The sequence below is a fragment of the Sarcophilus harrisii genome, chromosome 1 (genome assembly GCF_902635505.1).
Source record: "Sarcophilus harrisii chromosome 1, mSarHar1.11, whole genome shotgun sequence".
In the NCBI taxonomy this organism is placed as follows: Eukaryota; Metazoa; Chordata; class Mammalia; order Dasyuromorphia; family Dasyuridae; genus Sarcophilus; species Sarcophilus harrisii.
Window position 1 is genome coordinate 304,512,173 of NC_045426.1, and position 144,179 is coordinate 304,656,351.

A 144,179-nucleotide genomic window follows, 5' to 3' on the forward strand; every position below is an offset into this window, starting at 1 on the left:
ACGTCTCTTATCTCAGTACCTCAGGCTATCTCATCCCTCTGCAAGGTTCTCATAGCATTTAAAAAAAACAAAACACATAGGTGTATAGAGCTTCTAGTCTCTATATAGATTTTTGGGCACTTAATGGTAGAATGGAAATGATGGTATCCATGGTTAGACTAATCCCCATCACATCATCAAAATTATAGAACACACAGAATTATATTACTCCTTTAGATCATCATTATCATCAGTCTCTTGCCTCAACAATATGCAAACAACTATGCAAACACATAACACTCACACACACAGGTTCAGGCACGCACATGCATGTGTATATGCACATGTATATACACACACATATATATATTTATAGTACATGCATGCATGCATATAAATGGAAGATAACTCTTGGAAGGAAGGCACTAAGGCAAGAGATGAAAAGAAGGAGCAATTTCTGCCTCCTAAAAAAGGTAGAATTAGGTGGAATTTTAAAGGAAGCCAGGGAATCTATGAGGCAGAGGGGAGAAAGCTTTCCAGGCATTGGGTATAGCCATAGATGTTAAGGTAGAATAACCATCCCTTAGGTCACAGGTCAAGGTGAGTACCAGGAGAATGCGGGGATGAGAGCAAGGTCACCATTCTTCCCATCTCCCAGGGAAACAGATCAATCATGGTTTGACAAAGACTCTCTGCCCTTCAGAAGTTTATAATCCTAAAGATTCCCAGGGCTCTCATTTTGCAAGTGAACACAATTGAGGACTCAGATATCCTCATTCAGCTTGCCCAGCTCTCTTTCTTCATCTTCTTCAATTCATAAAATGGGAGATTTGCTGGCACAAGACTAGTTTCTTTCTTTCTCTTTGAGCTACGTGCCCTATACCAGTTCCAAGATGTTCTATGATGTTCAGGTTAAAAGGAGGGGAGGGAACACAGATCCTCCCAATGCTGAGGCGGACTTTGCCTCCCTCTCCCTGCACCTCCTCAGCACAATGGGAGGAAAAGAGAGACAATATATAAGTTAAGTGCTTCTTGGCAGCTGGCTCCTGTCAAGCAGGTTATCAATTCTCCTTCCCTTCTCTCCTTCGCCTGACTCCTCCTTCACTCTCCACTCTAAGCCCAGTGCATTTTGTTTTTGAGGCTTAGTTTGGAATTACATCTCCTGCCTCGTTTTGCCTGCTTAGTATTTCCCAGTCAAGTCGTTTGCCCTTCTGCTCTCCAAGAGGACTATGACATCAGGGAGGTGATACCATGACATAAAAGTGAATTGAATTTAAGGGAGGGCTAGTTCAGTACCATTAGCCCAGTAGTTGCTTTCATAAGCCCTGAAAGAAAGGAGAGGTAGGGGGTTAGCTCCCAAATTTGCAGCTTACTGTATTGAACCCCAAAGTCCCTATATGCAGCTTACTTACCCTTCCAAGACTCTCCTATAATCATTCATTTAAGTAGTTCCAGTCTGAGGGCCACAACTCCTATATCCACTGTAGTCGATATAGGAGATAGATTTTGAGCTGAAGGGGTTCTTGAGTCCAGATGTCTCAATTTATTGAGGAAGAAACTGAAGCACAGAAAGGTTAAGTAGTTTACTTAGGGTCACACAGTCAGTAAGTGTCTAGCTTTGAGAAAAGATTTGGAGGCAGATTCTCTATACTCCGAAACCAGGGCTTTATGCCATGCTGCCTTGTTAAGCTAACTGGCTTCCTATATATATGAGAGGCTGGCCAACCAGAGGCCCAAAGGTATACCCTGCAAGATGATGCTGTTGGGATACTCCCAATCCACAGCCCACCTGATCTTCTCCCCTTCCCTCCTCTTCTTCTTCCTCTTCCTTTTTCTTTTCTTCTCCTTTCCTGTCTCTTCAGAGCTAAAAAGTATCAAATAGGAGGGCCTCAAAGAAAGGGTGAAAACTTAATAAGTTTAAATCTGTTTACCAAGTCAAGCTAAAATTATTGCTTTTTATGTGATGTCAGAATTGTTTTGTGGAGTTCCCTGAGGGAAGTTCAGGAGGCTCCCTTCTCAGATTTGTTGATATTATCTCAGAAAGCCTCACTTTGATTTTTGAGGTAGTGGTTTCTCACCACCCTAGGATGAGAGATTACCTTTGAAAATCAATCAATCAATCAAAGCTCTCATTTAAACTAGGCTGTTCCCTCATTCTTTTTATTTTCTTCCACATAAACCTCATTTCCCTTTGGAAAGATGGCACTGCCAAAGACAGGTTGAAAGATGGCACTGAGTTTCTGATCTGGATATTCCCTAGAGGTAAGGAGTTGAGAGGATGGAGGCCAGAATGGTTATGGAAATCAATCAGTCAATAAGTATTTATTAAGAAAATAAAAGAAAAAAGAAAAGAATTTTAAGAAAAATAAACTTGAATAAAAACATTTTAAAAGAAGTATTTATTAAGAATTTACTATGTTAGGATAGTTTACCTCTCAGACCTGTGGAAGGGGAAGGTTTTTATGACCAAAGCAGAACTAGAGATCATTACTGATCACAAAATAGAAAATTTCGATTATACCAAACTGAAAAGTTTTTGTAAAAACAAAACTAATGCAGACAAAGATTAGAAGGGAAGCAAAAACTGGGAAAATATTTTACAGTCAAAGGTTTGATAAACCTATTTCCAAAATATATAGAGAATTAACTCAATTTTAAAAAAATCGTTCTCCAATTGAAAATGGTCAAAGGATATGAACAGAACCCCTGATGAAGAAATTGAAACTATTTCTAGTCATTGAAAAGATGCTCCAAGTCATTATTAATCAGAGAAACAAATTAAGACAACCTAAATAAACTCACACCTGCGATTTAAGATGAAGGAAAAATAATGAGATTGTTGGAGGGGATGGGGAAAAACATTGATTCATTTTGGGGAGTTGTGAACAATCCAACCATTTTGGAGGAAGTAAACCTGCCAAAAAGTTATAAACGATACCCTTTGATCCAGGTGATACTGGGATTATATCCCAAAGAGATTATAAAGAAGGAAAGGGACCGTATTTGCACGAATGTTTTGGGCAACCTTTTGTAGTGGCTAGAAACTGAAACGAATGGATGTCCATCAGTTGAGAATGGCTGAATAAATTTGTATATGAAAATTATGGAATATTACTGTTCTGTAAGAAATGACCAACAGGATGATTTCAGAAAGGCCTGGAGAGACTTAAGAACTGATGAAGTGAAATGAGCAGGACCAGGATCAATTTATATACTTAACAAAAACTAGATGATGACCAGCCTGATGGACGCCCCTCGAACAGATCAACCAAATCATTTTAATGGAGCAGTAATGAATGAACTAGCTATACCCAGAAAAGAACCTGGGAGATGACTAAAACCATTTAAATTGAATTCCCAGTCCCATATCTATGCACACCTGCATCTTTTGATTTCCTTCAAAGTTAATTGTAAAATAATCAGATTGATTCTTTTTACAGCAAAATAATGTTTTTATGTATACTTATTTGTATCTAAGTTATATTTTTTATTTAAATCTATTATCCCCATTTTAGGGGGGGTGGGGGGTAAGAGGGAAAATTGGAACAAGAGGTTTTAATTGTTAATGCTTAAAGTTACCCATTAATAAATTAAAATTAAATAAAAAAAAAAAAAAAAAAAAAAAAAAAAAAAAAAAGAATTTACTATGTTCCAGGTACTGTGCTAAGTATTAGAAATACAAAGAAGAGGGAAAATCAAAGCTTACTCTGTAACAATTAGAGTATAAAGGGCTGGACAAAAAGAAAGATAAAAGACAATCCTTGATAACTCTTCAAATAAGATATATACTTATATGTCAATGCAATTTTGGGGCACCTAGATGGTGTAAATGGATAGAATGTTGGGCCTATAATTAAAAAGACCTGAATTCAAAACTGTCCTCAGACACTTATTAGCTGTGTTACCCTGGGTAAACCACTTAACTCTGTTTACCTCAGTTTCCTCTGTAAAATGAGCTAGAGAAAGAAATGGCAAATTATTCTCTGTCAAGAAAACCCCAAATGGAGTCATAAAGAATTACATTCAATTAAAACGACTGAACAATAATAAAGATATGTATTATATATCCATATATATCTCTATATATCTATGATATCTATCTACCTATCTATCTATAGTATATGTACAAGATTTCACCAGAAGTTAAAGGGACCAGAAAAGACCTCTTGCAGAAGGTGAGTCTTGAAGGAAGCCAGGAGATAAAAGTGAAGAGGTGGCCTTCCAGGTCTTCCAGTGAAAAACATATGGAATCCTGAGATGATATGTCATGTATAAAGACCAACAAGAAGTATGAGGAAGCAGAGCATAAAAAAGAGATGAAATTGTTTGTAGCAGTCCTTTTAGTAGGGCAAGGAACTAGAAACTGAGTAGATGCCCATCAGTTGGAGAATGGCTGAATAAATTATGGTATATGAATGTTATGGAATATTATTATAATCTAAGAAATGATCAGGAGGATGATTTCAGAGAGACCTGGAGAGACTTACATGAACTGATGCTAAGTGAAATGAGCAGAACCAAGAGAACATTATACAAGTAACAACAAGATTATATGATGATCAATTTTGATGGACGTGGCTCTTTTCAACAGAGAGGTGATTCAGGCTGGTTACAATGGTTTGATGATGAGAGCCATCTGCACCCAGAGAAAGGACTGTGGGGACTGAATGTGGTTCATAGCATAGTATTTTCACTCTTTTTGTTGCTGTTTGCCTGCATTTTATTTTCTTTCTCATTTTTTTTCTTCTGAATCTGATTTTTCTTGTGCAGCACGAAATATGTATAGAAGAATTACACATGTTTAACATGTATTGGATTACTTGCCATCTAGGGGAGAAAGTGGGGGGAAGGGAGGAGGAAAAATATTTTGGAACACAAGGTTTTACAAGGGTGAATGTTGAAAACTATCGATGATATGTATGTTTTGAAAGTAAAAAAGCTTTTAAAAAATAAATTAAAAAGAAAGAACAGGAAGTTAGGTGCAAGGTATCTATCTTATTGCCAGAGCAGACCATTTTCAAACTTTATATTCAGAACAACTGATATTTCCCTTGAATTTTTATCTTTTCTCTCTCACAATAATGAGCCAATACAAACAAGGACCAGAAGTCTTTTCCACCTCATTAAATCACACAAGAGGGTAACAGCTTCCTAAAGGATCCAAGTTCATCAACAGATACTGAGTACTTATGGTAAAAGGTGTGTCTGACAGTAGGGGAAGACTATATTTCCTAGGATGACTGGGCCCAGAACACAAAGACTAACTGTAATTCCTGTGAAACAATATCTGCCAGCAGTTCAGGTTAATGGTTAGGAGTTAGGAAAGCATGGGATGGAGATCAATAATGGACAAAATAGAGATTGTGACCAAGTTTATGACCATGATGAGCAAGAGAAGCTTTTAGATACAAGCATTCATTGTTATTGGAGTCAATTAGAAAGAAGAAAACGAAACATTTTGGCCATGGGAAAGCTGGTGAATCGTGACCACGTGGCCAGGAGCATACTGCAGATGGTGGCAGCTGGAAAGCAGATGGTCTACTAAACACAGATTTCACTGGTCAGGCCCAGCTAGAACCCACCCAGGAATAGAACTGAGACTTGGCCCTTCCTTGACCCTATTTTGGAGCTGTGAGTCTTAGAAGAGCTTGTTCCCCACACTACTGTGGTGGGAACAGGGGGTAAGATTGTACTCATACAAGAATGTGTATGAATGTTGTTTTCCTATTACTTTATGATTTGTTTCAGTTCCAACCATGCTTCAATGCTATTTTTTTGCTTATGTCTGTTAATTTAGTGAAAGGAGACTGTCTAGAGCGAAAGATAGGCAGAGAGAATGCCGAGGTCAGTGGTCCGATGTATGGTCACTGTACTGTCAGCTCGGTAAAGACCCAATCTCAAAAAAAGAAAAGAAAAGGAAGTAAAAAAGGAATCAAGGTTCTCAAAAAAAACCCCACCTTTTAAAATAATTATTAATAAAAATTATTCTTAAGCTGATAATAAGGTTTGAGTCCCATTATTGTCTGCTTTGATCAGCTTGTATCTGGAGTAGTGGGCATCACAATTTAGAAAGGACTTAATAACATGAGGACATCAGGAAGGGAGGAAGCAGAATTTTAAAAGGCTTCAATTCTATGCCGAATGAGAATCAGCTGAAAGAATCAGGGACTAGGTGAAGTAGGAAAGTAGTTGAAGGAACTTATTCAGGAGAGATAAGATAGGAGAGGAAAATGTTAGTTGTCCATTGTGTGATGATCAACTATGAATGACTCGGTTTTTCTCAGTAACACAATGATCCAAGACAAGTTTAAAGCACTCACAAAGGAAATGTTATCCACATCCAGATAAAGAATTTATGAATTCTGAATTGAGATTGAAGCATAACTTTTTTCACTTACTTTATTCTCTTTTATGTTCTCCTCCCTTTGATCTGGTTCTTCTTTCACCACTGTGACTAATATGGAAATATGTTTTACATGATACCACATGTATAATCCATATCAAATTGTCTACCATTTTAGGAAGAGGGAAGAGGAGGAAGGGAGAAAAATTTGGAACTCAAAATCTTATAAAAATGAATGATAAAAATTGACATGTAATTGGAAAAAATACAAAAAAAAAACCCAAATAAACAAACAAAAAAAGATGATAATTCCCTTCAGGTATTTGAAAAGCTGTCATGAAAGAGAAATTAGGATTTTTTTTTCTATTTGGCTTCAAAAGGTAAAACTAGGAGCAACAAGCAAGCAAACAACATTTATTAAGCACTTATTGTGTGCCAGACATTGTGCTAAGTGCTGGCAACAGAGGAAAGAGGAAAATTAAAGTCTGATATAAGGAAAGGATTCCTAAAAATGAAGATTATGCAACAATGAAATGGGCTGACTCTAGGGTAGTGGATTTCCTTTAATTGCAGATCTTCTGGAAAAATCTAAAGGATTGTTGGGTATGTTGGAGTAAAGATTCTGTATGGATTGGACTAGATAGCCATTTAGATAGCTTTCTGACTCTTGTTTGAACAGCTATGGAACTATTTAGATCAGCATTGTAACTGCCACAATGAGTCTCCCAGAGATGGAGTAGTCTGAGTCCCATACCTGGAATCTATTTCCTTTTGACCTCTACTTTCCCCCCTCCCTGATTTCCTGATTTCCACTATCCCAAACTTCTAGTGCCTCCCCCCTTCCACTGTCTTATATTCATTTTATATATATCAATAATATATTTCTATAGGATGTTCCAAAAATCTTAGTACAGTTTTTAAATAGGTTAAATTAATACTAAAACTATAGGAACACCTTGCATAAGTATAATTTGTTTCCTCCAATAGAATTTAAGATCCTCGAGGGCAGGGACTCTCTCTCCTTTTTTTTTTTCCTTTCCCTCTCCTCCCTTCCTCCTTACTCAACTCTTCCCTCCCTCCCTCTTTACTTCCCTCCCTCCCTCTTTTCTTCCCTCCCTCCCTTCCTCCCTGTTTTCCTCTCTCCATTTCTTCCTTCCTTCCTTCCTTCCTTCCTTCCTTCCTTCCTTCCTTCCTTCCTTCCTTCCTTCCTTCCTTCCTTCCTTCCTCTCTCTGGCTTTCTTTTTCTTTTTTCTGCTTTTCTCTCTCTCTCCAGAATCTGTTATTGTTCCTGGCATATAAGAAGTGCTTGATATTTATTGATTAATTGACTGTAGCAATCTTTCATGGCACCAGGGAGAATCAGCTTCTAGCAAGAAAAAAAAATGGATTACTTTTATTATTGCTATTAGATAAAGTGAGTTGCATCAAGAGGGTACTTTTTAATGGATGATATGCATTTTTTCCCTGAGTTCTGCATAATTTGGGATGAAAATAAACATATGTTTTACACTATCCCTGCCTCTCTGTCCTATTTAAGTAAATCTGAATTTAAGAGAAGCCGGCAGACAGAAATAGGAGGTTAAATGTTCTGAGTTCATCATGCAGTTAAATGAATACCACAAGTCAATATAGTCAATCAAGTATTTATCAAGTCTCTTGCTACATGCCAGAAAAGGTAATAAAAGCTGAGGCTACAAGGCAAAATGATCAACTATGAATGACTCCCCTCTTCTCAGTAACACAATGATCTAAGACAAGTATAAAACACTCACAAAGGAAAATTTTATTCCCATCCAGGTAAATAATTTATGGACTCTGAATGGAGATCGAAGCATAAGGCCCTCAAGGAGCTTATAGTCTAATGGGGAAGACAGATAGATAGAAGACATATAAGATACATATAGATTATTAGAATGTAATTTCAAAAATAAAGGCTCTAGCATCTGAAAGGCAACTAGAGGGTCCAGAAAGAGCCTCCTATAGAAGGTGATATTTGACCTAAATCTTGAAGGGATTCTAAATGAGAGGTAAATAGAAAAAGCATTCTGGGCTTGGGGGACAAGCCAGGGCAAATGAATGCATTTAGAGTTAGGAGACTTGGTTGTTTTCTGTATGATCTAGGTCAATGACCTGTCTAAACCTCAGCTTCACCTTCTATAAAAATAAAAGTGTTGATAATCTATCTCCAAGGTCCCTTTCTACTCTAAATTTATAATTTTATATTTTTAAAAATGTTATTGTTTTCCTACTCCCACTCCAGCAGTGCTTTAGGAAAGCACTCTGACAATCTTCAAATGCCCAGATGTGGTAATAATGATAATAGTGAGCATTTATAGAGAACTTAAAATCTACAAAGCATTTTACATATATTATCTCATTTGCTCCTTATAACAATCTTGTGAGGTAAGTGCTATTATTATCCCCATTTTATAGATGAGGAAACTGAGAGAAGGTTTAAGTGACCTTTTCAGGTTCACACAGCTAATCAGTTTCTGCAGAAGAATTTTTGTTCAAGTTCATGTTGGATTAGAGGGCCACTGAGATCCTTCCAAACCTGAGAGTCAATGATTTTATGAATTCTTAGAGGCAGGAGGGATAAACCTTATTTGTACTATTTTATGAATGTAATAGGAATCTGGCAAAAAACACTAATTCCAATAGTTTGCTCAACTGGCCTGTTAACTCCATGTAGAGGATGCTTGCACCATGATTTCTGGGAAAATTACAGTGATGTGCAGTATAAGCAAAGTGCTTTTCAGGAATTATAAAGCACGCATTGACATTCCATAGCTTTGCTTTGGAGACATTAAAAAAAATTCCTCTCACTTTTATTTACTTCCTCCTTGCTTCATTCTTGTCAGGGACTTTAATGATTCTTTTGTTCATGGTGTCCAGTGAAAGACTATGGCGAAAGGCTCTGGGACCTTCTTTCTAAGGCCTTATGATTCCAAGAAACAGGAATTCATCCTCAGCCTCTCCATTTGTTTGTTTCTGTTTTAGGCTCAGGGAGTGGAGTTACTGACCTTAGTCGTAGGAATATGGGAGTCAAACTCAAAGGTAGGGGATTTGCAGGACCCCAACCTAGCAAAAAGAGTCACCAGTCAGTGATGATACCTCTAGACTTGAGGGGTTCGTGGGGTGTTCAAGAAGGGGTAAGAGTAAATACTAGGCAATACTAAGTGGTTAAATGTACCTGGGGTGCTGGTCACTGGCCCCTGACAAATGTGAAGAGCACAGCTAGTAGAAACTGGAGCCAACAGAAAAGATACCCTTAGGGTATCATAGAACCCTAAGAGATAGCCTGTCCTTGCAGGGTCAGAACATACTCATTACACAAATGAGGAAGCGAGGTTTAGAGAAATTATGATTGAATAATTAGTAAGTATCATGGAAAGGACATGGGACTGGAAATCGAGAAACATGAATTTTAGCTTAGGTCCAGCTGTATCTTAGAATTGGGCCTTCCCCACTGTTTGTTTATTTATAAAAGTAGGAGGACTAGATTTTCCTTAAATTCTCTTCTAGTTCTGATGAGAAGTGCCAAATAATTTGGAGAAAGAAGGGACTAATTTTTCTAGTCAGAATTCCTTATTTTAATGATTAGTAAAATGAGGCTTAGGGAATGCTCCAAGAGCATAAGGAAATAGTGATAGAGCCTAAATTCAAACTCAGAACTTTTTCTCACTACACTGCTTCTGAGTAATACACACAATACTACTCTTTGACTTCAAATAACAAAAGCTAATATTTATATAAGGTTTTCATATTTATAAAGCGTTTTCTAAACATTACCTCATTTAATCTTCATAGCAAGGGAGATTTGTGCTATTAAGACCCCTGTTTTATAGATGAGGAAACTGAGATAGGCAGAGTCACACAGCTAATGTATCTGAAGGTAGATTTGAACTCAGGACTTCTTAAGTACCACCTTTTCCTAGTTCTTTTTCTAGGAAGACCCCCTGGTTCCTAATCACCACTTCAACTAGCTGTTCCAAGAAGGAGAGATCTCTGAAGACTATAGAGTGGTCAGGGGAGAAGATAGATCTTGAGGGATGAATGGTAGGGGGGAGGTATGTTGAGAGAAGAGGAATGAAGGATGGTATTTTAGTTCTGTGGAACTGGTAGGGAAACTACAGGTTGCATGCCTGGAAGGATGAACTCCTCTGTGACCCAGATCCCAGTTGGAACAAGATCAGATAGGTGAAAGGCACTTTGCTTGTATATTTTATCCTGATTAAAAGGCCAAAGGAAGTAGGTTCTTGCCCTGGTTCCTCCTGAATGCTATAATTTGGGTTCTTTCTGCTGAGCCTATCCTTGATAGCTTCCCAAAGGGGTCAGAAAGATGTTGAGTACCTCTAGTTATAGGTGGGATCTTTCATAAAACTGCAGAAGAACTGGAGCTTGGAGAGAATCTGGGGTCCTGGGAGGAGCTGGTTCATTGTACATGAGATAAAAATCAGCAACTGACACATTAATAGTTAGGACTTATCTCCTACCCCACAACTTCTTCCATCATTAAGAAGAAGAGTTGTAAAGCCTGAAATAGCTATTACCTGGGCCTCAGAGATGAGCTGAGGATAAGGACTTAATAAGCAGTAATTACTGGTGTCCCCCACAGTTTAAACCACATCTTGGAACTGAGGTAGAGCTGAGGATGCTACCAGGGGCCTAGCCCACCTTCCTGGGACTCAGGCAGGAGGCTAAGCATCCTGGATGGGTATGGCAAGACAAGCATGTAATGCTGATGCTCAGAATTCTGTAGCCACATTTTTTATGGCTAGGCAGACTAGCCCCTGTTTGTTACCCCAGTCTTCTGCTCATACTTATGTAGCCCTTTCTCTAGGCTGCACCTAAGGCACAGATCTTCAGCAGGAGAGTTGGCCCCAAGCTATAAAGTAAAAAGGAACTGTGTCAAGGAAGTAGGGCAAGGCAACATTTCATATTTGATCTGGTATCTTCTTTTCCAGATCTCAAAGCTCTAGTTCTAAGGCTGGGTCAGACTAGGGAGCCATCTCCCAAGACAGCCTTGAGCTAAGTACATCAAGTTCCTGCACCCCAGGCACAAGGCATCTTGAGTAGTCTCTCATCAATTCCACATGTCCCTGATAGAGATCCCTGAGTCCACGAAGAGTTTTCTTAGACAACAGATTCTATCCCTGTTTAGGTAATTGCAGTAACCCCAAAAGGCAATATGACAGGGAGGATTTCTTCTCATTTTATAGCTGGAAAGACTGGTTTGGGGAAGCATTGTCCTCATCGTGGCCATCTGTTAACTCTTTTTGCCTTCCTGAAAAAGACAGAACTTCCTTTCCCCAGAATACAGGAAATCCAGGCTCAGGTGTCAGGGTTAAAGATACTCTCCCCTCAGTCTCCCTGTTACCTGCTCCCTCGCTAATAAAACCAAGTAATCCTCATTTGTACTTAGAGTACAAAAGTATTCAAATACTGGCACTAGAATACCCTGAGAGGTGGGGAGGGACCTAGGCATCTGAAGACATGATGGGCAGGCTGGGTCATGTCAAATGCCCATCTGAAAGTCTCACTGCTTAGCATGTGGGAGTTATGGCCAGACAGGTTGAACAAGGTATGGGGAATGGAAGGCTAGCCACCTGTGATACCCCCCACCCTGAAGCTAGGGAATGACAAGGGAGAGGGCTGGCCTTCTTCCAAGAAGATAACTTTGTCTAGTATGTGAAACCAAAGACTGACTTGATTCCTCTAGTAACTAGAGGAAACTGGCTACTGGATAGTATCCAGTAGATACTGGAATGGAATCAATCAAGAAAGCTTCCTGGAAGAGGGAAACCAAACCTTACAATCACAGGTGCATGGACATGAATTGAAGAAGAGACTGGAAAGAGCTAGAGAAAATATGTAAAGAATAGGTATGGAGATAGAGATGAACTATGACAGATTGTAAAAAGAAAGAAAATAAAACTAATAATGATATGAGCTAGCATTTATATAGTGTTTTCACATGTACTCAGTTGTCAAACTAATTTTGTAAAATGTAGATCTGACCATATTATAGACCCTAACTCTCATCCAGTAAACTCCAATGGTTCCCTATTACCTCCAGGATCAAAGTACTATCTTGTTTGGCTTTTAAAGCTTTCCATAAACTGCCTTCATCCTACCTTTCCGGTCTTCTTACACCTTACTGCCCTCTGTATACTCTGGAATACATAGACATTGACCTCCTTGCTATCCCTTCTACATGATACTATGTCAGTAAAGAATGAAATGACTTAGAAAACAAAAATTCCAGCTTCCAAGCATATTGATTTACTAAGCAATATATGTCAATTGCTCCACAAACTCAGACCAATCATTTTCCTCAGCTTTAGTAGCAGATTCCAAATACAGGAGAGAAAGACTTTTATACACTCAAAACAATCAAATAAGACCAAATAATGAAAAGAAAACAATGAACCAGAATAAAGCATTAGGTAATCTGATTTCTAATTGGAGTTAAGGTTAGGAGCTTTCTGAGTTATGAAAAGAACAAACAGATGCAATTCTCTGAAATCAGAAAATGAAGTGTCACACTCCCCACAAATGTCTGTGGTCATCAAAGCCACATGGAAACAATGACAAAGAGATCAGTATGGGGCCAGTTTCAGATAAAACAGATGGTTGTACAATTGGAAGAAAAGTTCTTGCATCAATCTTCAAACCTGACAGGGTTTCTGGTCAGCATAACCTAGGTCCTTAGTTAAAGGTCTCTAAGCAACAAGTAGAAGTGATATAGCTTCCTAGCCACACAGGGCTAGGTTCAAACAATGCAACAAAGTCCACTTACAATTCCCACACTTGAATAAAAAGTTTTCTCACAGGACAGATATTGGACTAGACCCATAATTGCATAGAAAGAGAACTGAGTTAGCTCCAGAATTGAGTTTCAGGATAGAGAAAACATAGTTCATTGAATTCTACTACCACTTTCAGCTCCAATCCAATGTGCTTTTTACTGATAATTTCCTAGTGCCTGAAACTCTTGACCTTTTCTCTCTATTTCTTGACTCAAGACTTCAAATCTTGAAGAGTCATGTCCAGTTGTACTGATCTTTATCTTGCCACTGGACCCAGATGATCCTGAAGGAGAAAGCAAAGCTGGTGACTTTGCACCTTAAATCCAATTCACTTGCATGTCATGGTATCACCTTATTTGTGTAACCTTGAGTACCAAGTCACTTGATATCTCTGCGCCTCAGTTTCCTCATCTGTAAAATGAAATGAATGGATTAGATCAGGGGGTAGACTTAGCCTCTGGGTCATTTTTGTATGGCTTGCCCATGAGTTAAATTTTTTTGAATAATTTAAAATGCAATAAAATTCTACTTAAAAATGTAAAAACCATTCTTTGCTCCCTAAGCTTAAACACTGGTAGGTAAACTTGGCCCTCCTATCTTAAAGTCTGCCAACCACTGAACTAGGTGATGTTTAGAAAATAGGATCCTGAATTTAGAATTATCAGTGACTTTAGAAGTCATTTAGTCTTGTCTCATAATTTAACAAATGGGGAACTGAGGCTTTAGAGATATTAAGTGATTTTTCCAATCATTACACTACTTGTAATTTTCCTCAGCAACATTTGAATTCACATCTATCCATTATTCTACATTACCTCTTAATAAAACAATTCAATCTCCTATTTCACATCTAGTATTCTACTAGAGCAGCTAGGTAGCACAGAGGTTAGAGTACTGGGCCTGGAATCATGAGGACTCATCTTCTTGAGTTCAAATCTGGTTTTAGATACTTACTATAGTTATATGATACTAGACAAGTCAGTTAACTGTTGCCTCAGTTTCCTCATCTATAAAATGAATTGAAGAAGGAAATGGCAAACCACTCCAGTATCTTTTCCAAGAAAACACTAAATGGGATCCTGAAGAGTCAGACACAATTGAAAAACAATTGAACTAATTTTCCTATACCACACTGTTCTGTTACTTGGCCTTCTAGCAAATAAAGTTCTCTTGCTTTCTGTTCCAACTTAAATAATTGTTGCCTTAGAAAGTGACCTGACAATAAATATAATTAAGATGTTAATGACTGATAATGCCTTAACGGCTGTCCTTTCCAGACACCTCTCACATTTTTAATAAGGTACTTCCTTAAAAACCCAAATAGGAAATAGCTAATGTTTTAATTTCAGGCATTACTTCAGACCAGTGGGGATAGGGTGAGGGTAGGGGTGAAATAATTTTGGCCAGAGGGAATTTTACCACAATCTTTAAATTATACCTTTTAGGCAACATTTCTACAAAGTCCTGAGTGTCCCAGATGCAAATTAGATTTTCCCAATCCACCCAAATGACCTCAGATCATTCTTCACTTCACAACCAGTCATACACAAAAAAATCCAGTTCCACTTGGGAACCTAGCCATTTTCCTTGCTATTTTCCTCCTTCCTACTTGAAACACATACCCTCAGATGAGATTTCCAGAGATCATGCTCTTTCTCCTTCTGGGAGCTTTAGGACCTTTATCCTAGCTAGGTGTAAGCTGTCCTGATTGGTGAATAAATGAGTGCAAAGTCACATAACCCACTATACCTAGCTAGTCCCATAACTAGTCCCATCCCATGCTTGACAACTCATTTAGTCACACACTAGGGCTTTGCTTGGAACCTTAACAGCTGCCAATAACTTGTCCAATAATGCAAGCAGCATTTTGTTGTCTTGTTCCCCAATTTCTCTACAGAAAAGAAATCCTTTCTCAGGGACCATCGTTGGCTTTTCTATTATTCAGACTTCAGTCTGAGTCAGTAATCAAATCAATACTATTTATTATTATTATTATTATTTTGCTACTGGAAATTGACTACTCTATGGCTCTCACAATTCCTGTGACTCCCCAGACCAAAATTCTCTTTCCTGGCTACTTTATAATTGTAGCAGCTCCCCTTTTAGAAAGTGAGTTTCTCAAGGGCAAAGATAGTCTCCCTTGTACCTAGCACAGTGTCTAACATATAAATAAATGGATTTTTATTTGTTAATTAATTTATTTCCTAAAGTTTAAAATTCTTAGAAGTGAATTCCCTTGACATAGTGAAAAAGAACACTGTCCTGAGAATCAAGACACTTAAGTTTCCCACCATCTGGCTATGTGTATAACTAATTTAACCACTTAGAGCTTGTTTCTTCTTCTATAAATTTAGGAAGTTGGATCATTTGATCTCTGAGGTCTCTCTTCAGCTTTGTTCCTTCCTTCCTTCCTTCCTTCCTTCCTTCCTTCCTTCCTTCCTTCCTTCCTTCTTTCCTTCCTTTCTCCCTTCTTTCCTTCCTTCCTCCTTTCCTTCTTTTCTCTTCTCATAGGTCCCTTAATTGGGGCTCACTTTCCCAACTTTCATTGCCACTAATCAGTTGTATGGCCAAAAGGGCAAATACTATTCTTCCTCAAGGTTATAAGAGTTACTTTGAGAGACTGGAGTTTTTTTTAAAATTGTAATGATATTAAGTCCCTACCGGTGTATTCCCCATCAAGGATTAGCCAGGTTGCCTAATTAGCTTTTCATTCATTGAGAAAATTTAGCAAGGACAATTAGTATAAAATATTACTCAAAATGTGTTGAAAAATCTCACTTATGGCTTTCGAAATCTTTTCTCTCATCCCAGAATCCTCATGAAGTGTTCCTTTGTTGTAGTTTTCTGCTGGGCTCTGAAGAATTAGAATTGGTTGCTTTCCACAGTCCATAGCCAATGCTTTCCAAAGCTGCCACTGTCCCGGGATGACTTTGTTTCTGCAGACATTCCCATTAAACCTCTTTAACTCACAAAATCTTTGCTCATTTGATGAAAATCATAAAAGAACGGAAATGTTCCTAGCTCCCATAGCCAGGAAGGCAATAGGGCAACTGCTATATTGGAGGCAGCTTCAAGAAGTCTTTTTTGTTCAAAGTAGCAAAGGAAAAAGAGAGAGAAGTGAGCTGTTTGTCCCTTTTTGTGTGTATACTCTGTTCTAGCTTCTGGATGCCTGAGGCATTGATTTCCTGGCTTCTAGGCCAATTAGAAGGCTTTTCGTCATCATATCATATCATATCAGCCTACAAAGTCACACAGATTTAAAAATGGCTTCATATCTTCTGTTTTTCCACATGGTCATTTGAACTGAAACCAGGTGGGCAAAATCTGCACATCTTATAAGGACTGGCCAGTCCACCCTCATTACACTTTCTTTCAAATAAGTTTTATTGATGCATTTTGGTTTTAATATAGTGATAATTTCTGGATATGCTCTCTCACACCTCTTCCCTCAATTGAATCCCTCTGTGTAACAAAGAAAAGCAATCTAGCAAGAACCATTAGCCAATAACTTGTCTGATAATGCATGCAACATTTTATTGTCTTGTTCCCGAATTTCTCTACAGAAAAGAGAAAAATCCTTTCTCAGGGACCATCATTGGCTTTTCTATTATTCAGACTTCAGCTCCATTTTCATTTAGGATTCTTGAAGTTTGCTTGTCTGCTTATGCTAATTTTGTCTCCATGTGTCAGTCAATAATCATTTATCAAGTACTTCACTTAAGTTGTAGACTTGAGTGACTAAAGATTATTGTGGTACTTTTGACCATAATAGGAATGTTACAAAGAGTAGGTCTTTTTTTTGGAAAAGATAATAAGCCTAGACGACTACAGAATATTTAGTTTGAAATATCGAATAGGGAGTTATAGATTTGAGAGTGAAGATTGGAGAGAAGTTAGGGTTGAATAAGGAGATCTGAGAATCATCAATATAGAGAAGATAATTGAATCCATGAAAGCTGATGAGATCATCATGTGATATAGAATAGAAGAAGAGAGGAAGACTCACGATATAGCCCTGTGGGACACCCATAGTTAGCAGGGAAAGACTTGAATCTAGCAAAGGAGAATAAGTAGTAGTCAGATGGAGATGAACCAGGATAAAGTAATGTCATAAAAACCTAGAGATTAGAAAATATCAAGAAGAAGAGGGTGATTGGCAATGTCAAAGGCTGCAGAGAGGTCAAGAAGAATGAGGATTGTAAAAAGAACATTCAGTTAGGCAATCAAAACATCACTAGAGATGTCTTTGGTCTTCTTCACAAATGAAAGGACCACCACTACCAATAACAACAGATCATTGACAATTTTAGAGAAAAATGTGATTGGAAGCTCCCCTGTAAAGACTTAGGAAGAGAAAGAGAGGGAAGAAAATGGAACCATTATTTGTAGACTTTCTCTTTTTGTCTATGGATAAATTTCACCATAACTCTTCTCATACTTTTCTGAATTTCTTACAGTCATCATTTCTTATCACATGATAGTGTTTAATTACATTAATATGCCACAATTTGGTCAAACATTTCCCAATTAATGGAGTGCTATTTATTTCTAATTATTTTCTACCACAAAATGTGCTGCTATGAATATTTTGGTCTATATTAGACTTTTCCATTTTTGAACTACTTGGGATATATGCCAAATTGAAGGATCCCTGGCAAGAGAAGCATGAAAAATTTGATGAGCTTAGTCACTCTTCTCACAGAATTCCAAATTATTTTTCAGAATCATTGAAATCAATTTATAGTTCCAACAACAGTATGCTTCCCATAGACCCTCTAACATCAAGAATTTCCATCTTTTGTCATCTTTGCCAGGGTGTTCTATAGCATTTCTCTCTAGAAGGCTTTAAGAAAAAGTGGAAAGACAGTTGAGAGATGTATCTCCTGAAGCTGTTTCTCTGAAGAGTTCAAGCTTCTGAAGTAGTTGAATTGCTTCCCGTTTCACCAGCTTCCTAAAATTCAGTTCCAAGCTCTGAGTCTAGCTTTGTCTTCCTGATTACTCCTTCCTTAGCTGAGGAAATCATTGGAGTATTGTACTAGGTAAAAATGAATTGAGCCATAATCATGTAATTACTCTAAAAGCCCTAATGGATTCCTGATATTCCATTAAAATGCATCAGTTTGAATTGAAATACTTTAAAATGAATTTTCCAAAAGTAAGTTGTCAACTTCTCCTGTCCTACCCAACCTTCATTACTTAGCCATAAAATATCCTCCTCAACCAACATCATTCCCAATACCTCCTTCCCCCTACTTCCAGGAGCATTGACTGGGAAGGGAAATTTCCTACCAGATTCAACTGTCATTTTTTTGCTCTAGGCCTTCATAGGCCTGTTTCCCAGCTACAGAAAGCCATTTCTAACAAACCTGTTTGTGATCCCATAGCTGAGACTTCACTTGCATAAAAACTTCAGTAAAAAGGATAAACCATTGGTTAGTATGATTTTAAAAAAGAGAGAGAAGAAAAACAAATCACTAGTATTGAAAGAAAAACTAATGAAGAGGAAATCATAATAGTTATAAGGAGTTATTTTGCCCAATTATATGACAATAACTTTAATAATTTAAGTGAAATGGAAGAATATTTACAAAAATTTAAGCTGCCTAGATTAGTGGAAGAGGAAATAAAATATCTAAATAGACCTATATTAGAAACAGAAATCGTTCAGGCCATAAATGAATTTTCTAAGAAAAAAGCATCAAGACCTGATAGATTTACAAGTGAAATCTATTTAAATATCTATTATTTATAAGCGAATATCTATTCCAATAGTAAATAAATTATTTGGAATAATAATAAAAGAAAGGGTCCTACCGAAATCTTTTTATGAAACAAATATGATACCAATACCTAAATCCAGAAGAGTAAAAACAGAAAGAAAATAATAAACCAATTACACTAATGAATATGGATGCAAAAATACTAAATAAAATACTAACTCTAAAAATTACAACAAGATGTTATAAAGATTATACATTTATGACCAATGAGGATTTATATCAGGAGTGCAGAGATGCTTAACATAAGAAAAATTATTAACCTAATTAATGTTAGGAATATAAAAGTAACAAAAATATTTTACCAATAGATGCAGAAAAAACTTTGGTAACTTCTGCAAATGCTCTTGAACTCAGACAAAGCCTTTGAAAGTAAATTCCACTTAGAATAGAATGGTACCCTGGAAAGAATTTTAGATTTGTAGTTATAGGGTCTAGGATCAAATCCTCGCTTTGTTATTTTCTGCTTATGTGATCTTAGGCAGGTCACTTCTCTCCGAGATTCAGTTTCTTCATTTGTAAAATGAAATGGCTGGGGTAGGTGGTCTCATCTCCTCTCCTAGCTCTACTGTTTTAATTATGTAAATATCAGGATATGAGAAAGTATAGTTAAATGGAGGCTATGGAAATTTTATCTCTGATTAACTTATAAAACTTCAGTTTTCTTTTTTTTTTTTTTTTCAGTCAGTTGTCCTAGTCAGTCCTAACCTTTCTCCTGACCTTCAGTCTGAAATTTCCAACTAACTGCCTATTGGATATCACAAACTGAATATTCCATAGATATCTTAAACGCAACGTGTCCAAAATACATTATTTTTGGCCCCCCAAAACTTCTCCTGTTCCTAATTGGTTAAAGAAACATTTATTAAGGATGCACTGTGCAGCAGGTGTAACTAGGTGGCACAATAGATAGAGTGACATGTTTGAAGTCAGGAACATCTGGGTTCAAGTCTGGCCTCAGACACTTACTGGCTGTGTCACCCTGGGCAAGTCACTTAACCTTCTTTGCCTCAGTTTTCTTATCTGTAAAATGAACTGGAGAAGTAAATAGCAAATCACTCTAGTGTCTGAGCCAAAAAACGCCAAAAGTGGTTGTGTAGTTATACATTTCCAGACACTGTGCTAACCTCTGAGGATATAAAGCTCATCTTCTAGTTCAGCATCAAGCAGATCTTTCAAAATACCCTAAGATTCATGAAGCCTAAAGTGGCTTCATTACCCCAATTTGCCAAGATTATCCCAATCTGCCTTATTCTCAGTCTCTATCTTCCCTCCAGGGACTCTCCTTAACTTCCCCTCCTGTTCCTGTCCTTGTTCCTAATTCATTGTTTATCCTTTGTTCTTGAAGAGGACCAAGACCTCAGGAAGATTCATGACTCACAAATGAATAGGATTTTAATAAGGGAAAGTCACCAGTCTCACTTTCTCCTCCAGAACCATTTGAATTCAGTGTCAAAATATGGATCAGAATAACTGGAGATGGCCCGGATGCAGTGGGAGACTTCGGCTTTTTTAGATTAAGATCTTTAACAGTTCTCAGTTTGAGTGAGGCAAACCCTAATCAGTGATTAAGGATGGATAGGAAATGAGGCAGAATATGGCCTCTTATTTAGTAAAAAAAAAAAAAAAAATCAGTCTGGGAGGGGAAGCCTCTCAGGGTTTCTGATCAAAACAGAAACAATTGCTATTTGCACTCTAAACTGTCAGAGCCCAAACAATGAGCAAGAGAAGCTAAGAAAGAAATCTAGGCTGTAAACCCCCAAATGTCTTGTGAGGCTTAAGAGATCAAAATTTATATTTCTTTGGTCAGAGTGGCCACAGGTAAAGTATGATTTTATTATGTGGACAGAGAGAGATAAGAGAGAGAGGAAGGAAGGAAGGAAGGAAGGAAGGAAGGAAGGAAGGAAGGAAGGAAGGAAGGAAGGAAAGAAGGAAGGAAGGAAGGAAGGAAGGAAAGAAGGAAGGAAGGAAGGAAGGAAGGAAGGAAGAAAGGAACTGATCAACTGGATCCCCAGTGGGGCAGTTCACAGGCTATAGTTTGTCCTTTGTTCTCAAAGGATCATGACTTAGGCTTCCTAAACATTTCTAATGCTCACACTCTCCATATTTTTCTCATCTTCTTCCCTACTCAAAAGTACCTGCCCTGGGTCCCACTCCTGAAATGACTTGAAAGCTTTTGAAGCTAATATGATAAGCTAAAATTCTGAGTTGCCACAGTGCCTAAGCCAGCTTCTACATTGCCATATAGCATTTGATTTGTAAAGAGATGGCTTCTTCTTCTGACAGGAGCAGTAGGGGAGTCATTTGGTGCCCAAGGGTCTTTAAGGGATGAATAGCAGTGACTTCTCTATCCTTTAAAATCTTTGGAGTAGATGCTTCCCCCATTATTCTTTTTTAAAAATAGTATTTAATTTTTCCAAAGCAAACTTAGCTCTCAACATTCACCTTTGAAAAACCTTGTGTTCCAAATTTTTCTGCTTTTCTTCCCTGCTTCCCCCTCCCCAAGAAAGCAAGCAATCTGATGTATATAAAACATCCCACTATTCTTTAGACCAGCCCTACTCTACTTCAGAAGAATGAGAAAAGGCCTTATCAAAACAAGGAAAGAGTCAAAATCCAAAGGAGGCTGATTATTAGTGTGCTAAGATGTGATACCAGTAGGATAAACACCAGTTCAAGGAGTTGGCTTAAGAGACTCCTAAACCAAGGGCCTCATGGTTAAACTTCAGAGAAGTCAGATTCCTAATATGCTAAGTAACAATTACTGTTTACTCAAGGCTCTGGACTTCTGTCTCTTAGAAAAAGCAGATGGAATACTCCCTTCTTAGAAAAATGAACCCTTGCTGTGCCAGCCTCCTCCTCAAAGCAGGGAGCCAATTCTTCCCTGATAAATATGGACTGATAGACCTGGATTTGAATTTACTATCTATGTAGAACCCTGGAAGTCATGTAATCTCTTTAGGCCTCAGTGTTCACATCTGTGAAATGAGGAGATTATATTATGTGACCTTTAAGGTCTCTTCCAGTTTAAAATCTACATTCCTGATTAGCTCCTGGATGCCAATCCATTTCTCAAACTGCCTTATCTCACTCCCTATGATACTCAAAGGCAGCACTGAAGCCAGACAACTTCCAGATGCACATTAGGAGAGCCCTAAAAAACCTCCCTCCCACTGGAGGATAATTGCCCATTTGGCCTCCTGCCTGAATCCTTTGGTTTACTGCTCATGTGGTTTACTACTACTACTATTAATAATAATAGCTTATATATACAGTCCCTTGAGGTTTACAAAGTGCTTTATATACATTATCTCATTTGATCATCAAAATAATACTTCAAGGTAAGTACTGAAATTACTATTTCCATTTACAGATAAGGAAACTGAGGCTCAGAAAAGTTAAGTGATGTATGCAAGCAGCAGGACCTTTATTTAAGTAACCTCAGAGCTCCCAATCTTGTACATTGTACGTTGTACATTGAGAAGATTATCAGTGTGGCACCCCCTGCGATCTGGAAAATCTGCAAAAAATTTTGTGTTTCTCTCTTTGTCTCAGAGAATTTTGAATTTTTTCCTTTTCTTTTATAGGGTGTTAACAGTATTAAAAGATAAAATATATTGATATTATATAATACTGTACTTATATTTTGTACATTTTTTGAGTTTCTAAACTTTTTCTGTGCTGTCTACTGGCCTTTGCATGTCGTCTATGATGTTCCTCAAACTCAAATTCCCATTTAATTTCTTATGACTATGCACAACTTATTGAAAGCATGATAGGGAAAGTGGAGCTGCGGAAGGAATAACTGTAATCCTATAAACCAGAGTGAGTAGTGCTTACCAGAATAGAATTGTTTGGCTATCATAAAATCTTGCTATTTTTCCTTCATAATGCTCCAACTTATCCCAAATATATCTTGTTTATACATAGTTCTTTATATATTGTCTCTTAGATTGTAAGCTTCTTAAGAGCAGGGATTATTTTGCCTTTTTTGAAATTCCCCAGTGCTTAACACAGTGACCTGACACACAGAAGATGTTTAAGATATACTTGTTGACTTACTGACTTTGGAATGTCTCCCTTTGATCATCTTCCTCTTTATTCCCAATGCTAGAATCCCAATTTAGGTTTAAAGATATGTGTAAAATATTTTGCAAACCTTAAAGAGCTAAATGCTTATAATCATAATCATTATTATAATATTAAATCTCACTGTAGTTTCATAACTGGTGTCTTTACCAATATAGACATATTGATGGAGACATCAATTCACACGGTAGTGACAAGCTAATTTTTCTACTATATGATTATCACCACATCACTCCTTATATCAGGGTCCTAAGGACAGTCTAGAAGATCTATCATTTAAATCCTTTTTTCCTTCTCTTGAAATCCTACCTCTTCTTCTAGATCCATCTCAACTACTACCTTTCTCGACTAAACCTTCCCTGGAAATTTCAGACCACATAAAATTCCCATGTCTAAGTTTCTATTGTCTTCATAATTAGTTTCAACTCAGATAGATGTTCACTAGTGTTCCATATTTTTGATGCTTTTTCCTACTAACTAAATTGAATGAAGTGGATACATTTTTCCTAGAACCTCTAAAAAACCTGGTAGAGGGCTAAGAACATGACAGGTTCTGTGCTTATTAGACAACTCTGTCGAGACATTAACTGGGATCATAAGCTTTGGAGTTGGAGAGAACCTTAAAAATTATCTCATCTAACCACTTTCAGCAATCAATCAACAAGCACTGATTATATTCTTACCATATACCAGGACCTGTGCTAAGTGCTATAGATACAAAATAAAAACAAACATTTCAGAAAAACTTGGAAAGAATTGATGCTGAAGGAAGTGAACAGAACCAAGAGAACATTGTACACAGCAACAAGATTCTGTGATGATCAACTGTGATGAACTTGGCTCTTTTCAACAATGTGGGTGGTGATATAAGGTAACTCCAATAGATTTGTGATGGAAAGAACCATCCATACCAGAGAGAAGATGAAATCTGAATATGGATCACAACATAGTGTTTTCACCTTTTTGCTATTGTTGTTGCTGTTTGTTTCTTTTTTCTTTCTTGTGATTTTCCCCTTTTGATCTGATTTTTCTTGCAAAATATGACAAATATGGAAATATGTTTAAAAGAACTGAACATTTTTAAGCTATATCAGATTGCTGTCTTGGGGGCAAGGGAGATGAGGGAAGAAGGGAGAAAAATTTGAAACATAAAGTTTTATAAAAATGAATGTTGAAAACTATCTTTACATGTATTTGGAAAAATAAAATACTGTTGAAAAAAATCAAAATCTGTCCCTGCTCTCAAGAAGTTTACATTATAATGGGAGAATCAGTGTGTGTACATAGGTATATACAAGGTATAAAAAAAGTAGATGAAAGCACTTGTATGGGAAAGCACTAGCAATTCATTTGATAGATGGGGAAACTTCAGCCTAGAGAGTTTGTAAAGTGATTTTTCCAAAGCCACACATATGCAAATAGTAGTTAGAGTTTGTACCTGGGTCTTCTGACTCCAGATATTATACATTTTCCACTACATCGTGCTGCCTATAGTCTTCCCCTTGGCATTTTTTTTACTTGTGATTTCATTGGTATTAGAGAATTTCTTATTCTCTTTATTAGAGAATTAGAGAAAAATTAGAGAATTTGAGGGGATTCCCTTTACCAATATAGAATGGAAGATGTCCTGGGCATTAGTCTCAAAGAGTTTTTTGGTGCACTGAGCAGTTAAGTGACTAATTCAGTGCCACATAACCAGTACATATCAGAGATGGGGTTCAAACAGAGCCTTTCATGATGAGACCTGCTCTGCTTCTATTCATTCAGATTGATTTGTCCTGAAGTGCTGGCCTTTTCTTAATCAATATTTACTTCATTTTGCATCATTTCACATACAAAATTTCCCAAGCATCCTTGGAATTCTTAGAGTCTTTTTCCTAGAGTCTTTTTTCTCTTTTGATCTGTCCTTAGGGACTAAGACACATTCCAGAGAATCAAAAAGTCTCTGATTTAGGTACTAATAATTATCTCTTAGCGACTGAGCTGCAGTTTTTTAATACAGATAAAGTGACCTCTGCATTCCCAAGGATCAGATTCAAGCCTTGTTGGATACAATTCACCACAGCTCTAAGAATTTCACGGACACCAGAAATCATCACTTCCTCCTCCTCACTTCAGCTGCCTTCCTGTAAAATCAGAGAAGAAACTTTGATTTGGAGCCAAAATATATAGGTACAAACCCAGCTTTTGAGGGTCGTGGAAGCTAGGTAGGAATTATCACTATGCAAGATATTGAAACTTTATGAATTTCTTCATCTGTAAAATGAAGGGGTTACTGTAGAGACACCACTACTCTGTGTATATCCCCCAGGTCAAAGAAAGAAAGAAAGATTCCAAATAAACTAACATTTATTAACAGCATTTTTTTCCATAGTAAAAAACTAGAAACAAAGAACATACTCATCTGGGGAATAGCTAAATGAACCGTGGAATATTAATTAATTAAATATTAATGCACAATAAAAATGATGAGCATGAATAATATGGAGAAGCTTGTGAAAAACTTATATGAACTGATGCAAAATGAAATAAACAGAACTAGGGAAATGATATAGATAATGTTTATAACAATGTAAAGAACAAAAACCTCATCTATCTGAACACTATGTATTAATAATGATCACATTTAGCTCTAAAGAAGGGATGAGAAAAATGTACCTCCTTCTCTTATGTGCAGAAATGAAGGACTAAGATTAGACCATTGCATATATTGTCAAGTTTTGTTGATGTGTGGTGTAGTTTTGGTAAGTTGCTTTACTTTTAAATTTTCTTTCTTGTTAATTCTTTGTTACAGGAGGTATTTCTCTGGGGAGGGAAGATGGGAGAAACACAGTTGAAAGTAAAATATAAACTGAATATAAATTCATGCAAAACCATGTTAATATTTTTGATGAGGAATTAAATTATATGATTTATAAATTATACAGTCTATGTCCCTGACAGATTATTTGTATTCTGAAGTCGTTTCTAATGCTTGTCCTGTTAAAATTTAATCATAATAATTTTTTATTTTTATTTTCAAAATATATGCAAAGATAATTTTCAACATTCACCCTTGCAAACTTTGTATTCCACATTTTTTCTCCCTCTCTTCCCCTACCCTTTTCAAGACAGCAAGTAACCCAATGTATGTTAAACACATGCAATTCTTCTATACATATTTCCACAATTATCATTCTACACACAAAAAAGAAAAAATGGGAAGAAAACAAAAAGCAAGCAAACAACAACAAAACAATTAAAATATGATGTTATGGTTCACATTCAGACCCCACAGACCTCTTTCTAGACATAAGAAATTAAACAGGAATTTTTGTGAAGTTTTTTGGAAGCCGAAGACGATAGACAAAGCCAGAAGATGACACAAAAAAGTCTAAAAAACTGAGAAATATATAAATCATATCTATAGTATTATATAATATCAAGATATTTTATCACTCGATATCATAATAATTCAGACTTCTCTGGTTTTCTCATCCTGAGTGTGTTGTGTCCCTACCCCTGGATATGGAAGGAAAAGCTGTATTGAAGCTCCTTGAAGGCAAGGACTGTCTTATTTGTATTTTTATCCCCCACGTTTAGTATAGGACCTAATACCTAGTAAGAGCTTAATAAATGCTCCCCTCTCTATCAGCTGATCAATTGATGGGTTTATCTACGATATAACTTTTCATCAGACCTCCCTCCTTCCCAGCTCTAGTTACTGATAAGGCCACATAAAACAGAAACCAGAAGTTCTGATCACCTCAGAACCTAGACAAGCTCTCCTGGAGATGACTCCTCCTTTCTCTTCCCTTCTGGAGTCATTCCCTGCCTCCAGGCCACCGAGAATCCGAGGTCAGAGGCCCTGCCAATGGCCCTCCACTGAACCTTAGCAGGGCTAACACAGACAGGCATCTTGGGAGAAGGAAAGCAACTTCCAAGCTCGACTCCCAAGCCTGCCCCACCTTGGCTCCCCATCTGCAAGACTCATTTAGGATTTTTCCACCCAGACTCTTTCCAGAATACAGAAGCCTATCCCAGACGAGTTTGCCTTGGCCTTCCAATGACTGAGGCCTCTCTTGCACAGAGTCCAAGCCACAGAATATCGCTGAGGTGGATGTCTGAATTTCATGGATAGCTCCTACCCCATAGACTTGTATTTTCCTAGATCAGCGGTCCCTTTGGGCACTGGTGCTGTGAATCACGTTGATTTTTATGGACCCTTGCCTCACTGTACATCTGGATGTCTACGCTGCTTTTGACCTTGTCCCTCCCCTTCAATGAGAACAGAGAACTGCTGCTTTTATCATTGTATCCTCTGTTCCTTGAGAAGGACCTGGAACATTTTGTCCAGTCATTTTTTTAGTCATGTCTGTCTCTTGTGACCCCATCTGGGGTTTTCTTGGCAAAGATACTGGAGTGGTTTGCTATTTCCTTCCCAGTTCATTTTATAGATGAGGAAACTGAGGCAAACAGGGTGAAGTGACTCACCCAGGCTCACATAGGTAGTAAGTATCAGAGGCTAGATTTAAACTTAGCCTGTCTTTCTGTCTCTATCCACTGTATCACCTACTGGCATATAATAGTGCTCAATAAATGTTTGATTGGTTAGTGACTTGTTATATGCCCAGGTATGTTTTTCTCTCTTGTTCATCTGCAGGAATTCATTTCACCTCAGTTTGAGAGGGAAGAGAGATCTAGATGCATGTTTAAAGCTTTTGGATTGGAGTCCTTGGCCCCTTTCACAAGTTTGAACTGAATCATAAATCACAGATCTAGGAAAAATTTCAGAGGTCATTTAGTACAGCTCTCCTTATTTTACAAATAAGAATTTTAGTGATTTGCCCCAATTACACAGATAGTAAGACTCAGCGGCAGATTTGAATCCTGGACAGCTGACTTTGGGAATAGTGATTCTTCCATTATGCATATTCCCCACCTTAAAAAAGCAACTAGGATGAGCATTTTTTTCTAGAATATCTTGGTCCATGGAAGCCTTTTCAATATTTTTTGGACACTTTCCACATTGAAAATTTTTAGCTCTTTTTGTATCACAAACCTCTTTGGCAGTCTGCTAAAGCCTCTTCTATTTAACTTACACTTAAATAACGTGGTCATATTAATTAAATTAATTAAATAATTTATATTTAAATAATATGGTAAATGCCTAAAACAAAAGACATAGAACTATAAAGGAAGCCGATTTTATTGAAATGCAGTTAACTAAAAATTTTTTTAAGTCCATGGATACCAGGTTCTGCATAGTGAAGGCTCTGTGTGTTGTGAATAGAGTTCTTTGAATCTAGAGTATTCCCCATCAAAAAAAAAATCTGCTATCCCTCTCACAAACATATTTATTATGGGGAGGATGACTCTGTGTCCTCTAGCTGCCTCCAAATTACTCAAAAAGAACAAAGACATCAGTTTCAATAGCAAAGTTCAAATATGAGAAAACTGACAGTAACATGCTTAAAGAGGGGATTGTCTATCTGAGATCAGGAGTTCCATCTTCCAGGTGTTGTCTCTGTAGAAGCAAGGAGATGGAGAAGGAAATGGAGAAGATTAACCATTCTAAGATACTTCTAGCTGCTATTTTCTATGTGGAGGCTTATCTGTCTGTGTGGCAGTGATTGGATGTATTTCTCACCCAAAAGGGAAAAAGTCTGACTGTAGCTCACGTGATATTTGTGGGTCTTTTCCTGAAACTTGACAGCAGGGTATATTCTGGGCAGGATGGAATTCACTGAAGTGTCCCCTCCCTTTCCCATTTCCTCTCTGACTCATACTCAATGAGAGAGTATGCTGGGGTCAGAAGGTGTATATGTGGGCACCCCTCAGGTGACCCAGGTCCTACCCTTTAGAGAGATACTTGTAAAATGGTGTAGATAGAAAGGATAGTGACATGAAGCTCACTTCCTTAATAAGAAATACAAAAATATATTCAGATGAGTGATTAAGTATTACAGTCTTGCTGTAATGAATGAGAGTGAGGGTTGTTAATCAAGAAAAACTCACTGGAAGAAAAGATATCTATTCTTTCCTTTTCTCTTAAACAGAGTTTTGAAGGCAGAGTGGGACTACATCTGGAAACTTCTTTCTTTATAGTATCTCACACTTCACTATGAACAAATCTGGGCTTAATATTAAGACTTCTGGGAAATTATGTTGATGATGAAATAAGACACACTCCACTCCTTTCTACTCATCTTTAAGGGAAAATCCACATCTGGGACAGCTTTGAGATTGTTTACATAATGTCAATTCTTCTGATGAAAAGTAGAAAATTCAAACATCCAGATGCTTTGGATAAAAATAATAACAATGTCTCATAGACACATGATTTATAGTTCACAAAAATATTTCATATCCATTATCTTATCTTAGTCTGTAATATGCAAAATAGGGGTTATTATTTCCCTATTTGACAGATAGGCAAAATGACTTTGAGCAATTAAATGATTTACCCAAGAATGTGTGGCCTCTTATAAGTGGTGGTTGGAGCTTGCACCTTAATGTCAAGTCCAGTGTTCTTTGTACCACCCTATGGTGCTTCAGTACTTTAGGACAGACTGCTAGATATTGGGGATCCCTTACTAATAATAGTTTATATTTATATGGTGTCTTAATACTTAATTTTTTTCTTTTTCATTATAAACTTAGGCAACAATGAATACATTTTAATATATGAAGAACAAAAAAATGATTGTACATGAAACTAAACTTCTGTTATGTACATTAAAATAGTGTAGAGTTAACCCTTCCACCTTGAAGGAGTTAAGGATACCGTGTCCAAAAATCTGGAAAATACAATAAAAATTTTGGGCCCTTCCCTCGTATGAGAGAAGACTGAATTTTTTTTTCTTTTATGAGGTGTTTACAATACCTTATGGTAAAATTTGGATTTGATTATAAACTCTGTATCATGTGCTGTCCTTTGAGACTTCTGTAAAATTGTCCAGATATTCCCATTTAATTTCTTATGCCAACCTGAGATATATTGATGGGGAAAATCATGATGTGAGAAGGAATTACTGTATGTTATAAGGATACTCTTTAACAGGTCATGTTAAGCATTGATAAGGGCTTGCAGCATATGGTTATGATGATTTAAACTTCCTTGTATGAGATGGTCATTATTATTGCTAATTGTATTACTATTTTTGATATTAGGCTATGTCATACAATCAGATCCAGGAAAGAGACAGGAAAAGTTAAACCCTGGAAGCTATGTACAGTACAATGGAAAGAGCCCATATTTGGTACAGTGTGGATTTGGAGTCAGAGGACCTGCATTTCAAACCCAGATTTTTCACTTACTGCCTATATGTGTAGCTAATTACTCAATGTCTCCAAGTCTCAGTTTCTTAATCTATAAAAATGAAGAGGTTGTATCACATGGTTTCTAATATCTCTTCCTCTTTAAAATCTCTGATCCTATAATCCACTGAAAAAATCTCTAAGGGGAAGTTGGAAAGATCCAGATTTTAGGCACCATGAAGTCTAACATCAAACTCCAGTTTCTTCCTTTGGAAATAATTCTTATTCCTCAAATTTGTGGAGGTGGGGGAACAGGGAGAGAACAATATGGAAAATATCTCAAAGAGGCCATTGGGATCTGGGTTTGTGGATTTTTCTTGGCCCCTCCAGACAGGAATGGCTGGATTTTTTCCAAGTTTACACTTTTACAGCTGTGGTAGCATGCTGAGCAGTAGCTAGAAGCAATGGGAGGAAGGGAGAATTTGAAACTCACACCTATTCCTTGAATCTTAAAAAAATTGTGGATGACTTGCTTTTTACATCACCATCATTTCTCAATATCTCCCCCATCCCCTCAAAGCCATGATCCATTCTTTGAAACAAAGAAGAAAAATGAAAGAAGAAAAAAAAGCAGTTCAGCAAAACCAACACAATAACTAAATCTAGTAACATATCCTGCATCTTTATTTAAACACAAATTTTTCTGTATTTCCCCAATCTGCTTAAAATACCCAGATAACTTTTAAAAGGGGCCTGTTTTCTTAAAATTTGTGCTTGGGAACAGTTTGTTTAAAAGAGTTAATTAAGCCCCTAAAATCTGCCAGTGTCAGGATGACCCACACAGTAAAGGGACAGAGGAAGTTTCATAGAATCACAGATTTAGAGCTGGAAAGCATCTTAAATATTCATCCAGTTCAAATGCATCTTTGTAAAAATGAAGAAACTGAGGCTCAGGGAGATCAGTTGATCTTCCCAGAGAGATAGGACTGGTAAGTGACTGAGGCAACATTTGAAACTAATTCTTTATCCATTGTGCCACATCAACTCTTTCTAAAATGTCTGGAATGATAGGGAACCGCTACTTAATGCCTTTTGTTTCCCTACATTACTCATAATCTTAAAATGATCATCCAAAGGAGATGATGAAACCTGGGAAGACTTATATAAACTGACAGAGAGTGAAGTGAGCAGAACCAGAATAATTTGTACAATCACACTATGATTATGAACTTGAAAGGCTTAAATAAAACTCTGATGCAAGGATTCCATGATTCCAGAGGACCCATTAAGAAACATATTATACAACCTCTGAAGAAAGGCAGTGGATTCAGGGTGTAAATTGAGACATATATTTTTTTGGATTTGAACAGCATGGGAATGTGTTTTGCTGGATTATTCATACCTGTTACAAATGTTTTGTTTTTCTTTCTTTTTCAGTGGGGGAAAAATGGATCTTTTTAAAAATTAACTTTTCAAAATTATCTAGTTTTCCTTCAAGAGAAAAAAAGAAGAGGAGAGATGTCTTTTATTGGTAGAATCATACATTTTGGAAAGCTTGAAGGGATCTTACCAATGGGAAAATGGAAAGAGGGAACTAATGATAGAGTTGGGAATGGAACCCAGAATTCTGAACTTCTGTTCCAATGCCATTTTGCCTCTTTTCAATATCTGGGTGCTTTGGCTTTTACAGTTTCTTATTGATTTGAAGAAATATTTGCCTTTTAAGACTCCCTGGTGGAGTTAGTAATGCAGACACCCACATGAAAACTCCTTGAAGCCTCAATAGCAGGACTGAGAAGAAATCTGGGGCAACAGAACCTATAATAATATGGGGGAAATGAGACAGAGAATTCTACTGTATTTAGTGAGAATGTAAGAACCGCTAGATTAGTTCAGCTCAATAGCTCAAATGGCCTAATGACCTAAATAGAGATAGTTTATTAGGATGGTTGAGTGATAGACATGGTTTCAATCTATAATATCAATACACATATATAATATTTATTTCATATATTCAATATCTATAATTATATATTATGTGATATATAATTATGTGTAATTTAATATTTAGTGTTATATATATTTTGTATATAAATAAACATACACATGTATATGTATGGATATATATTTAGAGTCAGAAGACATAGTTTGAAGTATCGAGTTTACCATTTAATCTTGAGTAAATCACTTAACACTTCTAGAACCTAGACTCTGTAAATGATGAGCTTAGAGGAGATAATTTTCAAGGTCCCTTCCTGATATAACATGCTATTATTTTGTCTTTTGAACATTTCCCTCTTTCTTTATAGGCAGCTAGGGAATACAATGTTTAAAATGTTGAAATGGTAAGATATGAATTCAAGTCCTGCTTCAGATGCTTTCAGGGTGATCTAGCTTGCAAGGATACTTTAAAAATATTATCTCATTTCATCCTCACAACAATCTTATGAGGTAAGTGTCATCATTATTCCCATTTTACAGATAAGGAGATATCTTGTGAAAAGATAAATGACTTGTCCACATGGCTAGTAAATATGAAAAGCAAGATTTGAAGCCAAGTGTCCCTGACCCTAGGCACAGCCATTTGATATGTATCATCCTTGTAATCTTGTAAAAGGTTGGAGTCAGTGAAGTTGATATTTATTTCTTGCTGTTCACTCAGTCTCTTTCTTTCCCTCTGTCCTTCATCTTAGAGCCTTTTTCTTGAAAATTTTTGACATCTGAAACAGTTTTTCCTCCATTTCTCCTTTTTCCCCTTCATCCTCCTATCCCTCCCCACACCCTTCTTAAGGTCTCAATTGTATCATAATTATGTACATGAGGAAATCTTTGTATATATGAGATACAAAAAGTATGATACTGTCCCAATTTACAATCCAGTTGAGAAAGAGACATAAATCTCTCCCTATTCCCAAATAACTAACGATAAAACCCTTAGACCCAAAGTTTTAAAGCAGCTAAGGTATCAAGAGCTAAGAGCTCACACATTAGATTTGCTGGAGTTCAGAGAAGGGAGAAGTCGTCATGGAGGAAGTGGGACCCTCATTCTAGCATCAGACTAGAGATCAAAACATTTAACTTTGAGTCCCCAGCTCTTCCACTTACTAGCTTAGACAAGTCACTTAACCATCTCTGGGTTTCAGTTTCCTCATAGATATAATGGGGAGGTTGTTTGAAAAGATTTCTTTTTCTCGGTCTGTACAACCTGCTTCATATCCCAATTCCACTCCGTAGGTTTTTTTATTCCCTCAGGTTTCCTTCTCTTCTGCATATGCACCAGAGGCTGAATACAAACACACGGCAGGCAGCTGCGCTGGCGCCTGATGTGCGGCACATCTGGCCCGCGCTTGCAGCTGGGTTGCTTTCCCCTTCTCTGTTCTCACATATTTCCACACTCCCCACCTCCCTGGTTTCCGGAGCTTAGTCTATGCCCAAAGGCACTACTAGCAGACTCCCCCGTTAGCCCGGCTCAAAAAATGATTGTTAGAAACATGGATTGTCCAAGTTGGAAATATGGGGGATCCCCATCCCACAACCCTCTGATGTTACAAAGGAGGAAACTGAGGCCCAAAGAAATAGAATGAGGTGAGGAAATTCACACAGCAAATCAGTCAGTGGCAGAACTTGGGGGAGAATGTGAGAATTACTCCCAACTACATCCATGACCCCCCACCCTTACCAGCAGCCAGAAAAAAGACTAAAGGAGAGGACAACTTTGGAGCGCTTGGAGGTTGGGAAAGGATGTAGATAGGGCCAGGGAGCTGCTTTTAGGGTGATCCGAAGTAAAAAACAACGCTCTCCGTTTTTGCAAAGTTTTTCTTTCTTTTCCCTGTCCGCTTTAGGGTCTCGCCACTGCCCCACTCCTCTCGCCCCACTGTTGACCGAAACTAGCCCCCAAGTGCTTCTAAGAAGCTATTTAGGAGATGGGCTAAGAAAATGTGTTAGGGGGCTAATGAAGAAGGACCGTGGACAAGTTCAGGGAAGCTTGCTAATCATCCTCAAAGCATCCCGGGCCCAGCCATCCCCACTACCGACTTGGTTTCCAACTTCAACAGAGTTTCTGGGAGCTCCAGGTGAACAAAAAAGAAGAGGATCATGGGGGTAAGGGGATACGATGCTGCTTTTAGGGTGTTTCCATCACTGCTCTCGTCCGCCCAGTCTCCCCGCGCTTGACATCACAGCCCCGGGAGGCGGGATTGGGGACAGGAGGAGGGGAAGGGAGGGGAAATAGGGGTGGGGTTGGGTGGGATGGGGGAGGAGGCTCCTCACCACCCGAGGAGGAGGAGGTGGAGGAGGAGGAGGAGAAGGGAGGGAGAGGAGAGAGTTCCAACCCCAGAGCTTCAAAACAGTCCGGCGGCCTCGCCTCCAGTTCCAGCGCGTCCTGGCCCGTCCGCTGCTAGCCCGCCGGCCCCGCGTGAGTAGTGCCCCGGGACAAGGGTGCCGAGGGGGCGGTGCATCGAAGTAGGGGATTGCGAGGTTAGGGGAGGCCGGAGGGAGGGAAGCGAAGGAGAGAGGGGATGCACGGAGCCCCCCGCCGCAGCGGCGAGGGGGCCACCTAAGCCTGGGCAGGGGTTTCTCCGATTGAGCTGGGGCGGGGGGCGCAGCGTGACAGCACTGGGCTCTTGCGGCGGATCCGCTTCTCTCCCCGCGCCCCCTGAAGCCGGTGCCCCCCGCGCGGTCCCTGACCTGTTTCCCCAGATGCGATCGCATCTTTCCCACGTCTTTCCGAAAGCTCCCATTCACCCCCCGAACCCCGTCCTTCCTGGGACGCCTCGGTCCCCAGCGCCGACGTGGGCGGGAAAAGTTGGGGAAGCAGAGAGCCGGGACAGCTCCTGTGGCTCTGCCATCCCCGTCCCTGCCTCGGTCACCCCGCGCTTCGCGGGCGCTCTCCCGCCGGAGCCCGGCCCTAGCCAGAGGTCCGCGGCTGGGGGACGGCCAGGCGGGCTCCCCGAAGCCCTGGGCCGGACCGAGCTGCCGAACCCACCCGGCCAGAATCGCGACCCGGCAGCGCCCTCCAGCGGGGGGAGCCCTGCCGTCGGGTCTGGGGGGAGATGGGGTGCAGCCCTGCTTCCCCGGCTTGAAGGCTAGAGAGAAGGGGGCGAGGAAGGAAAAGAACATTTAAAATGGAACTTATAGGGGCTTGGGTTTGGGGGAGGGACACCCCTGAAATCGACTTCTTACCTCATCCATCCGGAGAGGGTCTGACTTACCCTCAGTAAGTATGACACGGTCCCCATTTACAATCCAGTTGAGAAAGAGACATAAATCAGACATTTCTTACATTTCGTTCTGTAGGGGCCAGTGCCCCCGTTCCTGAGCCTCGGGGGACGCACCTCCTAGGGCAGCGGGACTCTTCTGTTCCAAGGGCTTGGGCAGGAGCGCCAAGGTGGGCGCAAAACAGCCGGGAGAGTGGCTAAGCGCTCCCCGTGGCCCCGCAGGCCTGCATGTGCAGAAACTCCTTCAGAGAAGGCCCCGCTCTGGGAGCGATGGAACCGAGCCCAGGCCCGATGGCCACCCCTCTCTCCCTAGCAGCGGCATCCCTAGGGCTGGCTGGTCCTGCAAGCTATGCCCTCCTCCTCGGCTGTGCGGCGGCGGCGGCGGGGAGGAGTGTGAGGAAGGGAGACTCCGCTTAGCATCTTCCCACCTGGGGCCGGAGCAGAAAACTCTCCCTGTGGCTTTTAGCTCCGCAAGGAGAACGCTATTTCCTCGGTGCTGCCTCGTTGGGTAGGAAATGTTTAAATGGGACTGGCAGAAGGCAAGGGCTCCTACCTGGGCCACCTGACGTGGTTGGGATGCTGAGCTTTGGAGAGCTTCTTAGAAGCTCAGGCAAGATGGAGAGCTCAGGAGAGACAGGGTAGCAGGGGGCCTCAAACTTTTTAAATAGGGCGCCAGTCACTGTCCCTCAGACTGTTGGAGGGCCTGACTATAGTAAAAACAAAAACTTTGTTTTGTGGGCCTTTAAATAAAGAAACTTCATAGCCCTGGGTAAGGGGGATAAACGTCCTCAGCTGCCGCATCTGGCCCGCAGCTGTAGTTTGAGGACCCCTGGATTGTAGAGTATGGAATCCCGAGTAGTTGAGGCAAAGGGAGGGATCATCCCAGTCCTTTTCTCTTAAGGATTTGGCTTCTTTCTAGTTGAGAAGACAAAATGGAGCTTAGGAAGGAACAGAGTCCTGTATTTTGGAGGGTTTGGGAAAATTGAAATTGTTGCCAAGAGTGAGAGTAAGATGAGGGGTTGGCAGCTGGAGAGACTCTTCTGAAAGATGTGGAGCAATATTGGATGCTCCTGGGGGACTATGGGGTCAGGCACCTTTTGGTTGGAACTGTGGTTAGCATAAGGCTCATGAAAGCAAGTGAGTAGAAGACATTGTGCTGCAGTTAGTTCAGCCTATTTGTCTCAACACCCTCCTCTCCCACAGGGAAGGAGACCTTTCCTTGCTCAAGAAGATATCCCAAGAGAGAGAGAAATCTGGGGTTTATTTGAAAACATTGGGTGATGGCTTTTGCACTGTAGTCACCAGAGACATTTTCTGGGGTGGAGTAAGGGAGAGGCTAGAGGAGAAATGGAAATGGAAATGTGAAGAGGTCAAGGCTTCAGGCAGGAAGAAGCCCTTAACCTGTCCATCTCCTTTCTTCCATTCTTTAAACCTTCCCTGAACTGATTGTTTTCTGGAGAGCTGCCTCATATTAACATAGTGGATAATTGCTGACTACAGAAAGCTTCTGCAGCATGCTGCACAAATTCAGGTTGCCTCCCTCTAGTATGTAATAACAGTAAATACCGACTAACGTTTAGATTACAAGGAAATGTTTCACTTATTTCTTCCTCATGTACCACACACAGGGAGGAAAAATAGGATTAGGCTGGCAAATGTTTAACAGTTGGGTCTATGGGATAAGAAGTCTGCAAACTACACTTTTAAAAGTTGCATTATTAATTTTTCTATCACTTCTTTAAGCCTAGATACTCAACAACTCAACAAAACAATAATTTAAACTGTAGTTTGTAGAGTTTCTGGAATTCTGAAGTATTCATGTTTACCCTGAAATTTTAACAATTAATTATTCCTAGTAAGTCTGAACTGGTTTTAGTAGACTTGGTTTATGTGTGTGCACACATATGTGTGTATGTGTACATATATACATATAAGTGATATCGATGTACATGAGAGATATCAGGAGCTGTATTCTAATATATACACATCTACATACATATATGCATATGTACATGTATTCACACGTATATAGCTATAGATGTACATAGGAGGTGTATTCTAATCAGAAATACCTAGATTTGAATTCCTCTGATGAATAATTTCTACATGACCCTTAGTCAAGTTATTTGTATTGGCGATTTTCAAACGGGCAGACCTGGAATTGGCAGACCCGTGGTTGATCCACACTGGTGGAAGGACTTGTCTTATGAAGAGTTCCCTACACTAGGAATTCTCAAAGTATTGTCCGGGGATCCCTGGGAGTCCCCAAGACCTTTAGAGCCCTGCAAGGTAAAAAAATCTTTTTCATCATAATATTAAAGCATTTAAATATCAAATATGATAAATATCTATAGATATAACTTAGGTGAACAAAGATCTTTGGGATATTGTCCATAAATTTTAAGAATGTTAAGAGGTTCTGAGACCAAAAAGTTTGAAAACTCCTGTTCTAGACCAATGAAATCACAGTTTAAACAAAAGCAAACCAACAAACCCCACGTGTTTCTATATTTGGATCACATGACTCCATATATACACACAGAGATGTATAGGCCTCTGAAGATGAGTTTTCCATTATTTCCTGGCTGATTATCTAATCTGCAGATCCCTCAGGGACAGTTTTTCATCTAGCCAGGCTCCCCACTACATCCTCAGAATTATTGCCTCACTTCCATACACTCTGTTGGTGTAAGCATAGAGAAGACCTCTCATTTTCACATTAAGTCAAGCTAGACATGACGAAGGAGGGAAGCTGGCCAGGACAAACTACATTAAAGCCAGCCAGAAATGATTTGGATTTCTGGGTCCTTTGGGAATCTTGTTTTGAGTCAGTGGAGCAGTTCTTTACTTCATCTTTCCCAACCTCGGCACCTGGATAATCAATTGTATTTATGTATAGTCTGTTTTTGTGTTTTGCCGGCCTACAACTTGTGGGTGTGCCCAGTGTTTTCTTCTCTTCCAACAGACTGTAAAAACTCTAGCAGTAGTTTTAGTTTTAGGGGTAGAATTTCAGCACGACACATTATTTTGACCATAGAGAATGATAGGGCAACAGTATCAGTCTAGAAATACCCGCCCAGTGATGAGAAATAAGGGCCCTAGGAGTCAGAATGCAGGGATCTGAGGGGGTAGAAGTCGGGGTGTGGGCATCTGTTGGGGGGATGGGAGTTGAGAGTGTACAGCTGTGATTTTTAAACATTTTTGTGTTGTGGACCCTTTTGGCAGTCTGGGGAAATGTATGGGCTCCTCAGAAATGTTGTTAATGCATAATTTAAAGTTAAATGTATAAAATAAAATGTAGAAAGTTACAAAGGAAACCAATTATGTTGAAATAAAGGTATAATTTTTCCTCAACCTTGTTCATGGATCCTTGATATGTAACCACAGAATATTTGGGGATACATACTCTGCCCCCCCCAAGTTAAGAACTGGGGACATAAGCATTGGCAATAGCCCCTGGAATGGAGCAACTTGCATTTGGCAGCATTGATGGAGCTGGAGGCCCATTTAAGGATGTGGTTCCAGCTCCTGCAAAGCAAGAGGGGAACAGGGGAGAGGAGCCCAAGGGCAGGGGGGCCGGGTGTGTGTGTGGGGGCAGCTGGCTCCCCTCAGGACTTATCTAAACACCGCTCTGGAGCCGGGGCTGTGCAATTAGGCTGGCCTGTGGAGGGAAATGTGAAATGCAGTGAGAGGAGGAGGAGGAGGCATCTGGCTCTAGTTAGATCTAAGTGAAGTGGGGGGGGGGGAGTCTAAAAATACGCCAGGCCCAGCTACCACCCAGGGAGTATTATGGTAGGTAATCTGATACCTGTGGGGTGGAGGGCATGAGTGTGGGTAACCAAGGCATTGTTGTTTTTCCATTTTGGGGGCCTTCCTGATTCCTTCTGCAGCTGGCTGCTTTTCTCCTTTTCTCTGCTGCTCCAAGAAGGGTACAGAGAGTCTCTTTGACTTTGGGGTAACCACTTCAGAGCCTTCCTGCCCTCCGACTCTCCTTTCAAAACTAGGGACATATGTAATTGGGCAGTGGGCTTCCAATGAGTTCTTAGAACCCTGCTTTCTTTCAAGATTCAGGCCTTGTGCTACCTTTTCTCAGAAGCCTTTCCTAATTGTCCCAGTCTTTCTACTCCCAGCCCCACTCCTATTTAGGTATAGTCATCAAGGGCTCTTAACTCGAGATCTGTGTACCTGGCAGATATGTATGTGTATAAATATGTGTGTATATATATGTAAAATATATATATGTGTGTGTATTTATATGCATATAGATACACATATTTAAATATAAATGAATTTCTTTATAATCCTGCATTCGTGTTTATGTGTTAGTAACACAGTGAATAGACTATTGGACCTAGAGTCAGAAAGACTCATCTTCCTGAATTCAAATCTGACTTCAGATACTTACTAGCTATATGACCCTGAGCAAGTCCCTTAACCTCTGTTTGCCTCAGTTTCCTCATCTGTGAAAGGAGCTGGAGAATGAAATGGCAAACTATTCTGCTGTCTCTGCAAGAACTGCCCCTTGATCCCTATCATAGCCACAAATAGTTGGGTGTAACAGAAATGACCGAACAACAACAAACAACAATTAACAATTCTGAGTCTGGAGTTTCCACCACATATAATAGTTTAACAATCCCTGGTGTAGCAGAGTTCTGGACTCACAACCAGGAGAATCTGTATTGTTCTTTTGGAGCTATTTGTGTTACCTGGCTCATCACTTACGATCTTGATTTTCAGTATTTTTATCTATAGAATGAAGGGGCTGGACTGAATGGCATCTAAAGTTTCTTTATCTCTAAATCTCTGATCATAATTTTGGTATATTTGTTTATCCCTTATTATATGTACAGATTGTGTTTCCCTATTAAATAGGATTAAATAGGAAGCCTCTTGAGGGCAGAAACTGCTTCAATTTTGTTCTTGCATTTCCATTGTCTTGCATAAAGCTTGAACCATCTTAGATGCTGAATGGGTATCATTTGATTGACTGTTTGGGGACCACAGAGAATCTTTTCTGTCTCAGATGGTTTGGGATACTTTCTCCTCTTCTATCCCTCATCAATCTGGAGAAATTGGGAGAGGGGAAAGAAAATGGGATCCCAGGCAGTGTCAGTGCTATTTTCATAACTCTGAAGCAGTTCAAGGCTGGGCAAGTCAGAGATTTAGGGGCAGCAGGTGGGGGGGGAACTCCCCAATTAGGCAATGGGGCCATGTGCCAGAGGTAACCTGGGAGGAATGGAATGCTGCCCTTGTTTTTGCCCTTCCAGAAAGAGGAGGGGGAGCAACAGCAGCAGAGCATTTAATCCTTGTATACTCTGCAAATGGGCTTGGCTACTTCTGGGTGGTGATCATAAATAATTCATATTTCTTTTGCACTCTTAAGATTTTCAAAACTCTTGCCCCACAGCAACTTCAGGGAGGTTGCCAATAGAAGTATTCTAATCTCCATTTTACAGATGAGAAAACTGAACTCCTAAGGCAGTTGAATGACTTGCTTAAAATCATGCTGGTAGTATTGGAGATAAGAATTGAACCCAGGTCCCCCGAAAGAGACAGTGCTCTTTCTACTGTGCCATCCTGTTTCTTCCTTTCTTAACTATCAAGAGGAGGCAGTCTTGGCTGGGACAGCCTTTCCCCCCTTTCCTATGCTAAGTCTGCCCTGGCCAGGATTCCCGCAACTATCTGAGGAAGCCCTGTTTGGTTGGTCTTTCAGGGAAATGTGGGGGAGGCAGCTCATGGCAGAAAAGTTGAGATGACGTCAACTCTTTAGAAGCTTGGATGGCTCCAAAGTTGGAAAGACAAGAAGGATGAGGAAGGGTCTTTATCTTCCTTATCTTCTAAAGAGGAGGAAGGGTCCTAGGTCCAACTTGTCACCCAAGAATGGGAGTTTCGATTGTTTGAAATAGTGCATTGAAAAAAATCCTGGATGTTTGAATTCTGGTATTGACACATATACATGACCTTGGACAAGTCATCCTGAGATGACAAAGTTTCCTTATCTAGTGAATTGAGAGGGTTAGATAAGGTGATTTCTATGATCCCTTCCACCCCAAATCTATGATTATCTGATCTTCTGATCCATTACTGTGGAGGTGAGTGTTAAGAGAAGGCAGATTTGCTTTGTTTCAGGCAAAAAGTCAGGTGCCCATAGCACAAGACTTTTAACTTCACTTCTTTTTTTAGTTAAAGGTAAATGTGATATACCTATCTAGCTTTGATAATGATTGATTAGCTAAAATGATTAAATCTTGTGTGCTTGCTTATTTGACATTAATAGTCTTTCATTCCACAAACACTTGACCAAGAGCTTAAAAATTACATTAGATATTGTGAGAGACAGAAGTCCTGCCCTCAAAGAGTTTGCAAATTTAAGTTTGGAAAATTTCCCAAGAGCCAAGCTTTTAAAGACATATATTAATCCAGTGGTCACAAATTGCTTGAGGATCAATTTTTCCCCTCTGAGGCAATTAGGGTTAAGTGACTTGCCCAGGTTTACACAGTTAGAAAGTATTAAATGTCTGAGGCCAGATTAGAGGAAAAATTTTTTAGAAGACAAGGCAGAACATTTGCAATAAACCTAACAACAAAATCTTAACTGTGGTGAGTGTCAGAGGGGACATATTTCATAGACTCGAATGTGTGTGTATGTAAATATATTTGTGAGTCAAATTTAAAACTATGTTTGAAAAGAGCAATTTTCTGTGTTTTTACGAGAGGTGAGAGGGGTCAGATTTGTTGTTCTTGTTCACTCATTTTAGTTGTGTTTTACTTTTTGTAACTCCATTTTACTTGGCTTTACTTGGCAAAAATATTAGAGTGGTTTGCCATTTCCTTCTTACAGATGAGGAAATTGAGGTAAACAGGGTTAAGTGACTTGCCCAGAGTCACACAGTTAGTAAGTGTCTGAGGCAGGATTTGAACTCCTAATTCCAGGCCTGGCTACCTGCCCCATAGAGGGGTGGATATGGAACATATATAAGACATCTGATTTATAAATGTAACCCTGTAAGTGGTTAAAACCACAATGGTTGGGAAGCAGGTAACCTATTAAATAATACCTCGCAAATAAAGCTGAATGGCATGTGGAAGAGCAGATGGATAAGCAGACCCCCCAGAAAGTGGAAATGGGCCAGTTGCCCCTGTTTGAGCGCCAACCACAGTGGGGAGAGCCTAACCTGGGAAGGTTGCCTCTTGAAGACTGATGTGAGGTTTGAAAGCTGGGAAATGAATGTTAGGTGAAGGATTGGGAATAGCTTTGGATCTGATTGAAAGCAAATTTTGTTCTTGAACTAGCTTTTTTACTTGGAAAGAAAGAAATTAGACAAGAAGAGATGCCTTGAAGCTGTGACTTGAGGGGCAAGAACTTCCTGGTAGGAAAATGTCTTCACACTGGTAAGATAGCTAAGGCATTGGAATGAATGCTTGTTGGGAGGTAGGATGGGGACTTAGAAATATGAGAGATTGGGGCAAGTAAATGGATTTGTGGTTGGCTTGAATATGCATATGGCAAGGGATGAAGGAGATGGGGGTAGCACAGTGATGAAAGTGCTGGGTCTGGAGTAAGGAAGACTCATCTTCTTGAGTTCAAATTGGCTTCAGACATTTATTAGTTGTGTGATCCTGAGCAAGTCACTGAACTCTGCCTCAGTTTCATCATCTGTAAAATGAGTGGGAGAAGGAAATGGCAAACTTCTCCAGCTTCTCAAATCTCAAATGGGGAATGAAGACTCAAACACAACTGAAAAATGACTTAGCAACACATAGGAGATGACTTCTTAAAAGGCTCCCTCAGAATGGTAGGACTTTAGGAAACCAGATCTTCATTTTCTTGTTCCTTGGGGGCATTCACTTCCAATGATTGAGCTTTGGAGGAAGTAGCTTTTCCTATATGAAACTAGAAACTAGAGTAGAACTAGAAACAAACTAGAAACAAAGTAAGGGATTTTCCCAGGCTACCCTGCTGTGCTAATAAAGCCTGGATTTGGTTTGATTAGCAGGTTCTAACTACTACTCTAGAAGCCTCTTGGATAGACACTCTTTTTAAATGTACCTACTGCCTTCTCCCTAGTCTGCATATCGCCTTATGGGAGGAAGGTCCTAAGACAAGAATTCATTTAATTCCGGGGGTCTTAACTAGAGTCCATGAATTTGTTTTTTATATAGTTGGATAAATGTAGAGTTATCCCTTCCCCACTGAGACTTTCCTATCACCGTTTTGATATACTGTGGGCCAACATAAGACATTAAATGGGAATCGGGGGGAGTTTAGTGGAAGATGCAGATGACACATGAAAATGAGCAGATGATGCAGAAAAATTTTAGAAACTAAGAAATGCATATATGTATAGTAATATATAATATCAATCCCAATTTTATAATAAGATACTATAAACATCTCATTAAAAAATCAGACTTCTCTGGCACAAAGGAAGAGCCAAAAAATTTTGCACAGCCTATCCCCTGTGATATGGAAGGGATAAATTATATTACAATATCAGTAGTCTCCCTTGTAATCCTATGCATTTAAACAATATTATATTAAGGTATCCATAGATTTCATTGGCTACTCAATGGCTTCATTATATATGACAGGGTTAAAATTCCTTCTCTCATTTAATGTATTAGGTACCTGGACCTGGTAGATCCAAGAAAGCTTTCATTCTCAAAAACCTTGGGACCCCCAAGTGGCACTGGAAGAATAGTTAGGTGAAAAGGAAAAAGGTCCAAAATGGCTACTGGGCCGCTTGTACTGGGCTGGGTGAGAAATAGGGTTAGGTGATATTGTGGGGGACTGGAAAGAACTTTGGGTTTGTAGCTGACAGTTCTGTTACTTTAACTTTTTTGGGGAAAAACCATATTTAAGCCTTGGTGGTGTCAGTTTTTTCATCTGTGAAGTAGACTAGATAATCTTGAAGGTCCTTTCCAGTTTTAAATCTGTGATCCAATGACAAAGTTATGAAAAAAGTATATGATCAGATTAACCTAGGGCATGTACTTGTGTTTGTATCTAGAATTATGGAATCTTAGAATTAAAAGACCATATAGGTATACTTATTGTGTATCTAATTTATATTTTAATATATTTAACATCTACTGGTCATCCTGCCATCTGGGGGAGGGAGTGGGGGGGTAAGAGGTGAAAAATTGGAACAAGAGGTTTGGCAATTGTTAATGCTGTAAAGTTTACCCATACATATAACCTGTAAATAAAGGCTATTAAAATAAAAAAAAAAGAATTAAAAGACCTTAGAAGTCATTTAATCCAATTTCCTAAGGACTCCATGAATACATTTCACAGTGTCCCATAATCCTACAAGCATTATTTAGAAATTCTGAATCAACAGTATTCATCCAGTTTCTGACTGAATACCTTTAGTGATTGGGAACTCAAAATTTTGTATTATATTGTGTGGTTAATATGTTATGTCATATAAAATATTTAAAATATTATCTCTTTCATTCTGTCACCTTCTTTTAATGATATATCCCTACTTTCCCAGCCAGAGAGCTATCCTGTATAGCAGAAAATAAAAGAGAAGTGGGGGGAAGAAGTATAGTAAAATTAACCAACCTATTAATAGCATCTGCTGTGTTACATCTCCATAGTCTCTCCCCTCTGTAGAGAAGGAAGAGAGATGCTTTTTCACATCTCTTCTTCAGGACCAAGTTTGGCTATTTTAATTCTTTAGAGTTCAGTATTGTTTTTTTGTAATAGTAGTTGTTCTCTCCATTTATGGCATCCTATTCATGCATATTATATAATACCCACCTCAAAGGGTGTAAAGATCAAATAAAATTATCTGTATGAAGTACCTTGCAAGCATTAAAAGCCATTTAGTCATTTTAGAGATAAGGAAACAATCTGGGTAACATGGCTTGTCCAAGGTTAGGAAGGTTAAAAAGTAACAGAGATGAGATTTGAACTCAGGCCTTCTCATTCCTAATCCAGTGATCTTGCTACTACTTCATACTGCTTCCTACTGATACATGATTTAGTAGTTTACAAATTGCTTTCCTAAAAACAATCCTATAAATTAAATAGTGAGGGTCTTGTTATATTATTTACCAGGTAGGGAAAGGAGTCTCAGGGACATTAATGGCTTGCTCATGGCTACATACTTATTTAGTGGTGGAACTAAGATTTGAACCCAGGTCTGGGGTAGCCAGCTGGAAAACTGAATAGAATACTGAATAAAGAGTCAGGAAATTCAAATTTGCCCTCAAACACACTTAACTAGCTGTGAGATCCTGTGCAAATCACTTAATCTCCGCCTGCCTCAATTTTCCCACTTGCATAATGGGGATAATAATTGTTCTTACCTTATAGTGTTCTTTTGAGGCTCTGAGATATTTTTAAAGCACTTAGCACAGTGTCTGGCATGTAGTAGGCACTTAATAAATGTTTGTTTTCTTCCTTCTGACTTTACATTATAATACATGATGTCATATATATATCACAATTATAGATGATGAGAGAGTTCTAAAACTACATAAGATGTAGGAAAGATCTAGAATTTGGAGGGACCCTAGAAACTCCAACCCCCCTCACTTTTACAAGTGAAGAAACTGAAACAGAAATGATCAGGCAGCTGCAAGATCACACAGCTGGGTTCTGATGCAAAATTCATGTGTCTTTCCAAGGGGTCTTATTTGTCAAAGAGCTAGTAGGGATAGAACAGATAAGCAAATAAATACACTGTAAATTAAAATATAAATGCATTAAAACCTAGAGTGCAATGAGAACACTGCCAGCTGAAAGGATGATACTCAGTGAGCCCTTGAACTTTCCTGATGGCTCAGTGTCAGAGAATGTGCAGCTGTCCTTGCGGCTTCATCTCTGAGCTGCAGAAGCACTGCTTCTGTCTCTCTTCTTGTGCCAATGTGCCAAATAATCAGGGAGATGGGGAGTTCTTGACACCATCTGTGACCTGCTGGACTAGTGGCCAAGATTCTGGGCAAAACTGAAGCCCAAGACCCCAAACCCTGAGATTTGGCCCAGTCTCTATCCCAATTTGCTTCTTTTATCATTTCCAAATGGTCTGAAACTAAGCACATAGTGGACATATGATCGGCATCTTAGGCAACTTCTAAGCACTGTAGAATGGTAGTGGTGAATAACAAAAGTGATAATAATTATAACAATATCCGGTTTTAAGTTTTGTAAAACATTTTATATAAATGATTTCAGTTGGTCCTTACAACAACCCTGTGAGATGTTATTATGAGATATTATTATCCTTTATTTACAAATAAAGAAATTGAGGCAGAAGAGAGTTTAGGTAAATTGCCTAGGGTCATAGAGCTACTAAGTATATGAGGCAGGATTTGAACTCAGATCTTGACTCCAAGCCTAGGGGCTCTATTCACTAGGAAGTGAGAATGGTAGGGAAATTATCACCCCATTTATTATCCCTCCCTCGAAGTGGAACTTTGGGATGAGATTCTCCTGTCTTGAATTGCTACCTAGACTAAAGAGACTGCCCTCATATCTCCCTTCACCAAATACTGGGCTAGAAGGATTTGGGTCAGATGGATATGTGGTCAAAGAACAGGGGCAGAAAGCTCTCAAAAGAGGAATTGAAAACTGTTTTAAAATTGCAAACAACCATATGAAAGTATGTTCTGAATCATTCAATAATACAAGCAGTGGGAAACCAGCTTGACACCCAGATTGGATAATTTTTTAACATTCCCCTCCTCTAAATGACAAAATTATTTTCAGTAAAAATTATGAAATGAAACAAATAATGACCAAAAAAGAAACACAATGAAACTTTTCTTTTTGTTGAATCATCTCAGTAAAAAAAGGCAAAAAAGTAGTAGATTAATATTTTTAAATTACATTAATATAATGCCACAAAGTACTTCCCTTCTCTCCCTTCCATCCATCCCAAAGAAGTTGCCATTAGCATGTCTCAGAAATTCTTGCAGCTGAATTTTAGAAGTAGTGACTCCACCCAAGAGAGCTACTGCCCTCTCTCTCCTCCTAGTTTTGGGCCAAAGGCTCTGACTTTCTCCTGATTCTAGAACCCTGTTGGAGGAGAGACATATTTTGGAAAGATGGGCACTATTGGTGGAGCTGTGAATTAGTCCAGCCATTCTGGAAAGCAACTGAAATTATGCAGAGAGAGAGAGAGAGAGAGAGAGAGAGAGAGAGAGAGAGAGAGAGAGAGAGAGAGAGAGAGAGAAAAGTTCATACCGTTTGACTCAGAGATTCCACTCTAGACATCTGGCCTCAGCCATTGAAGATAGAAAATCCTCATATGCATCAAAGTACTCATAGCAGAACATTTTGTATTAGCAAGAAACTTCAGTTACTTCCTGATACTTCAAAAATAAAATACAAATTCTTCTCTTTGCCATTTAAAATACTTCATCATTTGGTCCCAGACCACTTGCCCAGATTGACTCTGTATTACTTTTTTTATTCTCTAAATTCTGACCAAACTGGCCCCATCCTGTACTGGACCCTCTTCCTTTTGTCTGTCTTGGTATAGCCTGTCCTCCACATTTGAAGTACGGCCCCTCCTTACATCAGTACACTAGAATATCTCACTTGGTTTGCATATGAGCTCCACCTCTTAAATGAAGACCCCCCAGTTACTACTGCCCTCCCTCCCCAAATTCTTTAGCATTTAGTATTTTGGTACAGTAGTGTCCTAGGTCTACCTTTTGTTCCCCCCACCTCCAAGCTCCCCTTTTCTGGTTGTCAGCTGATTCAAGGTCCGTGAGGGTAGGAACTATTTTTTATTTGGGTTCTTAGCCCAAAGTGGGGGGCTAATAAATGCTGACAAACCAATGAACGAGAGCAGGAGATTGATAGAGGGGAGCATTCCAGTGGCCGAGGCTTTTTTTCCCCTTTTCAGTGGAATCCCTGGGGAACAGTTACCATGTGTAGAATCCGTGGGTATAAAAGAGAGAGGATCAGAGGCAGCCGGGAGAAGGGTGGGGAATTGAACTGGCAGAGATCAGAGAGAGTCTTGTGCTGGAGCAGCTGCCTTCCATCGCTCAAACAGTTGGATCCGACCCAAAGAGAAGTCAAAACTCTAGAAGAATGGGCAGTGACAGTTTTGCCCGGGGCCTCATTCCCTGGAGGGCCAGGAATATTCTCTTCTGGAATAAGGAGGAGAAATGGGGTGTATCCTTCAGGACTCTTACTGGTCCTCGGCTTTAAGTTTCTTGTGAGTGACGCCATCACGTTGCTACTTGGGACACTGAGTAAGAAAGTGTAATGGCTTCCTCTTCTTTTAGTTTTCTTTAAAGTCAGCGAGAGAGAAGAATGTGGTTCTATTCCGTCAGGGCCAAGAGGCCTGAGAGAAGCCTACTGGGAGCCAACTTCACATTACTAGCAGAGTATGATTTGACAGCTACTGGAAAGCATCCCTTCTCCAAAAACATTCCCATGCTGGCCTGCCGTGACCTCAGTTTACTAGCACTGAATTTGCTCTTGGGTTAGGGAATGACAGAGAGTCAAGTGACCCAGGTTCTTGTCCTACTACAGTATTTACTAGACCTTGGATAGGTTTCTCATTGGCAAAATAGCAAGACTGGATTGCATGACCTCCAAGGTCTCTGCCAGATATAACCTTCTGTGGTTCTCCCAAGGGCTAAGTGTCTTTGTGCATTTGTGCAGGTCTTCTCACCCACAGTGAAAGTGCAGTGACCCTTCATGGACTAATCCCAACACTAACCAGCATGGGGACTTGAACCTGCTCCACTTTTATTACATGGGCAAGCTTAGTCCTTATGGTCCTTCACTCCTCCTGATGGCTCACCAGATTGGTCCTGGACTTTAATTCTACTGCAGCTAAGCTAGGTTGAGGGTAACAGACAGGTCTCAAACTCACTAGTGAGTTAGGGGAATGTCTCCCCCAAGTATGTGAAGACTTCCCTCGGTGGATGAGCAAACGAAAACAATTTGTTCCATTGACCACGGAGGCAGATGAAGCAGGTGCCGTGGGGAGCTTGGTCATCCACTGCTTCCTGGACCATTGCCAGCCATCCTGACCTTTGTCCTGCTACAGGGCTTTGAACTTTGTATAACTCTGCCTCATTTAACTCCAATTAACCCAGGAGTCAAGACATCTCCCTTAACGTCTTCTTCCAAATAAAGGATAAACAACAATGACAACTGGGGCTAAGAACTCCTAAATTCTCGCAATCCACCAGCTCCCCAGCAGAAAGGACTTTAGGGGTCTTGGAGGAGAAGGGGGAGTCATCACACTTGGCCAGAAGGCTGAATTTCAATCATTGCTTCAGCAATAAGAGAGGCAGAGGGGCACTGATGAGTTTTCTGAGTTAGACTGATGTTATATACCAGGGAGAGGTTTGAATCAGGGCTTTGCCATCTTTTAAACTTTGTGATAAATCACCTACTCTTTCTGGGGGTCTATCCCCTCATCTCTAAATGAGTGGGTTGGACAAGTTTTGTTTCATGGACTCCTTACCAGTCTGGCAACGCTTCTGGATGCTTCAGAATAATACTTCTAAAATAACCCAGGGAAATGCTAAATTTCAGTTAGACCTTCATGAAAATGAAGATGTAACTTGTTCCCTTTCAAATAAATAGACTTTTTGAAATCTATCCATGGAAGCAAGTTAAGATGTCATAGATAGTTCTTTAGATTAGTGGTATCAAACTTATCTCTATTTTATTATTTTTAATTTGTTTTTTAATTTCATTTTTGTTTTGCTTGTTTGTTGTTTAATTTTTTAAAAAAAATATTGTATTAAATAGTTCCCAAGTATATTTGCATATGCTTCAACCATATTCGAGAGCGCTGAGGGTCTTATGTGGAGGCCACATATTTGACACCTTTGCTTTAGATGGTGTTTGAGGTTTCACTGAAAACAACAGAACAAAAACCTGGCTTCCCCAGGTCCACTCCTGCCCCCACCTTGAATATCTGTCTTCCTACATACCCAGACACTAGAGATCTTGAGGTTGAGATGGCAGGAGCTGCATATCTTAGGGTCTCTGATACTCAGGGATTCTTGTCAGATGGGGGTTGATTTGAGTGACCCTAGTGGATCTGATCCTCAACCCAGAAGACTCATCTTCAACTGTTCTAGCCCTCATTCATCTTTTTTGCATTGTTTGACTCTCAGTCTGCCACACAATAATACGCTACTTTATTTCTCTCTTTGGTTCAATTTCATTCAACGGATTTTGATTAAAAAAAATTACATATATTTTTGCATCACTTTTTTTTTAGTTATACCAACTTCATCTTTCTTCCTGTCCCTGCAAACACACACAACACTGCTACTCCCTTCCACCACCAACATCCACACAATGTAATATTGTGATCACTGAAAGAGAATTGTATTTGGAAGCAGAAGACCTGGGTTAAAATCCCAGCTCTACACTACTTACTTTAAGGCAAGTTACTAAAGAAACTTAGACAAGTCAGTTCAGGGGCTTGGACTAGATTAACTCTAAACACCCTTCTTGCTGTAGATCTTAATTTATGTGTCCTTCCTTTGCAAAGCAGGAAAATAGATAAGCAAAACTGACTTGTGATTGTATTTGACAGTATATGCAATTTTTTGCATTCTTTATCTGTATACCTTTTAATTACAAGGATCTCTTATCTCAGTCAGGATTGTTCATCATAATTACTCAGCATATGGTTTAATTTTTAGTGTTTTCAAAGAGTTTTATTAAGGGCCTGTTTTGTGCAAGGTACAATTAAACAAATATATGTTTATATACATATATACATGTATGTATACATGCATATACACATACTGACTCTGTCTTAAACTGGAAATGGGAGCTGGGAACGGGTAAATAGTCATGGAAATAAATAAATATGTATAATACAAGGTAGGGAAGGATCCAAAGTATTCTAAGAAAATTTCAGGAGGGAAAGCTCAATCAACCAATGAAATATTTTAATAAACATCTGCTATGTATCAGCCAAAGTACTAAGTATCACATTTGACTGCGAATATCATGTTTCCTATGTGCAAAACTTGTATCCCTCACTAGGTTATAAGATAGGATGTTAAAAATCATCAGACTACCAAGCTAAATGTCAAAGCTAAAAACCCAAGGATCTAGAAGTAAAAGGAACCTCAGAGACCTTCTAATACAACTCTGCCATTTTACAGTTGAGCAAACTGGGAACGCAGGATTTTGAGCACCTGCCCAAGTTCACACAGTAATTAGACATTACAGTTGGGAACTGAACCCAGCTCTTCTGATTCCAGAGCCATGCATCTCTATTCCTGCTCTGGTATACAAAGGGAGCCATGGCTCCCTGGTAAAACCTATGGACTCTTCAGAATATTGTTTAAATGCATAAAACAAAATAGATTAGGGTTATAAGGAAATCAAGGCCCATTATATCAAAATATGAAAAAAAAAGTGAATTCACATACCTCGTGAGTGACTGTTCCATGGTAAGCCACTAGGATTCCCACTGTAATTTCCCAAGCAGATGATACTGATTGTAATCATTATTCAAGCTCTGCAGCTCTCTCTGGACTCTGTGATACTAGCCTTTCACTGCTTGGAAGCAACTCAGATTCTTGGAATTTTAAATACTCCCAAGAGGGGTGGGAGAAGGGTAGAGAGGGATGTGAGAGAAGGAAATGGGAGTGAGTGTGTGTATGTGTGAGAGACAGAGGGAGGGAGGGAGGGAAGGAAGGGGAGGAGGAGAGAGAGAAAGAGAAAGAGAGACAGAGAGAGACAGAGAGACAGAGAGAGACAGAGACAGAGAGAGACAGAGACACAGAGGGAGAGCATTTTTCTCTTCATTCCCAGAATATACTTCTATGGGATGTATCAAAGACTGGCTGTTCCCCAGGCTCCAGGATTTTCCCAGGCTTCTCATAGCTGCAAATACTCTTCATTGCTCCAGATGTAGCAGGCACAAGGACTTTTTGGTGAGGTTCCAGAGAGGAAATATAACATCCCAGAACTGGAAGGGGCCAATTCCTAAGAAATCATCTGGTTCAGCTCCTGGTCGAGAACAAAGCAAAGACAATCAGTCATAAGCTGCTTGAAGGCAGGGTCTGTCTCACATCTCTTTGTGGCATCTCTGTTTCTCAGGACACTTCTCTGCCCACAAATAACCAGCACATGGCTGTTTGCTTGATTGACACAGAATGAGGTCTCTTCACCTGAGTATTCGACGTTCCTGAAGCTAGCCACAGAACCTGAGGAACTGGCTCAGCCTTCGGCATCGGCCCATAAGGATTGGTGTAGGGTGGCTTTTTCCTCTCTCCCAAAAGGGAATATTAGGTCCTGCCCCAGGAAGTCACTATGTGCTCAGAATGAATGTTTCAGGACCCAGGTCCCCCATGTAGCTCAAGCTCTTAGACACAGGAAAGCTAAGTCCATTTGGTGTTGCTTTATTCCCTCCTTCCTCAGAGAGGGCCTCTGGGCAACAGTATCTGGAAGTATAGAATCAGTGAAATAGGGGCATTAGGCTCATCTAGTTAATTTTACTGAGGGGGAAACTGAGGTCCAGAGACAGGAAGTACTTCTATGGCAAGAATGCTGGACTTGGAATCTTAGGACTTGTGTTTGAATTCTGGTTCTGCTTTTCACTAAACTACCTGTTTAGGAAACATCGTTTTCTGTCACATACTCTACAGGTAAGCAGGTCTTAGAAGTTTTAATTTCCTTGATGATTTTGGGCCAATCCTCTCCATCTGGCAGGATTTTCTCTATCCTCCAAAAGTTCAAAAATACGTATATTTTGTGTGTGTGTGTGTGTGTGTGTGTGTGTGTGTGTGTGTGTATTGTCTGCTCTTACAGAACAGAAAGCCTTTGAGGGCTAGAATAATTTCATTTTTGTATCCCCAACACACAGTACAGTTGTCGCCCCAGAGCAGGTGTCTACTAAATGGTCACTGAGGCTCTGGATCGGAAACTCACCCTGATAAAGGATTTTCTCACTGACCTCATCTTGGTCTCCTCTCTCCCTGGGTAATGATTATATTTGATGCCCACTCCCTAACTCCCCTAAAGCTGGTGCTTCCTCACAGCTCAGGGCTGGTGCCAGTCTTGGCCCATGATCCCCTTAATCAGTTTCTGTGAGTAGTTAGGCTCTTGTTGGCCGGTCACTATCTGCTCTCAAGCTCTTCTGATGGCAGGGACTATGAGGGAGGGCGAGGAAAGAAGGGAAGGTCTCGGTTCTTCTGGGGTAAGTTGGGGCCAAGTCCATTAGCAGATTTTCTAGCTATTGTGCCGTTGTCACTGTTGAGGAACGAGAAGCTGTTAACCTGGGTGTGCCTAGTGTCTAAGGGATTATTTGAAAGCCACTAAGCGGTGTTTCCAGAATGATAGTTATTGGGAGGTCTGTGAATGGGGAACACCCCACGTTTGACTCTTGCCTAACCCTTGGCAGTGAGCATCCCTCCAACCTTCTTACCTCTGCCCCTGACGCAGAGAGGGAACTACCTGGTTCCTTTTGGGACTCGAGTGAAGGATTAGGGTGTGCATACGCTAGAAGATTTAATTACTGGGAGATCATCAGATGACAGCTGCTGTTTGGTAGAGAATACCCTTAATTACCACTTTCAGCCTTGAAATCAGCTGGCAATCATTAGTCAGTCGACAGTGGCTTCAGGGGGCTGCCAGATGTCAGCCTGGAAGGACTAGCCTGAATTTGGAAGCCACCCCTTTGGCAATTTCTTTCCTGCCCCAGAGTGGAGCTGAGAGGCATAAGGGAAATGGGGATGTAGTCTTTCCTGCCTCAGTGTCTAAGGGTCAGAATACAGGAAAGTCCTTGTTACCTGACTCTGAGCTCCATTTGCTACCTACAGGCTACCCACGCCAACTTTCATTGTAGTCTTGAGTAGATTGAGAAGAAGGTTCCCAGTGTGGAGACTGGACACCCAAACTGAAGGGGAGAATGGGATGATACTTTGTCCTCAGCTGAATCTAACTCATAGAACACAGGATTGAGTAAGAGATGGGCTTGAGGGTCTAGGTAGCAGAATAGCTACACCACTGGACTTGGAGTCATGAATTTTTTATCTTGCCTCAGACCCGTAGTAGCTGTATGATCTTGGGAGAGTGGGCTAATTCTCTGTTTCAGTTTCCTCCTTGTAAATGGAATAAATAACCATGCTTACTTTATAGGGTTGTATGAGCATCAAATACTAATGTAAATGCTGTCTTCTGATTTCCCCTCCAGAGAGGGCAATTACATTCTTGGTAAATCATACAGCAAGATTTGAACATAACTCTTCAGATTTTAAATAATATTAATAATAATATCCAGCATTTATACAGTATTTTAAGCTCTGGAAAGCACTTTTATAAATAATAGAGTAATGGATAGAGTGCTAGGCTTAGAGTCAAGACATTTTCTTGAGTACAAATCTGATCTCAGATACTTACTAGCTATGTGACAGAGCAAATTATTTAATCCTGTTCTCCTCAGTTCCTCATCTATAAAAAAATGAGGTGAAGAAGGAAATGGCAAACTACTGTAGCATTTTTGCCAAGAAACTCCCAAATGGGATTCTAAAGAATCGAATATGTCTGAATAATAACTTATATATGTTATCTCATTTGATGCCTAAAACAACCCTGTTAAGGTTAAGTGACTTGTCCAACTTCACAAAGTTAATAAGAACCTGAAGCCAAATTTGAATTCACATCTATCCTGATTCCTGCTTTACCACTCTAGCAATGGTCTTGGGTCTTTTTGCTGTTTTGAATAAAGGTTTCCACTACCTCTTCTCCCTTTCTATTGGGTAATGTATTCCCTTTCCTTAGACCTTTTTGAATCCCTGATTTTCTTCAAAATACAAGAAGGGAAATAAGTTAACTCAGATGCCCTCTCCTATTAAAAAAAAAACCTTTCCTGACTCACCCCAATTTATTAACACTCTTTCTGGATGATATTGCTTTGTATTGGACAGCAGTGAAGAGTGGGGAAAAGTCCTGACCTGTTATTCCGTTGTAAGAGAGAATTCCCCAGAAAAAGAAAAATTCTAGAGCTACCTCTAACTGGATAAATGTTGTATTTAAAACTCAAAATGATATTTGAAACTTTAGAAAGTATTAGTAATGCTGAAACCCCCAAGATTATCCCTATTTAGGCAGATTAGTAATTGCTTTTAACCTTATCTATGTGACCAAGGCACTCAAAACTTGAGTGACTTATTCAGGGTCTTACAACCAATGAATATCCAAGGTGTGCCTTGAATTTAAGACTACGCCATGCTGCCTCTTGTTATTTTTACCTACTTATCTGTCTACATTATGTGTCCTTCCTACTTACCCTTCAGTGGAATGTAAGTTTCTTAAGGGGAGAGTGTGTTTAGCACTTTGTCTTTGTATCCCCCATTATAGGCATATTGTTGTTGGTGAATTTGTGACTCCCTTTGGGGCTTTCTTGGCAAAGACATCGGAATGATTTTGCCATTTTCTTTCCAGACCATCTTACAGATGAGCAACTGAGGCAAAGGTAAAATGACTTGCCCAGGGTCCCAGAGCTAGTAAGTGAGGTCGAATTTGAACTTGCATCCTCCTGACTCCAGACCAGGTACTCTTTTTACTGTGCCACTTAGTCACCCAGTTTGTGGCAGGCATATGGCTGATACTACACATTTGCTTAGTTGAATCAATTAGAGCATGGAATAAAGCCAGAAAACTTGTGGGTTTAGGAGGGAATATTGGCGATGGTGACTTTCTAGTTCTGACCAAGTCTGGAAACGGATATTATTCAGGCAGTATGTCTAAAATGGTTTGGCAAAAGTTAGTGGGGAGTGATTTGGGAGAGATAATGGGTTTCAGTTGAGTTTAGAACTTTGCTGAGTACACTTGGGACAGCTTAGTCCTGTTAATTAGAAGCATAGTGCTATTGAGACTATAATCATTCATTTAACTCCTACAGATGATTTAAGAGAAAGAGAAATTGGCTCAGCATTCACCGGCTGCATCCCTTATTCTATAATCCGAAACAAGGATGGCCAAGTGGGGGGAGTGTGGATGCTCTTCCTGGAAACAACTCAAAGGGATGACCAGGAAAGTGGATCAGTTCTTTGAACAATATAGTACAGGTTCTCTATGGCTTTCTGTAAATTCCTGCCTAAATTTATTACTGAGATGATGGAAATTCATTTTTAGAAATAGTCTCCTTGAAAAGCTAAATCACATTCAGTGCTTATATTGAAAAGACATCATTCTACTGGCTTTTTTTGTTTTTCTCTGTGTTCTGTCTTAGATAAACTGAAATCTTGTGAACATTACTGGGATGTTGGTTTTGGAGGGTTCTGGGTGGGCCCAGACAGGAGGTAATTAGAAAGTCGAGAGGTTTAGCCAAACATAGGGTTGTTATCCTCTTGTCTGTCCCTGAAGCCGTTGTCTCCTTCCTTTGCTGTGGACAGGCTGTAGTGAGGCAGCCTGAGCCAGATGTCCTAACAAAGCTCCCGTTTGTGTTGTCTGGGATTGTGAAGGGGAAAGGAGGGAGTTTAGTGCTGGGGAAAGCTGTGAAGCTGTTTCGAGGAGCCAGGTTTGAAGAATGGCTGGGGATGGTGACTGAGAAGCGAGAGGACCAGGAAGAGTTTTTTGAACTCATTGGCTTCCAATTGAAAAACAGGAGGCAGACAGAGACATATTGGACTATGAATACAGACCAGAATAGTCTTTTTAAAATTTATTTTCCTTTCTTTTGCTTTTATAACCTGTCCTTAAAGAACAGTGTAGGAGGAAGGCAGAGGATGTGGACCCAATAAGCAAGTTGTTTCCTCTCTGTCCCTGTGGATCATTTCATCAGTTTCTCCTATTCTGGGATAAGGCTTGATTTTCTTGCCACATGCCTTATTCATTCATAAGAAACCAAGAACATATTAGGAATAGGTAATTCCCCTTTCAAAACTCCCCCCATTCCACATTTTCACTGGTTTCTGAGGGCTGGTCAGTGAGTCAGACCCAGAATTGTTTGTGTATTTTCCCACTGCCACAACTAGTAAAAGAAAGAAAAGGATTTGAGTTTATTTTTTGGGGGGGAAGGGAATTATTTTGTTCAACTTCTGAAATGAAAATGACTTTGGATTTCCTTGTTCAGACTCACATACCCCCATTCTACCTTGCATTTTCTCCCCTTGTTTCATATGCCCATCAAGTATGGAGGTAGGACAGTTAAGAACAGAATTTCCACCTCAAGTCCCATTGGAGTGAGGGATAGAGGTCAAGAAGGGATACTGCCAACAAAATCTAAGGAAGAGATTGTAACTGTGCCCTCTTGTCAAATAAAATACCAGGAAAACTGAAATTGGCCATCTTATGGAATAGATGTCCTTAACTTGGGGTTCATGAAATTATTTTATAATATTTTGATAACTATATTTCATTATAACTGGTTTCCTTTGTTATCTGATGCATCAGGATTACATTTTTTCCTTTTTAATCCTATGCATTAGAATGACACATATTATTTTGAAAAAGTATACACCAGACTGCCAAAGATTAAAGACCCCTGCTACAGAGGAAAGGACAAATAAAGTCTCAAACATTAAATAAGTTCAAAGAATGCTGGATCTGTGCTGTGATTATCAAATTACAGCTGGAAGGGGCCCTTAGGGCCATGTAATTCAACACCTTTATTTTACAAATGGGGAAACTGAGGTTCAATGTGATAAAGTGACTTGCCAAGAGACACAGAGTTAGTAAGAGACAAAGGTTTTCCCAGTTTCAGGCCTAGCATTCAATTTACTGCACCATAGGAATAAGCAACAATTCAATCTCTTTTAAATTATAAGTCCTTTAAGATTAACTAGCCTGTCTTCATGCACCATCATGTTTCTTTTTTATTGTTTTGTTTGAGGAGGCAGTTGGGGTTAAGTTACTTGTTCAAGTGCCTAGGTTCAGATTTGAATTCAGGTCCTCTTGATTCCATGGCCAATGCTCTATTTCACTTTACTACCTAGTACTGTCTATCCACTACACCTTGGGCAAACCATATTTACTCCCGTAGCCTTAATTTTACCTTCTTTAAAATGAAAAGGTTGGACTAAATGATTGCTAAAATTCCTGCCAGTTCTAAATCTGGCAGTAGTACTCTTCGGAGATGGAAATAGTCTGGTAGCAAATAGATAAGGGAGCAGTAAGCCAGAAAGTAGATGGTTCTCAGCATCTGAAGGAAGCCATTCCTAGGAGGATAATTCTCTTGTTGCAGTAAGAACTGTGCTTGGAGATGTGGAGGGAAACCTCTTAGCTTCTTCCCCTGCTCCCCATCATTCAGCCTGGAGGTGAGGTTGCTTGATTTGTGCTGTATAGCAACTAGCAGAAGGTGAAGCACAAAGCTTCCAGTCATTCACTGAGCAGTAGAATGGAAGCTTCTTGAAGTCACAGATTGTTTTTATTTGTTCTATCTATCATTATTTTATTTATTATTTGTTTCTTTGTGCCTTCAGCACATAGCACAGTGCTGGTCACTTCTTAGGCAGCCGAGTCAAATTGAGTAGTCGAATCATCACCCATTCTTTCTGATCCTGGTACCCCCAGTCACAATGTCCTTTTGTTGGCCCCAGATAGGAGGGGGTGACTGAGGAGTAGAAATTGTTTGCTTTTGTGTTGACTTTTAAGGGACCCCATACCCCAAACTGGCAGAAACTAGGGCTTCCTGGAGTAGGGGAGCTTCCCCTCTTCAACAGGAAACTCCGGGGGCACTGCTGACGCCTGGAGATCTGGGCAGCGGTCCAGATTCCAGACCAGAAGACTGAGCTGACCTTCCCCCTTCCTGAATAAAAATATAGAAGCCACTGTGGGCCTTGGAGTGCTTGAGACTGTGGGAGTGGCCTGGAGCAGGGGTGGTGGGGAGGAGCAGATTCCATGAGACTCTTAGCTTGCACAGAAGCTGGATTACCAGCAGCCGGCACCAGCTTTGCCATCTCTTTCTCTCTGCATCTCCTCCTCTGGATGAAGTTCCATTGGCTCGGCCTTTCCCTGGGTTTGGGATCCAGGGCCTTCTCACTCGTTGGAACAAACTGGTGCTGTGGATTGACTGTGCCTGGCTCCTAGACAACTGAACACGCAAGGTCTGTATGGAAAGGTTCTGGGTCCATTGTTCTCCGTTGTAATCAGCTCCGATATTAACTCTCAGCTTAAATTGTAGGAAGAGCTGCAGAGGGTGGGGATGGAAGTTGGCTGGACAGAACGGCCAGACTCACAGCATGCGCTTCTCAGGCGAGAAAGCTGTTGTGGCTCTGGAGCTCTTGTTTAATGGCAAACAACACTGAGTAAGGCGGGAGAGCATAATTGTCTGGCTTCCTTCAGAGAGATCTCAGGACCTGGAAGGTGATAATGAAATCCGTAGTAAGGACAATGGAGAAGAATCTATGAAAAAAAAAATCTTTAGGCTCCAAGCCTTATTCATTCACAAGGGAGCAAGAACAAGCTAGAAATAGGTGGGCTCCCCTTTCCACAGATTTCCCCCCTACATCTTCGACGGGTATCCGAGGGTGGGTCAGTGAGTCAGAACCAGAACTGTTTGTGCATTTCCCCACTCCTACAACTAGAAATGGAGTACAGAAAGGGGAAAAAAAATCTATCTCAATATATAATTGACATAGATATAGATGTAGAATACCAAAAACAAAACAGAAAAACAACAAAAAAAAGTTGTTCCGAGCACATAATTAGACAAAGCCCTGTCAGGGCATTTGAGGGAGCATCTGGGCTATATCAGGTCTCCCTGTTTACTCACATTACCAGAAGATCCGCCTGGCTGGGTCTTCCAGGAGGCTGTTCCTCAGGCTGATGAGTTGCTAGCGTTCCAAATGTCACTCAGCCATAGACATTCCGTTCAGTTCTCAGGCTTGCCTACACTTCCCAACAGCCACTCCCCCCCCCCCCCCCCCCCCCCCCCCCCCCCAGTCCTCCCCTGTCATTGTCACCTCCTCGGATTCTGAGGCTAGTAGGAGAATGCCAGCGACTGCCTGCAGCAAATCCATTCACTTCCTCTTTTTAGCCCTGATCAGCTTCTCCTTGGGGACTTGAGTTTCCTCATCTGTGAAATGAATGGGTCATAGTGGATGAAGTCTTAGCTCCAACTTTCTCTGTTGTTCTATAAATGTTATGTGAAATTTAGGGCTGGAAGCGAGGGAAGTCAAGATGGAATTGCAATCTGATGAAGCCTTCTTCCATTTTTTTATAGTATGCTTAAAACAAAAAGCTAGCTAGCCTTCTAGTTTCTGGAGGCCATTTTGAAGGGTAATAAATTGGAAATAATTCATATTTGTGGTGTCATTGTAGATAGAAAGCTGGTCTTGGAGCTAAGGAGACCTGGATTCAAGTCTTATACTTTTCTGGTCCTCTTTAATCTCAGTGCCTTTCCCTGGGATTACCTCTAATTCATGCATCTAGTTTATAATATAGTTGTTTTCTTATTTTCCCATTTGTGACTCAGTCCCATTAGACTGAATTATTGGAGAGCAGCAACTGTCTTGCCTTTGTTTCTATCCCCAGGAGTTAAATACAGTATCTGACATATAGCCAGCAGTTAATAAATGTCTTCCACCCCTAAATCTGTTGAATTCAAGCTCATTTATTAAAGCCAATTCAAATGCCACCTCCTTCTTTTTGGCTTCTCTAATCCTTCCATTTAGAATGATTAACTTAGATCTCTCAAAGCACTTTGTTTCACAGATCTCTAAGGCACTCATTTATCTTGATCGCTAGCTTGTCATTGGACCCTGAGAAGTGAGAAGGTGAGGCAGGTGAGCTTGCTTAGCCTTCCCTCATTTAAATCCAATTTACTTGCTTGTCATGGCATCCCTTCCTTGATATTATGGTCCTTTTTGGGAACAAAAGACAAACAACAATGCTCTTGTTGTTATACTATTCAATATTTATGGCTGTGTCACTGACTAAATTGGAAGCTTCATAAAATTTCATTAAATTTAATTTTTATATCATTTTCAATTCATAACACAGGGCTATCTCCACATAGTAGGCATTTAAATGTTTCTTTGATGAGTGAATAAAGACTACATGATAATAGAGTTAGGTGGATTCAGAACTGGTTGAAAAACTAGGCCCAATGGTTCATCCTCAGCATCCTTCAATCCCATATTTTTATAATTGGATGAGTACATGTGGGAAGCAGCGTAGTGTAATGGGTTGAGGATTGTCTTTTTAATTAGGAAAATTGAAGCTTGAATCTCACCTCAGATATTTGTGAGCTGTGTGAGTAAGTCATTCAGTCTTCCTGAGCTAGATAAAGATGTTGAACTTGGTGACCTGACCTCTAAGGTTCTTTTCAGGTTTAATTTTATGATCTTGTGATCCACGAATCTATAAATGGCTTGCATGCTGAATTTGTACATGGAGTGAAACCAAGAGGAAGAGCTAACATGGCAGATGACAGAATCAATATGCATGATGACCTTGACAGGTTAGAAGGATGGACTGAGTTTAATAAAATGAAATTTAATAGGGATACATGTAAAGACCTAAACTTAGGTTAAAAAAAAATAAACTGCCCAAGAATAGAATTGAGGAGGTGTGGCTAGACAACACTTCAAGTGAAGAAAAAGCAACAACTTGAGTGTTGCAGTGGATTGCAAACTCACCATGAGTCAACAGAATGACATGGAAGCCAAAAAAAAAAAAAAAGTTATTAGCATTTTAGACTGCAAGAACAGAAATATAGTGTTGAGAAGGAGCAAGGTCAAAAATCTGCTGTATCTGGTCAAACTACTTCTTAATATTGGCTTCAGATCATGCTGTCATTTTTTAGGAAAGGAATCAATAAGCAAGAACATAACCAATCAAAAGATGGCATCTGGGAAAGTGAGAGTGCACGGTACAATGGAATATAAGGATTGGTTAAATCAGGGGTCCTCAAACTTTTTAAATAGGGGGCCAGTTCACTGTCCCTCAGACTGTTGGAGGGCCGGACTATAGTAAAAACAAAAACTTTGTTTTGTGAGCCTTTAAATAAAGAAACTTCATAGCCCTGGATGAGGGGGATAAACGTCCTCAGCTGCTGCATCTGGCCCGTGGGCCGTAGTTTGAGGACCCCTGGAAAGGAACTGAGAAATGTTTAGCCCAAAGTAGAGAAAACTTAGGAAATCTACCATAGTTGTCTAAAAGCAGTTTTAAATTGAAATAAATCCTATAGGCAGCATATTGACTTAGAAAACCTCATTAACATCACCCAAGTGTATTTTTATTTATTTTGTTAGATATTTCTTGATTATTTTAATTAGACTCGGTCACCCTGCCATCACTTTGTATCTCTTATAACAAAGAAGTACAATTAAGCAAAAATTTAACCCATTGGCCATGTCTAATAACCTATGTATTGGTCTGCTTCTGTAAGCTATCATCTCTTTTCCAAGAGGCAAAAGGGATACTTCACTAGTAGTTTTGTGAAGTCATGTTTGATCCATATGCCAGCCCCACCTATATTTAAGAGATTCATTATTATTAGAGTTGGAAGTGACTTTGGAAGACAAGTCCAGTGCTCCCCAACCTTAACTATACTTTGGTCCAATGAAATATCCAAATTCTTTACAAACAATTAAGGATAGAGGATTTTATTGACATAAGAGAGTCTTGGAAAGTTCCTGTATCATTGCAGGTTGGCACTTTCTCTATAACTTATGGTCTTGGAGAATCTTTAGAACACTGAAAAATTAAGTGACTTGCCCAGGATCATATAATTAATGTATATCCAAAGAAGAACTTGAACACCGTGTCTTTCTGACTCCAAAGTCAGAAAGCTATGCCATACTGACTTTCACCTGTGACCAAAATGAGCCAGTGCTTTACAAGCTTTAAAGCATGACATGAACATTAGCTACTCTTTTTAGCATCATACAGCATCATACATCATATAGCATACATCATACATCATATAGCATCATACATCGCCGCTATTATCATTATTATTCCATAGTCTTGGTCACAGAATAGAGGAGACTCAGAAGCCAAAAAGACAGATATATAGTATTGGAAGAGCAAAATAGAGGAAGACTGAAAGATATAATACTATATATAACATATGTAAATTATTATTATGTATGATATAGTAATAAAATAATAGTTTTTATATCTATATAAAATAAAATATGTAATAATAATACAAAGAATAACTTTTCTAAGTACAGGAGTTGAGAAGAAAAGACCATTAATGGCAAAAGTTTTTCAAATCAATACAAACTTGCCCAAATATGTAGTTGGGAAATCTATTCTAGTCTGATTTTTTCACTGTCAGTTAGCAAACCAATATCTAGAGAGCTAACTTTCCCAGTACTTCTTAACTGGCTTAAAGATTGATAATATTGCCTCTCATTTTTTTCTTCTCCAGGCTTCTCCATTTCTTGCAACTGTCCCTCATATGAAAGTCTTAAACTGAGTAATGCTCTACTTTGTCAGGATCCTTTTTAAAATGTGGTATCTAGTATTTGACATAATATTTTATATAAGGCCAGATGATAGTCTAGCTTCTAAATTTCCAATAAAGTAGGTCAAGATTGTACGGTATTGGTTGGGGGTGGGGAGACCCTAATATACTTGTTATTGAGGCCCCCCAAAATATGTGAATTTAGAGCTGGAAAGGACATTTGAGATAATTTAGAACAATTACCCCATTTTCAGATGAAGAAACAGGTCCAGAGAGTCCTATAGGCAGGAAATGCCAGGACCAGATTCTGAAATGAGAATTTTTGACTACAAAATCTGGGGGGTGGGGGAGGGGAGGGATGTTATTCCATAGTTTGATATCCTCAATTTTCTAAAAATTAAACTGAATAAAGTCAAATGAGGAAGCTGAGATGAAATAATTTGCCTAAGGTCACAAATAGAGTAGACAGAGCAAAATTCAAAATCACATCTTCTGAATTTAAGTTGTGTGGTTTTTTTTCAAGATTTTTTTCCTTCTAATTTCCTGAGGGCATTTTCAAATGAAATTCTTTCTACCCTCAGAAAAAGCATCTAAACATACGAAAATATTTATAGCAGTCCTTCTTTTGGGGAGCAAACAACCCATTAGTGGGGGAATGGTCAAACAAATTGTGTTACATTACAGTTGTCATGATGAAGTTAGAAAAGCACAGGAAGACATATATTAACAGAAGCAATCAATCAGCAAGCATTTATTAAGCACCTACTATGTGTCAGGCACAATGCTTAGTACAAAGGATACAGGAAAAACCCCCAAACGTTCCCTGCTTATGGAGCTTATATTGTGAGAAAGATAATATGGACATAAATCAGCAGATACAAGATACATACAGAATAGATGGGAGGTAGTCCTATAGTCAGGAACACCTGAGTTCAAATGCAGCTTCAGATACTAACTGTATGACCTTGGGCATATTAGTTAACCTGTGTTTACCTTGAAGGCAACTAGGTATCTCAGTGGATGTTCTGGAGTCAGGAAGACCTGAATTAACATCTAGCCTCAAATACTATGTCACCCTGGGCAAGTCATTTAACCTCTGCCTTAATCCCCTGTAGAAGAAAATGGTGAACCATTTCAGTATTTTCGCCAAGAAAACCCCATGGAATACACTAGCACGATATGGTCCACAGGGTCAGGGTCAGACATGACTGAATAACAGAAGAACAACAATATAACAGTTATATAGGAGAAAATACTAGCCAGATTTTTATAAAAGAAAGTACTTTAACTAGGTCTTAAAGGAAGTCAGGGATTCTAATAAGAAGATGTTAAGAGAACATTTCAGATATAGGAGAAAGCTAGTTAAAAGGTATGGAGAGGGGCACTGAGGATGCATAAGGAATAGCAAGAAAATAATATACATAATGAGTACTACAATGAGGATAATATTAGCTTCCATTTCTCAAGAGTGTTGTAAAATGATTATTACAATGTCAACAGAAAGACAATAGAAACAAAACTCAACAAAACTGAATGCTTTGTAATTAAAAATGACCAAGTCTGTTCTTGGAGAAGGGTTGAGAAAATGCACTCACTGTTGCAAGGTGGAGAACTAAGGGTAAAAAATAATTCTTATATTGTTAGTTATGATTAATTATGTTGTTGTTCAGTTCTTCCAGTCATGCCCAACTCTTCCTGATCCCATTTGGAGTTTTCTTAGCAAAGATACTGGATGGTTTACTATTTCCTTTTCTGGTTCTTTTTGCAGCTGAGGCAAACAAAGTTAAGTGACTTGCTTAGGGTCACACAGTTAGTAAGTGTCTGGTCTTCCAAACTATAACTTCCTAACTCTTTCCTAACTATAGAGAAAGCTGAGTGCCACAGAAGCAACATTTTTGAATTATGGTGCTGGAGGAGACTTTTGAGATCTCTTGGACTGCGAGGAGATCAAATTAATTCAGACTATTCACTGAAAAGTTAAATACTGAAGTTGAAAGCTTAAAGACTTTGGCCACATAATGAGAAGATAGGACTTATTGGAAAAGATCCTAATGTTGGGAAAGATTGAAGGCAAAAAAAAAGAGAAGGGGTTAGCAGAGGATGAAAGCGTATCATGAGATACTTTGGAGGACAGACGACCTGGCATATGGTCCATTGCTTGGGTGTTAAGAATCAGACATGACTGAATAACAACAACTAAACTTCCTAACTCCAGGACCAGTGATCTGCCCGCTGTACCCCTTAGCAGTTCTGAGTAGTTATACTGAAGTACTTTTTTTGTTCTTTATCTCTGTTAAAAGAGATGACTTTCTGGATTACAAAGGGTGAGAGGCTAGAGTTGGAAATGACCATAAGATAAAAATGAAAGAAAAGTTAAAATACATGTGTGTGTATAAAATAGGTTTTTATTTTCAAAATATATGCAAAGATAGTTTTCAGTATTCACCCTTGCAAAACCTTGTGTTCCAAATTTTTCTCCCTCCTTTCTTCCCACCTCCCTCCCCTAGACAGCAAGAAATACAATATATATTAAGCATGTGCAATTCTTCTGTACGTATTTCCACATTTATCGTGCTGCACAAGATTTATATATATATATATATATATATATATATATATATATATATATATATGTAAATTCTGTAGTTTACTCCAGGCACCTCTCTAAGACCCTAAGTTGAAAAGAAGGTGACAACCTGCCTTTGTTGAAGGAGTTTTCTCACCTGTTCTCTAGACTAATAAAATTACAGGTCCAGTCTCTCTCCTCCAGATTGAATCCACTGTTCTATCCCATTGAAATCTTTTTTTGGATCCTCATCCTGTCATCCATTATATTAACTCTTCCTGCTAGCTTCATGCTTTCCAAAAATCTGGCCAGCACACCCTCCCTGTCATCATGCAAGTCGCCAATAAAAATGTGTTAAATAGAACAGAACTGAAGACAATCTTACAGAATGCTACTGGAGAGCCCCTGGAGGAATTGACTTTCATTCATTAATCAAAACTAATTAAATCTTAATAGTCTTTGCTGATGCCATCCTGAATGTTGTTCTATATTTCCCCCCTGTGACTGACTTGTTCTTTTGCTGAGCCTGCACATGGAAGGTGGCAGTAATTAAGTGTGATTGGGTATGATGGAAAGTAATATCCTGCAGTGATGTAGTTTTGCTGAGAAAACCGTTTGAACTGCGCCAAAAGCAGTTTTGTAAGTCACAGAATGGCAACTCACAGGATCGATTGAGACTTCTGGAGCTGGGATAAATCTAGAAAAGTCATTTGGTCCAGCCCTCTATGTTCAGAATAGCAAATATCTGAGGAAAATGGGACCAATCCATGCATATGGGGCTGCATACAATTCTTTAAGAATTCCTTGGGGGGGGGGGGACCTTGAAACAAGTTTGGAGAAGAAAAGTCATTATGAGTTGAACATATATTGAGATTAAAGATAATGTTATCTTTATTCCTAATACTATGTTAGTTGTACCTAATATTGAGACCAAGTAGGAAGTGCACTAACTCTGGGAGGGGAGAAAGAATAAGCATTTATATAGCACCTACTGTGTGCTAGGCACAGTATTAACCACTTTATAATATTATCTCATTTGATTCTCACAAGAGCCTTGAGAGATACGAACTGTTGTTCTCCTCATTTTATAGCCGAGGAAAAGAGAGAGTCACACAGCCAATAAGTATCTGAGGCTGAATTTAAACTCAGGTCTTCCTAAGTACAAACCCAATGAGCTGTCTTCTTCACCTCCTAGCTGCTTATTCTCTGGAAGCACCACTCTGGAAGCACCACTGCTAAGGCATCTGGACTAAGTTTCCTATATCTAAGGTTCCTTCCAGCTCTAAGTCCATCATACTTGATCATCACAATCTTATTGTTGCTGCCTACAATGTTCTCCTGGTTCTGCTTATTTCACTCAGTCTTAAGGTCTAAGGTCTTATGAGCTTATGGTCTTTGGAGAGGCTGAGCAGTATGGTAGAAAGAGTTCTGGACTTCCTAATAACTAGCTTTGTGATCTTGGGCAAAACTTATCTCTTCTCTGTTTCCTCATCTATTAAATAAGCTAGAGAAGAAAATGGCAAACCATTCCAGTATCTTTGCCAAGAAAACCCCAAATGGGGTCATGATGAGTTAGACATGACTGAAATGACTGATATCAACAACAGTAACATACCTGCTATAATATGGTTTATTGTTATAGTGTCACGTGGGGGAAATAATGTATATATGAATAAATAGATACAAAACATACATATATATTATATATATATGATTATTTGGAAAGAGAGCTTAAATTACTGGGGAAAAGGCAAAGATAACTTTTGAGAAGAACTTTATTTTCCTCAACAGTATATTTCCAAATACATGTATGTAAAGATAGTTTTCAATATTAATTTTTGTAAGATTTTGTGTTCCAAATTTCTCTTCCTCACTCCCTTACTTCCTCCCTCTCCAAGACAGCATAGTTAACTATGTGCAATCCTCCTAAACATATTTCCATATTTGTCATGTTTTATAAGAAAAATCAGACCAAAAGGGAAAAAAACACACAAAAAAAGCAAACGGTGAAAATACTGTGCTTTATTTGGAACTATGCCGAAAGGGATATAAAACTGTGTGTACCCTTTGACCCAGCAGTGCCACTATCCAGTCTGTATCCCAAGTAAATCATAAGGGAGGAAAAAGGACCCACATGTGCAAAACTGTTTGTAGTAGGTTTTTTTTGTGTGTGTGGTGGCAAGGAATCGGAAAATGAGTGGATGCCCATCAATTGGGGAATAGCTGAACAAATTGTGGTATATGAAGGTAATGGAATATTATTATTTTATTAAAAAATTATGAATAAGCTGATTTTAAAAAGGCCTGAAAGATTTACATGAACCAATGCTGAGTAAAATAAGCAGAACTAGTGATACATTATACACAACAACAGCAAGAAGGTGTGGTGATTAAATATGCAAGACTTGATTCTTCTCAATGGTTCAGTGATCTAAAGCAATCCCAATAGACTTTGGACAGAAAATGCCATCTGCAACCAGAAAAAGAACTATGGAGATTGAATGTAAATGAACACTGCTATGTTCATTTCTGTTTTCTGTTTTTTTTTTCTCCCATAGTTTTTTCCCTTTTGTTCTGATTTTTTTTCTCACAATATGATTTATAAAGCAATGCATATTAAAAATAAATTAATTTAAAAGAGAAAGAAGAAAAAGAAAATACTATGTTTTGATCCACATATAGGCTCCATAGTTTTTCCTCTGGGTGAAATGGCATTTTTCTATCACAAGTCTATTGAAATTGCCTTAAATCACCACATTGTTAAAGAGAGCCAAGTCCATCATACTTGATCATCACATAATCTTATTGTTGCTGTGTACAATGTTGTCTTGGTTCTGCTTACTTCACTCAGCATCAATTTATGTGTTTCCAGGTTTTTCTGAAATTAATCTTTGAGCAAGAATTTTGAAGGAAACTTGGAGGTTCTAGGAGGTGGACACGAGGAGGAATAACATTCTAGGTCTGGGGAATGACAGTAAAAGCACAGGGATGAGAATGTATTTTGTGTGAGGAGCAAGAAGATCAGTTTGTTAGATTAATGCAACTGAAGAAGATTAGCATATGACAAGGTTGTAGGTTGAAACTAGAGCCCGAAGGGCTTTAAATGTTAGAGTTAGTATTGGATTCAAGAGATAACAGGGAGCAATCCAGATTTTGGCTCCACTGATCTTATGTAGCTGGTGCACAGTCAATGGGCTGTCACTCAAAGCTTCTTCAGCTTGCTAGGACCTTGTAAGAGTTTGGGATTTGTCAGCTTTAAGAATTCAGGGTCATTTTCACAGTAGAATGAACCACTGAGGTATTGCTATATGGGATCAAGTTCCATGAATGGTTCCCCTGATCAGTAGTCTAGGGAGAAATTACTATGAGTTGTAGAGAACATGGAATCCTCCCTGGAGAAAGTGTGGCTTGATCTTGGCTTTGAAGGATGGGTAGGGTTTAGACTAAGAAAGAGAAACAGATGGGTGCTCCAGGCAGAGGGAACAGTGGGAAGAATGACAAGGATGTTAGAGATTGTATGTGGTATATTTTGAGGGTGTTGAGGAAACCACTGTATAACTCAATTGGGAAGGTTTCCCCCCTTCCTCCCTTGTGGTTTTTTTGCAGAGAAATTAGTATGCCTTCTGAAGAGACTTGGAAGCTAATACTAAGCTGATTAAAGACTAGTTTTTAACCAGTGTGTGCAAAATAATTGGCCTACAAAGGGTGAGTTTCACAGGAAGGGGAGTGAATAACTAGAAAATTTGGCTATCAAAAAAATTCCCCCTTAACTGGAAAAAAGACAGTAATGTGGTGTATAAAAATGCAATGTGTAATCCCATCATGTTTTTCTCCCCTTCTCTGTTGGCCACAAGGAACAGAGAGCATCCAGGGATTTGGCACTGAGAGAAACCACGGCATGACATAGTGGAAAGATGACTGGGCCAGGAGTCAAAATACCTGGGTTCTAGTCCTGTCTTTGCAGTTTGTGAGCTGGGTATTCATGTCTCTGGGCTGATTTCTTAATTTGTAAAATTGAAGGGATTGGTTTTAGAAAAGCTTGAAAACCTTTCCTATCCTCACATTCTGAAAGTGAGGCTGATGGCTTTGCTATCTCTGTCTCACTTAAAACTAATTCACATACAAGCCAAGCATGAATCCCTGCGGTATCACTGGGCCTCTGAAAATGAAGGAACAACAAGAACAACAACAACAAATTCTATGAATCTCTATCAAGCCAGAAGGAAAACCTTCCTCTTCTAATTTTCCTCCATTAAAAAAAAAAGATGTAGGGAGTTCAGATCCTTCTGGAGAGAGAGACACAGATAAGGTTCTAGTTAAGGTAATTAAAGAAAATAATCATAATATTTGATGTCAAGCCAGACCAAAGTACTATAAGCAAAATGGATAGATACTTTGGAAGGTTCTAGGTTTTAAGGAAAGATTCAGGAAAACTTTTATTTGATTTTAAAGAAACCAGCATTAAATGGTAACTGAAAACATTTAGAGTTTAGCAGAAGAATGTGTTTAACTTGCATTCAAAATACATAAATGACTCAGTGAACTCATTCATTTGAATGCAGATCACAACCCCTCCATAGCTTCCCATACTATGTGATGCTTGTCTCTACAGTCCCATAAGTTTGCTCCTGAGGGTCAACTCAATATATTGGGGGCTTCCAAATAATAGTCGGTTGACAAGCATTTATGAAATACTTTGTATTAGACACTGAAGTTACAAATTCAAAAAAAAGTAGAGGAAGGAAGGAAGGAAGGAGGAAAAGAGCGAGGGAAAGAGGAAGGAGAGGAGGAAAAGAAAGATAGAGAGGAAAGAACAGTTCCTGTGCTTAAAAAGTTTATATTGTATTTCTGCCACCTTTGTGTGGATACTAATGGAACTCAGTGAAATGTCCATTGGTAATCACTTGTTGTTGCTACAAGTTCATCTTCTTTTTTGATCACACATTTCCTGAATGCCATATTTTATGCTGTTTCTTTTTCACAATTCCTTGTCTGTTGCATTTGCAGCCTATCCATATCCAGCTATGCAAAAACTCTTTGCTTCCTCTAAGTGATACTCATTTTTAATTATTTGGAGTCACTCAACAACACTAGTAAAATATAGGTATTAAAAAGTTGTACTTTTGTTTCAGATTATTTGGAGTCAGTCAAGGAGCCTTGCAAATGTTTTTATTTTCATTAAGATTTTTTAATTTATCTGAAAATTGTTTCATAAACTATCGTAATATTATGGTGTGTTTTGACAGGGTTATATTTTTATATTTTAGAAACGCTATCATTTATTAGATAACTCGCTGTTCCTGTTCTTCATTATCCAGATACCTGGAGCAAATTTAAGAAGCTACTCTATAGTAACGTGTCTCAAGACACCACCTGGCGACAATCACCTCAAATGCAGGCTAGTTCCTAGGAGGAAAAAAACTCCAAAGGGCTTATCATCTCAAATCCAAAGTTTATAGTCTGGGTTTCCAACTTCTGGGGAACATATGCTCTTAAGGGCTATGAGAAGTCTGTATAGGTTGCGTAGGGTGTTTTTGGCAAATAGCTCTCTTACTCTATTACATTAGTATAAAAGTAGTAATGTTGATGAGGGAAAAAAATTGAGGCTTGGGGAGATAACAACTTTATGATAGAATAGGGACTAGCTATTTTTCTCTACAAATATCCCCAGTATTTAGCATAATGTTTGGCACATATTAAACATTTAACAATTTTTTCAGTCATTCATGATACTAAAAATATTATTACCAAATAATTTTCTTTATGGAAATTAATTTTTAAATTTTATTTCTTATGTACGTATGCATGGCAAACCTAGAATTTATTTCTTTTCATGGTGAATAGAAGTCATGGAAGGAAAAAATCGATGAGAAAAGGTTGAGGACCCTCACCTTAAAGTGATGGTAAGGGTCAGGTACAGTCACAATGAGTAGAAGCTAGAATGGAAGGTTTGTATAGGAATAGAGAAGGGAAGGAAATAATTGCTTATTAAGCAAATGTGTCAGTTACTGTGCTAAGCACTGGATATCATTTGATTCTTACAACCCTGTGAGGTAGATATTACTATTATCTTACTTTTACAGATGAGGAAACAGAGGCAGACAGAAGTTAAGTGACTTACCTAGGATCACATGGCTAGTAAGCATCTCCGGTCTTCCTGCCTGCAATCCCAGAACTCTTAAGGTGCAGTGGGAGGCAAAAGGCCAGATTATGAGGGGCTCTGAATGCTACAATCAGAAGCAGGAATAACAGGATGAAGATGGGGATCATAGTCCTGAACCAAGCATCCACATATGGGGTGGAGTTAGTCACTTGTCTGATTTCCTTGCCTTCAGATTCCCTTCTCCGTTGGTATTCACGCCTTGCCAGGCAGACTGCCAGAAATGTAACACAATGACAGACAAATGAAAATTCAATCCTATCTTCTGACACTTGGCACTCTGTCAGGTACATTATTGATGGAATTTTATCCTCTGTTATCTCTAACTGTTTAGGTTTGATACCCACGTGAATCAGTCTCAAGGAGGGATGCTGACTTTTTCATTTTCCTATTTAACAGCTTGGGAGAAGGAGGAGAGAGCTCTTTGCTTAAAAAGTCATTTTCAGTGTCACATAGACTATGGTTTTCCTCTGTGTGGGGTGCTCGAGTTACCCTGGCCTCCTTACGCTGGCACTTTGCCTTACCAGATTCCTCATTTAGGAATTTGGCATTTGGCACGGTGGCAGCTGACCCAAGAGCCTCTTGCATCAGGGTTAGCCCTACATCTCATTGGATGTGTTGCATGGTAGCTCGTTCTAAAAGTTTTTCTCAAGAAAGGACTCTTTGTAATCTTGAAAGATGAGAGTGTGTATTAGCCAAACTGCTGTATCCTCCAAAGGAAGAATGCACAGAGGTCAGGTCATGTCCGATGGAGGATTTTCCTACACTGACTACTGGTAGTTAGCCAACTTCTGGTTAGTATAAAGAATCTGTTGGGGGAGGCTAGGCTTGTTCTATTTTAAAAATATTTTTCAAAACACAAAATATAAAATACAAAATTATTATTTTTAAAATATTTTTAATATTATATTATTTTTATTTTTAAAAAATATATCATATACTATATATATATATTATATATAATAGGACAGTATTCTTAACTCTGGACTTTTATCATATGGAGACATATGTCACAGGCCACAAGGAAAATCGAGTGAGAAAGCATGGGTGGATGGATACAGACTATATTCCTAGGCCTAGAAAAGTAAACCAAGGCAAATGCCTACCAGATGGACATTAATAAGATACATCAGCAGCAGCCTCATTTCTTTTGGATGGAGTATTATTGTTTTTGTAGTGCCTATAAATCTGGAGTAAGGTATGATACATTTCTAAGTCTAAGAATTCTTGTATTTGTTACCTTAGACAAACTGAGACCTGGAAAAGACCTTAGCTTAAAAACGCCAAAATCTCCCACCCTATCCTACACTACCCCCAGTTGGTGATCACAACACTTGTCATCAATGAGGAAATGTTGGGACTTGGGATTAATTATAAGCGTCTTTCTTGAGGGGGTCCTGATTTGTGGAATTTCAAATTTAGGAAATTCCAAATATTTGTTTGTTGTTTATTTTAATGGTATTTTATTTTTCCAAATGCATGCAAAGATAGTTTTCAACCTTCACTTTTGCAAAACCTTGTGTTCCAAATTTTTCTCCCTCTCCTTCCCCTTCTTCCCTCCCCAAGACAGCAAGCAATCTGATAAAGGTTAAATGTGTACAATTCTTCTAAACATAATTCCATATTTGTCATGCTGAGCAAAAAAAAAAATCAGATCAAAAGGAGGAAAAAAGCCACGAGAAAAAATGAGGGGGGGGGAAGCAAATAACAAAAAAAGGTGACAATAATATGTTTTGATCTGCATTCAGCCTCCCTAGTTCTCTCTCTGAATGTGGATGGTACTTTCTATGACAGGTCTATTGGAATTGCCTTGAATCACCTCAAAAAACTAAATATTTAAATACAAAATACAAAAGGACTTGTTAACCACAATTTTACTGAGTTTTAGTATTCCAAATTTTTAAAAGTTTTCTTTAATGCCCTTGTTTTTATACTAGAATGATCTCCTGATGAATACATCTTATATCATACCCAGGCCTTCTTTGTAATAAGCAAAAACAGTTACACAAAACTGATCCAAAAATGATGGCATCTGACAGCTTTTAAAGGCTTCTAGTCCCTGTTTCTCTGTGGAGAGGCAGGAGGTATGTGAAACTCTTATTTTAAAAAAAAAAGTATGTTTATGGACTTGGTTTTGTTTGCTTTTTTTGGACAGTTTTGCCCTGATTTAGAAGGGGAATCTCCTTCCCCACTCTCACTGTGAGAATGTTGGTGCTTCTGGCTTTCATCATCGTGTTTCACATCACCTCAGCAGCGCTGCTGTTCATCGCCACCATCGACAATGTAAGTATTTTCCCCCTGTGTTCCAATCTCACAACTATAGTCATAGAAACTAGAATCACAGACTCATAGAATTTAGACTCAGAAAAGAACTTGGAAACCTCCCCCTAAGTAAGAAATCTCTAGAGCTAGATGAAGGAAGCTAGAGGCTTTTGCAAGTGTGTACCAGTCTTTGGCTAAGCAGATAAGACTTGGTAGAATTACTTTGGAGAAAGGAACTTTCTCCCCCAGAAAGGGGGTCTTGGTATTTAAGGAGAACTGGCTGCTCACCCACCCTTGGTGTTCACCAGTCTCATCTGTGACTCCAAGAAGCTGTAACATGCATACTAGTCACACCCTAGTCTTGGCAGGTTGGCTAAGTTGGGTTGCGGGGTAATTGATAGGGCACAACTGCAGCCCTGAATTGGGATTTCTACCCCCCAAATATGTAAAGACTTCATCCCATAAAATGAGTGGATGAGAACAGTTTGTTCCCATAGCCACGGAGAGGGCTGAAGCGGATGCTGTGGAATGGTCAGAGCATTAGAGTTGCCCAGGTTATCTGCTGCATCCAAGGTCATCAGCCTGATTTTTGTCTTGCAGTGGACTTTTAATGACTCTAGAAGAGTGAAGGTGACAAATGTGTACAACTTTGCCTCTCTTAAATCCATTCACACGGGAGTTAAAGCATCGTGCTGTGATGCCATTTGTCATTCTTTGAAAATGAAGAACACATAACAACTGTAAATCATTCTGTCTAGCTCTTCATTTTTCCTTTTCCCTGGACAAAATTCCTATCCCTGGACATCCTGTTTCCCCACTCTTAGGGCAGGACTCTAAGTACCCTGTAAGGTGAATTTACATTTACATTCATGCTATAGTGATAAGAACTTTTAGGTCCCCAGAAATTTCAAGTCTGGGGGCAAGAACAGTTCATATTTATAAATGACTACATAGCACTTTCCTCAAAACAAACTTATCAGGTGGGATTATGGTTTTGTTGTTCAGTTATATCTGATCCCATTTGGGGTTTTCCTGGCAACCAAGTGGTTTGCCATGTCCTTTTCTAGCTCATTTTACATTTGAGGAAACAGAGGTAAATAAAATTAAGTGACTTGCTCAGAGTCACACAACTAGTAAGTGTCTTAGGACATATTTGAACTTAGGAAGATGAGTCTTCCTGACTCCACAATAGGCAAGAGTGAGGCAACTAGTATCATTGCTCCCATTGGGCAGGTGAGGCTCTAAGAGATAGAAACTGTACTAGACAAGCATCTGTCTCCTCTTGTTAGATATAGGCAGTGTACTAGGGGTAGAAAGACTGTAACTTGGATAAAAATTATGACAAATTCAGGTCTTGCTTCTGTCACTCACTGACAATGTGAGCCTCTGTATGATAAATACCAGGAATTTCTCAAACCTCTCTTTCTCTTGACTCCTAGAAAGACTGGGGAGAGCTCTTTCCTAAGTGTGCCTCTGTAGACAAGGATTTTGTCCTGACAGAATCAGCTATCCAGACTGCCAGGGGTAATGATGCCCCAAGGCCCTGGGAGCTGTGAAATGCTTAATCTTTCTTAGTTTTTACTTCTTCCTTTCTGATCTTCAAACAACCCATTTCTGGGATGTGTAGGGTAGCATGAACAACATCACCAATTAACATTCACAGAGGAGGTGGGGAACAGTACCAGCAAAGGACAAAGGCCTTTGACTTGCCTTAGGATGGCAACGTGTGGGCAGCCCTATGACGTCATCCCACAGGATGCCTTTTATTGCACATGAACCTTTTCCATTTTTCTGTTGTCTGTTGCAGGCCTGGTGGGTAGGAGAGGGATTTTTCACAGATATCTGGAGAGTATGTCGCAACAATTCTAATTGTACAGAAATTAATGACTCCCTTGATGGTGAGTATTATGCTGTTTCTTGTAATTATAATAACTGACATTGTATAGTGTCTGAATGTTTGTAAAGCCTTTTACATACATGATCCTGTGTGAGCTTTTCTCTGAGGGAGATTCTGCAGGTGTAAGTACACCCATTTTGAAGAGAAAGAAACAGGCTCATTAAGGTTAAGTTCCAGCTCCATGCCTTGGTAGTGGCCAACTCCTGAATCTGGAATGCATGCTTTTATCATCTCCTCTATCTTTGAGAATTCTTTTCTTTAGTTAAGACATAATTCATGCACCCTTATCTACACACACACACACACACACACACACACACATATCCTTTCCTGAATCTCTCCCCAAATACCTTGTATTTAGCCACTTGATATTTATTCTTCTTATATTTATTCTGTACATGTCCACGTGTCCCCATTGTCTCCTCTGCTAATTGATCTGCTCAAGATCAAACAGATAGATGACAGAGCAATGGCGTGTAAACACTGCAGATCATTTTATGTAGTTTTGTAGATGAAGAAATGGGACTGGCACAGCTAGTGTCAGAAGCAAGATTTGAATGCAGATCTTCCTGATTCCAAATCCAGCATTTTATATCTTCTTCCATGCTGCCTCTAAGTACTTTTTTTTTTGCTTCAATCATTTTTTTCAGTTATGACTACATTTGGGGTTTTCTTGGCAAAGATGTTGGAGTAGGTTACCATTTCCCTCACTAACTCATTTTACAGATGAGGAAACTGAGGTAAATAGAGTTAAGTCACTTAACCAAGATCATATTTATTTAACTAGCTAGTTAAATATCTGATGCCCAGCTTCAATGAAACTTCCTGACTTCCAATCTGATATGCTAACCATTGTGCCTTCTAGCTGCCCCATTTCTAAATACCTAATTAAAAAAAAACATTGTGTGTGGGGTGGTCTACATTGAAAAAGCTATTGTGTTTTATTTTCAGTTGTTTGACCTTTTTTTTCAACTGACATATTGGCCATTAGGCTAGCCTACCTTAGGTCTAGAAGGTGCCTGAAAGGACTTCAGCAGAATTCAAAAAGAGCTCTCTCTCATCAGATTCTCTCAATTTACACATGAGCAAACTGAGATCCAAGAGATTCAATGTCTTGGCTAAGAACACAATAACAGCAACTATCAGAGCCCTGATCTGAACTCAAATCTTGGACTTGGAAGCCCGTTTTCTTTACATTGTACCAATACTTCCTCTCTTTTGGAGCCTTTTTTTACTCTCTGTTATGTCACCTTCCCCAAATCATCACATAAGGAAGAACGTCTGTGTCTCAGACTTCTTTCTCTATACACACACTACTAAAAAACTACTGTGAGAAAGGAGGTACATACCAGCCATTTATCCTTTAGCATGGATAGTTCCTCTTCTAAGGATATTTACATTTTAAATCTGATTTCTTTTTGTGGACAGAAAACAAAGATCTGGGGGAGCAGGGAGCTGGCTGGTGATGGAAGGACCTTATGCTCCTGGAATATTGGCCTTCTTGGCTTTTCATTGCAGCTTTAATATTTTGTGATTCTTCATGAACAAAGAGGGAAAAATGGAGAATGTATAGCAAAAATGAATGAGATGGTTGGTGGGAAATTCAGAGTGAATCTGTTCCTGGGTCATTGTTGAAGGCTTGTTGTGTTGCCCTTTCTAAGAACATTTACTGAGGGAATTCAAGTACCTTATTTTGCACTTAAGCTTAATAAGAGCAGGACTGTAACCAGCTGGAGGAGAGCAAGTTGTGAGGTAATCTTTGTCTCTTTCCCAGATTACACTACTATTCAAGCCGTTCAAGCCAGCATGATCCTTTCCACCATCCTTTGCTGCATAGCTCTCTTTATCTTTGTGCTCCAACTCTTCCGCCTGAAGCAAGGAGAGAGATTTGTTCTAACTTCAATTATCCAGTTACTGTCATGTAAGTAAAACAATGGGTCACAAGAGAAATATAGTCAGTATTTCCAACCAAACACTTTCTATAAATCATAAAAATGGCAGAAAGGATGAGAGGTTGAAATTTATACATGACTGTGAAATCGATCTTCAGCAGGCTATCATGGGTTCCAATGAATAATGGTTATTGGGAGTCTGACAGAATAGCCTAAATTTTCTAGACCTTGATCCATTCCAAAAATGCAATTTATTCTGCCTTGTTTTTTTTTAAACTTTTTTTTTCATTGTAACAATTTTAATAACTATTATGTAAAAGACATTTTGCTAGGTATTAGGGATACACAGATTCAAAATAACATATGATCTGACCTCAAGTAGATTTGTAGTTACAAAAAAGGAATTAGATGGGTGCATAGATAAATATAATATAAGGAAGAATGTGATAAGGAAGAATGAGTAAAGGAGTCTAGAACTGAGAGATAATGTTTAGCTGAGAAACCAAGGAAGTCTTCGTGGAGAAGGCTTGATCTTGAAGGAAGAGAAAGATTTCAATAGAGGCACATGAATGGCTTGTATTTCTGACTTGGTGCATCCCATTACTGAAGCATGATTTAATTAGCTCAGCTAGCTAAATTCTATATGAGGGGTCCATAGATCTTCAAGGGGTCAATGGATAGATTTCAGGGAATAAAAGAACTTGGTTAGAAAAAAAATAGATTTTTTTCATTAACTTGTAGCTGAAATTTAGCATTTCCTTCATTTTCAGTTTCTAAATCAACATTATTCTAAGAAGGAATAAGCTTTCAAGACTAACAATGATACAGTGAATCCTTTTCCTATACCATGCTACAATTTTTAGCTCCAAGGCAGAAATAATTACATTCCTGTCTGAAAGCAATAGGTTGTCTTCAGTACAAGTCAATTTTCTGATTCAAGAGTCTTCTCAAAATGAAATATAATGAAGAAGTTTTATGTCCCCTTCTGGTGATGTTTCCCCGTCATTCTTTATAAATGTTTATTAAACCTTCCCCATGTGAAAAACTTACATCTATTTCTTATTTCCTCTTTGAATCCTTTCTCCTTGTCCAGAGTTCAGCATTCTGTGGTCACACTCCCTCAAATGTACTTTTAAATTCTCAATTCACTGAACTCCTGACCATGCCTACCCATTCTAACACTTTGGGTAAGATTAATTTCATTGGTTCTATATGCTCTAGCCATCGCTTAAAAATAGCCTAAACCTTGTAGCGTAAACCATACTTACTTCCCAGGGGCCTAATCTGTGGTCAAATTCACATCTATCATACTCTCTGGATAGCCCAGATGAATACCCTCCTAAGAATGAGGTTACTGAACTTTTTTGTCACTAATGGCAAAAAAGTGGAGAGCCTTGCTTGAGATCCCCTACAGGGGGGTAGATTCTTGATTAGTTTTTGAGATTCAACAAATCTCTATTTACTAAGTGCCTACTACAGTTAAGTACTACAGTATGGTTCAAGCTCTGACAATGTGTGTAAATAGGAGCTCCTCATACCAATGAAATTATAGGTTTAGATTCTCTTTAAGAATGTACAATACAGGGGCAGGTAGGTAGTGCAGTGAATAGAACACCAGCCCTAAAGTCAGAAGGACCTGAGTTCAAATCTGGCCATAGACACTGAACACTTCCTAACTGTGTGACCCTGGGCAAGTCACTTAACCCCAACTGCCTCAGGGGAAAAAATTGTACAAGACATGCATGATTCTAGGTGCTAAGGAAACAGAAATCATGAAAGACAGAACCATTGCCCTCAATGACCTAAATTCTAAATGGGAATATAATGTGTAGAAAGATGAATGATACAAAGTAAGAGTATGAGGGGACAAATGAGAGATTATATCATTATCTGATTATAGATTTGAATGAGGATGCTAATAATAGTCTAAGAAATATGAGGAGGGAGAGAACAATTTTAGCTGGGAGAATCTGGGAAGTTCACAAGGGCAGAAGTAATATCAGAATTGTCCAAAATATACAATGGGTAAGAAGAATGAATAAAATAAGGTGGAAAAGATAGGTTGGTTTGAAAGTCGTCAGAAGTCTGATCAATGTTGGCACCAATCACAATTGGCCTATATTCAGAGGATGGAGAATGAAGTATGCAACCCACCTCTTGGTAGAGAAGTTGTAAACTGCACATTGAGGTATATATTGTCAGGTATTGGCTTTGCTTAACTATTTCTTTGCATAAGAGAAGGAACCATTGGAGGGAGGGAGTCACTAGTAAATGACTGCAATGTTTAAAAAAAACATTTCTGTTTGAAAATGCAGAAGGAAGAGGAAGGGAAGGAAGGAAGGAAGGAAGGAAGGAAGGAAGGAAGGAAGGAAGGAAGGAAGGAAGGAAGGGAAGGGAGAAAGGACTCAGATTGTGAAAAGGTTTATATTTTGTCCTAGAAGCAATAGGGAGCTATTGAAGATATGCTTACCTCTGTTTCTCATGAAATTTTTCCAGTGGTCATAAATCACCACACCAAAACTATTGATAAATAGGACTAGGGAATGAGATGCGTTTTTCATTTGGTTGTAGAGCATAAATTTCTTTTTCATCAATTTATTTTCCTTCTTTGTTTTTCCCCCCACAGGCCTTTGTGTCATGATTGCTGCATCCATTTACACAAACCAATATGAAGAAATCCATAAGGACAAAAAGTTTTATGAAGATATAACTCAAGGGAAATACGGCTATTCCTTCATCTTGGCCTGGATTGCATTTGCCTTTACTTTGATCAGTGGCATAATGTACCTAATACTGAGAAAGCGTAAATAAAACCCCGGGAGCTAACTTTCCATCACTATAGTAGAAAACCCAAATTTCAATAACCAATTTGTATATAATCTTTTTTTCTTTTTGGTTTTGTAGTAAAAATATTGTTTTCTTTGAAAAGTGAAAGAAAAAAAGGAAAAAAAAGTTTTGCATCCTTGGTATCTGATAGAAAGACTATGAAAAGGAACAGGCAGTATTCTGGAACACTTGGCCACCCAAGAGATTGAATGAGACAAAGCTAACAATCTGATTTCCTCAGCATGATGTTTCTTAACCCGACTGTGCCTGTGACTGGATGCAATCAGATACTAACAAACCCCTTTCCTTTCCTCATCCGACAGGGCTCATGTACAGTATATATGACAAGTCAATGCTGTCTTTTTCTCTGACAAGGTTCTTGTCCTCATATGACTTGGTACGGGCCATAGAGGTAGAAAGCAGAATCAGAGAGGTTAGGGAGAAAGCAGCAACAGCAGCAACAACAAAAACCAAAGAATGAAGGCCAGATGACACCTTTAGCCCTCATAGTCATAGTAGAAATTTGCAAAGGCCAGTGTTGGTTGGGTTGTCGTGTGTGTATGTGTGTGTGTGTGTGTGTGTGTGTGTGTGGTTGCCAACCATTAGGTTCAAGTTGGTCCTGTGGTGGCTTGTGAATTTGTACAGTAAAATGCAATGGCTCTTGCTGGGAAAACCACTTGCTTTGAAAAAAGTCAGCCTTGATTTCTGCAGACCCTTGAGTGAGGATTCTCTCATTTTCATGCTAGTTGTGCAAAGCAGTCTCAAGAACTTACCAACAATGTCATCACCTTAGCAAGTGGGGATGAGGGAGCGGAATAGCTTTCAGGTGAGAACCAGTGGGCAGCTGGCTAGTCCAGCTTCCCTCCCCCAACCCTTGGCCATCCTAACTCCAAATGTCAACTCAACAGCTCAGCAGGAGCTTGCTTTCTCTTAACTTCCTCAGTTTGGGCCTGAAGGGCCTTTTTTTGGGGGCCTTTTTTTTGGGCCTTCCTTTGGAAGCTTTCTGAATTCATTTATCTTCCCCATCCTTGGTCCCCCAGAGGAAATAGCATCCAAGGCTGATGTGATTGAAAGGACCTCTTCAAAGATGGAGATGGAGCACCTGAAGCATTGCTCCCTCTACTGGTCATCTATGAGAGGAACAGGCACCTTCCTGACTAACTCCCTCTGGAAAGTTATTCCAAAAAAGCCTTCCACCATGATGTGTTGTACGAGTCCAAACCCTCATAGAGCCAAGGGTTGGAAGCTTCCCTTCCCTTCTCATCTCACCTCTCTCCCCCACTCCCATCCCTGGGTGGCTAATTAAGAAAATGATAAGTTTGGTACCTCCCTTGGGATCCCTGCCTGATCTGCCCTGTGGCAAGCATCTTGAACAGCTAAAAAATTATCAGTGGAAGATAAGAGGAAAAAAAGCAGCAGGTTGCCCAAATCCAGGAGCTGGACATCATTCCCTAAATAGCATACGACCAGCTGTCCTTCAGTCTCCTCAGTGGATAAATCCAGAGACTCTGCGTATTTTTAAATGCTACTGCACATATTTAGATGAGCCTAAATATAGTTGCCTTTGACTCACTCCAATGGCATTTAGTAAGCCTCGTACTGTATTTGATGCACACATATAATACTTTACATGATCTTCCATTGAAGATTTCGTGTTCTTGATAACAGATGAGTAGGTTAGTGGCAGGGGTGGGGTGGGGGTTGTTTTGTTTTGGGGTTTTTAATATTTATATATAAATGTTAGTTTTGTGGTGTGACTTAAGACACCAGGAAACCCCCAAATGAGCCTAGGCCTTTACCTGTGTGGCAATTTCCTTTTTTTTCTTTTTTTAAGAAGGTGTGTATATGTATCCACATATATGTGTGTGTGTGTGGATGTCTGTGTGCCTGTGTATGTGCATTTCTCTCTTACTCAGGACTTGAGAGGAGGTGTTTTTCTAACCTCACCACATTCTGACATTGGTCTGTCTCGTTACACCATATATGTTATTTAAATGTAGCTTTTTGTAGTTTTCATTTTGCTCAATGTAATGGTGATCTCTACACAGTCAGACCGACACAGAAGGAGGTAGGAAAAGAATAGCTTAGCTGTCCGTACACCTCACATTTGGGCAGGAATGGGACCCTATCTCACTAAATTACTCAAGGGAAAGGAGTAAAATCATAGTGGACTTAACAGCTGCCCAGCTGTCCGATGGCAGGAGAATCACAGCTTTTGTAGTTGGAAGAATGTTGTTTGTAGATGGATTTATTGACTTATGCAAGGATTCATGTGGGAAAATAAGGCTAAAGGACTCACGAAGCTTTCTTAGGGTTACAAATGGCATCTCTATAATAGGGAGTTGAAATAGTTTTTTAGTGGGGTATTAAACATCTTAAATACAATCTGAAAATTACTGGGTGTATTTAGTACTCTGTGGATATTCACATAGATATAGAATGGCAAGTTCCTTGAGATAGGAAGCAAACTTTCCCCAAAATGCAATGATTGACATTTGTGAGGGTTAGAAAAAGGCAATAGTATTAAAAGTGAGGAATTTGACTCACCTGTGATATGAAGATAAAAGGAAGGGGGGGGGAAATGAGAAAATAGAAAATAAAATGTTCCACTGAGCAGGATTGGTGATTATTCCTTGATATTAATTACCAAATTATTCTTATCAACTCAAATAGAAAACTAGAGCCAACCCTGAAGGAACTATGAATTTTGTTAGCTGTTGAAACTCCAGTATGAAACTCCACAATTTGCCTGTGACTTAATAGAAAATTAATAAGGAATTGGTTGAAAAACACAGTGGTTAAGTGGCTTTTCTAGAGACATATCTTGTCACAGAAAGGATCTGACTTTAGGCCCAGCATTCTAACCACGACGCCAGAGTGTCTCTATAAAGTGAATATTAGGACCAACAAAACAAAAACTTCTATTATGATAAAAATCAAGTTTGAGAAAATAAGATTTGTGCATTGTATAATCCTTTTTAGGAATTACTGTAACTCTATTTTTTAGAAGTGACCAGATGGAGACCAGCAGCTGATTTTTTAAAATCTGCATTAAGCCACTGTGAGTTTCCCCCCTTCTTTTGAAATAGCTTAATAAATTTCTAAATTATTCGCCGGAGTAGGTCAATGTACATAGGTATTCAACAATGGAAAGATCTGAGATGCCTTGTAAACATCAACATATCTTCATGCTATAGGATTGCTGTTTCACGCAGGTACACATACCCTAATAGAGAGAGAGAACTCCCATGATATGGGATAATAACTCCAGAATTAGCTGAATGACGAGATTTTTTTTGACACCCAAGTTCCTGTTTGCTTATGCTGTTTTAAACACACAATAGTCTAGATTTAAGATGGATAATAATTAAAACTGCCTGGATGGGGATCACTAAACTAATTCACAATAATGGTTACTTAAAAAGAACAAGTTGTAAAATTTTGTATATTGGGGGTGATGGTGATGTGGGAAGTGCTGGGGCTAAAAGCATAGGGGCTTAATTAGATGATTAGTGTCAGAACAAATGTGATTTTAGAATTAGCTAGGTTCTTTCTACTTAATGTGCCTTTTAAAATATTCCATTTTCTATGTTTTATATAATCTGAAGCTATACATGAAAATAAAGTTTAAACAATGTGGTCAAGAACAAAAGACTAATATCTACCTATGGTAAGAATGTCTTAGGGGGAGGAGGGTGATTAAAAATGCCGTGAACCATTAATATAGTTGTTCTTGTTTGGTTCTGTCCAACTCTCTGTGATCCTACTTGGGGTTTTCTTGACAAAAATACTAGAGTGGTTTGCCATTTTTTTTTCTAAAGCTCATCTCACAGACAAGGAAACTGAGGCAAATAGGGTTGACTAACTTGTGCAGGGTCACGCATCTTGTGTCTGAAACAATATTTGAACTCAGAAAAAAATTAGTTTTCCATTTTCTCCAGGTCCAGCACTTTATCCACCGTGCCAACTAGCTGCCATTATTAATATTTAAGCCATAGTTATTTATGGGACCCCATTAGAATAAAATTGTTATATATAAGCCTGCAATAGGACACCATTACCAGTTAGAAAGAGAAACATAGTTTTAAAAAATGGAGGGTGGCAGGGGGATAGGGAAAACCTGAAACTAATAAATGACACTAAATAATGTAAAAGTGAATTTATATGGCATTGGGTTAACCAGAAATTTCCTCCTTTTTTTTTTTTTTGAGGCAATTGGGGTTAAGTGACTTACCCAGGGTCACTCAGCTAGGAATTTGAGCTCAAATCTTCCTGACTTCAGGGCTGGTGCTCTATTCACTACACTACCTCGCTGCCTCCCAGAAATTTCTAATAACTGGTACATCAGAAAAATATACTTTCATTTAAATTCAACTGTACAAGTTCAGCAAAAATTAAAACTAATAATTAAATTGCTTTCTACCTCACTTGAAGAGCTAAAGATTAGAGATAAAAATCTATAATCACACTTTTGTGTGAAGCCCTTTCAAAAGTATTTTCCCCCCTTAAACATCACTTCTTCTGTTAATAAATATTTACCTGTTTTGTTTTCTTCTCTAACAAAGATTTCTGCCTCCTCCTTGAAAAACAAAACAAAACAAAAAGGCTTGACAAAGTCTAAAGAAAACAAAATTTACATTTATCTAAAATAGTTATGGCAACCATTTTAGAGCCAACTGCTTTCTGTTATGAACTTCCTTCTTTTAAAGAGACCACTTTAAGATACCACACTGCATTATGGGGGTAATTTAAGGAATTTTCAAGGATAATTTGGGCTACATTTGTTTGTTTGTTTGTTTTTTTCTTTATGCTGACTTTCAAACCCAACCCTATGTAAGATATACATCTCTACCAAAACCCTGCTATACTTTGGCATTGTCATCCAGTTGTATATGTAAGGAGTATGTGTTTCCATATAAAATATTTATGATATGTACCTCCACATGGTTTGTCTAAATGAAGCCTGAAGGAGGCATTGCTAGTTATGATCTGAGGCCTGGACCATTCTTGATTAGAATGAGAAGAGAACCATCTTGAGAGCAATCCATCACAGAACATTGCCAGACTGGTTGCTCATTTCCCCTAGTCCTCTAAAAGGGATTAGCAATTATGACTATTATCCTGGGATTCTCCAGAAATAGGCCATTAAGCTTTGAACTTTTGTCAGGGATGATTCAACTTAGCTCAACAGACATTTATTAAACATAACTGTGCAAGGCTCTGGCAGATTCTTGGGAAATCATAAATGGGATGACACAGAGCCTGATTTCAAAATTTGAGAATATAGATCTGGATCAAAACATAGGGTCTTTTTAGTCATTTTCTTAGAATAATTCCAAGTTAACTTTCAATAATAGTTGGACCAATTCACAACTTCACCAACAGCATAGTAAGGTCCCAATATTCCTCCAACATTTGTCATTTTTGTTTTTTGTCATCTTTGCCAGACTAGTGGATCTAAGTTAGAATCAAAGGGTTGTTTTGATTTGCACTTTTATTATTATTACTTTGGAGCAGTTCTCTTAACATGATGCCTTTTAATAAACACTAATCATGTGACTATATTAGCATATGATATATAAATTAAGCATTTTTGCTTTTTTATAAAATGGTATATTTTTCTATAAGAATAACTTAATAACAACGAGACAATGCATAATAAAAAAAATCTAACCTCTTATTCTTAGATTCTGGGGAAGTCTCCCAGATACACTATTAACAGATTTAGACAAGGAGTCTTTAATCTGGGGCCCAGAGATAGCTGAAGAATCTGTGGATATATTTCAGGGAGGTCTATAAATTGGATGGGGAGAGAATGACATCTGTATTTTATATAATTATTTTATGCATTTAAAAAGATTATTTTGAGGACACCAGATTAACAAAATTGTCTATGACATAAAAATGGTTAAGAACTCTGGTCTCAGCATGGGAATTTTAGGAAACATACAACTTAAGTACTCTCTTGAGCAAAGGAGTGTAACAACATGGCTATTGTATGATGATTCACTCATACTTCCTATAGGGCTGATCATCTGTTATGGTGGCAGAAACCCTGAAGTCAAGATCATCCATTGTTTCGGAGCCTGAAACTCAGGATCCAGTATACACTGGAATTTGGGAGAATTGGTGCTTCCCCATCATGGTTTTGATAGCAATGATTGATCTTGCCTAAGTCATCACAAGGAAAGGAAGAATTCATAGAATTGGCATCCAGCTTGAGCCAGTAGCTTACCACCATCACACATCTCCACAGGTTTTCCCCTCTAATCTTGACTACCATTGATTTCATTGTTATGTCATGATACTTTCTCTTTCCATCTACTAATCCACCAGAAAGTAGCTGCTGTCTTGGCATAAATGAAAACACTTTGATTTCTTCAGGTTAAATGATTTGTCTAAGATCACATACAACTATTAGATACATAAGGTGGGATTCAAGTTCCAGAGTTCTTGAATCTAAATTCAGTTCCCTATCTGTTGGGCCATGTTGCCTTTCTAACAGAAAGAGACATCACAGCATATACTTATATTCCTTCCTTGAGTCCACTGACGCTTTGTGCAAAACTGATAGACTCCCACATTTGATTTCTACTTCTTCTACTAGGGAAGTAGTTTGGGGGCAGTAAAAGACTTGGAAATCATTGAATCCTACCTCACATTTTGCTGATTAGGAAACTGAGACAAAAAGATGCTAAGTTATGGAAATATGTTTTCCATCACTGCACATGTATAATCTATATCAAATTTCCTATCTTCTCAATGGAGGAAGGGTGGAGAGAATTTGGAACTCAAAAAAATAAAAAATAAAATGTTCAAAATTGTTTTTACATATAATTGGGGAAAAATAAAATATTAAGATAAAAAATTTAAAAATAACATAAAAAAGAGAGAAGTCAAATTGACTTGCCCAGAGTATATAGCTGGTAAACATCTGAGGAAGGATTTGAAACTTGGGGCTTCTTGATTTTAAGTCTAGTTTGCTCAAGTTGGATACACTGTCACTTCCACCCCTAGCTGACCCATATCAGCTACATTTTTGTTGCTCCACTAAAAATGACAACCTGATTCTTCCCAGTGATCCAACCCAGGGTACCACTTTAGCACTGGTGATTGATATTTGATTGGGAATCTTTGGTTTCTAAAAACCTACCTGCCTTTCCTGATCTAAATTCTCTAGACCTCATTTTTATCATTTCATAAAATGGGAATTATGACATTACCTTGTGAGAATACTTTTTGAACTTTTTATCTATATAGAAGTCTGAGTTATTCTTCTACAGCAAACACAGTCTACTAATGCTGGTAGATGACCTGTTACTCCTGCAGTAAATAGTTCATTAGCTCATGATTTCCTGCCACCTAGTGGTAGAATACAAAACATCTGACTTTGGTGTCCATTCATGGGATCACAGATTGAGAACTGGAAAAATTAGGGACCATCTAGTGCAAACCCTTCATTTTACAGAAAAGGAAACTGAGACTCAGAGAGATTAAAGAGTTGTCCAAGCTCACCCAGTAAGGTGTCAGCGACGAGATTAAAACAAAGACCATTTGACTCCAAAACTCTTGCTCTTTCCATTATTCCATACTGGTACCAGTCCCATCATATCCAATTACTGTTACATCTACTTTCATAACATATCTTGTATGTGCTCACTTCTCTGCTTAGACACTACCCCCATCCTTGTGTGGGCTCTCATCACCACATGCCTAAAGCATTAAGGGTCTCCCTCCCGCAGGTCTTCCCCACTCCATTCTGTGGCGGCCATTGCCCACTGTTTGGATCTCTGCCTTGCCCCTAAATTCTGATAACTCTGGAGGAGTGAATGAGGCTGGATAGAATCTGCACAGCTCTGACTCACTTAGATCCAGCTCCCTTGTAAGTTAAGACATTACCCTCCTGATGATAAACAACTGGTACTGATCAGTACCAGGAGAGTAATGGGGCTATACATCTCTTTTATTTATTTACTTTTTGAGATTAGTATTTTGTCTTTATTCATGTACCTTAAAGAGCATCTGAGCACAGAGTATCTTCTTTTCTTCTCCTCCTCCTCCTTCTCCTCCTCCTCCTCCTCCTTCTCCTCCTCTTCCTCCTTCTGCTCTTCCTCCTCCTTCTTCTCTTCTTCTTCCTCCTCCTCCTCCTCTTCCTTCCTTCTTCTTCCATTCTTGTCTCAGCTTTTCCTATTCTTTCCTCCTTTCCTGGGTCTCTAACAGATAGTCCTCCTTTCAAAGGCAGTCCTTCTCTACACATGTGCTTCATCCCATCCTTTCCTCTCTGCCCTAGCACACTGCATAATCAGTTCCTAGCCCCAATTTTCAATTCCTCTCTACTAGTTCTTCCCATTCTTTTTTTTTCAGTTTTATTATATTTTAATTTAAAGTTTTGAGTCCCAAATTCTACCTCTTTCTCTCTCTGTCTCCTATCTCCCAGAAAAGGTAAGCAATCAAATATAGGTTATATATGTGCAATTAGGTAAAACAGTTACATATTGGTCTTATATACAAAAAAGACTCTAATAAAAGAAAAATGGGAAAAAGATAAGAAAGTGAAAATAGCATTATATTCAATCAATATCAGTTCTTTCTCTGGAGATGGATAGAATGCTTCATCAATTTTTGAGATTATCTTGGATCATTGTATTTCTTTTTTTAATTATTTAATTAAAAAAACAGAATAAGAAAAACAGAATGGGAATACAAAACAAAATGAAACAAAACAAAAGTGAGCATTGTTAAATACCTAGCAGAACAGCAGGGAGAATTTAAATATGTAACAACAAATCACCAGATCAATAAAGTATATATATTAGTAGTACTCTACTACTAATAAAATAGTGAATATGATTTCACTAATCAATTCATGAATGTCCATCTTTTCTTTTGTTCTCTGATGCTCATTTTTTTTACTTTATTCTTTTTTTCCTCTTTTCATCCCCCACCCCCAAATAGTAAATAAAGAATATATTTATGTATAGATATAGATATAGGTATAGATACACATACACATTTACATACAGAGAGATAACTTTCTTATTCCTGATGACCCTGTGCTTTAATTCTGCTCCTAACTTGCTTTGCTATTACTTAACTGCTTCAAAGCTATGAATCCCTCTTTTGCCTTCTCTCACCTTTGCTTCTCAGTCTGCTCATCCCACCTTCACCCCCCCTTATTTCTTTATATTTTGGAGGGTGCTATACCCTTCATGGTATATATACAGTGTTGCCTATTTAACCCCCCAATGTGAGTAGATTTTTAGAACTATGAACCCTCCTTCCCCCTGTAATGTCTTTGTGTCCATTCTTCCCTTGTACCTCATTTGTAAAACATAATTACCATTTTTACCTTAATTCTAGCCCAATCTTTCTTTTGAGCTGCTCTATTGTTGATGTCAATCTTAAACATATGATATTTCCCACATAAAAAGAAAACATTAACAATTTGTCAGTGTTGAGTTCCTTGAAGTTGATCTTTGATATTGACTCATATATTAAATTTTCTATTAAGTTTGGGTTTGGTTGATAGAAAGTCCTGGAAATCTGAAAGTTCATAAAATGTTAATTTTTTTCATCTAATATTATAGATAATTTTGCTGGGTGTGATAATTCTGACTACAACCCTACTTCTTTTGCTTGTTGGTAGGACCTGCCATCTTTTATTGTGGTTGCTGATAAGTCCTATACAATTTTAATTGTAGTGGTAGCATATTTGAATTATTTTTTTCTTTTTACTTGCAAAATTTTCTCTTTGAAGTGCAGGTTTTGAAATTTGGCAATCAGGTTCCTATGTGTTTTGCACAAAGGATGTCATTGAAGTAGTGATCGGTGGATTTTTTCTATTTCTACTTACCTTCATGTTCTATCACTCCAGAAAAATTTTCTTGGATTATTTCTTGCATTATTGTATTAAGGTCTTCTTTTTGGGCACAATTTTCAGGCAGTCCAGTTATTCATATATTTTTTTCTTCTTGATCTGTTCTTCAGATCTGTCATTTTTCTTATAATATGTTTCACATTCTGTTCTACTTTTTCATTCTTTTTTGTTATTTCTTGGTCTTTCATAGCTTCACTGGCTTCCCCTTGCCCAATTCTGATTTTCAAAGAGTTAATTTTGTCTTTGTTTAATTGGCTAACTTTTTTCCTCATAATTTTCTTGTTTTTCTTGGATGATTTTTATTTTTCTTTCTTTTTTAAAAGTTTTCCCTCAATGTCTCTCATTTGATTTTTAAATTTATAATTTTTTATTTCTTTAATAAATTCTCTCTGGGCAGGGAGCCATTTCATATTACTCTTTGAGGTATTTTTTTCTTACTTCAGTGTCCTTTGAAGATGAACTCTGGTCTTCCCTGTTCCCAAAGTAAGCTTCTATAGTGCTGCTGCTCTTCTTCTTTTTCTTCCTCCTCCTCCTCCTCTTTCTTCTTCTTCTTCTTCTTCTTCTTCTTCTTCTTCTTCTTCTTTCTTCTTCTTCTTCTTTCTTCTTTCTTCTTCTTTTTTTTTTTAATAAGAGGCATTAGTATAAGCACCTCTGATCCTGGGGTGGGAGGGATGGTATCTCTGGCTTCATCTCAGCTCTCTCCTCTGACCAGAGAAGTCTCTCTTTCAGCAAATGCCCTCAGCCAGCAATGTCCCTGTCCTGCTGTTTCTGAACTCACCAGGTGTGCTGATTCCTTTTTGTCCAAGGCCACATCCCTGCAGCACAGCTGGGCCTGGTGTGGCTAATCATTTGAGGTTCACTCAGACTTCCCAGACTCAGATCCTCAACTCCAGATGCAGTCCAAAAGGTGAAAGTTTCTGTGATTCCTGCTGAGGAATCCCTAGTCCCAGGTCTTTCCTTGGATATTCTGGGGTTGTATCAGGAGGACCCTGTTCTGCCCCATATCTTGATTTTTCACTTATCTATGTTCGCCCTGAGGCACAATTTTTTTCTATTTGTGAGGTGAGATTTACCAGCCTACTTCACCATCTTTCCAGAATCCTCCCCCCATCATTGTATTTCTAAGAATAGTTAAGTCATTCACAATTTTTCATTGAACAAGATTGCTGTTACTGTGCACAACTTTCTACTGTTTCTGTTTGCTTCACTATGCATCAATTCATGTAAAATTTTCCAAGTTTTTCTGAAATCATCCTGCTTGTTATTTCCTATAGTACAAACATATTCCATTATACGCATATATACCATAGCTTGTTTATATCTTTTTTTTTAAAGTTTTTATTTTAGGTGTTATTGAAAAGGATTCTTCAGTATAAGGTGTCTGTTATAGTATTATAAAATCTAAGCTTGCTAATTATTTGTTTTCAACCACTGAATTTCAGAGAATTTTCATTTTATTTTTAGGATTAGGCAAAAATCCAGCTTTAATTTGAAAGGATATTGGACTGTTTGTACAATTTGATCACTGTCCTTTTAGTAGTTTGACTTTCATCAAAAGTGGATATAGTGGGGTGGAGTCAAGGTGGCAGAGAGGAGACATGTCTTTATCTGAGCTCTCCCTGATGTCCCTCAGATCAACACCAAATCATGTCTCTGAACTGCTTTTGGAGTGACATAAACCACAAATATTTGGAGTGTAACAAATTTTCAACAGAAGATATCTCAGAAGAACTTTAGAAAAGGTCTGTTTCAATTGGCACAGAGGGAGAGGCTGAGCACAGACTAGCAGAGACCCAGGGTGGTGTGGGTCCCTCAAGCTGGGAATATCAAGAGGAGTCTACAGCAGTATTGGCCACTCTGTCCTGGTTGCAAGGCAGTAGATAATCTAATTAGCTGTAAGATAGCAATTACATGAAAGAACTCTGGGAGATGACTAAGAACCATTACATCAAATTCCCAATCCCTATATTTTTGCCCACCTGCATTTTTGATTTCTTTCACAGGCTAACTGTACAATATTTTGGAGTCTGATTCTTTTTGTACAGCAAAATAACTGTTTGGACATATATACTTATTTTGTATTTAATTTATACTCTAATATATTTAACATGTATTAAACATCTTGCCATCTAGGGGAGGGGGGAGGGGGAAGGAGGGAAAAAATTGGAACAAAAGGTTTGGCAATTGTCAATGCTGTAAAATTACCTATACATATAACTTGTAAATAAAAAGCTATTTTAAAAAAAGATAGCAAATACAAAAGGCACACAGCAAGCCCCTGAACCCCAGAATATCACGGGACTTGTCCATGCCCATCTAGTATCAGAAGTTAGTCAGCAATGACCCAGCACAGCCACTGTTGCCTGTAGAGGAAGTTTGAACAATCTTGTCTTTGCCCTAAAAGTAGATCTCAATTTAAAAAAAAAGGAGCAAAAAAAGCAAAAAGAACTCTGACCATAGATAGTTTTTATAGAGAAAGAGAAGAAAAGATTTCAAACCTTGAGGACACTAAAAGCAGAACATCTCCAGATGAAGTCTCAAAGGGTGATACAAATTGGTATCCACCTCACAAGGCTCTTGAAAGAATTTAAAAAGGATCTTTAAAAAGAGTTAGAAAATAATTGAGAAAAGAAATGAGAACTTTGTGACAAGGTTTAGAAAAGAAAACACTGGAATTATCTGAAGAAAACTCCTTTAAAAATAGACTTAGTGAAATTGGAAAAGCAAATAACTACTTACAAAATAGATTTGATGAAATGGAAAAAGAAAACAACTCCTTGAAAAAACAGAATTTGTGAAATAGGGGAAAAAATCCATTGAATAAAACAACTCATTTAAAAATTCAATTAGCTAAATACAAAAGGAGCTAAAAAAGGTAACTGAAAAAAAATCACTAAAAATTAGAACTGAACAAATGGAAATGAATGACTCAATGAAACATCAAGAGTCTTTAATAGGAATGGATGTTGGATTTTGTCCAAAAATAAAAAAAAATAAAATAAAATAAAATAAAGAAACATCAAGAGTCAGTCAAACAAAACCAAAAAAAAAAATAGAAGAAAATGTAAAATACCTTTTGGGAAAAACAACTGACCTGGAAAATAGATCTAGGAGAGACAATCTAAGGATTATTGCACTGCCTGAAAACCATGATGAAAAAAGACCCTAGACATCATATTTCAGGAAATCAAGGAAAACTGCCCTGATATCCTAGAACCAGAAGGTAAAATAGCCATTGAAAGAGTTTACCAATCACCTCCTGAAATGAAAACTCCAAGGAATATCGTAGTTAAATTTCAGAATTATCGGATCAAGGAAAAAAATATTGCAAGCAACCAGAAAGAAATAATTCAAATATCCAGGAGCCATAATCAGGATTACCCAGGACCTAGAAGCTTCCACTTTAAAGGCTTGAAGAGCCTGGAATCTGATATTCTGAAAAGCAAAGAAACTTGGACTGCAGTAAAGAATCAACTATCCATAGGGCGAGCAAATATAATAAAGATGACAATATTACCTAAACTAATCTATTTATTTAGCGCTATACCAATTAGACTCCCAAAAAACTATTTTAATGACCTAGAAAAAATAACAACAAAGTTCATATGGAAAAACAAAAGGTCAAGAATTTCAAGGGAATTAATGAAAAAAAAATCAAATGATGGTGGCTTAGCTGTACCAGATCTAAAATTATATTATAGAGCAGCAGTTACCAAAACTATTTGGTATTGGCTAAGGAATAGATTAGTTGATCAGTGGAATAGATTAGGTTCAAGGGACAAAACAGTCAACAAATATAGCAACCTAGTCTTTGACAAACCCAAAGATCCCAGCTTTTGGGATAAGAACTTACTGTTTGATAAAAATTGCTGGGAAAATTGGAAACTAATATGGCAGAAACTAGGCATTGATCCATACTTAACGCCGTACACCAAGATAAGGTCAAAATGGGTTCATGACCTAGGCATAAAGAATGAAATTATTAATAAATTAGAGGAACATAGGATAGTTTACCTCTCAGACCTGTGGAAGGGGAAGGTCTTTATGACCAAAGCAGAACTAGAGATCATTACTGATCACAAAATAGAAAATTTCGATTATACCAAACTGAAAAGTTTTTGTACAAACAAAACTAATGCAGACAAGATTAGAAGGGAAGCAATAAACTGGGAAAATATTTTTACAGTCAAAGGTTCTGATAAAGGCCTCATTTCCAAAATATATAGAGAATTAACTCTAATTTATAAAAAATCAAGCCATTCTCCAATTGAAAAATGGTCAAAGGATATGAACAGACAATTCTCAGATGAAGAAATTGAAACTATTTCTAGTCATATGAAAAGATGCTCCAAGTCATTATTAATCAGAGAAATGCAAATTAAGACAACTCTAAGATACCACTACACACCTGTCAGATTGGCTAAGATGACAGGAAAAAATAATGATGATTGTTGGAGGGGATGCGGGAAAACTGGGACATTGATGCATTGTTGGTGGAGTTGTGAACGAATCCAACCATTTTGGAGAGTAGTTTGGAACTATGCTCAAAAAGTTATCAAACTGTGCATACCCTTTGATCCAGCAGTGTTACTACTGGGATTATATCCCAAAGAGATTATAAAGAAGGGAAAGGGACCTGTATGTGCACGAATGTTTGTGGCAGCCCTTTTTGTAGTGGCTAGAAACTGGAAACTGAATGGATGTCCATCAGTTGGAGAATGGCTGAATAAATTGTGGTATATGAAAATTATGGAATATTACTGTTCTGTAAGAAATGACCAACAGGATGATTTCAGAAAGGCCTGGAGAGACTTACACGAACTGATGCTGAGTGAAATGAGCAGGACCAGGAGATCATTATATACTTCAACAACAATACTAGATGATGACCAGTTCTGATGGATCAGGCCATCCTCAGCAACGAGATCAACCAAATCATTTCTAATGGAGCAGTAATGAACTGAACTAGCTATGCCCAGAAAAAGAACTCTGGGAGATGACTAAAAACCATTACATTGAATTCCCAATCCCTATATTTATGCACACCTGCATTTTTGATTTCCTTCACAAGCTAATTGTACAATAATTCAGAGTCTGATTCTTTTTGTACAGCAAAATAATGTTTTGGTCATGTATACTTATTGTGCATCTAAGTTATATTTTAATATGTTTAACATCTGCTGGTCATCCTGCCATCTAGGGGAGGGGGTGGGGGTGGGTAAGAGGTGAAAAATTGGAACAAGAGGTTTGGCAATTGTTAATGCTGTAAAGTTACCCATGTATAAATCCTGTAAATAAAAGGCTATTAAATAAAAAAAAAAAGGGAAAAAAAAAAGAATCAACTATCCAACTAAATTGAGCATTATCTTTCAGGGAAGAAGATGAACATTCAATGATACAGGTGAATTTCACTTATTTCTGATGAAAAGATCAGAGCTGAACATAAAAATCTGACCTCCAAATACAGAACTCAAGAGAAGAATAAAAAGGTAAAAAAAAAGAAAGAGGTCTTGAGAACTATATCTCTGTTATGGATATATGAGTTCAGGTATAATTTGATTTTATTGTGATAATATGAAAAAGAAACTAGAGATGGAAAGGGGACTGTACTGGAAAAAGAGGAAAATGGAGATAAAATGAGGGAAATTACAAAGGCAAAGAAGACTTATTATAACTGAAGGAAAGAAGGGAGGGGGATGAGCATTATGTGAATCTTACTCTCATCAGAGTTGGTTCAAAGAGAGAATATCAGACATATTTGGTTTCATAGACAAACTTGTCTCACCCTATAGGGAAGTGGGAAGGGAAAGGGAAAAAGAAAGGGGGAGGCTAATACAGAAGTAGTAGGGAAAAGGTATAAGAAAGGGGAGGGGGTAGAGCTGTTTGAAGGAGGTGGTGATCAGAAGCAAAATACTGGGGTGGAGGGAAAGGGAAAAAGGAAAGAGAAAAGTATAACCTGGGGTAAATAAAATGGCAGGAAATATAGAATTAGTCATTTTAAATATGAATGTGAACTGGGTGAACTCTCCCATAAAAAGGAAGTGCTTAGTAGACTGGATTAAAAGCCAGAATCCTACAATATGTTGTTTATAAGAAACATATTTAAAGCAGAGTGATACATACAGAGTAAAACTAAAAGTCTGGATTAGAATCTATTATGCTTCAGGTGAAGCAAAAAAAAAAAAAATAGGGGTAGCAATTTTGAACTCAGATCAAGGAAAAGCAAAAATAGTTCTAATTAAAAGAGCTAAGGAAGGAAACTATACCTTGCGAAAAGGTACCATAGATAATGAAGTAATATCAATACTAAACATATATGCATTTTCTTTTTTTCTTTTTTCTGATCAAATTAACTAAAGGTTTATCTATTGTGTTGGTTTTTTCATAAAACCAGTTCTTAGTTTCATTTATTAGTTCAATAGTAGTTTTTCACTTTCAATTTTATTATTCTATTTCAATTTTCAGAATTTCAAATTTGATATTTATCTGGGGTTTTTTCTTTATTCTTTTTCTAGCTTTTTTTTAGTTGCATGCCTAATTCATTGATCTTTTCTTTATTTTATGCAAGTAAGCATCTAGAGATATAAAACTTCCCCTAAGAACTGCTTTGGCTACAATCCCATAAATTTTAGTATGTTTTCTTATTATTGTCATTCTCTTGGATGAAATGATCAATTTTGTCTATGGTTTAATGTTTCACCCACTCATTCTTTAGGATTAGATTATTTAGTTTTTGGACTATTTTTCCCTGGTTAAAGAATTCTTATTGTATCATGATCTGAAAATAATGCTTTTATTATTTCTGCCTTTCTACATTTAAATTTGAGGTCTTTATGACCTAATATATGGTCAATTTTGTATAGGTTCTATGAACCGCAAAGAAAAAAGTGTACTTCTTTCTGTCTCCCTTCAGTTTTCTCCAAAGATCTGTCATAACTATGTTTTCTAAAATTCTATTTGCCTCCTTAACTTCTTTCTTATTTATTATGTGGTTTGATTTATCCAGTTCTGAGAGAGCAAGGTTGAGATCCCCCACTAGTATATATGAATATGAATATGAATAGTAGGAGAATTTCTTCCAAACCCTTCATTTAATGAAGGTACCCAGCAAAGTCAGCTCCTATTTCCCACCTGGCTGAACTCCTCTGGACTTCATAACACCCCTGCTGGGGTATCCTACCATCTTCTCCCAATAGATGGTGAGCTCAGGGTAGTCTTTATTTGCACCCTCAGCCTTTGGCATCATGCTTGGCATGTAAGCATTTAATAAATCTTTATTGACTTATTTTAACTGGATGAACTCAGGAATCCTAACTCTACTTACTACATGAGATATTCTTGGTTAAGTCACATGATAATATTGTAACATAGATTTTGAGATGTAAAACTCTCTCTCTTTCTTGCTATGTGTGTGTGTCTCTGTCTCTCCTGTCTCTGTTTCTCTGTCTCTTTCTGTCTCTGTCTCTCTGTCTCTTTCTTTCTGTCTCTGTCTCCCCCTCTCTCTTCTTCTGTCTGTCTGTCCCCTTTCTCTCTCCTCCCTCTCTTCCTTTCTCTTTTTCCCTCCCTCCCTCCCTTCCCCCCTTCTCTCTCTGTGTATTTGAAGAACCTAGGGCCAGAAGGCTTTAAAGGACTCAAAATCTCTAATAATATTAACCTAGGTCATCTGAATCTAAATAGAGCCCTCTTATTACTATACCACTCTATCTCATCTTTGGGCCTTAGTTTCTTCATCTGTAAAATGAGAGGGAAGGTGAACTAAATGATCTTTTAACTCTCTTGCTTCTGTAAATGTTTTAATTTTTATATATACATTAACGCCCTGAAGGAGTGTAGATTATGTCCAGGTCTTGTGGGAAAACGAGCTTTATCTGGTTTACCATCCATTAGCAACTATCCTCTCTCAATTCCCGCACCATTCTTGGAATCAGTAATCTTAAACCAGATTGATATGGGCATGGACTATTAAATCACTCCTACTGCCAGTGGGAAGGTAGTAATATCAAAACTTGTACTGGGATAGAAAAGACTGTAGTTCTTCCACTGGACTCTTTGATCCATTGCATTCTTCTAGTCATTTCTTCTTAAAAAAAAATATATATATATATATATATATATAATATATATATTTCATTTTTTATTTTTTCCCAGTTACTTGCAAAAACAATTTTAACAGTTGTTTTTAAAACTTTGAGTACCAAATTCTCTCCCTTCCTTCATCTCTTTCCCTTTTTATCATTCAGAAAACAATTCAATATAAGTTATGTGAGCAGCCTATAGAATTGTATTTCCATATAAGGACAAACACTTAGAGAAAGGTCACATCAGCTAATATAGTTAGTAGTATAAAACATTGAGCCACTGACTTTTAAACTTTTAAACTGATAAAAATCACCCCCAAACAAGAAGTGGGTTAAAGATAACTGCAAGCATTGAGTATGCATGTTTAATGAATTAATTAATATTAGCTTTTCCCCAAAGGAGAAGTTTTCCGCCATTTTTAAACATGGGTTGTATGATGAGGGAGGAGCACATGTCAAGGAGGAGCATACAATGGGAGGATGAAGAAATCTGTTAATTTTGTCATCCTCAGCCAATTGGGAGGAGGGGAGGATGAGGGAGGGACCTTGTACTTAAAGATAAGAAATAAAAGGCTCAGTCCTGCATTTATAAGCATGAATCTGTTAGAAATACACTCTTTATTTTTAATTATAGCTTTTAATTTACAAGATATATGCATGGGTAATTTTTCAGCATTAACAATTGCCAAACCTTTTGTTCCAATTTTTCCCTTCCTTCCCCCCATCCCCTCCCCCAGATGGCAGGTAGACCAATACATGTTAAATATGTTAAAATATAAATTAAATAAAATATAAGTATACATGTCCATATAGTTAATTTGCTGTACAAAAAGAGTTGGACTTTGAAATAGTATACAATTAGTCTGTGAAGGAAATAAAAAATGCAGGCAGACAAAAATAGAAGGATTGGGAATTCTATGTTGTGGTTCATAGTCATTTCCCAGAGTTCTTTCGCTGGGTGTAGCTCGTTCAATTCATTATTGAACAAATGGAACTGATTTGGTTCATCTTGTTGCTGAGGATGGCCAGGTCCATTAGAATTGATCCTCACACAGTATTGTTGTTGAAGTATATAATGATCTCCTGGTCCTGCTCGTTTCACTCAGCATCAGTTCATGTAAGTCTCGCCAGGCCTTTCTGAAATCATCCTGTTGGTCATTTCTTTTTTTTTTTTTTTAATAGCCTTTTATTTACAGGATATATACATGGGTAACTTTACAGGATTAACAATTGCCAAACCTCTTGTTCCAATTTTTCACCTCTTACCCCCCCCCCCCCCTCCCCTAAATGGCAGGATGACCAGTAGATGTTAAATATATTAAAATATAACTTAGATACACAATAAGTATACATGACCAAAACATTATTTTGCTGTACAAAAAGAATCAGACTCTGAATTATTGTACAATTAGCTTGTGAAGGAAATCAAAAATGCAGGTGTGCATAAATATAGGGATTGGGAATTTAATGTAATGGTTTTTAGTCATCTCCCAGAGTTCTTTCTCTGGGCATAGCTAGTTCAGTTCATTACTGCTCCATTAGAAATGATTTGGTTGATCTCGTTGCTGAAGATGGCCTGATCCATCAGAACTGGTCATCATCTAGTATTGTTGTTGAAGTGTATAATGATCTCCTGGTCCTGCTCATTTCACTCAGCATCAGTTCGTGTAAGTCTCTCCAGGCCTTTCTGAAATCATCCTGTTGGTCATTTCTTACAGAACAGTAATATTCCATAATATTCATATACCACAATTTATTCAGCCATTCTCCAACTGATGGACATCCATTCAGTTTCCAGTTTCTAGCCACTACAAAAAGGGCTGCCACAAACATTCGTGCACATACAGGTCCCTTTCCCTTCTTTATAATCTCTTTGGGGTATAATCCCAGTAGTAACTGATGGATCAAAGGGTATGCACAGTTTGAGAACTTTTTGAGCATAGTTCCAAACTACTCTCCAGGATGGTTGGATGTAAGAAATACATTCTTGACACTGAAAATCAGATATGGGGGAAAATTGATTAAAGAATCTTAAAGAATTGTCTCAACGTTTCTAGCCACAAGAGGGCTCCACATTTTGGCAAGAGGGAGCAATGAGCCCAGAAGTGAGAGAACCTTCATACTTGCTAATTTGATGCAGTCCCTTCTTCCAGAGAACAGATTGGTCTGTTTCTCCTGGATTACAATCTTTCTGATACTCCCACTACATGTTCCCCCAATAGGTATAAACACCCCTCTCCCCCCAGCCCCCCATCATACATCTCATGTTCAAAAATGGCAAAAAACTTCTAAGTGATGTGTTGTTTTAGCCTATTAAGTAGGCAACAGTGATTTAGTCAAGTCAGGTCATTGACCCCAACTACTTTGGGCTGGATGGGCTATTACCTTAAGTTTGTGGTTTTCTCAAAACCACAAGAATCTTTCTGATTGGCTGAATCCACCTGTGCTTTCCTAGCCCCCAATTCCTTGTTTGCTCAAGGCTTCTATTGATTCCTTACTTGTTCTGAGAACCCTAACCTTCCTTAACCTCTCACATTCTGACAACCTCTTGGTCAGTGGTACCCGCTATCTCACTATTCCACACTATCCCAAAGCCTGCAACACTGTGGAAGCCCAGCTTTGCAGCATTTCTCACAGATCTGCCTAGGAGCTGCTCCCGGAGGCATCACTCGTTTCTTGCAAGAATTGTAAATAAACCAATTCTTCATACACTCTTGAGTCTTTTTATTTTTGCAGCAAATTTCTAATAGGTTATACACAACAAACGTTTAAAAGCAATTTCTATGTGACAAGCTCTGTTGGAGATAAAAAGAAAAAAGGGAAAAAAACCACTCTTTCTTCTCTCAAGCAATTTACTTAGAAAGCAGCAACCACAGTTCATTAGACGTGTCCTCTTCTTTGAAAAGGAAGGACCATAGTGTTACTTGACAGCACAATTTCCACCAAAAAATGGGAGTTTAAAAAACAAAACAAACTTAGTGAAGTTACAAGGTTATCATCATTTATTTTTCACGCCCAGCATTAAGGTAAAAATTATGTTTGGTTATTTCTTTAGAAATAAGTAAACAGGGGCAGCTGGATGGTGCAGTGGATAGAGCACCGATCCTGAAGTCAGGAGGAGCTGAATTCAAATCACACCTTAAACATTTAATACTAGTTGTGTGACCCTAGGCAAGTGATGTAACCCCAAATGCCTTACAAAAAAAAAAAAGAAATAAGCAAGTAGAGAAATAGAGGTTCAGCAATAATTATGCTATTGCCATTATTGAAATAGAAGAAAACAGTTTCTTCCAATGTCTGTGTCCCTGACTGTCTTGCCTAGGCCAAATGGATTAAATGTGCAACAGAATCTCTGGGAGTATCCTGGGCCATCTTGTCTGTGCAGGCTATTGCCTTTGCCTTGTTTTTTTCACTAGAAAGAATGGATGACTCTAAGGATGTAGTACTCTGATAAGCCAGCCCTTTTCTTTGGGCATAAATCATATTTTTCTTCACAGCAAATGCCCTGAGTTTAATTTTCTAGCTTGCTGGTAACTTTATACACTGGAGAAATTTGCTCTTCAGTTCCAAAGAGCAGCCTTTATTGCGTGAAGAGATTGGTGGGCTAGGAAATTAAACCCCAACACAAGTGAAATAATGTATCCAAGTAGTAAATATGGGAGGTGGGGTTCAAACACCAGAGTTCCTGGCTCTAAGTGGGTATTTTTATTTGTACAAAAATAAAATATAATAATAATAAATATAAACATAAATAAAAAATATACATTCTGAGCAAAGTTGGCACAAAACTTCTCTAGTATCAATTATACAAATAGAGATAACCTTTCCACATCTCAGGGGTTAGGAGACTGGCACCCCCATAATCTGGCAAATCCATATAAAATTTTTTGGCCCTTTCTCCATATCAGAGAAGCCTGGATAATTATGGTATTGAAAGATAAAAAATTTAAAAAGATAAAAAAGTGCTATATACTATCTATCTATCTATCTATCTATATTATACATTTTTGAGTTTCTAAACTTTTTTGTATCATCTGCTGTCTTTCAAGGATTATCTGAAGCTTCTGCAAAACTCCTCCAAAATTCCTATTTAATTTCCTAGGCTGTGATATGTGGAAAGTCTCAATGTGGAAAGGATAATTACACACACACACACACACACACACACACACACACATCCATATGATGTGTTTAAGGTTCAACACCAAATGATGAGATTTAGGAGAGTAATTGGTATCAAATGTAGAAGTTTGGTCATGTGATGAATTCACAATAATGAATGTGGCCAATAATGGCCATTCTCTTTGACAAAAGATGTATTTATTTAGGAGAAGAGATTATAGACAAAATGAAGAGGTAAAATAGGCACCAGGAGAGGTAAATATGAAATAAATGTGGGAGAGTAAATAAACACCATAAAGACAGAATGTCATGGCAGGCTAACCTAAAAGGATTCAGAAAAGATGGCATGGGCCACAGGCAGATTTATAGGGGAAATTCAAACTCAAACTTGGCTTTCTGATTGCCTACAGCAGTGGTTCTAAAGTGTGGTGCAGTGAATCCTGGAGGGTCTCTGAAATCCTTTCACTGTGTCTACAAATTCAAAATTAGGTTTTTTTTTTCTATTTATGATAAATATCTATTATGTAACCCACATAAACAAAAACTCTTTGGACATATTCTCAATAGTTGTTAATACCGTAGAGATACTGAGAAAAAGAGTTTGAGAACCACTGGCCTACAGTAAGGTAGGGTCACCCAAGATGTTCACAGGGGGTGGGCCTGGAAGATTGAGCTGATCCCCTTCTTTATTGAGATGCTAGAAAGGAGGAGTTCTGTGTGATCAGGAAATGTAACAATTGGCTAGGGCTGGGAAAGGTGGGCTATTCTTCAGTTATGAATGACCACATCCTTTAACAATTAAGGGATATTCTTTGCTTTATGAGCTTCAACTGCTTCTAGTATTCTTGGCTAGAAAATCAGAGTATCTCCTATCAAAACTACCAAGTTAGTCTTCCTCTTGGTGGAGATCAAACCACTCCTAAATTTTCAAGGAGAGACAAGGACAAAAGAACATTTATTGAGGAGGGTTACTCAGCTTAAAATAAAACAAAATAAAAATAAAAAAGAGGTCCCATGTTAAATTGGTTAGCAAGCAAATGTTCTGTGTGTGGAGGCAGGGCTAGAAGTAATTACATCATTGCCTTTCAACCATGCCTTTAAGTTAATTTGGACTGAGAAAGACCCATTTTTCAACTTAACTAAGAAATGGGGTTTTGAAAAAATGGAGAATGATTTGGATTTGAGTTTACTCTCTTCCCTTGTCAGGAAGAAGCCCAACAGATTATTATCAGGTATAATCCCAACCCAGACAATCCTATTTCTATAGAGTGATTGTAAAAATGGAATTCTTTTTTTTTTTTAACTAAATCTTTTTTTTTTCCAAAAGATATGCATGGATAATTTTTCCAAATGAATCCTTGCAAAACCCTGTGTTCCAATCCCCCTCCCTTCTTCTCCCCTTGCTATTAGATAGCAAGTAATCTAATATATGTTAAACATGGTAAAAATTTAAGTCCAATATATGCATACATATTTATACAATTATCTTGCTGCACAAGAAAAATCAAATCAAAAAGGAAAAAAATGAGAAAAAGTAAAATGCAAGCAAATAATAAGAGTAAAAATGCTATGTTGTGGTCCACACTCAGTTCCCATAGTCCTCTCTTTGGGTGCAGATGGCTCTCTTCATCACAAGATCATTGGAACTGGCCCGAATAGTCTTATTGTTTGAAAAGAGCCCTGTATTTGTCAAAATCTTGTTGTTGCCGTGTATAAAGATCTTCTGGTCCTGCTCATTTTACTCAGCATCAGTTCATGTAAGTCTCTCCAGGTCTTTCTGAAATCATCCTGAGGGTCATTTCTTACAGAACAATAATATTCCATAACATTCATATACCATCACTTACTTAGCCCCAACTGATGGGCATCCATTCAGTTTACAGTTTCTAGCCACTACAAAAAGGGCCACCATAATGCCCATCAATTGGAAAATGGCTGAACAATGGCCTCCAAGTGGCCATTCTACTAGTTATATATGCATACATATTTATACAATTATGTTGGTACACAAGAAAAATCAAATCTCTCTCTCTCTCTCCTCCCTCTCTCTCTCTCTCTCTCTCTCTCTCTCTCTCTCTCTCTCTCTCTCTCTGTCTCTTCTATGATGGCATTAGTGCAAAGAATATTGACTCTGGAATCAGAAGACTTGGGTTCAAATCCTACTTTTGGTTTTTATGTTGTGTGTGACCATAGGTAAGTCACTTTGGTTCTCTGGATCTTTATTTCCTCATCATTTAAATGAGGGGATTGGTCTAGGAAGCTTATGTGATCCCATCTAGTTACAAATCTATGACCTTTGTGCTATCCTCAGAAAGCCAATATGAGTTATATCTGGGTCAGGCCTTAATGCCCTTATTGTAGGACAGAATCGGCCAGACTTTGTACTCTGTTGACCTTGGTTTAGAGAGTTTAGGTGAACCCCATGCCAGTGATGTGGCTGACGTAGACATCAGATGATGAAAAGCACCAATTGTTAGTGATGCAGTTCTAGAGAATTGAGGTGTGAGAACCCTCTCTAGTTGGCACAGATCCAACATGAAAGAATTTGTAAACCTAAAAAGTCTGACTGGCAAAAGGGATTTTTATTGGCACTGAGAAGCCAGCTTTGCTAGGAAGACAGACTCCTCAGTGGCAAGGTCCTGTCAGGGAAATAAAGGTTAACACTGAGAAGTGTTCACAGCAGGCAAGAGTCCTGGCAGGCAGCTGCGCCATGAAGAGAGAGTTCCTTGGCAAAGCATAATCCTACTTCAGATTTCTACAGAGATTTGAAGTTCAAAATTGTCTTTTTATAAGAAGTTTGAGGCTGGGGCTTCTATTGAATGAGATTCAATGCCTCCAGGCCTAGATTTCCAGTTGAAAAGAGAGTACTTATCTTGGAGCTTCAAGCCACTCAATAGAAATGTCAGTTCGAGATCTCCAACTGAATGAGATCACTTAAGTTCAAGCTACTGGGAGTAGTCCTGGGCTAATTTTCAACTTAATAGAAGGTGCAACTAGTCAATAAAGGGTACAGCTAGTCCCCGCTAAGATTTCCAACAGAATGAAACCAATTAACTGCCCTGAAGCATGGATCTCTGTCAGAGGAGAGTTTCAGCGTTCATCCCCAAAAGTCAAGGGGGGCACAATTTGCATCATTAGGATTTGGTCATGTGAAGAATTCACAATGGCCATTCTTTTTGGCAAAAGGAAGATTTATTTAGGGGAAGAGGTTACAGGTAAAATGATGGGATACGACAGACATGAGGGATAGTAAACATGAAATAGGGTTTGGGAGAATATAGAAAGGTGTTTTAATAATCACTGATGGAAAGGGCAAGTTCCCCAGTGGAATTTGCCATTCACCAGGAAAAAGGAACACCCCATGAGGTTAGGGCATGCCCTTAGCTGCAGGCTAAATCCTGAAAGGAACTTAGAACCCTAAAAGAGCTAGTTATAAGGAGGAGAAATGGAGTTGAGAAGCATAAGTGGATTTAGGAGAGTTACCATGTGGTCTGGGGGAGGGATAAGAAGAAAAATATCATGAGGCAGAGTGCCGGTGGTGAATTGACCCAAAGGAGGTAGTAGAAAAGACTTGGGCCATAACTTGTTTTATAGGGAAAATCTCATCACCAGCATAACAGCAGGATTTGGAGGAGAATATAAATGTATTTGGAGGGAAGGCAGCAATTTTTTTTACCTACTAGGAAGTATGATCATAGTCAAGACCAACATAGTATCTTTCAGTCTGGTTCCAGAAATGACTTATATCTAATAGGACTAACAATTGCTAGAGAGTAGAAAAGAATTGAATGGGATTTTTGAATCCTAAATTGAGTAACCCACTGATTTTGGGGAGTAGTGGCTAAGGGAAAATCAAAGGATTTAACTTAAATCAATTTGTAGCCTGAGGGTTTCTGTTGGTAGAATATCCAACTATGGTGTTTAAAATCACAAAATTAGGAATTAATAATCCCTCAGGCTGTTTCTCATCAAATTTGTCTCAAACATAATTCTCTTTAAAATACTGTTGAGCTTGGGAAGTTTGGGGTCATAGACCAGTCTTGTGAGTTGTCTCAAAAATATTTGCAGGTTTGAACCCATTTCCTACTCAAGGGGCAAAGTTTTATTGTAATTGTAATGCCATTACAAGCAGGCTAAGTTCCAAAAGAAATTAGCAAAGGAACAGAAGCAAAGAGACACATTTATCCAGCTTTCTATCACTGACAGGCTAATTCTACGGCCCAGGGTAAGGGCCGGGAGTGGTCTCTGGAATTGATTCTCACTGACCAGATTATCAGTCAGCAATGAATTGAGGAGTGGTCTATTCAGAATCAGACAGATTGTTGTTGTTAAATTGGGAGTGTGGGAAGTCCCTGAGGATTACTGACTGTTAGAACAGAAGCCCCCCAAAGTCAGAGGACCTAAAATGCTATATTCCATCAATACTAATTAGACAGTCTCAGAGGGTGGAGTTCCTGACAATGGAAAACTGGATGGGTAAGTAAGAGAGGTCTCACATTATTGAGACAAGAGTCTCAACAATGAATGAAACAGCCTTTCATCATTCTATACAAACAGAACTAGCTTCCTTTTTTGTATCTTTTTGTGATTTGATGGGTTCCCTCCAGCACCTCTCAAAAAGGAAAGAGAACAACCTGGCTTCATAGTTTCCATCAAGGCTATAAGAGCAGGGGTCCTCAAACTTTTAAGATAGGGGGCCAGTTCCCTGTCCCTCAGACTATTGGAGGGCTGGACAATAGTAAAAACAAAAACTTTGTTTTGTGGGCCTTTAAATAAAGAAACTTCACAGCCCTGGGTGAGGGGGATAAACATACTCAACTGCTGCATCTGGCCCATGGGATTTAGTTTGAAGACCCCTGCTAGTAGGGGTTAGACAGTCTTCTGGGAATAGAAAAGGCCACATAGTAGCTACAGTTCTTCAGAAGACCAGTAAATGGCAGCAGAGAGCCTGGCAATGCAGCTGGATGACATCATTGGATAAGCATCCACCCCTTGAGAAAAAGAAGCAATGATGAGTCTCTGAGAGGTGTCCTATCTTGTGAGTCCATGCACATTTTTTATGCTTCCTATGTTTAAGTACTGAAAACACAAAAAAATAAAATACAAACTAAGCCCTTCTCTACAGAAGCATCCAGTCTCATGGGGGAGACAACATTTAAATAACGAGACACAAACAAGATAAATACCGAGCCAATGGAATGCAATCTGAAAGGGCGAGGCATTTGCAAGTAAGAATACCAGGAGCTTCCTCAAAAAGGTGGGGTTTGAGTTGAGTGTTGATGGAAGCCAGAGAAACCAAGACCCTTCGGAGGGGGAGAGAATGTTCTCATTCCTGGCAAGGGTTAGTGAAAAACCACAGAGATGGGAGATAGTGTCCTATATGAGGTCAGTACAGTGGTGTCATAGCATTTATGGAGGAGGGTTGGTAGGGAAGGGGCAAGACATCTGGAAAGGTAGGAAGGGTCAAAATTTTAAATGCCACAGTGCTTTATACTGGGTCTTAGGGGTAAGACAGGGGACTCGGCCCCAGAAACATACGTTGGTCTAACTATTTGTATCGACTATATTTTGTCCTCTCCAACTGGGTTCCCTAGCATGAGTTCCTTGCATGTTATCATTCTCACCAGCAATACAAGAATTTGGGAGAGAGTGTGACACTGTTCATTTATTTTTCTGTATTGGTCAATTCATTATCTCTTGATTTGAACTAATATGCCTTCTGGTTCGGTTGGTAAAAGAAATATCAAACAGTTCGAGTTAATTGACTATGATTTTGAGTGGAGGCTGATGCAAAATATACTTTGAACCTGAGGCAGCTTTTTGGGATGAGTGCTTGGGAATGTAGGGCAAGCCCTGGGCTACATGAATAAACCTATGCATTCATATATGAATATAAAAGTGAAATAAATAAATATGAATATGTATATATATTCATATTTAGATTTACTCACACATACATAAGCAACATGAATGATGAGGTCAGGGTAGCAATTCTTAGTTTGAAACAACTACGTGACAAATTCATAACAGCCATTCTCTTTGTCAAAAGGCATTGAGGAGAAAGACACCTCAACAAGATTAGGGTATCTCCCCGCCAGTGACTCAGCCAGTGTTTGGTGAAAGAATTTGCACACTCATTTTCTAAGTTAAGAGGCACAGTTAAGGGGCAAGGATTTATTACACTGCTTGACAGGAAGCTAAAGTTCCAAAGGAGTTTAGCCAAGGACCAGAAGCAAGAAGAAATAGTGCTGCTTGACAGCAGGCTGATTCTAGCAGTCAGAATCAAGGAGATAATTGTGACTCCCATTGAAGTCGGCTAAAGTTCCAAGGGAATCTAGCAAAGAGTCAGAATCCGGCAGATAACTTTATGGGAAAGAGAAACAAATATTAAGTTGATATGCTCTATTTTGGCTTAGAGGTATAATTGTGGAATGGTAGGGGTGGGATAGTTTCCATCATTGAGTTTTACAGCTTATTGACCAACAGAATCAGTATTGAATTATGATACTCCCAAGGTCGAGTGCTCAGGAATAGCCTTAGAGTTTCTCAGGCCTTGTCACTTTCTCACCCCTCACCAAAAGCACATTTATTTAGGAGAAGAGATTATAGACAAAATAGAGTAAAAAAAAGCACAAGTGGCAAAAATGAAATAGATACATGAGAGTAATAGGGTTACCAAGGAAAGGAGTTTGGAAGAATCCATTAAAGGAATATGCCATGGCACCTGAGTCTGCCATTGATTGGAGGCTAGATTCATAGCAGACTAACCAGAGTTAGATATAGTAAGGAGGACACCACTATGAGAAGGGGGAAAGAGAGTACCTCATGGAGGGCTTAGTCCTGAAAAGTACTTAGCAGAGAAAGATCTTCATCATGAGCACTTCTTTTATAGGGGAAATGTAATCTCTGGGGCTTCTCGGGGAGGAGGGGAAGTACCAGAAAAGAATTTGGTCTCCCAGAGGAAGGGATCAAAGAGAAGCCAGATGGAATGCACATGGTGAATCAGGTCCCAGACCCATCTAAAGATCCGCTAATTAGTATCTCAGAGGTTGTTTAAAGATGCTGGAGGGATAGACAATGGAGGCTGATAAAGCGTTCCAGTCTTACAGGCCACTTTATACAAACAGGATAGTCTGGGATGTGGCTATGCCTGATAATAGCCAGATGGGCTTCTTCCTGATGTGGGAAGAGAATAAATAAGGCAAAAAGTCTACATCATGAAGTGCTCCAGAAAGTTATGTCCTAAGTTATTCAAATAACTTTAAAATACTGTTGTAGTTGTTCAGTTGTTTCTGTGTGGGATGAGGTACTAGACTCTCTTTTACTCAAAGTGACTACTTGGAGGCATCTCCAGATATAAACAGAAAACTCTTATTCAGTTCTTGCAAGAAGCAAATCAGCACACTCACTAGTAGGGGGCAGCCCAGTACAGAAGCAGAAACTGGGTTATATAGCTGAAAAACTGCAGGTCCCCCCTTATCCTGTTGACTTTTAAATTCATTGGTTGGACTGAATTCTTCAGGAACACAGAAGGAACCACTGACCATTGAACAACAATATCTATTTGGCATAAATAGTGCTGATGTGACAGAGTAGATTTTGTTAATGGTTACATGATCTGAAACTCAGGCCTAGGGGCTGCTCTACTTCACCCTACAGTCTCCTGAAAAATCTTCATTTATTCCATTCAACCCCTTCTCTTATTTATATTCACCTGAAGATTTCTCACACCAATCCTGCTATACCTCTTCTACTAGACCTCCACCTTATCCCCTTTCTCCAATTCATTTCTTCTCCCCAGTACCTATGGGGATCCATCCTAGTCCATTTAAGAATAGCATCCTTCATGGTTCTCTTCAACAATGAGATGATTCAAACCAGTTCCAAATGTTCAATGATGAAGAGAGCTATCTACACCTAGAGAGAGAACTGTGGGAACTGAGTGTGGTTCATAACATAGCATTCTTACTCTTTCTGTTGTTGTTTGCTTGCATTTTATTTTGCTTTTCTTTTTTTCTTGTGTGGCACAATAATTGTATAAATATGCATACATATACTGGATTTAACATATATTTCTACCATGTTGAACATATATTAGACTACTTGCCATCTAGGGGAGGGCATGGAGGGGAGGAGAGAAAATTGGAACACAGGGTTTTGCAAGGGCTAATGCTGAAGAATTGTCCATGCATATGTTTTGAAAAATAAAAAGCTTTAATAAAAAAAAAAAAAGAATAGGATCCTTAAGATGGCAGAAGCTTTTATTGAAATCATTTTAATTAAAGAATTTTGAATTATCCTAGTGGTCATTTCTTGCAGAACAATAATATTCCATAATATTCATATACCACAATTTATTCAGCCATTCTCCAATTGATGGGCATCCATTCATTTTCCAGTTTCTAGCCACTACAAACAGGGCTGCCACAAACATTCAAGCACATACAGGTCCCTTTCCCTTCTTTAAGATCTCTTTGGGATATAAGCCCAATAGAAACACTGCTGGATCAAAGGGTATGCATAGTTTGATAACTTTTTGGGCATAATTCCAGATTGCTCTCCAGAATGGCTGGATTTGTTTGCTGGATGCAGCAATAGTAATGCCTACTGGCCTTCATAGGATGCTGGCGGTGCCCTGTCTGTTGTCTGTCTTTTGTGTTCTGGAATTGTGTGTCTACTATCTTTTTGTGTATTTGTATCTATCTGTTTCTGAGTGCCTTTTGGCACTATCTGGATCTCTGGGCATTCTCTGTGAAGGCAGAGAAATGCACCAAACTGAGGTTCCGAAGCTTAAAAAGCTCCGTTTGGATTCTGGGAGGGAGGCTCTCAAGCTGCAACAACTTCCCTGAGGGCTATTCTAAGGTTTCTAAATAGCCCCTAGTCTTTATATGTTAAATGCTTTGTTTAATGTTGTAATTGTGCCCCCCTATGTCTGTGTGATTTGTGTTCCGTGCTTGTGACTCGTCTGTCTGTTGTGTTGAATTAAAGAGCTCTTCTTAAGTTTTAAGAACAATGGTTAAGGAATTTGGCAATTGGTTATTTCAATGTTGCAACTGTGCTTAGCATAAATATTTTCTTGTGATTTTGAACTTTTCAACCTGTTGTACTAATTTGTAAGTAAAAAAACAAAAAACTTGACTATTTTAAACTGGTGGGGAAGTTTTCCCTGAAAAGCAGGTTTCCAAAGCCTGCTAGAGAGGAGTAACAGCAATAAAACTTTATCTGCTTGATGCTGTCTGGGGAAAAGAAGTTTCTGCTAGTGGCCTTGAAACACTCAGGCAGAAGAAAGAAAAACTCTTTAAAAAACTATTTGGTTTGCTTCTGAAACACTGAGTAATTTGTTAACATTATAGGTGATGTTTTTTTGGAAATGTGAGTTTTATGGAGTTATTTAGCTGTTTGCTGTATTGTGAATCTTAAAACTTTTGAAGAGAAAAGGAAAGGAGAATGACGGTGATTTATGAAAGATTGATTTGTAGGAGCAGTTGTAGGTTTGAAGGGTTTTAGGAGTGAGAAAAGAGAAGAGGTGGGGGTAAGAGAAACGGCAGAAGATCTTTACTCTTTAAAGGTAAAGATTCAACTCATACCGCCCTCCCCACTGCTTCTGCTACTTTAGCAATGGAGCATCTAGTAGAAGGGTTGGTAAAATTTGTTTAAAGTATGTAGCTGAGGGAAAGAGAAGAATTAAATAGGAAGAGAAAAAGGAAGGGTTTTATTGGAAGAATTTCTGTGTGGGGAAGCCTGAGTGGAAACAGGAGGGAATCTTTTGTGCAGATTTAGCTCACCTTCCTTCCCCCCTTCTTCCCTTCCCCTGCCCCGCACTGTGTTCCAGTCTTTTTTTAAAAATCAAATTGCAGCCAGTTGACAGGTGTAACTGTGATTTTAAAGAGACAGCCTGCATTTTTTTTTTAAAGATACATAATGATTTCCTTGGTTAAGGACTATAGTCATTAATGTGATCTGTAATTTGATAAAGTTATTTTTTAAATTTTAATTGATATTTTAAAGAATCTTTCAGATTCTTTTATGTGGTATCAGGATATTCTGTATAAGTTTTAATTGATTGTATTGATTGTATCCTGAGGTTATGCCCATCATTTAAAGGGCTTCTGAAAATAATAGTTTTTTTCTTTGTCCTTTTGGAAATGTTTGTATTATGGGCACTATGTAATTTGGAATTTTTTCTATGTATTGAGTATTTCAAAGCAAAATGATTTGTATAATATTAGACTTATGACACTGCCTACTTAGATATGAAAGATGAGTTGTGAACTTACTGGGACAAATTTCTTACTGTTATCAATATAAGATCATAGTAAATACCTGTTTGGGATTTATCTGAAACTTTGTTCAATGGAATTTGTTATTGGAGGTAAAATTTGTTGGGCTTGTAATTAATATTTATAGGGAGTTTTTAAGCTTCACCCTCTGATGGTTAGTGGGACCATCGCCCCTGCTCCTGATGTAATTTGGATTGTACGGGGGAAGTGGGAAAGTGGTTGATGAATTATTGTTAAAATTACAACTGTATCACTGTGTGTTTAAGATTTGGGATGGAAATTGTTAAATTGTGTAACTGTTGCTGTGATGAGTATATAGGGACTTTATATGTGAGATGATTATTTTATGCTTTAACTTTGAAACTCCTTATTCTGTTGGAGTTGCCCTGGCAGACTCAGTGTTTGGGATTTTTTTTTGAAACAACCAGAATTCAGGTACCTTGGCACTTAGCAGTGTCTAGTCCTGTAATCCAGTTACTAAATTAGTATTTCAGCATTCTCAAAGGACGTTTCAGGCCTCTAAAATTTTGGAGTTTGCCTGCCTTGATGGTCTAGCTGTGCATACTCTGATTCTCTGCTCAGAAATATGGATCCTTTCTGTATCCTAGTAGCAGCCCTGTCTGTTCCTCTGGGCAGGAACAGGTGGAGCTTCTCCAAGTCTTACTCTTCTCCCCTGGAGCGGGTTGCCCTTCTGAATGGGCAGTATGACTGTCTTGAGCCCTGCTACTCCCTATATAAGCAGAGGCTGAGTTAAATGCACAAATGACTGCAGACACCTAAAACACTTAATTGTCCATCTCAAACTGGATTCTCTGGCTGAGATGGTGCTCCAGCTGCAGAGGACCTGACATGCTGCAATAAGCAGCCTTTGTCCTGCTGTTAGTCTGGGATTGTCAGGGAGAGACTTGCTCTTGCCATATAAGTCCTTGCATTTTTCTAGTTCTATTTTGATTTGCCTCAAATAGGGTTGGTCAACATTATGGTGCTGAGACCTTCCAGGTATCTAGGGGAAGGTAATTCAGTGATTTGAACTGTTGGGCCAGTACCACTGTGGATCGTGGGGCTGTGAGACAGATTGGGTTTCTGAGGGAGGTAAGGACTCCTACATTAAGGTGCATAGGTTAACACCACCATGACAATGTCAGAAGGAAGGCACCTGCAATCCCACTGCAGTCACAATGAAAGAATGGTACAATGAGGCCTGGGGATTGGGAAGGTCCTGGGGTACCAGATTTTATGTGGCAGAAAGAGATTTGTTCACAATCCAAAGAAGGACCCTCCCGAGGGAAAACATCCCCATAGGCCCTAATGCAGTTATTAACCCCCCTCATTTACCCCTGAGACCAGCCACAACCATTTCTCATCTGGGAGGGGAAACGTCCCCACTTGTCCCCACACCCCCTCAGCCTCCACTTCCTGGAGGACCGCTGTCTCCTTATGAGAGCTTTATATATCAGCCCTTGATGGAATACATCGGCTGATAAACCTGACCACAAATTGTTGGCTCTGCTGGACCTCCCCCCCCTTATTTTGTGGGCATAGGCTTAAATGCCACCTGGGGGACAGAGGCCCACTCCATCCTGAGTCTTTCACTCTCGGCCCAGAACTTGCCCCCAGAGTGCACCACCCAGGTTCCCAGGTTAACTTTGGGAGGGGTGGAGAATGAGGCACGGTGCATCAAATCTAAATCTGGAGCACTCCCTGTACAGAAAGCACTGTGTAGTGGTTACCAAGGTTCCCCCCCACAAGAATACCATAAACTCCCTCATATGGGCCCGACAGGGTCCCATTTTTGCACATACCATGGGATTAACCCCTTGTTTCAGTGAATTTGCTTTAGTTTTAGAAGAATCTCCTGAGCTTTGCATACTCATATATGTACTCCCTCGGTTGTATTTATACTCTGAGGAAGGGGCTGAAGAACATTTTGTTTTATTAGATAGGGCAAGGAGGGATACTCTTATTATCTTCCCCTTGTAGTGGGGCTAGGAATAGCAGGCTTTATGGCTGTGGATCCATGGTGACAGCCAGTTGTTGGCTCTGGATTCCCAGGTGAACCAGGATTTGAGGGACATGAAAAATCTCATATCCTTCTTGGAGAACTCCCTACACTCCTTGGCAGAGGTGGTCCTATAGAACCATTGGGGACTAGATTTATTCTATCTTAAGCAAGGAGGGGTACATATGGCTCATGGGGCAGCTTGCTGTTTCTATGCTAACTCCGGGGTAATAAGAGAGTCCCTCTGTGCAGCAGATCAAGGACTGGGAGAAGGCTCAACACCAATCAATGTCTTGGTCCCAGGCACTTTTTAGTTGCTCCCCCTGGGTAACCTCTCTTGTGACCTCCCTGATAGGCCCCCTTAGCCTATTTCTGCTGGATCTGATTGCCCCTTGCCTGATTAATTGTTTAACCACATATATCAGGAAGAGGATGCAGGCAGTTGTTTGTTGCCAGGGTTACTTAGTCTCCTCTGGCCTCTGATGAGTCCAGTCTCTAATGGTCTCAAGAAAAGGGGGGAGTAAAGTGGAAAAGCACCCCAAATAGGACCGTGAGAAACATAATCTTGAAGCTTTGTAGTTAGAAGTTTATTACTAGTTCTTCACACCCTAATGCAGATGGTATTTTTACACCCCCAGATGTGCTTTCCTGAAAACCCTAAGACCTTGATAACTTGATAAACTTAAAGAAATACTGTCTTATTGCTGTCTGGGAATGACACCTTAGTGTGATAACTTTTGCCTCCTGTTTAGAATAGAAATTCCTTTTATTATGACAAATGTATCAAGAAACATTTTGATGTCTCTCTCTTCTTTCTATAAATATGTGGCCCTGAGACCACTCATTACTGACCCTTCCAGTCTTGGTGTTGGGGGAATCAGTCCTGGCCAGTAATAAACACTCTTAAAACTTCATTATTTGGTTGCCTTGTGTTTTCTCTCGCCTGGGTACTTCATGTTAACCTATCAATTCTAGACAACTCTAATAAGCCCTCAGAGTGAGCGGTAGGAAATCAGCTGGGTTAAGATTATGGTCCTGGGTTAATACCGAATCATCTTTTTTTCAATAATATAGTTTCATATTTCAAAATTCTGGAGTCAGTTAACCATCTGCCTGCTTTTTGATTTAGGATTGTCCTTGCTTCATGCAGAACATTGACAACTAGACTCTCTACAAAAGTGATTTTCCTGCTTTCCTCCACCAGGAGGGCAATAGCTTTTATGGCCTGAATATAGATGGGCCATCCTCAGGCCACAGAACCTAACATTTTTGACAAAAAGTTTAAGGATAGAATAAATTTGGTTTTTGGCGAAGGGATTTCAGCCCAGTGCCAGACTCTTACTCTAGCTCACTGCTAGCCTATCTCTGCTCAGGAGGCTGCAGAAGAATTAGAAGGCCAAAATTTAATTCCCAGGTCTTTTACTAGCTCTCCCAAAGTGGGAAAGTAACCTCTTGACACTAGGCTTGTTTTTCATGTGTAACGTGAGAAATTCTGAACTATTTATCTAAAGATTAATTGAAATAATGTATGTAAACAGTTTTTTACTCAGAGGACTAACACTGTGAATTGTTTATATTTAAGTCCAGGATAGCCTTTTCCCAAGGGGCCTGATTTCTATAAAGGTATAATTCACTTGACAAAAGTCTAGAAACAATGGCAGAAATTCTTTATTAATGAACATAATTAACACCAGATGGCAAAACTTCCTTTAACTAATGTTTGTGGAAAGAACTATTTATATTTTACACATTTTATCCCAAATTCTCAAGGCAACCAAAATACCTAAAATCTTCCTTCTCAAATTTTATTGATCTAAAGATCTCTGTGGCTCACAACCTTGATCTGTTAGGGTTGTGGTGCACTATACTTTCAGCCATATTTGGCTTGCTTATATTAAGCATGGGTGATGGTAAGAAAATTAGAATAGAGGTGGTTTTATGGTTACACCAAAAAATATGGTCTAATATTTAAAGCCAGAGTCCAAATAATTCTAGAATTCTACATCTGGAACCAAATTTAACAAGAGATAAGAATTAAATTAAATTTCATGATCTAAACTTATTTAAAAAAAAAGTACATAATGTTTTATGTATACAGCACAAAGTTTAATAATTTCTATTCTATTCAACTATAGACAATTACAAAAATTCCTCCAGACAATTTTCTGATATGATTATAATACAGTAAAAAAAAGTTTAACAGATATTTAGTTTATAAAACAAAAACAGCCCTCTGTGGAACATAAATGAAATTTAAGAAAACTTTAATGAAATGCATCATGTACAAAGTTCTATTTTAACTATATGATTAGAGGTTTTTCTGAACTAGTCAATTCTAACATATTTACATATCCCCAAACACTATCAACAAGAAAAAAAAGCATTATTTTTAACATATACCTCACACATATCACTTTCCCCTTTTACAAGATGCACTGTTGAATATCAGTCATAGACTGAACCCTTTACAAAGCACTGGAGATGATGAAAATTTCTGAAACAGAGGGTTCACAATTAAAAACTGGCCAGTTAAATACCATGTGGACTTTTAGGCTGTTATTGGAATACCTATGACTAAGAACAAACAACTTGGATGTGAAAGGGCCTAGCTTCTTAACAAAATATGTTTTATATAAGAAGGACTTATGGTTCTTTATCTTTAGAGAATCTGTGGACATATTTGATATCACAAAAAGGTCCATATCTTCCATAAATATCTTTTGCTTGTAAAGTAAAATAATATGAACCAGAAGACAAGAACTGAGATAAAGTACATGCCATTGGGAGAGGTAAAGCTTTAATTTCTCCTATCTTCTTCCAAGTTATTTTGTTCTTGTTAAGGGTATTGTCATGGCATACATAGAGGTGATAGCTTTCCACAGGGGCACACCTGGGATTAATATGAGACGTGTTCCATGTCAGTGCTATGCCTTTTGGCTTGAGTACTTGTTTCAGCCTTAGCTCAAACTTCTGGGGAGGAAGAGTGTCACTGGATCCTGTGAGAACAGGATTTTGGGGTAGCTCTGGTAGTGAAGGAAGGTGTTCAAATGATTCCATTACCTAAAAAATATATATATATATATATAAAGGTTAAGTTGTATTTGACAGAAAAAAATAATATAGAAAATAAACTTGTGAATACATATATGACATTAAAATTTTCCATTTTTTCTACTGAATTCATCATGAGAAATGTAGATATAAAAATATTCTATGGAAGGTGGACAAGGGAGAAAATGGAAATTATTTATTGACCTGACCTGAATGCTCATAATAATAACTCACTCAAATAGATGTCTGCCTTGTAGACATAACTCCCTAATAGGTAGTCTTAGAAAGAATCATTTATTTACCAGAGGCAAATGAGGTCCATTACTGGACAAACAGAATTACTTCATTTATTCTATTACCAATATGTAACTACTGATAGAAAATAGAATGGTATAAAATGTTTATAAGTCTGTATAACATTGTTCTTGAGTTATACAGACTGTTGTCTGTTTATCCTGTTATTATAAAACTTTTTGATATAACATGCCATGCATCAGTTTCACATCTCACATGGCCATCCACCAAAAGTTATACCATTTATCTGCTTTTGCTACAGTTTTGCTCCTCCCCATTTCAGATTAGCACTCTATATAAAATGATCTTAAGACCTGACTCTTCTTAAGTGACTCTTTCAGAATCCAGGTCTCAGTCTTTGGGAAAATTAATCCATTTAACTTTGGAATTTCTAATTAATTCCAAATTAAAATTAAATTTGGAATTTCTGCCATAGTGCCCAACTCAGATGACTGAGAGCAAACTGGCCCACTTCAATCCACTATATCTACTAACTGGTACTAGACATAGGATCCTGTCCCATCCAGCTATTCACTCAGGGCATCTTACTGCCTATGGCCATGTATCTTAACCCCCCATCCACTTTCCAGCTCCCCTGAACAAAAACACTCCTAATATATGTTGTCTTTCTTAATAAAGATGTGAGTTTTTTGAAGTAGGAACTCTGTCTTTTATTTGGTATTTTATTTTCCCCCCAATTACATGTAAAAACAATTTTTAAGTTTAAAATTTTTTTTTGAGTTTCAAATTCTCCCTTTTGCTTCAGTTCCCTCTCACTGAGGAAGGTAAGCAATTTGATATAGGTTACATATATGCAGTTAGGCAAAACATATTTTCCTGTTAGTCATGACATGAAAGAAAACAGACAAAAAAAATCATCAAGAAAAATAAAGGAAAAATTATTTTGTTCTGCATTTAGACTCCATCAATTCCTTCTCTGGGGATGGATAGCATTTTTCATCATAAATCCTTCAGAACTGTCTTGGATCACTTTATTGATGAGAATACTTAAGTCATTCACAATAGATTATGGTACATTATTGCTGTTACTATATCCAATATTCTCCTGGTATTGTTCATTTCACCGGTCTTTCTGAATTTTTCTAAGAAAATCCTGCTCATCATTTCTCAATAGTATTGCCTGATACTATTCTATCACAATCTGTCGTAACAGAACTTGTTCCATCATTTCCCAATTGATGGACATCCTCTCAATTGCCAATTCTTTGCCATCACAAAAAGAATTGCTTTAAATATTTTGTACATATAGGTAACTTTTCCTTTTTTAAAAAAACCTTCTTAAAAAAAGCCTTTATGGGCATAAGTGGTATATTTGCTGGGTCAGTCTTGCGGAATACTTCCAAACTGGTCTCCAGTTCACAACTTTATCAATAGCACATTAGTGCTATATTTTCTCACCTCCCCTCCAACATTTATCATTTTCTGATACGATACCTCCGAATTGTTTCAATTTGCACTTCTCTAGTCAGTAGTGATTTAGAACATTTTTTCATATAGATATCTCTGATCTGAAAACTATGTGTTCATATTCTTTGATCATTTATCAATTGAGAAATGGTTCTTATTTTTATATATTCAACTCCATATATGAAAAATGAACTTCTTATACATTTCTTCACTTATTTCCCTCCATCCCTTTTTTCTTTCCATTTACAGTGACCATCCTCAAAATGTTTTGCTTCTGACTGATGACTTGCTAAAAATCTGCCCTCCCCTTCTATCAGCCTCATCTCTCCTTTTACGCATTTCTCCTTTCCTGTAAATAAGGTAGATTTCTATATTCAACTGTGTATGTTATACCCTCTCTCAGACAAATCTGATGGAAGTTCAAACAATGCTCAATCCCAACCTTCCTCCTTCTTTTTCTCCTCTTTTTCACTCTTCTTATTTCTCAGATATTATCCCACATTCAACTCACACCTATGTCCTTGGTCTACATACACTTCTTCTACCAGGCCAAATAATGACAAAGTTCCGAGGAGTTATAAGTTGCATCTTCCTATGGTGCAGCTAGGTGGCTCAGTGGATAGAGCACCAGCCCCTGAAGTCAGGAAGACCCGAGTTCAAATCTGACCTCAGATAGTTAAGACTTCCTAGCTGTGTAACCCTGGGTAAGTCACTTTACCCCAATTGCCTCAGGAAAAAAAAAAGCTAATTTTTAAACAGCTCACATCCAGGCTCTTTGATCATGGCTTGTAGGTAGTCCAATAATTCTTAAGTTATCTTTGCTGGATCTATTTCCTATGTCAATTGTTTTTCAAATGAGGTATTTCACATTTTCTTTCTTCTTTTTTTCATTATTTTGATTTTGATTGCTTTTCCATGTTTCATGGAATCATTAGCTTCCATTTTTAGGAATTATTTTCTTTAGTGAATTTTTGTACATTTCCCCACATTTGTCCAATTCTGCTTTTTAAGGAGCTCTTTTCTTCACTAGATTTTTATACTTGTTTACCATTTGGCCTATTTTCTTTTTAAAGTGTTATTTTCAGTATTTTTTGTGCCTCTTTTACCAAGTTCTTTTCTCATGATTTGCTTGCATCATCCTCATTTCCTTCCCTAATTTTCACTTCACTCACCTCTTTTAGTTGATTTTTAAAATTCATTTTGGAGCTTTTCTATAGACTAAGACCAATCTGCATTTTTTCTTTGAGATTTGGAAGTAGCAATTTTATCTCTGTTATCTTCCTGTGAATTTGTTTTGATCTTCCATGTCATCATAGTAACTCTCTATAGTTCAATATTGTCTGCTCATTTTTTCTCAGCCTATTTCTTGACTTATAACTCTGTACTAAACTGAGTGTGTGGGGTCAGCTCCTGGTTTGATTGAACACCTCCTATCTTTGATTCAGTTCACTTAATGTACACAAGAGAGTATTGTCAAAAAATGATTGATCATTTATTTCAAGCTGCATTCAAGCTCCCAAACCCAAAGAACAGGTCTGAAAAATCTAAATTATTAATATATTCATGAAACCCCTGTGATTTGAAACAATCACTTAATAACTGTGCCCACAGATTTGGAGAACACCCATATTGTCCTGCACACTAGAAGTTGTCATGGGAAATCACTCAGGCTCTGAAAATGACTATATTGTAATCCATCTTTCCTATCTCTTCCCATTTATGATCTCTATATAAAATCTCTGCCATTTCTGCAACAGGAATAGGTCTTCTGCCCAAGAGAACTGCTAGTGTGTAAATTGTATTCCTCATTCTGAAAATGATTAATTAATTAAACCCCTAGTTGATCTCTAAAACCAGCCGTTTAAGGCCTGCTTTGTGCGGCTCCAACTAGCTATTCACAGTTTAGAGACCACCAATATAGTAAAATTCTGTTAATAGTACATAAACATACATACATATATACATACACACACACATATATATATATACCTATGTAAAAATGTACTGTGCTTACTCTCTAGTTCTCTGAAGGTGGATAACATCATACTTTTTGGGTTCAAATCTTTCCATAATTTTCTAAATTTACCAGTTCATTTTCTATACTACAGCAATATTCCCAACTTGTACCATCTAGTTGTTTTGATCAGTCTAATAAAACTATTAATATGGCTGACACATAGTATATTTTCCCCACTTATCTCATTTGATTAAGTCTATTTTAGCTTTAACTTTAAAATAATAATTATTATCCCTTTTTTTAATATAATAAAGTTTACTTGGGATCATATTTTATGTCTGTGTGTATTTCTTATCCTTCCTGATTCTTCTGCTTTAATTCTACCTACTATTTCATCCTATTATTTAACCTATCCCATAACTTCAAGGATCCTTTACTTATCTTTTTCCCCTTCCCTTTCTCCTTGCCCTCTTGCTTCTACTCTGCCCCACTTTAACCTTTTACATTCTTATTTCTTCCTGAATTTAAAGACTTTTATATCCTTTTCTCTCTCTCTCTCTCTCTATCTCTCTCTGTATGTGTGTATTGTTCCCTCTTTAACCCATTCCTGGTGAGTGTGGGGTTCCAGAACTACTAATCCCCATTCCTATTTCCTCTCTGGCTTTTTTCTTACACAGTTCATTTGCATAGAATAGTCACTCTTTACTTTTTTCCCATGGGGTTTTGCTTTTTTAAAATTGCATCATACTTAGCTCTACCCCAATCTTTTTTTGAACTACCCAATTACTAATAACAATCTTACAAATAAAACATAAACAGTTTGTTCTTGAGTCCCCTATAATTAAGCTTTGAGGTTTACTCAATATCTTTCTTGGACCTTGCATGTTAAAAAAAAAAAAAAAAAAAAAACTTAATAGTAAATTTAACTGAGGCAATAGGGATTAAGTGACTGTCCAGGGTCACACAGCTAGGAAGTGTTAAATACCTGAGACCAGATTTGAACTCAGGTCCTTCTGATTTCAGGGCTGGTACTCTATCCACTGGGCCACCTAGCTATCCCCAGTGCAGATCTTTTTTTTTTGTGGCCAAATCCTGAAAGTCTGACAATTCATTGAATGTTCATTTTTTGGGGGGGGGGAGGAGAGGGGTGAGTGTTCAGGATTATGCTTAATTTTTAGGGGTACGTTTTTTATCTATAATCCCAGTTCTTTTGCTCTTTGATATATAGTGTTCCAAGACCTTATTTTAAAAAAATAAATATAGCTGCTACTAGGTTTTGGGCAATTCTAATTGTGGCTCTGCCATATTTAAATTATTTTATTCTTGTTTGTAATATTTTCTCCTTGAGGTGGGAATTTTGAAATTTGGCTATGAATATTTCTGTAGGTTTTCATAACAGGAACTATTTCAGATGGTGATTGGAAATTTTTTTTTTTTTTAATTCCCTCTCCTATTTCTACTTTCCTTTCTTGTTCTAACAATTCAGGGCAATTTTCTTTAATTATTTCTTATACTACTGTATCAAGATTCTTTGAGCATAGCTTTTAGGTTGTCCATTTATTTTTATATTTTCTCTTCTTGATCTATGGATTAGTAATTTTTCTTTGAAATATTTTTATATTCTATTCTTTATATTTTGTTTAATTATTTCTTGGTCTCATAACTTTGCTGGTTTTCTCCTAATTTTCAAGTTGTTTTCTTCCTTAAGATTCTTGATCTCCAATTCTGATGGATGAGGCTTTTTTTTTTCTTTTCTTTCTTTTTTCTTTTCTTTTCTTTTCTTTTTTTTGATGAGGCTTTTTTCAATAATGAGATGACTCAGGCCAGTTCCAATGATTTTGTGATGATGTCAGCCATCTATACTCAGAGAGAGGACTGTAGGAATTGAGGGTGCATCTCAACATAGCATTTTTATTCTTTTTCTTGTGGTTTGCTTGAATTTTATTTTCTCATTTTTTCCCCCTTTTTGATCTGTTTTTTTTCTTGTGCAGCATGATAATTGTATAAATATGTGTGCCTACATTGGATTTAACATATATTTTTTAACCTTGTTTAACATATATTAGATTACTTGCCATCTAGGGGAGGGTGGGGGGAAATTGGAACACAAGGTTTTTCAAAGGTCAGTGTTGAAAAATCACCCTTGCATATGTTTTGAAAATAAAAAACTTCAAAAAAAGATTCTTGATCTACTTTTCTAGTTGATTGGCTTTCTTTTCATAATCTTGTTTTTCTAGAATTGATTTTATTTTTTAAAAAAATTTTCCCTCTCAATATCTCTCATTTGATTTTTGAAGTCCTCCCCACCCCCAACAATTCTATGAATTCTTTTAGGGTAGGTGACCATTTGATGTTACTCTTGTGAGTAGGAAGGTTTTTTTTTTTTTTCTTTAGTATCCTCCTTTGCAGATGAACATTAGTTTTCTCTATTTTCTTCTCCCTTGACTCATTTTTAAAAATAGTAATTTGTTACTGTAATTACTTCTAGACCTAGGGTGTGGGAGTCTGGCCTCAGGCCTTCCTTAGTTCTCTGGCCTAGAACCAAAACCTAGGACTCCATCCTTATGTAAATATCCGCAGTTAGCACCACCCTTGCCCCATTGCTTTTGCTCTCACTGGGTGTATGATGGTTTGTTTATGCCTCAAACAAATATGGGCCTGGCAGCCCTTATCCCTCCTTAGACCCCTCAGACTCCTGATTCTTCACAATGTTTGGGAGGTGAAAATTTCTGAGGCTAGCTCTAGGGGTCACCCACTTGTTTCAGTGGAGTCAGCTTGTAGGTTTTTATATTTCACATGGACCAAACCTCTGTCCTAGGATCTTTTTTTGGATCTTGTCCAGTTATCCCAGGAGGTTCTGCCCCAACTCTTGTTTATTTTTATCATTCTATATTCACTCTGAGCTAAGCTTATTTTGCTTGTGGGTAAAACCCGGAAAGCTTGGAATTTTCTGACCTACTCTACCATCTTCTCAGAATTTCTTAAAACTTATCTTTAAAAATAAAAAATAATTATTTGTATTTCTCTTAGCACAACACCTAACATAGTAAGAATTTAATAAATGTTCTATTTATTCACTCTCTCATAATTGCAGTGGAAATAAAAGATAAGAGGTAAAGAACTGCATCATCAGTAAAAGATTCCTTTACCAGTAGGCCTAACCATCCTTTGGCTGGGAAGGTAAAGAATCAGGGATTATAATTAAAGGGCTATTTTAAGTAAATGTATTCTTAGCCTTTGCAATAATACTTCACAGTCATGCAGTTTCTTTCATTCAACAAATGGTGAATAAGTATTTACTTTGGTTAAGACACAGTGCCAGATACACAAAGAGAGAGTATGGTTTTTCAAAAACTACTTAAAGACATAAAGATTAAAAACTTCTTAAATGACTTTTCATCAGTCAATGTTTTCCCATGTTTTCTGTATTCTTTATGTTACTTTTGTATAGCAACATTCCACCATATTTATTTACTATTATTTGCTTAGCCATTTCTCTGTAAATGAACTTTCTTTCCAGTTTTTGTTTCAAAAGAAACAGCTGCTATAGATCAACACCTCACATTGTACACCAAGATAAGGTTAGAATGGGTATGTGATTTAGATATAACAGGTGATATTATAAGCAAATTAGGCAAGCATAGAATAATTTACTTATGGAAAAGTGGAGAATTTTTGACCAAATCAAAGACAGCATCAAGGAATATAAAATGGATAATTTTGATTACATTAAATAAAGAAATTATTACAAAAACAAAATCAGAACAGCCAAGATTAGAAGGAAAGCAGAAAATTGGAATTTTTTAAAAAATAAGTTTCTCTGATAAAGATCACATTTTTTCAAACAATTTATAAGAATACAAATCATTCCTCGATTAATAAAAGATATAAATAGGCATCTTACAAATAAAGAAATCAAAGCTATCTATAATCACATAAAAAATTATCAAATCAGTACTGATTTGAGAAATGCAAATTAAAACTACCCTGAAGTACTACCTCACACCTATCATATTAGCTAACATGATAGAAAAGGAAAATGACAAATGTTGGAAGGGATATGAAAAAATTAAGACAATAATACACTGATGATGGAATTATGAACTGATCCAACCATTTTGAAATTAATTTGAAACAGAGCCAAGCTAGGTGGTGCAATGAATAGAGCACCAGTCCTGAAGTCAGGAGGGCTTGAGTTCAAATGTGACCTCAGACACTTAACATTTCTTAGCTGTGGCCTCTGGGCAAATCACTTGGCCCCAGTTGCCTCAGGGGGAAAACAACAACAACAACTAGGCTTAAAGGGCTAGAAAAATCTACAGATACTTCCAGATCAGAATGCCAAAATTTTTTTTTGAAAAAAGACTACATTTACAAAAAATATTTATAGCAGTTCCTTTTGGGTTGGTAAAGAATTAGAAATTAAGAGAAGTTCCATCAATTGGAATATGACTGAACAAGTTCTTCTGTATGTTGTAGTAGAATACTATGATAAGCAGAATACTCTTAGAAAAACCTGAAAAGACTTACATAAATTGATGCAAGATGAAGTGAGCAGAATCAGGAGAATACTATATATACAGCGTAATTGATAATTCCCAGCAGTACAGTGAAGTGAGACAATTTAGAAGGACTCATGATGAAAAATGCTATCTATCTCCAAACTGATCAAATTTGAATGCAAATCAAAGTATACTTTGTAAACTTTATTTTATTTTTATTTTTGGTTTGTCTTTTCTTTCACTAATAGGGGAATATATTTTGCATGACTACACATGTATAAATAACCTGCATCAAACTGCTTACCATCTTGTGGAGGGCGGGGAAGAAAAGGAAAGAAGGAGAGAATTTAGTACTCAAAATTTGTAAAAGCGAATGTTAAAATTATTTTTACAGGTAATTGGGAAAATTTTTTTTTAAGTGCTATTATGTAAGAGGGCCTGCCAACCCTCTGCCAGCCTTGGACATCACTCAGGGCATGCCCAGGGCTGAGGTAATCTGAGGGTAGCCTTGTAAGGGTGAACAAGATGGTGCTGGGAGGAAGGGGGTCCCACCCGAAGGAGGAATGTGACAGTTCCCAGGAGAGACGGGACAGAGCTTGGAGGGGAGTACCTTGAATATCCTTATTAGGAAAGGAATACACACATCATATCTATGTGTAGCTTCCTGTAGAGAATCATGTATCTATTATAGGCTAGAATGTGATTATGTATGAAGTAGTAATTAGAAAGAAGCACCAAGATGACAAAAGCACCTGCAGTCTTTGTAATAAACGGAGTCTCATAACACCCTGGCTCTCGTCCCTCATTACTCACAGTCTCCGCCATTTCAGGTGGACAGGCAGTGCTGGTCACATAAGGCCTATTTCACTCGTAAATACATTAGTTTGGGAGCCTCTTTAAATCCCTTGTAGTAAATATTTCTATCTAGCACTGGGATCTACATCAAAGACTATAGATATTTTTATCACTTTCAATGCATAATTCCAAATTTCTTTCCAGATTAGCTGGACCAATTCAAAGTTGCATCAATAGTGTATTTATGTGCTTATCCTTCCACAGGTTTAACAATGACTATTCCTATAGCTTGTCATCTTTGCAAATTTGTTGAGCATAAAGTGCACTGATTTGCAATTTTTATATCATTTGTTATTTGGAGCACTTCCATATGGTTGGGTTTTTTCAGGTTTAAAAACTTTTATTTTAAATATTGTACATTCCCAATTCAATTATTAAAATCATTTTAGTTAAAAAAAAAAACCTGTATGCTGATTAACAGCATTTTAACATTGATATGCTTATCAGGATCTTGGTATGCTTTGCATTTTATTCTGTTAACTAGAATTACCTGTAGTGCTACCAGTGTTCTCTAAGCAATATGAAAACTCTTTTATTGACACCAGTACCAAAACTAGCCAGCTAGACAGAAAAAAAAGGCAGCAAAGCATAACCTATATTCAGTGTCCATAATATTTTTTTCTTTTGATGTTGAAAGGGTTTTCATAATTATATAAATTTTATCCATTATCTTTGCATCTTAAGCTAAGTGAAGTAAAATAAGAAAGGCCTATGTAATGTACAACTGCATTGGCAATTGTATTAGCAGGGCAGATGTCATAATTTACCTATTTGTTTCTTCTGTTTAACTTTTTTGAAAACAGTAATACACTGATAGTAGGATTTTTTTTTCTTGTATCCTTACGTGTAGGTGAGATCATATCATTTCCCTATCCAATAAATTCCAGTAGATCTGTACTTCCAGGATCAAATATAAAATCTAGTCCTTTATAATCAGGCCCCTTCCTATTTTCCAGGTTTCTTATATCCCCCTCCACACCTTGATAGTGATCACTAGCCTCCTTGCTGTTTCCTTACCCATGTCATTCTTTACTATATTTTCACTATTCCCCTGTCTGAATACTTCTTCCCCTTCCATGTCCACTATAGGTTTCTGGCTTCCCCGGAATCTTTCACATCTCATTAAAGATTCAATTTTCATAAGAAGTCTTTCCTAGTCTTCCTTTGGATTTTGTTCTTGTTCTCGTTCTCTCTCTCTCTCTCTCTCTCTCTCTCTCTCTCTCTCTCCCTCTCCCTCTCCCTCTCTCTCTCTCACACACACACACACACACACACACATACATATGCATATAAACGCATACATTTATGTATCTTGGTATCAGACTTCTAATGTAAAGAATTTCCCCTCAATCTGCAGCTTCTCTTCTTATCCTAGTTGTCATGATTTTGCTTATGCAAAAGTTTTTCAGTTTCATCTTATGACTTCTTACTTGCTAGATCCAACCACGTGTTTTTCAGTCCTTATCCTCTCTAACTTCTCTATAGATTCTTAAGAGTATTAATCAATCCCTACTAGATATTTCTTCAGAGACACTATACTTTTTTTTTTTTAAACTTCTCTTTCTCCTTCACCGGTTCCTCTTGCCAATCATTTAATGGGGATATTTTTCAAGGATTTGTCTTTGACTCTTTTCAAAGTTCATCTTCTTGGCAAGCTCACTGGTTCCTCTAGTTCTAATTATCTACGGTAGATGACTACTAACTATCTTTCCTCAATCCTGATTTCCCACTCTCCTGAACTTTAAGAATTGCATCTCCAGTGCCCCAAATTTGAGATGTTCAAAACTGAACTTTTATCTTTTCCAGTATCTAGAACAGGGTCCTCAAACTACGGCCCACAGGCCAGATACGGCAGCTGAGGATGATTATCCCCCTCATCCAAGGCTATGAAATTTCTTTATTTAAAGGCCCACAAAACAAAGTTTTTGTTTTTACTATAGTCCGGCCCTCCAACAGTCTGAGGGACAGTGAACTGGCCCCCTATTTAAAAAGTTTGAGGACCCCCTGGCCTAGAACATTATCTCTGAGACATATGAGGATGGAATTAAGGAAACACTGGCTTGTATTTCTTCTCTTCCTTTATATCCAATTAACTTTAAGTTTATTCTATTCTCTTCATTCACACTGTTAGCACTTCAATAAAGATCCTAAAAAAAGAGTCTAGACTATACAATAGCTTTCTAATAAATAATTTATTTTCTGTCCCCTATATTCTATACCAAAAGAATCTTCCTTATATATGGAGTCACTCGATTAAAGATTTGTAGCCTCTTAGTCTTTACAGAGATAATGTTCAAAATCCTTTGACTGATATTCTAAACCTTCCACATCTGGTACTATTCTATCTTCCTGTTTTATTTTATTCTCTTTCACATATTCCATATTCCAATCAAATTCCTGACTCTAAATTCTTGTCTTTGCTTTTGACCCTCTGTATTTTTGCTTATTTTCAAGCCTTATGATTAGAATGTACTTTCATTCCCCTCAATCCTGTTGAATTTCTAACATCCTTTAAAACCCAACTTAAATGTCACTTTATCCTAAAACCTTTCTTGAGTCCCAAATATAAGGAGCTTGTCTTCTTCTCAATGTTTTGTATATCTCTGGCATTATAATACAGTAATTATTGGTGTTTGTTTTCCTATTAGATTTTTAAAATTACATTAGAGCAGGGTCTACATCTTATCTAAATTCTGTATCTTGTCTAACAACATACTAATAAATGATGAACCAAAAAATAATTACTGTGGTCACTGTGCTAGTTCTTAAATTTTAAGAGCTGTTCTCAATGTTTAGCTATTCTTTCCTTCCTTTGTGATAACAATTCATACTGCAGTCCATATATCAAGATTTTGTACCTCCTGAATTATATTTTATATCTTTAGTAGTCTCATTTCTTCCAGAATGAAGCAGTAATTAATGCATTAATGCAGCAATAATTCTATACATGACAAATTACTCTATTAAATCTTAAATATACATATATATATCTATAAAGTTTCCATAATGACCACATAATCTTTAATAAGTACCTGGGTTGAATCTTGTGCCACTAAGTTCTTTTCCTTCAAGTTTTCTTTGGTTGCCACAGGCAATTCCAGGACTTCCACTGATGTTGCTGAAAATAATAGTTTCAATGGTACAATCAGATTTATAGTAATTACCAACATAGTAATCTCTATGAAGGCAAAGCTTCTATTGTTGTAAATCTTTCACAGATGCTGAGATGTACGTAAAGATTCAAGAAGAAATAAAATAGAAAAAACTGTTCAAGATATGTTTCCTTTGGAAAAATTTTCCTTTGGCATGATTAAATTTTCTCCATTAGGATAATCCTAGTATATATGGCAGAGAGTAGTGAGATATATAGGCATCTTCTTTGGGAAGAAGACTGGCCTTACTAAATGGGAGTAGAAAAATCTCAGTGGATAAGTGGGAGTCACACTGATCAAAATCCATAAATGCAAGTAGTTTGAATATATTGCAATAAGCAACCTTCAGCATAATTTCTTATGTGGAAATGTTAAATGATGAAGAGCAATGTTTAATAAAATTAATTTGGCAATGATATAGAACCAAGGTAGATTAAAGGCCAGAAGACCAGAAAGGAAATAATGAGGTGAATTGCTGAGTACTTTGATTTATTGTCTTGTAGAATTAGCGTGTTGAATGAATAAAAGAGCCTGAAAACATAATTAAAAAAAGAATATTCTACATTGAAAAATAAGGCAAGTACATTTAAATAAATGTGCTTAAACAAAAAATACTAGCATGATAAAATAATAACAAAAGTATTCAAAATGCATAAAATAAAATTTTTAGAATTACACTTAAAAAAAATGTTCTAAATTGTCTAAAGCTGTATCATATAAGGTGGAGACAGTTTGAGGAGTATGCTGATTGATTCCATGCTTCTGAGGTAGCTAAGTGGAGCTGGGAACAGAGGGTGAGGCTTGAAACAAGAAGACCTGGATTCAAATCCATCCTTAGACACTATCTGTGTGAGTTGGGCAAATCACTTAATCTTTCTCAGTTCTCTGTTTCCTCATCTGTAATATAAGAAGCACTGTAATATAAAAAGCACTTAGGCTCACAAAGCTGCTAGGAGGAGAAAATAAAGAATATTTGTAAAGTGCTTTGTAAAATGGGATCTCTGAATAGTGTTTTACTATACAATCACAAGCTATTATTTTAGTATTCTGAGTAGGTTTTTCTTGAGTGACCTACTCTTTAACTATTCAATTTTTAAACATTGCTAAGTGTTGTTAGTATTTTCATTAACTTGTTTTGAAATCCCATAAGCAGATGATCCTTAATTTTTTTTGCTCTTGAAAAAGTTCCACCATTTATTTATTTTATGGAGCGCAGAGGCTCCCAACAACACTCTAACCTATCATCTATCTCAGGGCATTCTTGCTAAGTGTCTAATCTCAGACGTTCTTGCTCCCAATTCTATATATGAAAGATCCAATGAATTCAGCTGTTAGGGCAATGCAACTGGTACAACAATAAAGAAACCCACGAAACTACCAGCGAATATAGCCATGTTCCACAAAATAATTTCAAGAGTATATTATCCTATCCTTATTTTCCTGCTAAGTTTTCTGGATAAGCTTAAGAATTCTCCAACTTTCTGACTTTCAATTAGAACTGAAGCTTTAATAATTTCTCTAGAAATAAGCTGAGGTGGGGTTTTGAAAATTCACCTAAGTGACAATTAAAATATCAAATATCTCATCTTATAGAATGATTACTGGGACCCTCCCAGAGGAGATAGGTAGGAGATAGGATCCAGCCCACAATTATAGTTGTCAAAAAATGCAAATACAAATTTTGACTTTAGAAAAGTATAGTGTCCAGAATCAGGAAGGCCAAAGTTCCCAGTGTACTCTGGCCTGATTAAAGCAAATCTGAAGTAATGTTTTCTCTTTAGGAAGGACATTGACAAAATGGAGCAACACATTCAGAAAGAAAAAAGAATGGTAAAGGACTTAAAAAACAATGCTATAAGAGTTAGCTGAAGGAACTGAGGGTGTTTTTCCTGAAGAAAATAAAATTTAGTAAGTATGATAGTTATGCCTTTAAGTGTTGAAGGGCTATCAGGAGCAATAGATAAAAGGTATTTTTTACACATTAATAAAAACATTCCTTGGTTTTTCATCATTTCATTTAGGGGGAAAAAAAGGATTATTTCTTTTATGTTCATTATGGGTTTACTCTTTGTTTTCCCAATATCTACCAAGCAAGAGAAAAGCAAAGCAGAGCTTAATAGCCATGCATATTAAAATCCACACCCTTGAATTTGGAATATCTCTTGATTACACCTTATTTTATGCATTTCTATACTGTTTTGTGCTACAGTTAATTTTCTATGTATCTTATTCACTCTAGTTGACTTGAATATCTTTGAGGGAAAGGACTGTAGTGAATCACGGCACTTAAAACAGTGCACTCCCCTTAACAGGCACAAAATAAATGTTTTTTAAAACGGAATTAAATTTTCTTTCCCCATATAGTCAGTCCTTTGACAATCCTCATTCTTATATAAGTCAATATTTGTTATCTTCTTATAAATAGAACAGCTAAATTACCATGCTGAAGACACCTTAAAGATTTGTATACATATATATATATACACACATACACACATATGTATGTATTACATAGAATAAATAAAATCAATTCCTTACTTGTTTTGCAATTTACATTACCTTCTTCTGTTAGGTCAATCACCAAATCCTCAAATTTCCTTTTTTCCCTTGAAGCCTAAAAATGATTAATTATACAACAAAGCTTTATCACAATTAGGAAACCAATTTGCTGCATACCAGAAAATAAGTAATTATCTAATAAAATCTGTAAAATAGTTCTCATCCTTACTCTCTGTTTACTGGATATCAAATTGGGCCCAGTTCTGCTGATCATTGCTCTTATTGATCAAAAATGAATTACAGACTAAGAAAATTTCAAGAAAAGAAAGAAAGATATGAAAAGGATGGCCAATTCCCTGGAACTATTATGGATTCAACATCTTGTAGGGTGTGAGCTTCTGCTATAGGGAAGACAGAGTTAATGAAGCTGATTGGTCTTTATATGTTAACAAAAAGATATTCTCCAAATAAGGCACAGTTTTCACGTGGAAGCAAAACTTTCTACATTGTTGACTCTTCTACTTTTTTGCTACACAAAGTGAGGCTATTAAAATAAAGTTTTGCTCCTCAAATACCAAAATTAAAAAGGAAGTAGTTAAGTAGGAAAAAAAATCTTTGCATTACATTTTTCAGACAAGGGTTTGGTACTGATATATATATATATAATAATATTATTTTATATAAGATTACATATTAACATATAAATCAACACAAATTTATGTGTCTGTATATATACTATGTATATATTTCAATGAGAATATTTATATATATATACACACACACACATATATATATATATATATATACACACACACACACATATAAAATGTATACAACATACCTCAAAAGACATACCCAATAAATAAATGGTCAAAGGCTATGAACAAATAGGTCTTGAAAGAACTGCAAACTATAGATATGAAGAAATATTTCAAAACACTAATTGGATAAATGAAGAACAAAATAACCCCAAGTTTTTAATTTCACAATCAGCAAATTGGAAACGGTAACAAAATATGTAATCAATGCTAGAGGGGTTACAGAAAGATAGATAAATCAATGTATTTTTGGTGGAGCTGTGAATCAGTAAAACCACTTTTAAAAACACCCTACAATTATGCAAATAAAGTGACTAGAAAAGTCCATACTTTTTGACTGATTCAACTATGAGGCATATATGATGAGAAGAAAGGTCTTATATACATCAAAATATATGTGAACAGCATTTTTTTGGTAGCTAAGAACTAGAAACAAAGCAGATACTGATCTATTGGAAATTAATTTAATGTTTAATTGAAATGTTTAACTGAAAACTAAGTAGATGCCCATCACCTGGGAAATGGCTAAATAAACTGTTGCATGTGAATACAATGGAATACCACTGTGTTATTAAGAAATGATGAATATAGATAACTGACAGGCACAGAAAAATTTAAATAAACTGATGTTTAGTGAAGAAGTAGAGCCAAAAAAATATACACAATGACTATCAATGAAAATGTAAAGAACTGAATCTATCCACCAAGGGAAAATCAGGAACTATATGAGCAAAACTACAAAACACTTTCCACACAAATAAAGTCAGATCTAACCAATTAGAAAAATATTAAATGGTCTTGGATAGGGCGAGCAAATATAATAAAGATGACAATACTACCTAAACTAATCTATTTATTTAGCACTATACCAATCAGACTCTCCCAAAACTATTTTAATGACTCAGAAAAAATAACAACAAAATTCATATAGAAAAACAAAAGGTCAAGAATCTCAAGGAAACTAATAAAAAAAAATCAAATGAAGGTGGCCTAGGTGTACCAGATCTAAAATTATATTATAAAGCAGTGGTTACCAAAACCATTTGGTATTGGCTAAGAAATATGGACTAGTTAATCAGTGGAATAGGTTAGGTTCAAAGAACAAAATAATCAATAACTTTAACAGTTAATGACAAAAACTAGTGTTTGTCAAACCCAAAGACCCCAGCTTTTGGGATAAGAATTCACTGTTTGACAAAAACTGCTGGGAAAATTGGAAATTAGTATGGCAGAAACTAGGCATTGATCCACACTTAACACCATACACACCAAGATAATAAAATGGGTTCATGACCTAGGCATAAAGAATGAGATTATAAATAAATTAGAAGAACTAGGATAGTTTACCTTTCAGAGCTGTGGAGAAGAAAGGAATTTATGACCAAAGAAGAACTAGAGATCATTATTGATCACAAAATAGAAAATTTTGATTATATCAAATTGAAAAGTTTTTGTAGAAACAAAACTAATGCAGACAAGATTAGAAGGGAAGCAATAGACTGGGAAAACATTTTTACAGTCAAAGGTTCTGATAAAGGCCTCATTTTCAAAATATATAGAGAATTGACTCTAATTTATAAGAAATCAAGCCATTCTCCAATTGATTAATGGTCAAAGGATATGAACAGATAATTCTCAGATGAAGAAATTTAAATTATTTCTAGCCATATGAAAAGATGCTCCAAAGTCATTATTAATCAGAGAAATGCAAATTAAGACAACTCTGAGATACCACTACACACCTGTCAGATTAGTTAGAATGACAGGGAAAGATAATGTGGAATGTTGGAGGGGATGTGGGAAAACTGGGACACTGATACATTGTTGGTGAAATTGTGAATACATCCAGCCATTCTGGTGAGCGATTTGGAACTGTGCTCAAAAAGTTATCAAACTGTGTATATCCTTTGATCCAGCAGTATTACTACTGGGCTTATATCCCAAAGAGATTTTAAAGAAGGGAAAGGGACCTGTATGTGCAAAAATGTTTGTGGCAGCCCTGTTTGTAGTGTTCAGAAACTGGAAACTGAGTAGATGCCTATCAATTGGAGAATGGCTGAATAAATTGTGGTATGTGAATATTATGGAATATTATTGCTCAGTAAGAAATGACCAACAGGATGATTTCAGAAAGGCCTGGAGAGACTTACATGAACTGATGCTGAGTGAAATGAGCAGGACCAGGAGATCATTATATACTTCAACAATAATACTACATGATGATCAATTCTGATGGATGTGGCCATCTTCAACAATGAGATGAACCAAATCAGTTCCAATGAGCAGTAATGAATTGAACCAGCTACACCCAGAGAAAGAACTCTGGGAATTCCCAATCCCTCTCTTATTGTTCACCTGCATTTTTGATTTCCTTCACAGGTTAATTGTATACTACTTTTAAAGTCTGATTCTTCTTGTGCAGCAAAATAACTGTATGGACATGTATAAATATATTGTATTTACCATATACTTTAACATATTTAATATGTATTGGTCTACCTGCCATCTGGGGGAAAGGGTGGGGGGAAGGAGGAGAAAAATTGGAACTAAAGGTTTGGCAATTGTCAATGCTGAAAAATTATCCATGCATATATCTTGTAAATAAAAAGCTATAATAAAAAAAAGAAAATGAAAAGAACAACCACAAAACAATCAAAAGTGAATGCTATAAAATTACAAAGAATAAGCATGACCCCAAAGAAGAGATTTGAATAAGACATTACCACTTTACTTTCCACAGAAAGGTATGTTACATTGCAAAAACTTTCATACTTATTTAATGTTATTGAACAATTTCTTTCTTCTTCCTTTTTTTCTTAAAAAAGATTCTATTATATGTTATATGAAATGGGGAATGAACTATTTAATGAAATTTTAGTGTAAGACTAAAGACATCAATAAAATTTATTTTAGAAAAGAAATTGAATATGGTGAAATTGTAATTATCAAATATAACTACTAGTCAAGATAATCATTATCTGGGATTTGAATTCTCCTGTCTTTGAACTTGACTACTTAAGACTAGTAATGTCAAACTTGCACAGAAATAGGGGCCACTAAACTGTGGCCTAAAGATCTCTGTGGGCACACACTGACTTGGAAAATCACTTATTAACATTCTCTATGCCTTATTTTATTTTGTTACATAACTCTCAATTACATTTTAATCTGATTTGGGCTACCCTTAGGGGCTCAGGGCTGCATATCTAACACTTCTGTTTTACACCACTTAAGAATGGAAGTATTATACAGAAAAACATAAGATCTAAGGATTTTAAAGGACCCTCAGAAATCATACAGTTTAACTTCTTAATTAAATTGTGACTATAAATTTGTCCAAAATGTTACATATTTTGACTACGACCTTTCACATATATACATACACCCTCCATGCACACACACATATATATACATAATATATGGATATATTTATTATTTAGCACTTTTGTAATTCTTAAGAGCCATCTATTCACAAAGTAAGCTTTGTGAATATAAATGACTTTTAATCAGGTATACAAATGGCCTATGTACTGATGTTTTAGTTAATTTAGGGAACTCTAAGTAGGGCAGTTCTATCTACCAATCTAGATTAAAACTTTCTCAACTCAGAATCTTAGAGACTTTCCTAGAACACTAAGAGGCTGAATGACTAGCCAAGAATAGCATATCAAGTCTGTGGGAAAGGCAGGACTTAAATCCTGCTTCTGTTATCTAGCCACTATTCCACACTATCTGACTTGATATTGCTTACTAGAAAATGTATGCATGAATATAAACATATATACATCATAGTATTTTATTAGGGGAAGCTAGGTGGTGCAAAGGATAAAGTGCCAGGCCTAAAATCAAAAGATTCATCTCTGTGAGTTCAAATCTGGCCTCAGACATTTACTAGCTGTGTGACCCTGAGCAAATGACTTAACCATCTTTGCCTGTTTTCTCATCTGTGAAATGATGGTAAACCACTCTTTGCCAAGAAAACCCCAAATGAGGTCACAAAGCATCAGATACTACTGAAAAAACGACTGAACAACAAAAATGTTTACTAGACCTAGAAGTCATAAAGACTGTATTCAAACCCTGCGTCAAAAACTTAATGCTGCATGATTACACAAATTAATGAAACTTTCTGTGCCTTAGTTCCTTCAATTGTTAATTGTAAAATGTTAAAAAAGAAAAAAAAAAGATTAGGAGGAGGCAGCAAAGTTTGCTTTAATTCTAAATCTATGATCACAGAAACAAAGGCTACTGAACAGAAAACAAAACAAAGTAACTTTACAGATACTCTTGGAGCTGCTGCTGAGAGAACATATCAACTGACTAACTGAACTGAAAATGACTATGCTCTATTTTTTTACATGGTAGCTGGCCTCATCCTACTTTGAAAAGGGATGATTTGTTCACTGTTACAGCTATAGTGTACCAAGTCTTACCACTATTAAGTACCCACTTAGAAAGATGTGGAAAATAGGTCTTACAATGGCAATAAATGAATGAATGAAATAGCTGTGTCATATGGATAATCTGAAGCCCCCTCTACTTTTCAGCATTTTGGGACTTATTCAAATTAGGGGTATGTATATATATTTACACTACTAGTATTTTCTAATAATCACCAGTTCATAACCAGCCTTGGTCCCACCACATATTTTTAACTAATTTATAGCACTTTTAAACAGATATATTTTTTTTTAACTTCGGTCTGTGATTTCACTGGTGTGGGGAATCCTTAGTATAGAAACTACTACCATGGATGCAAACCATAAAACTGTGAGTCTTAAAGTTTTCAGGAGTCTCCGAGAAAGTTACTCGTCCATGGCTAAATACCTAATATAACTTGTCAGAGGGAGAATTTGAAACCTAGGTCATTCTGAACCAAATATGGTTCTCAAGTAACTTTTCCCTCTTTATAATGGGACCAAGTCTGGTTTATGCACTAGTGGCTACATTTTTCACATCCAAAAATAAAATCAAAATACCAAAGAGTAAAGAGAAAGAACTAAAAAAACACTTCAGATTTAAAAAAAAATGAGTGAATAAGTCTCTATACAATTATAAAGTAGTCATTTCCCTTTCCTGAAAATCCTAACTCTTTTCAAAGCTCAGCTCAGGCACCATACCTCCTATATAGAGCTTTTTTCATTCCCCCAATTAATAGTTGTCTTCTTTCTCCAATTACTGTTTTTTTTTTTTAAATCTCACATTTAAATGAATATTTGTACCTTTCCAGTAAAAAGCAGGTTCTTTGAGAAAATTGAATGTTATCTCTTTTGTGTGTGTGTGTGTGTGTGTGTGTGTGTGTGTGTGTGTGTATTTAATGTGATTTAATACAATGCCTGGCACACAATAGGCGCTGTATAAATGCTTGCTGAGTCAGTTAAAGTACTAATAGCAAGAGAAAAGGAAAAAAATAATACAATATAGCTCAAGAGACAACCTGAAAAGGATAAAAACCATATTTTAAAAAATTAAGAAAAAAGTGGCAATGCTAAGAAAAACTATGAGTTTAAATAAAAAAAAAGAGATTCAAATGAAAAAGTTAAACTAGAAATTAAAAAATTAAAGGAAACATAAAATAAACAAGAGTAAAAGTAAATAAAATTATTTACCTGGAGAAAAAATAAACAGTAAGCTTCAAAAAAATTCATAAAAGCAATTATCACTTACCTATAATAAGAAAACATTTCAACATAGGGCTCACAAATAAGACACTGAATTATCCATTTTACTAAAAACTAGAGATAATGGCATAAAGAGGGAAGGAAAGAATGTGGCTAGAGGGATCCTTGGAGGGAGTTTAGGTTAAGTAATGGCAAAGCAAGATAGTGAGTAGAAATAAAGTAGAGGAGTCAGCAGAAATAGGAAAAAGAGATACACACAAAGGTTATAATAATGATTATTAGTAGGACTTATTAGGGAAAAAATCAGGGGTACTAATTGTTGACCTCAAAGTTAAAGCTAAAATAGATCTAATCAAAAGGAAAAAAATAAGGAAACTGTACATCAGCCTAATTAATTATTTTAGACTATTTGATTATTTATATTATATATCTAAGCAGTAATAGTGTTAGATTATTTAAAACAACTAGATAGTATGAGGTTAGAATATTGCCATAGTGTAGAAAATGAGTTGGTGAATTTAGAAAAATATTGCAAGACTTGGACCCAAGAAAGAAGTTAACTACTTTCACAGAAACAGAGGATAAATAAGCAAGTATAACCTTATATAAATGTATATGAATGCATATGTGTATGATTATAGATATCTATATATATGCATCATGTATATAACACACACACACACACACACACACACACACACACACACACTTAATAGTAGCCTTCTTGGAGGAGATGGAGAGGAAGAAAGGAGAAGAAAATAATAAAATAAAAAGTGCACAGCAGAAAGTAAAAGAAAATCTACAAGGAAGCAAAGAAAAGATGAATAGTTCTGAATACAATGTCTTATATTATTATATACGCTTTCTTGAAATGGAAATTTATTACTTCATATTTTGAATCTTCTTTTATGTTCTGCTGTGTAGATGACAATTTTTTTCTTTTTCTGGTTTTTCCTTTTTTATTTTGTTTTTTCTTTTTCTATTTTGTATTTCTGTTATGAATAAATATTAAACAAAATCAATCAATAAAAATATGTTAATAAACATTACATAAATATTTAAATAAACAAAAATATTTAAAAATAAAACAAAAAACAAAAAACCCAAGCCAGTACGAAATATGAAAGTGTTCACAACACAGGCACTCTCAGGATTAAAAACATTCCAGAGAACCCACAAAAATAAAAGAATGTGGATATTATATTTCTAGAAGTATTAAAGAAAATTTCCCAGAAGAGGTAAAATCTGAGAAAAAAAATAATATAAAGAATCCATTAAACACCAACAAAGGAAATCATATCATTAGGAACATTTTGGAAGAAGATGATGAATTCAGGTACTGCAAGTTTTAGAGAAACATCTTTTCCCCAAATAAAGCAGCTTTTTAGTCAAAGAAACAGTACTATAGGATTATTTAAATGGAAACTCTCAATTTGTACTTAATGGTAACAGTAGAATGAGCAAGATTATCACCATTAAAAAAAATACATTTTTTTCAGTCAGAAAAAGTCTTCTTTCCCATGAGCATTGAAAAACAAAAGCACAATCCCTGTTACAATACATATGTGTATAAACAAACAAAAAAGTGAGGATATGTCAAAAAAAAAAAAAGCATAATTTTGTACTTTGAATCCCTGGCCTCTCTGTAAGGAGATGGGCAGCATCGGTCCTCTGGAATCACAGTTGGTTGTTATGCTAACCAGTCTCTAAATTTTTCAAAGTTATTTGTCATTACAATATTGTTATAACTATCAATTGTTCTGGTTATGTTCACTTCATTCTATATTAATTCACACAAGTCTTTCCAGGTTTCTTTGAAACCATTCTCTTATCATTTCTGAATGGTACAATAGTTTTCTATCACATGCTTAACCGGAATTTGTTCTATTGCTCCCCATTTGATAGGCATCTCTCACCTAATTTCCAATTCTTTGCTACTGGGGGAAAAAAAAGCTATGAAAATGATACTCTTACTCAATATAATCAGCATTTAATCAGTGTGATTTAATGGGTATCAGTGATTAATGTTAAGCAGAATAGGATTAAGTTCTGGTAATTAATATTGTTGACATAAGAATACCATTTATTGATTATATCATTTAAATAATTTGTAGTTTGTTATATAGGCCTATGTTGACCTATACTAGAATTAGAGACAGAGACTTCTTGTACTGCTCTCTCCCCTCCCTGTGCTATGTTCTTATTGGTTACTGTGTTCCAGAAAACCAATTTCTTATTTTCTATGGGCCAGATGGTTGTAACAAACAGTGGAAAGTCTCAGAATCTTGTTGAGTAACCATTGATTAAACAGTGTCAAGTCCCAGAATCTCACTGCCTCGATACTAGGTAAACAAGTAGGTAACTAGGGGACATTTCCTTTGACTAAATATGGGACTTCTTTTGGCTTCTTCCTATAGAGTTTCACTTGCTACCATGTAACTTTTCCCCTTTTTAGAAGTGACCAGTTGAAGAGTTGTACCTTCTCATTCTATTTTTAGTAAGCTCTCAAATTGTATAACTATTTCCTTAAAACAGAGGAGTCCTTGACTGCAGAGGACAATCTTGGATCCTATTCCTCAGGGCTCACAGGTTTCCCTAATAAATTGAAACTGCTCAGAATTCTCTAATCTCAGTATCCTTTTATTACAGACTAGAATTATGAGGATATACAATTCATGTAACCATGTGTTATTTTCTAACCAACACATTTTGCTAACACTAGAAATACATCTCATATTTTTAACTCATGTTTCAACAGAATTTAATAAAGGTAGACTGAGGTACATAGTTCTGAGCAGGTATGAACTTGGTAACAAAGTGAGTCAAGGTGTAACTTCTTTTTGTAAACATAGAACAAATAACAGAATTGGGTAGGCAGGAAAAGGTTGTGCCTAGTTACAAGGATGATAGAACCACGGGGGTTAGGATAACAAGACCAGTTATATCAAAGAAAAATAGCTAGCATATAAGGGGAGCTAGCAAGTACCCCTTTCTGTCATTAAGAAATATTTCATTGATTTATGGGACCTATTTGCATCTTGAGATCATTGTTAGTGGACCAGAGATAGCAAACTCCCTGGTTCCTAGTAGAGATAAGACCCTCCTTAACTACATAATATCAGGTAAGGACCAGAACTGGTAGAAATATATCAGGTCAGCTTATAGAACTTTAAAAATAACAAAAAGATGTCCTGGAATTTTCCTGGGAGCAACTTATAGACAGATTGACTTTTAAACTGGCCTGGCGGGGAAAGCTCAGCTAAAGGACAGAAAAGTAACCTTATGTAGATACAGAATCAATTACAATACAAAATCAATACAGCCACAGGGTTAGTTACAAAGTAGAATTAATTTGAATTTTTCAATCTGAAGGTTACTGGCAGGGGAGAGCAAGTAAGTGCCCTATTTGCCTCTTGTATATACATAGTTGTTACTAGATTCAAACTTATTACTGTTTACTGTTGAGGAAGAACAATGCCATTCCAGAAATACTATATGTGACTAAGAATCTCCATTATGATTGTTTAACATGGACAAGGTCCTTCATCCATTTCAAATAATCCAAGCCTGCAACCAGACTTTTTTCTTTATTTTTCTAATATCTCTGTGACCACTTAATATGGGAAAGGCTGTAATTTCCAGTAAAGGCCCTTTTAAATATGGTGACCTGACATCTCAGGGTTTAGTCAAGCTTCATTTACATGCCACAGGAAGCTGCTGGCTATGTACTCTAGTGGCCCTTAAAAAATATACAAATCTGTATAATGGGAAGGGGAGAACTACTGTCAGTAGGTGGGTTATTAGAGCACTAATAAATTTCTTTCCCTTTCATTTTGGGCACTTGCTTTATTTATTTCTCCAGTTTCTTTTACATCTGCTAGTGGATGAAATACTCCTGGAAAGTCAACTCCCTCTTGATTGAGAATTCCCCAACATTACCCAATAGGAAATGTTGTTTCAGTCAGACCTCTTAGAAGCAGGGTTCTTTTTCCCTAGGCTATTCCCATATTAGGCTGAATACTAGGGCCATTCAGTTAGGAGTTTCCCTACCACTCTTCCTTCCTCATTCATCACTGTTCATAAATCCCATGTGGAAATGATCTTTCATCTCTCCCATTTCTATGACAGTTCCCAAACCATGAAATCCAGAGGTACAAGGTGAGGTAAACTCTAAATTCACATGGGTCATGGAGCCAGCTCTTAATAGCTATTGAGAGGAGAGCTGATCAGCTTTTTAGTGAGCAATTTGTAGTGTTTCTCCAT

The 144,179-nt window shown here is 37.7% G+C and overlaps 2 protein-coding genes across 5 annotated transcripts in view; one reads left to right on the top strand and one right to left on the bottom strand.

The window, feature by feature from the left end:
* The first annotated feature begins 34,520 nt into the window (after nt 1–34,520).
* EMP2 (epithelial membrane protein 2) lies at nt 34,521–85,105 on the top strand. Of its 2 annotated transcripts, none has more exons than XM_031944682.1 (5): nt 34,521–34,653; nt 74,662–74,789; nt 76,576–76,666; nt 78,440–78,586; nt 81,184–85,105. In XM_031944682.1, the coding sequence occupies exons 2-5, from the start codon at nt 74,712–74,714 to the stop codon at nt 81,366–81,368; spliced, it is 501 nt and encodes a 166-aa protein (XP_031800542.1). In that variant the 5' UTR covers nt 34,521–34,653; nt 74,662–74,711; the 3' UTR covers nt 81,369–85,105. The 2 variants fall into 2 exon arrangements, with proteins under 2 accessions (XP_031800542.1, XP_003761755.1); XM_003761707.3 differs by lacking the exon at nt 34,521–34,653 and adding an exon at nt 59,234–59,467.
* Nucleotides 85,106–117,986: 32,881 nt separating this feature from the next.
* The window catches only part of ATF7IP2 (activating transcription factor 7 interacting protein 2), a 76,568-nt gene continuing 50,375 nt past the window's right edge, over nt 117,987–144,179 (bottom strand). For all 3 annotated transcript variants that reach the window (XM_031944707.1, XM_031944712.1, XM_031944698.1), the window contains 3 exons: nt 133,538–133,592; nt 130,859–130,944; nt 117,987–118,799 (listed from right to left, as the gene is read on the bottom strand). In XM_031944707.1, coding sequence (XP_031800567.1) covers nt 118,383–118,799; nt 130,859–130,944; nt 133,538–133,592 — 558 coding nt within the window. In that variant the 3' untranslated portion in view covers nt 117,987–118,382. The remainder of the gene's footprint in view (nt 118,800–130,858; nt 130,945–133,537; nt 133,593–144,179) is intronic.

Excerpts from the sequence above, each read along its gene's own strand:
- EMP2 (XM_031944682.1), top strand. The coding sequence starts at position 74,712 with ATGTTGGTGCTTCTGGCTTTCATCATCGTGTTTCACATCACCTCAGCA. Across the intron at positions 74,790-76,575 it reads TCATCGCCACCATCGACAAT|GCCTGGTGGGTAGGAGAGGG; the intron begins GTAAGTATTTTC and ends TGTCTGTTGCAG. Across the intron at positions 78,587-81,183 it reads AATTATCCAGTTACTGTCAT|GCCTTTGTGTCATGATTGCT; the intron begins GTAAGTAAAACA and ends TTCCCCCCACAG.